Raw genomic sequence first — 139,950 nt, forward strand, 5'->3', positions numbered from 1 at the left:
AAGAGACTCTCCAAGTACCTCTAACACAGTCTGGCAGAGGTCACGTTTCTGCACACCTTTTATGTACACGTGAGAAGCAAAAGTACACAATCTCTGCTCTCACTTACCTCATTTATGTACCATCAGACATCAGGATGTAGGATGCTGGTTCACTGCTCAGTCTCTGATCGGTAGGATGAAAAGGTCCCTGGACTTGTGAGTGCACCAACTTCCCTTCCTGGGCAAACTTCCTTTCCTGTTGTGATAATGAACTCTTTAGAATAGCTCATTAAACTCTACCATTATGTATGTGACCACATTAATTAATGTTATAAAATCCTTTGTATATGAAACTAAGTCTCAAGAGAAACAAGAATTACATTCAAAGCTCAATTTCAGCACAGAGATGCTGCCAGGCATCTCACCATGTCTCATTGTGGAACCCACTTGTGGCCTCAATGCCTCCAACAATTGCTGTCAGATGGCAACATTTTTCCTTTAAAAGGCCAAATACTAAATGTCCTTTCAACAAGGTGCTTTGTTTTTCTCTCACTTTAGAGAGCTCCTGCTAATGGCTATCTGTGCAACTCAGAGCCCATGGCACAATATCAGCGCATGGCTGGGGCAAAGGGACCAATAATTGCTTTTTTATTTTTCCCAAGAACTGTTTCCTAACGTGTTTTGGGATTTGGCTGCTCGTTAACAAATTGAGAGGAAATTGCCAAACATTCTGCATTAGCCAGTGATGACTTTGAAAATCCCATCCTCAGTCCACAGCTTTAAACTCTGATCCAAGTAAAATTCTGCTATTTCAGGCTGAATAAGGAGAAGCTGAAACCATAGGCTTGGGATTTTAAGACAGCATCACACCTGGCACGTAATGGGAACAAACAAAATCCCCCTTTGTAAATTGCTCCACTGCTAATTGCTTTAGTAAAGCACAGTCACTGCTGGTGGTAAGACTGCACCCAGGTAGAGTCAGGCGGCTGCTCACTGGGGCAGTGAGGCATTCACTCCTCCAGATGTAACGTCATCGCTGCCCCTGCCCGAAAGCAGGAAGATTCATGAAGCAGCCAGAAGATGCAGCCTGGTTATCAGAACCTCACAGTTCCCCCAGGAAACTCCTGCAGCCCCAGCAGACGTGCAGCAGGCTTGAAAATTTGGGAGGGAGAACAAAGAGTCAGCGTGGGACACGGGAGACTTTGGTCTCTGTCCTCCCACAGGCATCCCACGTGGCCTTGGGTACAGCACCTTCAGGCCCAGGGTGTATTTACACACTTCAGTCACACTAAGGAGGATTTCCAAAAGCCTTCGTCCCCATCTAAAGTCCTCTAAAAGTCTTGCTTTTGATCTCCCCAGCTGTATTGGTATTACCAAATCAGCTCAAGGCCCTACCAGCGCTAGAAACCCACCCTCACTGCTCGTTCAGAAGCTTTTGGGCTGCCCTGTGTTGTTCTCCTGCTGAGGATCGGCAGCGCTGCTCCCATCAGCAGCCTCAGGCAGCAGCAGCAGGGAGGGGCGGCTGACTCACGCTCCACGTCTGCCTCTCCAGTCCACGTGGACAAGGTCACAGAGCCAGGAACTTCACGATCTTGTGACTGAACTGCAGCAAGGAGACCAACAGCAGCATCGGCACAGGAATGAAGACACAGAAGCTCTGTAAAAGGACAATGCTCGGCTTCACCTCGCAGCCAGGAAAAGGAGGCTCGTGTCAGACTGTCCCTACAGCCCTTGGAAAGGGGACATCTAAGGAAAAAGGGCTGCTGAGCGAGCGCATCTATTTTATTTTCGTTCTTTCACTAACACAGCTGCACAATTTGTTTTGTACTTCCGAAGCAAGCAACTGCACTTTCACAGCTGGGGGTAGGGTATAAATATTGTCTCTAGCTGATCCCTTGATCCAGCCCTCCTGGCTGAATTAATCACATTCACAAATCAATCCGGGATTTGCTGCTGTCGGAGCAGATGGCCAGGCGGGCACGTTCTTCTTCCAATTATCCAGCAGCATTTTCCAGCAGCGGATATTTAAAATTAGACCTTTTTCTGAAGAAATGCTAAACCTGTTCCTTTTTCAGCTCAATGAGGGCACTGACCCCTAACTTTCTGCTCCAGTTCTGCCCTCCCAGGCTTTAGTCCACGTACAGGATCGCTGGCGCCCCTTTCCCTTTCAACTGAATATTTTCTGCCCCATTTTCTTCCTGTTTTCTGTAGGAAAGAGGTGACAACAGCAGATGCTGTACGGCGTGGGGATCTCAAGGCTGCATTATGTTAATTGTAGAGCCGAGCACTACAGGAAAGGGAAGAGAAGCTGCATTCATGCTACCAGCAGCCTTCCATGGCACGGACCAGCAGGAACGGCGACCAGGGCGCCTTTCAGAAAGCCCTGATGGGACTTCCCCACCACAGCAGAAAATTTGCCATGAAAGACAGTCCCGCTGCTTTCCCAGCACTCACATCTGTTCTGCATTCAGTGTCTTTCTGGCTGATAATTGCTCTCCTCTCCTCTCTGTCTCCTGCTGAGGAGCCGCTAGAGCTGTCAGAGGCATTTGGGCTGAGCTCCATCACGTTCGGCACGAGATGCCTCACTTCCCACCAAAGGTGGAGGAGGTTAACTGAGAGGATGTTTGCTGTCCCCGAAAGAATGAAACATTACCAAATAACCCAGAGGAAACAATCCTCCTGGGGTGTCACAAATCCAACCACGCCGATTTACTACATCTATGCAAATGTATTAAAATCATCCCCTTCACTTCATGGGTCCAGTAGAGAGACGCAGAACCTGGTCAGATCGAGCCACGGCTGCAGAAGATGCTGCATATCCACACAGCCCTGTCCCCAGAGGATCACAGAGCCTCGGTATCACCAAAAGGAAGAGCTGATAGGGAAGGAAGCCTGAGGGGGGAGCGGTGGCCAAGTTTACACAGCTGTAAATACAGCTTCACATGCCAGCAGCGTGCTAACCATGACCAGGGAACGTTCGCTGCTTTGTATTTCGGTGTTTTCCTTCATTGTTTTCCACAAAATGAAAATGGAGTGTTAGGACAAAAATGGGGGTAGGTAACTGCTCGGCCTTATGGCTGACATTTCAACGTCCTGGCATCCGAATGTGTATTCACTGGAGAAATCAGAAGCGAAGCCCAGGGTTCCTTATGCTTTGGAACTGACGTGTTCATTAAAACATAGCTGGAAATGAGGTTCCCAAAGCCTCACAGAGCACAATTCAAGCTGTGTGTCTTACACAACGGCCTGGATAGAGGTTGCCAGTTCCCCAAGATAGACTATTTGTTTTGAGAACCAGAACCCCTAATTTCATGCACACCCACACGCAGCATGGCAGGACCTTCATCTGTCAGGAGACGGCGATTTTTGGGAAGCCAGGTTGTACTGCAGCCCACAGGGAATGGGGAGCAGTAGGCACACGCACACTCACAGGACCCTCTGACCCTTTTCAGCGCCAGGAGACTGACATACAGGAGCAGCAATTACCCCAGCTCCTCCAGAACCGACTGCATTTCTCTTCCTGCCTGCCTTACCCCCACAGGGCACGCCAAGATCTCAGCAAACACCCTAGGCCCGGGTCAGCCACCTATTCACACACCTGGAAGAGAAAGCACAAGCTGTGTATGACATTCAAGCTACACACACATTGCACATTTGTACCATTGCACAGGAATTTTCCATTTGTTCCCTATTCCCTTCTCTAGCTTTTACTTCATGAAGCACCCAACTGACACTTTCATACAACTATCACGAGTCAATGACCTTCCCTGAACGAAAGCAGCTGCCCTCCAGCTCATATCCCGAGACCTTCCTGTAATTCATTGGAGTCAGCTTTTTTTTCCCCCCAACTATTTTGATCATCTAGTCTCAGCAAGCCATCTCCTCATTTATTAGTTAACCATACTTGATGAACAGAGAACAGCACGGAACTGCCCAGGTGACCTCTCTCTACTGCGAGACCTTTTTATTCCCATCCTTCTTTCTTTCTTCCCTTTAATCAAGCGTTATTCTTGAGAGCCATTCTTTTCCCACAGCAGCTTAGCCACTTTCTTAGAACTTTTTGGCAACAGATTTTGCTGCGACACGCTCGGGTGACCAAGAAGCCCTTCAAGAGGCAGATGCACTGCAGCAGGTGTGCATCCAACTTCACAGCTGCTAGATTCACACAGGGCTGCCCACACCCGAGGGAGAAGGGGGTTCCTTCTATCACATTTAACCTGTGGCCCATTAATTCTGTTCTTCAGCACTGGCAGGAACAATGCCAGCTATTGAGGCTGAATTCTTTGGATCATTTTCAGTAGTTTTTTCAACAAAGTAGGAAAAAATCTCCAAGAATCAAGAAAAAAAACAGTAAGAATGAGAAAAGGGAATACTTCAGTCAACATAACCTAGTGGTCTCTCAGGCAGGAAAGAGATGAGCCAAGAAGTGAAAGAAGGAAGAGGTACAACTGAGTTCCTTTGTCTCCTTCAGGCCATGGGGTCTCCTTTACAAATCCTGTAGCTGCCCTGTCCTCCCCCCTCCTGCCACCCTTCATCACAGGTGGAAAGAGGAATCCTTACATGCAGAAGAGCCACACAGGAAGCATATTTAAGACCAGAGACCACGCTACAAGTTCAAAGCAAACTCCAGGAAGCTGAGGAGAAACATCACGCCTAATAGCACTGACCCCTCCCCACACACGCCTGTGCTTGATGTGCTACTTTGCAATTAAAACAGTGAGACAGAACCTCTTAATTAAACATTTTATTGAAACCAATACAAGCACCATGCTTAGCAAAAAAAAAAAAAAAAAAAAGATTTGGTTTAAAGTAAACATGCAAGGTGAACTAGCAGAGACTAAACAGCATATGGAAGTTGTACTGGTTACTGATAGCTTCGTGGAATTGTCGAGTTCCCAAGACTGGCCACAAACCCGCACCTTTTACCACCTGCAGCACTGGTGCCAACCCCGACACGTCACATTGAGTCTGGATCACGTAGCAAAAGCAAGAGTTTCACTTCTCATGTCCCATTACACCTCCATTTCACAGCTACTAGATGGATGTATCAAGAAATGTTGCTTAAAATGTCTTTTGAGCACAACGAAGCTAGGGACAGTCAGCATCCCTTGCTTTTGCCCGTTTGACTCAGACCCCTGGTTTCAGTTTAACATTGTTTCTGGACCATTTTACAGTTAAAGGTACAAAAAAATGGAATCTTGGTACAAATGCTAAAGATGCTCCTTTGGAGAAGTGGAATGGTGTCAACACCCGCATTGCCTCTTCTAATAAATCAGAACAGCATTCATGATTCTAGGAACACACTTAAACCGTCAAACATCAGCATTTAAACTTTGTTAAAAAATATTTGAACAGTACAAGTTCATTTTATCGGATTTCCATGCAAACTCATGCTTCAGTTCAGCTTACCATCAATTAACAGGATTGCAAGAGCTGTATCCCAGCCAGCTATTCGATATTTAACACAACACAAGTTTATTGTGGCAAGTCTCTCTTTGTGAAAGACCTTTACGTTTAACTCTGGGCCAAGGATTTTATGGCCAACTTACTAACTCCTGAAAAATAGGAGTTCACCATGGAAAATGCTGACTCTCAGACCTTTAGCTACAAAGGCTCCCATAAACGGCATCATGATTTGTTGCTTGAACCCTCTTTAGAGATCTGAAAATTCAAGACAAGCGTCTTCACAGACAGGCAACTCAATAGGAAAGCACAGTCAGAACGCACTGGCCTTCTGAATGCGGACACAGCTGCCTCCTGCTGCTCTTAGGTGGGCAGCAGTAAGGAAAACACAGTTCTACGGATAAGGTGGGGAAAATATGAAAACAAATATTTGTGCCGGACGGATTTGGGTATAATTGATGTCTTTGTTTAACCAAGTATTAGCACTATCTATATCTCAAGGGCCTAGGACAGAAAGCGGCAGAGAGTTGTGCCAAAGCACTGCTTTAGAAACAAGGAAGCCACAAACAAGCCTAGAATAGCAAACATCCTCTGCACACTCATTCTTCAAGTACCTGCAGCTGCTTCCTCACTTCCCCAGCTCAGAGAAGGGAAGGAGGCACAGCTACCAAGCAAGGCTGTTCGACTAATACTGGTGGGCTGAGCAGCGTCAACATCGTCTCCCACACAAACGTGGGCTTTAGCACTCCCAACAGGATTTGGTGGCTTTCTGCCAGACTCGAGGGGCAGCACCCAGGGCAGAAAGTCCTTAAGCGGAGGCACCAAGCACACACAAAGTGAATGGCAAAGAAGAACTCTGACTGAAGACTTCCAGCACGTGGACATCATCTTTAGTAGCAGAGTTTGCTTGGCAGAAGGGGGAGGGATCCAGAGATGCAGAGCCAGGCTCACCCATCTGACTGCAGCGGCTCCTTCCTCCTCCTCCAGGGAGAGGCCCCTTTACAGCCACTGTCGTTGAGACTTCTGCAAGCAGCAGTTGGATGCTGGCAGCCCCCCAGTGTACAAAGTACAATGGCAGAGATTATTAATCCAGTTTTCCCACTGAAAATCAAGCTGAACGGTACAAGTGGTAGCTTCCCCTCACCCAGCCTGTACTTTGACATGCCTTACCTTTAGCACAACGCTAAGGGAACGAGATTTTTGCTGTTTCAAGACTGAGACTCTGACTAACATCCCTTTTAAGCCAGTCTTATTTCTACAATGTTCATCAAAAAAGTATTTTTTTATTGATCTCTAGTACAGAAAGACCGAGCAACAGTTTCATAATCAACATTTTGTGTCCAGGGAAATGAAATGTTTTTTTCCAGTTCAATACGTTAAGAGAAATTTAATTTTAATTACAAGCATTTCCTTCCAGCACTGAAAGATCGATTTAATTGAATCATCCTAGCATGTATTTTGAAGAGCTCCTCTCAAGTCAGATTTGTATACAAATAAATGAGCAGTAACATCAAACTAAGAAGAGAGATACCAACACTGAGGACCCCTGCAAATAAATTCCTTGTGATCTTACAGGAATTAGTGTTAAAACCGCTAACACAACATATGTTTACAAACAAAAAATAGACCTCCTTTCAGCAAAGGTTTCACAGCATGAAATACTGGCCTCCAAATTTAACACTGCATTCCTTCTCACCAAAGAAATTTGTTAGGGCAGCTGTATTTTAAGGTGTGTTATCAACAGGAAGCTGCTCTTACGCAGATTCTTGTTCAGTAGCACAACAAACACTCATGAGCAAGATAGTGAGATACTGTCACGAGTACTCCTTTTGCCACTGCATTGGCTGAACGTGATGTCCCCTATCAGACAACTATTCTACTCATTATAAAACAGACCTGTAAAAAGACTCGTCATTTATAAAAGTTAAATACTATATTCACATTAGAATCTTTACTGTTTCAAAGAGATGAACCGTAAGTAAATGAAAATCAAATCACCACTTATGCAAAAGCTTCACTTGGAATGTACTTTTGACCAACAAGCAGTTAAGAAAGTTAGAGACTGTCATTAAAATACTCAAAAAGCTCTGTGTGGCCAACTTCTGTAACAAAAAGAGATATAAATCATTCAGTATCATGAAAAGCTTCAACCTCCCGGACTCCTACAAATGGAGCAGATGACTGGAATTTCAAGGAAAATGAGGTTAGCTTTTGTTTTACAGATGTCAACTGCAACACTAGGCACTAGGAAAAAATGTTACTTGGATTCTTTAACAAAGATTTTACCAAATTCGTAATAAGTGGCAGTGTAAAATTCTCAAGTCATTTTAAAGCTAACAAATTAAAGGCACACAGTATTAACAGGTGTTCGTATAAGAGGAAATGAGCAGAGGTAAACTTCTTAACAGTGTCATAAGTTATATGCACAAGACATCTGGTATGAAAGCAACCAGAGTTGTAATTCAGCCCTTAGTTATCTTCTAGTTCCTGCAAGACTGCATTAGCATGAGAACTGGACAAAGCTTTGCCCTGAAATTTAGTTAAGATTGACTCAGTCAGCTGAGGAATTACTGGAATGACAAAAATTAGTTCCGAGAACTTGAGAAATTTCATATGGACTCAATGAAGGGATAAATGGATGGGTTTGCTGTACAAGGGTTTTGTCTTTTTAATACTAACTGCTTCCAGGGAATAGTTTCCAAAATTGAGAAGACATTAGGTCAAAAATTCTGACGGGTAAGTGACAGTACATGATTTTTGCATATAAATGGCTAGTATACCTCATTAGGATGCATCTGTAGCTCAGAAAAGTTAGCGTCAGCTTCCAAATTATGGTTGTATATAGCTATAAATCCCGAACTGAACGATTTTAGTTATAGAAATATTAGTCACAAGAGTGCAAAAGGATTCCCTGCAGAGAAGTATTCCCTTTTAACAGGTACACATAAGGAAACACCTGCAAAGATTTGTTACTTCAAGGAGACAGACCTGCTATTCTTTGCACAAACTTTGCACAAGAGATGTACTGCAGGAAACAGATGTAAATACAGTGCATTTTTAGATGTAAGTATTCATGTCTGGTTCCAGTATTATCAGGATGGTACATAAATACTTATTACAGAGGTTTTCTTAATGGAAGAAGCCAAGTTTCTCACGCAGCCATTCTTCAGTTAGGTCTTCTGTATTTCTTATTTCAAATACCTAAACAAAATTGCGTCACGTAAATATTTGACGTGCTGGTACTTCAAAAGGATAAGCATACAAAGCAATCAAGAGCTTTCCACACAAGTTGTCTGAGCTGTAATAAACCAGTAACCAAGTTAAAGAGTTTCCACTTGCTTTCTTGCATTAATGGATTATTAGACTAATGTAACATCAGTTGAAAATATACAAGACTAAGCAGCCAGGAATATTAGTAACTTGACAAGTTAAAAATTCTGCAGTTCCTGTTTCCAGACATCATTCTTGTTTAAAAATATATCTGAGAACAGCACATTCACTACATTTTAAAGTTGCTCTGAAATCGCACCACCTCATACATAGTCTTCCTTAAATATCTAAGCAAGAGGATTGTCTATCTGAACAACAAAAATGAATTAACCTCCAGGCTGAATTACGCCTAAAGTTTTGAAAGCATACTCAGTACAAGATAGTTACTTTTTCTATGAGTTACAGTAAAATCATAGCATCCAGCAACACGTTTGCAATGTAAGAAACAAGGTTGGGAAATCTCAGAATAGAAGACTCATAAACAACACCAACCTAACGCTTTGTGCTTATCTTAAACTTTTAGCATGGCCTTGAAACAAAAAAAAACAAGACCAAAGAAGCCAATAAATTCCTTATGCTCCATGTGGGCAAGTGACTTCAGTTCTGATTTTAATAGCCTTGATGAGAGGGTAGGTAAATTCTGCATTGCTAAAAGGAGCCTTAGAGATGCCCACAAGCAGGTAATCTTTTCAGAAGAGTCCAGCAAGTAAAATCCACAGGCCTTCAAGAATGTTCTCCTACACAATGAAACCAGCAAAATACTTTCCTCTAGTCTACTGTTCCTGTTCTGACAACACTGAAAATAATCGATTTACCGCTGAAATAGGTTTATTTATCCTGATAAGTTTATAGAGTACATAGCTGTAAAAAAGCACATTTAAGCCAGCTGACCAGATGGCTTTTTGCAGGACTCTCAAAACAAGCTTCTCAGGAAACCTGCTGTTTGGAACGAGCTCATAGTTAGTCCTGTCCACAGTCATTTTACCATTTTAATCCTCTTCAAGAAAGAATTCAGGATTTGTATCATTTTCCAGCTCTGATGGACTGGGCTCTGGACGCTGCTCCTTGTATTCAGGCAGTAATACTACCAACTAATGCTGACTTTTTAAGTAAAAGATTTAGGGCAGGGCAGGGTGTGAGGGGAACAAAATTCCACGTTATAGACATGGAACAGCTTAATAGAAGCCAAGCTAATATGCAAGCCACAGAGGAAAATGACAGGCCTTAGCTCACATGCAGAAATAACACCAGGAAGAAGTCACTGCATTAGCTACAGTGAAGCAGGGCTCAGTGATGGAAGGAATAAAGCACGTTTAAAGAGCAAGTGAACAACCTGAACTGGAGACAGGCTAGGACCAGCTCCAGAAGGAAGATAATCATGGACTTCTATGCCCACTCCGAGGCTTTTATTCAAAAGGACTTCAGACCAAATCAATTTCTCCCACTTGACAAGCGGTAGCCACTCCAACTCAGCTAGTTCCCAGGCTTTTACCTTCCCACCAAGTCTTTCTCCTCACTCACCAAAACCAACTGCCTGTCTCCTCCCAAAATTCTTCTCCCTTTCTTTCAGATGTTGGAGTTCTCAGACCTTAAAAAGTTTTCCTTGGGGCTGTAGGTATGCTACTTCTGCCTCAGCTTCTGCTTCCCTCCCATTTACTCCTGTCAACTTAGTCTAACTTTAAAAAGAGGTCTTTCTTACGAGGTAGATGTTCACGGTTCTGCTTTTGCCCTAATGCACATTTCTAATGGGATGTTGAAGTACTCAGTCAAAGACGACTGAAAGGGAATGGTTCTGATGGGGAATTGTGAAATCATTTCACACTATGAAAAGCCTGAAGCGACCATTTAATCTATTTAGTTTTATTGGTCAGAACTAAAATTTTGAGAAAAACAGGTGCCAATAGTGGAGGAGGCAAACACAGGAGCATTTAGAATTGTTCAGCACTTGGCACTTGGTATATATTCTGATGGCTACGGTCTGTAAACATGCAAACCCATAGACCATGCAGCAAAACTAGTCCACAGAATTCTAAGGCTTCAGTGTATACTGCTCATTAACATACTGCTTCCCCATGGTGACGATATTATGTACCTTACTAAATGACATTTCAGTTACATGGTCATTTTTTGGAACATCGTTCTTCCTGTCCCCTAAAAATCCAGAAATCCCCATATATGCTGCTATCTTCAGCCTTCCTAAAACTGACTTTATTTGCTGCAATTACAAGGTCTCATAACATCCTTGTTTTGATTTCAAGCAAGACACAAAACAGCTTCTGCAACATGCATGTAGAGGAGGGACAGTTACTTCAACTAGTCAAGCATACCTTAGTGAGTTCAGCTGTCTGTACAAGCTTATTCTTGCTCCCCGCATACATCATCTGCTGTTCAGGCTTACATCCTGTAGTTGTGTGGGGAGAAAAAAAAAAAAAAGCGTTTGGTTATTTCAACTGTAATATCTCAAAAGGTTTCAAAAAAATCCAAACTGAAAGCTGAATTAGGCCACTTTTTCATTCAGGAAAGTGACCTAATTCTTAATGTACAGCATCAGCCTTGCTCATACTTTCATATTTGGCACTTGAAAAGCATTTCCTGACAGCATAGTTACACAGGTTCAATTGGTGGTCTCAACACACATCTGTATTTCTGCTTAGAAACATCAAATATTGCAGCAAATAGAATCACAGTTCAGAACAAAACAGCAAGCAAAGCAGTAATTCCCACTGCTGCAGTAGCGTGCTGATTACATTACATCCAATTCTTTGCCATCCTGCTATTTCTGGAAGATTCCCAAGGCTCTGCTAGTTATACTCCTATGGATCTTTACAGCATATGCCTTTGAGCTAAAAATCACACTAAGAACAAACCCAGGCAGTTTGAACGTTGTCTTTTCCCCCCAAATTTCAGCCACAATTGAAGGTAACTGGCTGCTCACGAGTCCTAGCTAATGGTTTGTTGTTTCTGACTGCAGTTCTCCGTGCATCTGCAGCTGTGAGTCCTTTACACCTCCACAGCACAGCACTGCTGAGTTGCTGCCCATCACGTCCAGGTCCTCTAAGAAACCCTCTTCACCTCCACCCTAACCCTTTTACATTGTCCCAGTCCTCTCACAGGTAGGCACAGGCTCCCCCGAAGGAGAGGAATTGCCTCCCGCCTAGCTGCTGACATCCCAAGATGGACGGAGGTGTCCAAAAGCCTTCAGAAACAGGGGTGGCATCTTCTAGCTCTCTCCTCGCTCATTTCCTGAGCTCAGTCTGGTCATATTTTGACACCTCCGCAAGATTTGAGGGGAAGCCAACAGGAAACACATGAGGCTACATCTACACGAACAGATGCAGAGCACTCCAGGCTCCTTTCACTTACAGGAAAACGCTGCTGAACACGCCACTGAGATCACAGCGGGCACATTTAGATGCACCGTTTGGAGAGCGAGGCAGGAAAGTAACATTTCTGCTCAGCCTTCAGAAACGGAAGAGAAAGGATCTCTTCTACCCTCCTTCCTAAGTCCCTTATGGCACCTTGATTCCAGCACTGGCATAAACTCAGACATCTGAAGCATTACTTGAGCACTGAGCACTTCGATCGCAAAGAACACCCCCAAATTGACAGCACGTAGTAGCTACCGTTCGATATTCACTCACCAACTGGACTGGAGAAGATAAAGCACAGCGGGTAGGAAACTCTTCCATCTTCATGCTGATACTTGTAACTATACACAATAAATGTTTTTTCTGAGGTTAAAGAAACTAGGAAAACAATTATTTTGTTAGGATATAATCCTCAATGAGCAGAGCCTGAGGCAGGCACAACTAAGTCACGCGCTCCAGATGCCTCAATTTTGCTAATTAGTCTCAGTGTCTTTTATTTTCACTTCCATATTTGACTTCCAGAATTGGCCCCGCCTGTTTTCACCAACTTCTACTGCAGCTGGGGGGAAAAGGTCATCTTTGTACTACTGCTGCACATCAGAAAGCTAAAATCACCCCTCCATTGCAAGGTTTCCTCCCCTAGCTTTGTGAAAAGGCTTCCCACACCCACCACTAAGTTCCTGGATTTCTTTGCAGACTGAGCACTTCATCGTTTCAGGTGTTTTGGTGAATTTGACCTCACATTTTAGCTAGGATTCCTGTTTTACAGCCTCCTACTGCACCATGGTCATGAAAGGAAAGATTCAGAACAGCACCTGGCACATGGCCAGCCACCTTTTGAGGATACTGGACAGGGATATTTTCTTTGCTTGTAACTTAAAGACCCCTCTTACTTCACCTAGTTATAAAGAATAATTTACTTCTCCCCTTGCTCTTCTCCCTTCCTGCATCCCCACCCTCCCACCTCTTTTAGTACATGCTCGTGATTTAGGGAAGAATCCCTACAGGACTCCCAAGTGCAGCAACTACAGCAAAACAGCAAGGGGCACGTGCTGAGATTGTAGCAAAAGGGATCCTACACAGGCAGTTGTCTGTAAGTAGCAACATAGGAAACTGGCACAATTTACTCACTTCTTAACAGCAGCATGGCTTCACTTCCCCAAATGTTACAGAACATGGTTTAAAAGAAAATAAAGTCTTGGGAAAGGCTTAACTGTATCGGTCATTGCTTGAGTAAGTCTTTATGTGGGACAACCAGCCAGTGCATCGTGAGAACTGATCCCTAGGATACCTCACAGATAAAATATTACTGAAGGCTCACTACAGGCAAGCATTGGCCTAAAAAGGTGAAGTCCAACTTTGAACGTCTTGAACAGCTTCCAGGAGTAAGCCAAACACCAGCAGCACAAGAAGGATATCGAGGTTGTCTCTCGGGCAGTTCATCCTTTAGCTCATCAGGAGAAATACCCTGGTAACATTAAACAAAAAGCAATGTTTGAACAAATTAACTTGTACTTGAGGGTGTAACTGAAGTCTAAAGCAGAAGAGTGGGATAGCGAAACACCTGTAAGTTAGATACACATCTATGGTTTAACTGATAACGATCTCTCGTACAAGTTACTAGAGCAGTTTAGGAAAGCTTTCCTGCTAAGAAATCCCTATGACTAAGCACAGAATTAATGTTAGCATGAATAATCATTCCTATTTTAGGCATAATGAGTTTAGAAAACATTTTGGCTCTGGCTGGATGCGCTGGCAGCTACTGTGGTTTTCTTACTCTAGCATTAAACAGAAGTAAGCAAGCACACCCAAAAAAGTACCCGTTAAAATCCGCTACGTAAAAGGTGCTTTTGAAAAACTGCTCCTTGTGCAAGCAGAGAGTCCCCGTCCTGTTCAAACACTGCATTCACTTCTACATTGTAGGGAGTAAGAGCTGTGGTTAATGCTCAAATCCCTTGGAAGGATTTAATTTTGCCCTACGTACCATGAAGAAACACTACCCACTGTGCTGACCTTATTGTGCCACCTATCAAATTTAGGATCTGCAGAGGATTAGCAACCCTAGCCTCTAATTGATGGCAGACCAGTTCGAAGCCACATATGCAGATCCACGGAGAAATGCTGCAGAGCGCTCTTCCAAAAGCCAGCAGGTGCCAAAGGTGCCTTTTTCCTACAGAGTCGTACAAGAACAGCTCTAAAATAACTTATCTTCTGTGCCATTAATCAAATCCATTGTTTCTGTGCAGTCCCACTATTAATAGTGCTGTGCTTTACATGCAGAGTGACCATGCATTTAAATAAGCTCATGACCCAAATTAGATTAAGAGTTTGATAACAATTTGAAACTAAGGCAGTACCTTAGAGACAACAATACATTGCAGGCTGAAGATACTCTTATTTACAATTCATTTAACAAACCTCATGCTCCTCATCCAGTACCACCAACTGCTTATCCTTGTCGATTTTCACTACAAATCAAAACAAAACACAGATCAACTTTCAACTGATTTATACAATGCATGCATAAGGCTTTTTAACACACACACAAGCACGTTCCTCATCTGCTCTGTTTCTTCAGTTCCTAACCCAAGGCTTCACAACATCCCTGAAGGCACAAGCAGTACGGTCTAAGGCTGTTCACAGCAATAAGCTTTTTTCAAATTACAAAAACAAGCGTTAAACTCTCCTACTTAACAGCTACAAAATTTATGAACTGAAAGTGACGATGCCCTGACATTTTTTTGCTATCATTTTACAGCCAGACATGGACTCTGAGCCACAGCTAGCTACAAAAACTCTGCTAAGAGCAGACGAAGCCAAGCCTTCTCTCCTTAAAACTGTGTTTTTCTACTGTTAGAAACACAGGCAGAATGGAAGGTACTGAAATTCATAGCAGTAAGTCTCCTGGATCACGTTTACCTGTTACAGCAACAAAATTACACAGGAAGGAAGAGAAGATTTTCTGCAAAATCTTGCAGCTTTGGCCAGTTGTGTTTTAAACTTACTTATAATGGCAGCATTGTTGGTTTCTTTACGAAACCGGAATTTTCTCAGTTTCTCCACCAGGTCTTCAGCAACATCACAAACCACCAGAGATTCACTCTACAAAAGGGAAACGGCAGAGGAGAGCGACTGATAAGGGAAATCTTTCTAGTAACACTGAAAAAAAAATCCCATGTCATGCACATCTGCCCACAGCTCTTATGAGGTGGAACTACAAGCACTTGTCTAAAGTTTCAGAACATATACTCCAACCAGAAAAACCATGCATGAAGGCAAGTTTTAAGAACAAAAAGCCGCTTATCTGTTCTTTTATCCGTCCTCAAAGCCACAAGGTTAGTTATAAAATTTTTAGCTACTCCTGAAGTGGGATGGTTTTGTTTTTAGATCAGGGATTCCCGTTTCTGATAGATAGTTCTTAGAAGCAAAAAAAAATAATGTTATTTCAGGACTTCACTTGGGAAATAAACCATAAGGAAGCCTTGCCAGTAAACTGGTTAAAGTAATGTAAGCATTTAAAGAAATAGGAAGTACTGCTGACATTTCAGAAGACAGATTGTTGTCAAGGGCCACTGCTTTTTTACCCAAAAAGCATTAACTGAACTTTTGAGATTTACACACACAACACATTTAAGACGCTTCTGCCAAAAAGCTGTGGGTTTTTTTTCCTCGAGCCCAAGTTTTCAGCAGCAATGCCCAGAGAAGGCTCCAGCAGTCTCCCCGCTGGGGATGGGGAAGGAAGCGAGGCTTTCACAAGCAGGTTATCTCCCATTGCACACGCAATCTCCTCGCCTGCACCAAGCCAGCCCCTGCCATTTCCTGAGCAGCGTTTCACACACACCATCATCACCTCAGCTGCGAGCTGGCCTGACGAGGTAAAAACGATTTCCCACCTCCAGCTTATTTCTATCGGTGTATTTGTAAATTTATTACGGTATTAAGACTTTTCCTGACAGAACAGCTGTACCCCGAGGCGTTTTTAGCGAAGGGACTTGCCGGGTTATCCACACAACCCCTCCTGAGGTGTTTAACCCCTATTTAACCCCTTCAGTTTTACCTGCTTTTAGCCGGCCGCCACGCTCCTTCCCTCCCATACCGGCTGGGAGGAGGCAGCTCTCCTTCCCCCCGCCCCCAAACCCCTCGCAGATATCCCACTTTTGGCGTTATTCCCCCAAAAACCTGCGCCCCCCCCCCCCCCCCTCTTCAGCCCCGCCGCGCTGTCCCCTCACGGAGCGCCCCCTCCCCCCCCCATCAGGCGGCGCGCGCCCCCCTCACCATCTTGCGCGCGCGCCCAACCGCCGCCGCTCGCGCGCCGCCAACGGAAACCGCCGCCTCTCCCCCCCCCCCAATCTCGTGCTGCGCCTGCGCCGCCGAGGCCACGCCCCTCTTCTCTTAGCCCCGCCCTCCACCCCGCGGCCAATCAGCGCAAAGGCTCGCGGCCCGCGGGGGAGGGAGGGGCGCTCCGTTGTCATGGAGATCAAGCCCCGCCCCCCTCCTCGTTGTCATGGAGACGAGGCCCCGCCCACCCCCGCGGTATCCTAGCAACGGGGCGGGGCCGCGCGCGGCCGGCCCGAGGCTTCCCTCAGGGCCGGGTCCCGCCGCTGTGGGACAAATTTTGGGGTGGGAAAGGGCTGAGAAACCCCAAACCTGCCGGGTCAGGCCTGCCCCGGGCAGGGCGTCCCCATAAAGGCCGCTGAGGCCCGTCAGGGAGCTCAAGGTTTTGCCCCTTTGCCGAAATAAGGGGGAAAATCCATGGAGAAATGACTCAGCCATGAAAAAACCGCCCTGGGATGGGGTTTCCAGCTTAATAAGGCGCAGAAAATTCAAGCGTGAGGCTCAGTGCGGTCTGCCGCTCAGGAAACTTCTTGTTTGTACGAGTTGAGTGTGGTTCTGGACATGAACCAGGACTTGGATCTGGCAGACTGCAAGCCCCAGCGCCTCGCTCCCATAACAGGCATCTGGCCGGGAGCCGGGGGAAATATCTGCCTTTTGTCACCCTGCTGCGACGTTCAGCTGCCATAACGCTGCCTCCTCAGACCTGCCGCAGCACCAGGAGTTAAAAGGGCCCATCCTTTAACCCCGGGGAAGACACCACCTGCAAGTTATATTAATAAACACCAGAACCGTGGGACAAAACTGCACATTTTCAGGCAAAGTTCAGCGAACACCACAGAAGAGGAGAGCCGCTGAGCGGCTGTGGGCACACCCCTTTACATCCTTATGTTCTGTTACGCGTTTTCACCTCCCTTCGCCCTATATCACGCTCCCTAGGCGGTTGTTACCTCACAGGACACCGCGTAGGGGGATCACACTCCTTACAGCGTGCCAAGGGCGCTCTGCAGCCCCCCAAAAACCCTCTGAAGAGCCAAGAAGCTCCATAGGGCGGCCTACGCAAACTTCGCAGCGCCACGCAAACCGCGCAGCGCCGCGCAACCTGCGCACCCTCCCGCAGGCCCCGCCCACGTGCGGGCAAACTGAGGGCAGCGGCCGCGGTGGCGGCTTCGGGCGGCGGCTTCCGCGCATGCGCCGTGCCACAGCACCGGGCTGCCTGCCCGTGAGGGGGCCCCGATGGCCGCCGTGTTCCTGGTGACGCTGTACGAGTACTCGCCGCTCTTCTACATCGCCGTGGTGTTCGCCTGCTTCCTCGTCACCAGCGGGCTGGTGCTGGGCTGGTGAGCGCGCCGGGGAGGGCTCCGGGGGGTCACGGGGGGCGGGAGGGGGCTCCTCAGCGCCTCAGGCCCAGCCCAGGATGGCCCCCGGCCCTGCCTGAGGTGCTGCGGGGATGGGGCAGGGCCGCGCTGTGGAGAAATTCTGCCTCGTTTTTAACTAAACCTGCCCGCTTTTGGCTTAAAGATATCGCCCCTTGTGGTATCACCGCCCCCCCTGACGCAGAGCCCCCTTTAGGCCCCGTGAGGTCTCCCCAGAGCCTCCCCTTCTCCAGGCTGAGCCCCCCCAGCTCCCTCAGCCTGTCCCCACAGCAGAGGGGCTGCAGCCTCTGAGCATCCTCGGGGCCTCCTCTGGACCCTCTCCGCCAGCCCCGTGTCCTCCTCCTGCTGGGGCTCAGAACTGAACACAGCACCTCAGGTGGGGCCTCACAAGAGCAGAGCACGGGGGGGAGAACACCCTCCCCCCCGAAATTCCCCTCCTTAACCCTGCTGGCCACGCTGCTTTTGATGCAGCCCAGCATACCATTGGCTTTCTGGGCTGGACATTTTTCCTGCTCAGCTGTAGGGAACCTGCTTTTAGCAGCAGGGTTGGACTCAACGATCTCCAGGGGTCCCTTCCAACCTCTACAGTTCAGTTTGTGATGAGTTTTTCATCAACCAGCATCCCCAGGTCCTTCTCTTGAGGGCTGCTCTCACTCCATTCCGCACCCAGCCTGTGTTTGTGCTTGGGATTGCTCAGACCCAGGTGCAGGACCTTGCCCTTAGCCAGGTAATGGGGTGGCACGGTGTGGGAGGGGAGTAATGAGAGCTGGTACGTTGTAGGGAATATGTTCTGGAGGTGTGGGGTGGGTGCATGGGGCCTGGAAGTGGCCAGAGAAGTGGGGTTGTGATTAATGCAGGTGGTGAGGGAGGACAGCACTGAGCGTAGTGCTCAAATGCCCGCCCTCAACAAACAGGTTCTCAGATGTCCATCCGTGGCACTGCTGTGTTTGCTTTCCTGCTGGCTCGGAATTGCCTGGATGTAAACACAGACACACGCCAAGCAGGGGGCATTGATTAGCAATCAGAATAATTTATGCAGTAATTGGGGAGACGCCACACTTGTGCAGTTTCTGGAGAGAGTAAAATTGAGTTACTGCGCTTCGTATTGGCTTCATATCCATACCCATGGTGCTGCTGAGCTTCAGTGTTCTCCTCCCTTTGTCTCTCTCCGAATTCCAGGTGCTGTAGCTGTCGCTGTTTGTTCTTTTGGCAGCTTATAAACACTGCCTCTTTTTTCCTCTAGAGCGAAGTCTTGCCCTTGTTTACACCACTTCGTTAGCTGCCGCCTCAGACGTGTGCCATCTACTGCTCTCAGTGTGAATGAAATTATGTTTTGATCTTTCAGACGGGCTTTGTGGAGTTCTTGTTCTCATTTTGCATTGCCTCCCCTAGCGTTGGGCAGGTGGAAGGGAAGGCGAGGCTGGCTGTTGTCTGCTGGACCAAGCTCCACCTCGTTATTTACTTGTAGAAATCCTTTTCACAATCCTCTCTGTCCCGCTGCAATCTGACAGGATTATATTGCCATCCACTTTTCTTCACTTTAACCTTTCTCACTTCACCAGTTCTTAAAAATATGATCATTTAAACCATGGTACTAAATCAGGAGTTCATGTAAACATGCACAAAGTGTGTCCAAACTACCCTGTTAGCTAAGTGTAGCAGCTTAGCACCAGCTCCGGAGATATTTGCAGCCACCTTTGAGTTCTGCTGTACCCCAGCTGTAAGACCAAGAGCTCCCAGCGTGTCGGCTGTGCTGAGACCCCCTCAAACCTCCTAACACATGAAAAAAAATGTGGTACACATCCCATCCTGCTACAAATGCACGTGGTGTCGTGTGAAGACGTGATCCTCGCTGCGCTGCTGTAACGACGTTTTGTTTCCCCCATCATTTCCAGCACCAGTCACCGGCCTGTTTTATAAACGTGTACGTGATGGTGGCAGGCAGCCCGAAAACCACCAACTGCTTAGGAATGCTGGTGCTTTAATTAGCAAAACCAGGCACGGACTCGAGGAGCGTCTGTTTTTATGGCCAGCCCTGGACACCTGGGGCTGTTCTTAGGGAATATGAGTGGGTTACTGGGCAGGATGATGCCTGGTACCTGCTGCCTTGGCTTTTCCTGGCAGGGGCTGCAGGGGTGGCTTCTGTGAGCAGAGCCCAGCAGCTGCCCCAAATCTGATCAGAAACAGCCCCAAAAGAGACCCCAGGTGGAGCAGGGGCAGGGAGTGACCACAGCTCCCCTGCACCGCCCAGGGGAAAGAGGTAAAAGAGGATGGGTGGGGGGAAGGTGATTTTAATTTTAGTTTCTCACCGCTCTAGCTTCTTAGTAAGAGGCAATAAATTACATAAATCTCCCAACGCTGAGTCTGTTTAGCCTGTGACAATAATTGTTGAGCAATCTCCCTGTCTTTACCTCAATCCTTGAGCCCTTTCTGTCGTATTTGCTCCCCTTTTCCAAGTTGGACTGCTCTTTGAAGAAATTAACTCATGACCAAAGCTGGTGGAGCTGTGTGCTTTTTCTACGCGAGCCTGGCTCTGAAGAAATTCTTTGTCCCCTCTACCAGCTAACGATCTAGGCTGGTAGAAAGTGAAATGGTAAAATAAGAACTTTATTCATCCTTCATGCACTGAGCACTGCCTGAAAACGTACAGAAGCACTGTACCTTATTGTTGAGCAGAAAGGGCTTTTTGCCTTCAGCTGCTGCTCAAACCGCCCTGGAGGCTTTTTTTTTCTGTGGCTGCTTTTCATGGCGATTATCCTGTCGCTTTCGACCAGCGAGGAAAGTTTCCAAAGAGCAGGGTTTGTACTTCAGAATGGGCCAGATGGTACAAAACAGGAGGCATCTTTATGTGTGGCTGGAGAGATTAGCTCCATTGAGCCTCAGACACTGAGCAAGCCCAGCAGCTGCTGCACCTGGTTTCTTTCTGGGTAAGATGTTAGACTGGAAGATGTTAAACTTCGTTATGGCCCCAGCAAAGTCAGCCTGGCTGCTTAATTGCATCAGGTGAGAGATTTGTCCCTCCACGTGCACAAACTGAGCACCCTGTGAGAGACCATCGCAGGCAGGAACACATTACCAGCAATCTAACAAGCCAAAGGAATTTCTCAAAGATGCCACGATGAGAGCAGACTCTTCTCTATCACCTTTCTTCTTCCCTTTTGCTGTATCTGTGGCACTCAGGCAAGACATCGAATGATGAAGGCAAATATTTGTCAGGCTGCCAGGAACAGGTTGGTGCTGTTGGGGATGGCTTTGAGATATTTTTTTTGTTTTGTTTCCTCAACTTGAATGTCGCCTTTGACTGATGTTTTGCTGTTAGCCTTACACAGGGCACCCTCCAATGTGAATTAAGAGGCAATTTTTCAGAGCTCAATGTCAGTAAAAGCTCAGCTTTCCCTCTTGGTTTGACACCCAGGAGTCCAAAATGATTTTACAACGAGGCTAAAAGTAGCAGCAAAGCCAAAAAATCGTCTGTTTGGCTCAGAGCTGTGTCGTACGTGAAATTATCAATTTTCAAACAGATTTTACACTGGAGCAGGTAGTGCCCTTCTCAGCTGGGGTTGCTGATACGAGATCCATCTTATTGAACAGCTGCTGGTTCAGTCTGCGAAATGGGAATGGTTGGTGCAGGGCACAGCCAGCACGCTGCTGGCTGCACAAACCAAAATTCAGAGCCATTAAATTGGCCACCGCTCGAACAGCGCCGGTGATGGCAGCAGCAGCACAAATGCATGAAGTACAGCCTGAGCTAATTAATAACTGTTTGCTAAAATGCATTAACAAAGGGCCCCCACAGCTTCTCCCTGCTGCCTTGCTAATGAGACAGGGCCGGAGGGACGCGGTTACAAAAACCTCTCCATTCTGTGATTGCGTGTCTGCAGTCTTCTGATTGCGTATCTGGGCCAGTTTCTCTAATTATCCTTTGGTTACCGAGCGTTATTGCTGTCACCTTAAAATTGAATTATTTTTAGCCAAGTGAGAAGTATTCTGCAGAGCTCATTTTGTAGATCCTGATCTTCTGCAGCAGCTCCCTTAAAAGCCCTGGGCGGTATGAAAACCTTGATTCTTTTTTTTAATTGCTGTCAGAAATCATCCTGAATCAGAGAACGGCTTGGGTTGGAAGGGGCCTTAAAGATCATCAGAAGTATTCCCTCTTGGCTTCTTTGATTTTCATTTGATCCACGGAATGTTTAAGTAAATGAAGCAAAGCTTTAGAAGTTATCCTTTCAGAGGCAAACCACCCTTTGGACGTTTCTAGCATGTTAGTTTCACCTTCAAAGGGGTCTTAAATTGCAGCTTTGATTCAGAGCCTGGACTATTTTGCATCTGGTTTCTGGCTCAAAGCAGAGGCTGGGAGACCCCAGGTTTGATATCAGCATCTTGATTATAATCAAGGATAATGTGGAAAATTGGGTTCTTAATCTTCCTTCAAAGCATCTCGCTGGCTGTAGTTACAGCTGGGTGTACCTTGGGGCTGGATGATTTACTCTGAGGTCTTCCTACCGAGCACCCAGCCCATGAAGTCTGTTCCATCTCTGTCAGCAGCGACTTCTTCTGTCCCAGGAGTGGCTGTGGAGATGTCAGCTGGGAGAAAACTTCGGTGAACCGTGTACCACTAGAGGGCATCGACCATCCTCACTGATTTCACACACTGCAAATGGTGCAGGAGTAAAGTATGTTGTTTGTATCCCACCACTGGAGAATATACCCTATCTAAAAATGTATTTATTATTTTTTAGCACTGAGAAGACTCCTACCTTCTGCCAAAAAAGCTGGAACTGCATTGGCAGGCTGGATTATGCATGCATCCTAACACATTCCTCAAAGCTAGGTCCGTTTGTTGCACTGCTTGATTCAGACATGCCAAAATTAATGCATAACCTGCTGCTTCTGTGTTTTTTTTTTCATTCTTAGGTTTGGTTTGGGCGTTCCTGTTATTCTGAGAAACTCGGAAGAAACAGAATCCAGCACGAGAGTACTGAAAAAGCGGATGAGACAAGTGAAGAATCCTTTTGGGTTAGCAATCTCACATCCCGACACAGCTTCAGTAACAAGTCAGTAGGTTTCTGATGTGCTTAATTTTCATTCGTTTGTGTTCCCAAATATAGTACTATCCATGTTTCTTGCTCTCATCCTTTTCCTTTACCAGTAGATTTGTAGAAACATGCTTCCTCCCATCATTGCTATAGGAAAAAATCAATTTTTAGCGTTTCATGTGTGCTATTTTTAAAGAGAAATATTTGGATATTTAGCACAGTTTAATTCTTATTAATGAAGCGCTTCCTGCTATGACAGATTTTAAGTAATAAAAACATTTGCAGCTTGCCAGCTGCTGTGAGCAATTTTTGGTAAACTTTAGAGAATTGTAGAATTCTACAGAATTCATTATAGAATTTATCTCATTCCATCAAAAATTAAACTTCAGATCTCCAGTGATGTTTGGAAGTGCACAACTTGAAAATATCTAAACACACACACGTGTATATACACGCCTGTGCTTCAGTGGAAACTGAAGTGAAATATCTTTGTGTATCGGAGTCAAGTGGTCCCTGACATCCTTGAAATCACCCATGCATGAAGCAAAATTCGTGCACTTCTGCCTTGTTGGGAGCAGTAAGCTAGGCTGGGCATTTTCCACTAACATAGATGTGAAGCCTTCCTGTGAATGAGAAAGGGACTGCAGCAGTTAATGAACATTCTTTATCTAACTCATCCCCCCAAACTAAAAACAAAAAAAGAAGAAAAAGGAAGAAAAGAAAATAAAAGGAAAAATCCTCAACTTAATCTTCAAGTAACATGGATTTTTCAGGCTGTTTGAGCACTTGAATTTGGTGGAACTTTCCAAGAGTTGTGCAGGAAGCATTTAGAAGTTGGTGAGCTGGATAGTTGGTTTTTAGAAAAGAAGTGCAGCACACAGATCCTCTTTTTTCATCCTTCTGCTTGATCAGTAGGGCCTTTTTCTTTGTGACCACAGCAGGTGTGATCCACAGCAGGCCAGTGATCCAAGTAATGCCATTGTCTAAAGAGGGAGTGGACTTTGGGCTAGAGGTTATGCTCTTGGGCCTGCCAGTTTGCATGTAAAATGTTACCAGAAGTTAAATTTTACTCTTCGTACAATGCACGTGCTGCTTTTGTTAGCTTAATCAACCATTATATCTCCTCACGACCATTTAATCATCATCATTGGCTTCCATGAGCACCAAACCTAGCCAAAGGTTTTAAAGAATAGGTTAAAATCTCAGACACTGAAGTTTTTTCATGCCTGTTGCCTTTTAAGAACCTGCCTTAGTACTTCCAGAGTTCCTGAACAAAGGTGAGCGAATGGAATTAATGAAATCCTTATCTTCTTTCTAAAAGAGGGTATAACACTGACACCTGACTGTCTGGAAGACTGTGTTCTTACCTGCTACTGGGGCTGCAATGTTCAAAAACTCCACGAAGCGTTGCAAAAACACGTCTACTGCTTCAGAATAAATACTCCTCAGGCATTAGAGGATGCTCTATACAACGAATACCTCTATCGACAACAGTACTTGTATCCTTTTTTAAAGTTGTTTTGACAAAATATGCTGATTTACTGGCGCAGGGAGCGTTGAGGCTTGTGAACATTAGGCAGTTCTTGGCACGGTGTATTTGTGAACAAATATGATGGAAAATATTCTTTATGCAGACGTCACATTTATCTACACTTGCTCTGACGCTGATTGTTTTCCTTGACCCAAATAAAGCATCAAGAAAAATGAGAAGGAAGAAAAATATTGTCAGTTACCAGAAGATGCCCAAGTTGTCGATTTCGGCCCAGTGCCTCGAGCTCGCTACCCATTGATTGCACTGTTGACATTAGCTGATGAAGAAGACAGGGAAATATATGACATTGTAAGTAATTTAGGAATATATTGTAGGGTCGCTCTATTTAAGCACTGAATGGTTCAGGAGACAAATCTAGGCTTGAATAAAAGAGTTTGTTTTCCCTCTCCCCTTGAATTTGGTCCCTAATTTGGTCACTGACTCCAGGGGAGCGAGGATAATTGTTGTATAAAAATGTATGTGTGCCGTTCAAAAGCCGCTTGTGGTTTTCACACAGCCCTAGCTCTGTCTGCTAAAGGTATCCTCTGCGGAGAGCCCTGTGGCCAGAGGAACCAGGGTTGGGGGAGGTTACTAAGATACTGCTCTGATTTTTCTGATTCCACAGACCTGTGGTGGAGCTCTTGTGCTGATAACAGCCTTTCAGGTTGCTGTTGGCAAAGTAGATTTTTTTTTTAATGTCTGACACAGATATTTGAGCTAATTGTTGACTGGAACGCTAAGAACGTGGATGTTACCTTTCTGCATCAGGCCTGCGTAATGCAGTACGTTAAGTCTCTCAGTAGCTTCCCCAGGTGGTTTGCAGCAAGGGGTGAAGGTCCTGCACTAAACTGACTTGAGAGATTCAGCTCCTCCTAATAGAGTTAAAACAACTTCAGCCTTGTCACATCTCTTCTAAACTCCTAACTCATACTTAAATTTTCTTTTTGGAACAATTTAGAACAACCTTTTATCCCCCATCTTTTCCTTTCATTTGGTTGGTAACGTGATAGCTGTAATTGCTTGAGCAATAATACCAATAAACTCGGAAGTGAATTGCCTAAACCTGCAGAATCCTTTTCCCTGCATTCACTTGGAAATTTTTTGAGATCCTACAAATACCTAAGAAAACTTGTGTGTTCCCTTTCCAAGTGATGCCAGTCCCTGGCTTCTTGTCACCTGACAACTGGACTGCTCTCCTCCCTCCTGTCCTCCTTCAAGAGACTTCTTTCCCTCAGCTATTTCCCAGATGGGTACATGCATGCATGGTTAGAGCTCAGCTTAGTATTTAGTGTTTGAATGTGTTTGACGTTAGCATGGAAGTGAATTGGCAATGCTAGGCTTTTGTGTTCATTAATGTAAAAGAAAGGGATAGAAAGTGAGGGGAGGTATTTTTAACCTAGTGTTGGAGAAGAGAACAATTTCTAGAACAACTGGAAATTGTTAATGTGGCCAAAGGAGTAAATCCACCTGAACTTGCATGACAAATGTCAGATTTGCATCTGATGCTGAAACAAACTTGTATAAGTGTACTGTGGAGACGGATTTTTGCCGTAGTGGCAAGAATGATAATAGCACATAGGATATGATTTCTCATACAGATGCATCAGGCTCCATTCTCCATCTTGTCTCTTCTTACTTTTTTTTGTCTCTCTCACTACAGACAGTGATCCAGAACCTCATTTCTCATTTCTGGCTGGTCTAACTTTCATCCCAAATGTGTTTGTGGCTAGATCATACCCATGTGGTTTTGTGCTGGAATTTTCCTCTAGCTCCAGACAATTAGCATGACAATAGAAAAGGGTTACAGAAATGATTTGAAAAACAGCAGGGCTAGAGTGGAAGACTTAAGATCTTGGGCTGCGTGTATAAAACAGATTGAAAAGTAACTTGGTTATGACAGGCAGCTATTTACAGAGAAAATGTTTGGTGCTCAAAGGAAAGGGAAGCTAGAATCAAACCCTTTACTGTGAGGGTGGCAGAGCACTGGGACAGGTTGCCCAGAGAGGTTGTGGAGTCTCCTTCTCTGGGGATATTCAAAACCCACCTGGATGTCATCCTGCACAACATGCTCTAGGTGATCCTGCTGGGCAGGGGCGGTTGGACCAGATGATCTTCAGTGGTCCCTACAAACCTCATTCTGTGAACCAGCACTGGATTTGTGCTAGGTTGTAGCGTCCCAGTATTTATTTCTGTGCTGCAGGATGGGCTAACAAAAGAGACAACAGGTTGAAGATTGAGGCACTTGTCTTGTGAACTAGTTCTAATCACTGTTCAGAAAGTTGCCTGGGTGTCTGAGCAAACAGCGAATTGAAGACATGCATCATCCTGGAAAAAGCACTTCTGGTGAGATGACATAATACAAATGCACCGAGAACAGTTAGCTTTTAAAATCTTATTATCAAAACACAGAATCCATCATTTGAATGGAGAATTGATGGCTTTCAGGTTCCAAAACTAAGCTAGTACTAAGCTGTACGATTTTTTTTGAGGCATTGTGATTTAGGAGGAAAAAAAAAAACGTATGCAAGAAGGACAGGAAACTCAGTATAAATGCATAGGTACGTATAGATTTAAACTCTGTATGTAATTAGCCATGTAGTTGCTTTTTTGAAGTGTGTCTGATTTGCATTTATTTATTTATTTAAACAAAGTAGCTCTCTGCTATAATTTCATTTCTCTTTTGACAGTTTCTGAGAACTGCAGTAATACTGAATCTCACTTATTTTTTTTCTTAAACTTCTTAGAGGCTATTACATAATTTGAGCAGGGCAAGGGTGTTAGACACAGCATGCAAGCGTATATAATGCTTTTGTTTTCAGCAAAGTGACTCTAAAGGCAGCCCACGGGGTCCTTTTGTAATCCTTGTCAGTGAAATTTGTCCTGTGCCTACTCAGTTTACAAGCCAATCAGTGATGCTTCTCAGAGTCTTAAAAACTATGGTCTGTGTGTTTGTGAGAGAAGCAACAGAAGGTGGAGAAGGCCATTTTTGTGCTGCCCTGTGAGTCTGTGCTCTGCCTTCAGCTGATAGTGTTGTGTCTTGTGCTGAAGACAGCCTGGGATGCAGCAAGGTGTGTTGTATGGGACCAAAGTGCGTGCATTTATAAAATCATCAAGGTAAAGACCTCTAGGATCATCTGGTCCAATGCATTTGCCTGCAGCTTGGTTGCTGTAGGAAACTCCCTGCAGTTCATCAGCTTCTCTCCCACCTTGGAGATGCTCACCACAAATTGGTCTGTGCTCAGAGGGGTGTAGGAGCTGCTGCTTCTGCTTGAAGTCATTTATGCAGGTAGCCTCTGAGGCTCATGCACGACTGTAAGCCCTGCCTCAGGCCTAATTCCATCAGGTGAGAGCAGTCAGTGAGTCTCCGCTGTAAACTGGTGATGGGAGGGCTCCGTGGAGGACCAGGGCAGAAAGCTGAGGCTCCACAAGGTGCTTCCATGTGCCACTTTCTGTTTTTCCCTGTCCAGCATTTTGTTCTCCTCTGTGCTTGAAGTCAATGTCAGTGAAGTCCTGGATGTCCAAGCAGGTCAGAAGTTATAACAAAGCAGGTAATGTTTAAAGGAAAGGTGTTAAACACAGCTTTTTTTCTTTTTTTTTTTTTCTTGGTAGATTTCAATGGTGGCTGTAATTCATATTCCTGATGAGAGCTACAGACTTTCCTGCAGAATATTATATCAGTATCTGCTTCTAGCTCAAGGTCAATACCATGATCTTAAGGTAAGCCACGTATACCAAGTCTTGTTTCATTTGGGTGACAGTGTTAAGTTTAGTTTGGGGGGGCTTTCAGGATTCTAAATTGTTGTTGGACTTGTATTGTTATTGCAAAGAAATAAAATAATTTCAACTATTACTCATCAGTTGAGTAGTTCCAGCCAAAGTTACTGTGTAGAATTCATGAAAATATTCAAGATTTCCTATAGAAATAACTCGTTTCTAGTCTAGGAGGCCTGGGTCCTGCCTGCTTGTTCAAGCAGTAGTAACAAATTAACTACCTGTTGAATGCTGCTTCTCTACAAAACATTTACTTCCTTGCTAATCTCTCAAAGAGCACTTTCTCCTATTTTGCTCTACAACTGGAAAAGCCTCAGAATAACATCTACTAATTTCTTTTTACCACAATACCTGTACGAAGATAGTACAGACCACTGTCATATGAACCAATGTTCTCATTACTCTTTTTCAGTTTCCTTTATCTGTGCGTGTTGTGGGACCATCTTTGTCCTGTGTCCGTGTCAGGCAGTTGATGATGTGATTCTCTGCCACTTTATTACGATGATAATAAAAATAATGTACAATATTGATTAGCTAGAAATTGTGCCAAGTCAATTCTATCGACTCAGCATTCATTCAGAATGGATTTTTCCCACTAAATGCTTGTCCTGGCCATGTTTTCTTTACTGATGTAGTTGATCTAGGTACACTTCCCTGTTGATCCCCTTTAAGCTTTATTTTCACGTTACCGTTGTAAAAAATACTGCTTAAACTGAAGAGAAACAACTGTGCAGCAGCACTTTGTAGTACGGTTGTGTAGTGTGCTCCCTGTGGGCATCTTTGTCTGCGTGGTAGTTCGCTGGCTTTATTAACAGATCATGCCCAGAAGAATTTGTGCTTCACATAAAATACGACAGAGAGGAATAGAGAATTTTAACGTGAGGAAGAGCAGAGTAGGTAGAGTGAAGTGGATTTGAAGGCTCGCTGGGATATATGTTTGGTAGGAGTGGATAGAAGCATCCCTCAAGGCACAGAGACTGATACACCAGAAACAGAAACCTGAGCTGTTGGAAACCTGTGCAGTTCTGTTGAAGTTCCTGCATGCACACCTATTTGATTCAGCTAAGATTTGACATCTTCTCCTTGATATTTTGCCCGTGGTTTAGATATTTTTATGCTTCTGAAATACAAATCACCGAAGGCCAGGAAACTGTCTTCACTCACAGAGGGAGTGAGTTTGGTCCTGTTTGACCCAGCGGATCTGAGAATATTTGCTGCAGTGGAACTTGCATGGTGTGTGGGTGTGCTCAGGTAGCAGGAGAGAATTTGTTGGATTCTGCTAATTTTTTATGTGTATGTGTATTTTAGCAGCTCTTCATGTCTGCAAATAGTACTGCACCGTCTTCGTGCGATACCTCCTCAGGTGAGAGAAGCATCGACAAAAGCTTGCTGGAAAAGGCTGGACTGGCTGAAGATGAGCCAGAATTGCACGAAGAAAACAGTAAAGACTGTGTTGTGTGCCAGAATGGCCCGGTGAACTGGGTGCTGCTACCCTGCAGACACACGTGCCTGTGCGATGGCTGCATTAGGTATTTTCAGCAGTGCCCGATGTGTAGGCAGTTTGTTCAAGAATCTTTTCCACTGTGCAGTAAAAAGGAGCAAGATGAAGATGAATCAACCCAGATCTTGGAAGATGTTCTTCCTGGGAGAGTCTTTTAACGGGGACAAAAATAGAAGAACTGGGTTGTGTGCACCAGGGTTAAATGCAGAGAACAGACTGTTTATGGGAGGATGTGTAGCATTAACTTGGAGGGTTTTGCTTTGCATTGCTAGGTAATTTTCAACTTCCTTACATGTCTTCGCTCCATATGCTCACAGGAACGCTACATTTATCCGTGCAATGTGGACAGAAGAAGTGCGTAGGAGATCTTTGAAGGATGTGATTATTTTTGTAACTTCTTACTAGTTTTTCATGGAGTACTATTGCAGGCTATTTTGATTACTAAATTTAGTTTATCTACTGAAAAAAGAAAAAAACTTGCAAGTGAAGTTGAAGTGCACGTGGCTCAGCTATATTTATTGTATTTAAAATATTAGAGCAACGTTTTAATTCACTATAATTTAGCAACCTAGCACTTTACAGATCGTAACTAATGAAGGAAAGGATATATTCTTCATTGTTAAACCCGTGTATATTTATTTTGTAGCCGAAGGAGCTGGAAGCTGAAGTTGTTCAGGACACTGTTTATGTCAGTTTTGAAAGTGTGTGTGTGTGTGCATGCGTGAGGGACCTGAGCCAAAGCCCGTCTGAATGAGTGGAAAGGTTTTTGTTGATAATTGTTGGCTTGAACTGAACCTTGCTGACACTTCCAAGCCTGAGCCACTGCTGTGTCCTCTTGAGACAGACTGTCAGTCTTGCTGGCAGTGGCTGCAAGAACTTTTTCTCCGTGCAAATGTTAATTAATCTGTGGCGTTGTTACTTGGGCAGTTCTGCTGTGCTGTTCGTACCTGAGTAGCCTGCTTTGGGGAATTTCCAACTCTTTTCACTTGCACTGTCAGATGGGATGACAAGTTGAACATTTGTGTTTTCTTTTATCGGTAGTCCCAGGAAATGTGCGTACTCTAATAAAGAAAGAAACTGAAGAATTGCAGAATGGTATTTCTTTTATTTCTCCCAGCGATATATTGTCAGAAGCAATAAAAATGGCCGTGAAGACCTCTAGAAAATGGGGAGTAGCAGCTCTCTTTCTTCCCTCTTGTTCCCTTGTGGTTTTGCCCCATGCCCAGCTTCAGGACAGCTACTCAGGGAGAAAAAGCCGTGCTCCAAGCTCTTCAGCTGCTCTTTCCTGCAGCTCCTTTATCAGTGCTGTGCTGGAGCTGGCTTCTGTGTGCCACACGCAAGGTGCTGCACGCCTCCAGGATAGGGAAGGAAGCTTCCCCTGCTCAAGGTATTCAGTTTCATCTGATGTTCTGTTTTCTCTTTGTTTGTTTTGCCATCGTCCTGCTTCCAAGTTCCTGGCAGTCACCTCTGAGAAAAAGATGTAGGTGATAATGAGAAGAGCAATGCTTAGTTGTAAAGATAGGGGCTGGGAATTGATGCATGTGGCCGCAGGTTTCCAGCCGGTGATCCGTGAGCTGTTTGCAGAGCTGTTTATCTGCTCTACCTGGAGTGACCTTCCCTGCCACAGACAACTCCGGAATAAACGGCTGGCCGAATCAGCCTGCAGTTTGCACTGTGAATCAAAAAGGAATCAAGAAGGAAGCTGGGGTCTTCACTGCTCAGTGTGAGCCACAAAGGCATGAGAAGGATGTGACAGACAACGTTCCTTGCCTTCTGTTTCCCTGTAGGCAATCTTGACTGGACCATTTGGACACACGTCTTGGTGCTAGTGAGTATGTGAATGTGCAAGAACGAGTGGGTGAGGTAAGTCTTGAAAATAAAAATCACCTTCCCTGGCTGCCTGGTCCTGCATCGAGCCTTGCTAGCTACAAACCTGATGGGAGCAGTTGCTGAGTTTAACCTCCCCGGCTGTGTTGCTAACTGTTCTGCCATGAAATCAGGGCGGCCAAGGTGGTGATGGTGGAAATAATTGCTCTTCAGCCTTCTCTTTGTGTGCGTGTGTCACCTGTGGAAGGGAGAGCTGGGACAAGTCGTGCTGTGATTCTGTGGGCTCTCAGAAAAATTAATAAAGACCTCTACAGCTGCACCGAAGAGCCGGAGCAATGACAATAGCTGTTCCATACGGACAGTTTACCTGTATTTGGGATGGAGAACACACGGGTTATTATTCAGAGGAGCGGTTTAGTGCTGCACTAGCTCCAATCCGGAGTTGGGCACTTTCATTGTTAGCAGGGACTTGGTTTTTGTCCACGTAGATGATCAAATAAATGTGTTTTTTTTTCTTTTTCTCTTTTACTGATTGAGCGCAGTAGTCAGCAGCCCCACTACATTAACGTTTCCCAACAAGACGGTGTGATCTGGGCTTTTTTTTTTTTATCTCAGAGTGAAATGGTATTCAAGTCAACTCCACGGAGAATTGCCTGCTCTGTCTTATCTGTCAACCAATCGATGCCAGTATTAAATAATAATGGCAAACAGGATGTAGCTGTGCTGAACTTCCAGGCCGTGTATTTACCATTAAGTCTCCCAGCTTTTCATTTGTTTCATGTTCTATTTTTAATAGCATTTTCCAGAGATGCTTAGTTGCTTTATCAGATCTAACAAGCTTCCTTGCTGGACCAAATCAAAGACCTGGCTGAGAGTTATAAAAAGGACAGAAGCTGCCTTGCTACGTTTGCCCTTCTTCTAAGAAGCCATTTCAAAAAAAATAAATGGATCAGGTGAGAAGTAAAAGGAGCAGCCCTAAAGCTGCCTTGTGTGTCCCTGGGTTGCCTTAAACAGGGACTCGAGACTGTAACAGCGAAATAAAACCTTCCTGTGAGCCACAAAAATGGGGAATACTGACAGAGGCTGTTCTCCTCTGCCATCCTGCTGGAATAAATGTACCAAAAAATCATTTCCCACTCGTCGTAGATTACGTTTATGGATTTGGCGACATCAAGGAACGCACGCAGACTTCAGGCAACAAGACCTGCTTCTTTCAGCGCCGCTGGGTTGCTACAAATTCGTGATGATTTCTGCTGCAGGGCGTAGGTGGGAGTTAATCCTCACCGCTTGGTTTGGGTCATGGGCTGTAATCAGAGCTGAGGCTTTGAAAGGAGTTACCCAAGCTAAGGGATGGTACCTGGGGCTGTCCCGAGGTGCCAGCAGGCTGTGAGGCAGATATCTCCCTTCTACAAAGGAAGGTGCTCGGCTGGGATCCTCCTTCCTCCCCTCCTGCCTCCTTCAAGCAGGGGACTAACGGTGGGAGGAAGACAATTTGGGTTGATTCATCTTAAAATGATGAATTACAGCAAGGCATTTTGAAAAGTGGTGAATTCCTTGGGAGTCCAACTCCGTTATGGTGGGTCTGAGCAGATCACAACCCACATACGTGGTTTTGTCCAGCTTTAATAAGAGCTGCTGAGCGTATCCCTTATTGCTGACACCAAACTGAAAACCTTGGGTAGGGTGAAAGGAGGCAGGAATGAGCTAAGGAGGGTTTGGGGGTGTCTTGCAGGACCTCTGCCCAGCTGCTGAGCGCAGTGGGAATCCTGAAAGTTTCTGCTGAAGAGCGTGGTGCTCACAAACACTTGTGAATGGGACGCTGGGGCTGGGTCACGTTTGTGTTGCTGCTGCTCTGTCTTGTCTCTGATCGATGGGGGTAAAGGGGTGAGAGCTTGTAGTGCAGGGACGGTCACACCTGTAAAAGGGGCTTCTGCTGGGTTGGCTCCATAAATGTGTAGGAACAGGCAACACCTCCGTAAAGGCACCTCTGTCTGGATGCAGCTGCATCTAAAGTAAGATCCTGCTTTAATTGTGCTATCTCGTAACAGGAAGGATTTAAAACAGTAAAAAATATTGTGTCAGCATATTCCTAAGACCTCCTTAGTGGAGGTTGATGCCCAAAGTGAGCAGTCTCAGTTTCTCTGTAAACTGCTTTTCAAAAAAATGTTGGAATTTTGTTTCAGAAACCCCAAAACTTCCCCTCTTCCTCCCTACACAGGTACCTCTCAGCCACGGAAGGAGCAATGGCTTTGCCATACTGATTACCACGGTCGCTGCATTTCCATTTTTCAGAAATCCCCCGTACTGCCTGCGTGGGGTCTGGATGCTCTTAGGGTCAGGTGAACCCCAGATTTACTTTTGTAGGATCAGCAGAAAGTTACCTGGACAATTAGTGCTCCCCGTGTTTTGTATCTTCAGCCTGCAGTGCCCTCGATTCAGCAGCAGGTTTGTGCCAAGAAGGTCCCTGCAGGTTTCAGCTGCCTCCTCCAGGTTTTTGCCTACTTGCAGTGAGGGTTTGGGGCAGTTCCTAGCTTTCTGTGCTCTCCTGTTGCAGCCACTTGACATCTAATATTTCTTGGCAGAGTTTTCAAGAGCAGCCGGAGTCAGGGGACTGGTGGGAAATCTAATGCATCACTTATCTCTCCTAGTGCTATTTATTTAGTGTCTATCAGCTCCTTGTGCGCAGCAATATTTGAACAAACGGGCTAGAGGGAGGGCTGCTAACTTGCGAATTATCTTGATAGTTGTTCCCCTTCGCTTTCTCTTCTCCCTCTGCAGGTGTTATTGAGTTCGGAGGCAGCGAGACCTCCGAGATTTCGGGGGTCGCTGTGCGTCCACCTCCTGCCACCAGAACTGGCTGGGAGATGCAGATGCTCTGCTGCTGCTGAGCTGAGCACGCAGGGATTTTGGAGGCAGCGAGGCCGAGGATGCCCACGGCAAGTGGGGAGCCAGGCACTGCGTCTTCTCACGGGCTGCTCTCTACGGTTTCATCCATCAAAGTAGGAGCAGGATGGCGATTTATGGCCTACAGCAGCTCAAAAAGCAACGCTTTTCACCAGGTGTTGCCATACTCGGAGGCAAAATGGACAAGCCAGCTGCTGCTGGGCCTTTGAAAGCCAAATTCTTCCTCGGTGGCCAGCACCAGACCCTGGCTGCAGTGGCTGCAGCCCCATCCAAACCCCCCTCCACTGGGACGACTTGCTCCAAGGCAGCTTGGATCCCACGAGGAGTTACCCCTGCTATAGGACCAAAGAAAGATCAGTTGCCAACGTGTCTTTCTTTGATGGATTCGTGTTTAGGTGAACGTGAACAGCTAAAGCGATAGCTTTTCCAGCCTCTCAATCTTTAAGCATCTTCCCAGGACGTGAAAGCCTGTAAATAAATCTGCCAGCCACACTTTTCCCTCTCAGCCCCAACTTCTTAACAAATCCTGAGAAGTCTCCGTCAAGCCCATCAGGATTCGGTGCTCCATCACTAACAAACCGTTTGCTTTTCTCCTGTCCTGAGAAAAGGTTTGTGATGATTTAAGGGCCTCTCGACGCGCCGACGTGTTTTTATGGGGTCGTTTATCCCCTTCCTTTCAGCAACCCGTACCTCGCTGCTCCCAAGGCACAGCTGATGCAGCCAACTCGCTGCAGCACGTCAGATGCTTATTCCGCAGCACCTCTTGGGCACAGGAACATGCAGGTTAAATAATTCCTTTTTGCAGAGCTGCACCCTTGGCACTACTTTGCCACTCCATTTGCTGGGTTTCCTACAAGGGTTGGCCGGGCAGGTTGGCAGATTTCTTTGCCACTCATCCTGCTCCTGCTCCACCCAGCGTTTCTCTTGCCCCACATGGTCTGAAGGCTACCGAAGGAGGCAGGGAGGTGGCTGAATGCTCCTGAAGCTGGGGACAACCCCAAAAAAAAACAGGAGCTTGTAAGGCTTTGCCCTGGGGGCAGCGCCAGGGGGTGCAGCCACCTGCGCTGGGGCACAGTGCATGATCCCCGATCCTGTGGTTTATCCATGTGGATAAACAGAGCAGGGCAAAAACACAGGGGCAATGCAGTCCCAAGGGCATACCCACCGATTTTGGGATTTTTGGAGCCTTCTTTCTCCAAATGAGCTCCTTAAAGTACAAGGGTAGGAATGATTTGTGGTCTTTTTGTGTCTCTTACCAGGAGCACCGTAACCCTTTGTAGCGGGATGCAGAGCTGGACCTTGGCCAGGCAGTGACCCCCCGGCACAAATCTGATCCAGTAAGCTGTCCTCATCCCTTGTACATCTCATTTCCAAGAGCTTTCCTCCTTTTCTACCTCCTGCTATCTTGTTGATCCCCTTGGAGCCACGGCTGGGAGTTTGGGAGCATTGGGGCAGTCGCACGGGGCTGGGCATTGCTGCCAGCATCCCTCCAGCCCCACCACCAGGCTCCTCCAAGCAGCAGCCACCTCCACCTCGCTCTGCTGGGAGGGGATGAGCTGAGTTTGGTTCTTTACACTTGGCCATTTGTATTTTTTCCATTTTTTTTTTCTTAAAATGAAGACATCAGCACACCGGAGCGGCAATTTAAGCGGGTGGCGGGGCGTTGCACGACACCCCCAGTTCCCACGCCTTGTTCCTCAGTTTGCAGCTCCTCCGGGGGACTGGGGCAAAATGCAAAACTTCCCTTTTTGAATGCAAAACATCCCATTTTGGCCTCGGTGGGTTATCTGCATTTACACCTCCTCTAGGTGCACGCACACGGGTGTGATTTCGCTGCAGCCCAAGGTGTTCCCTCCGCAGGTGGTGCCGAAAGCCTCGTGCTGGAGGCAGCTCCATCGCAAGACGCATCTTCAGCTGGAACCAGGCTTCCAAAGAAAGAGAATTGCTTGAAAGGCGCAGCGAGGGAGGAGATTTCCCCCGTGCCGTGTCCTGATGCACATCTCCAAGCCTGCCTGGGAGCTGCTGGGAGGGAGCAGCGCCTCGTTTCATCGGGACCATCTGCTCACGGCATCCTCAGCCTGCCCTGAATCCTCCACCAAGCTGCTTTCCTTGCCGGCTGGAAATGGGGTGAAAAATCCCAGCGCTGTAGGTAAGCACAGAAATGTAGACCCATGTTGGTTTGGGGTCACTTTTTGGTTTTACTCTTTTTTTTTTTTACCATCCCTGGAGGTCTTCAAAAGACGTTTAGATGTAGAGCTTAGGGATATGCTTTAGTGGGGACTGTTAGCGTTAGGTCAGAGGTTGGACTCGATGATCTTGAGGTCTCTTCCAACCTAGAAATTCTGTGATTCTGTGATCCTTCTCCAGCCAAACTTGCCATCAAGCAGCTTCCACAAACTGCTTCCCAGGAACTCGTCAGCAGTCAGGCTCCACTCATTTCCTTCCACCACCTCCTGGGCTGATATTACCACTGGACACACAACCAGGACAGCGGGCACGTTGCCATATGGAGCCACCCCAACCAAAACCCTACAGCCCTGCTGTGTCCCTGCCACGGCACACGCTGCGACACCAGCGAGGAGATTTGCTTCTCGGGGCAGCTCGGGCATCGTTCCCCTTGCACCGAGCCCGCACCCTTCCTCTCACCCCACAGCAGGGTGTTTTTTTTTCCACAACTCGTGGCTAGGGTTTGTAATTACCATAGAAACCTCCAAACATCGCAGCGAGGGGGAACGGCGCCGTGCTCCTGCAGCGGCTGCTTCCTGGGGATGCTTTGGGGTTTCGGTGGTGTTTTCAGCCCCACAGAAGACCACATTGGATGTCTCAGCCCCAAATATTCTTCTCATCACTGCTGTTACTGCAATTAGCAACGTGCTGGTGTTCACCAGCTCCCAGGGCACGGGGATCCCGGTGCTGTTGAAACTGGGGTTTTGGGGAGCCTCACGCCTTGTCCCCGTGCAGGACACGTGCCCCGACCCCACAGACAGCTCAGCCTCGTGGCTCCGCACCTCCTGCCTGCACGCCGGGGCTGCAAGAGGGGAAAGGGCCCCGCGATGGCCCGTTTATTAGGATGGAGCTGTAGGATGAGACAGATGGCTGCGGTCTGTTGGCAGGGAACCCCGCTCGTGTTTGTTTAATTAGTCACGAGCCAGACTGAGCAGGCAAACCCGCACGCGGGGTGAGCCGGACCCTTTGTGCCTGACGTCCAGGGATCCCCCCCGGCCGCCCTTCCTGCAGCACCCACCAGTTTTGGGGAGCGGATTTGGGGTGAGGGGGCTTGCCAAGGCTTTCCCTCGATCCCTTTGCCTCTCACTCCCCCTGCAACTCCTGATACTGGAGGGCTGTGCCCCTAAAGCAACAGGGATGTGGGATGGTGGCCGGGTACCCATGTCCCTTGTCCCCAAGCTGGGCACGGATCAAGGCTCTGACCTCCTTTCCCCGTGACCCCAAAGACCCCCACCCTGCACCTTGACTTTGCGGGGCGTTATCCAAACCCTGCCCCACATCTGCCAGCTCCCTGCGGGTGCTTGTTTCCCCTTTTTCCTCCTTCCTAGGCGTACCCGTACCACTCACCCCATGCACACCAACGAGATGGAGGCTGCAGGGCGAACCCACGGCCCCAAACCCACCCCCTGCCCCTACAACCCCCCCATCCACCCCCATCGGCTGCACCCCGGGCGTGCAAAAAATACAAAAAAATAAATATATGGGAAAAAAAAAAAAAAAAAAACAACACCTTCCTTGCGACACGAAGCAGGGCTGCTCTCCTCCACCCCAAAAACCCCAAAAAAGCCCAAAAAAAACCCAAAATCCGCCGCCGTTCCCCCGCTCTCCGCTAGATGGAGGCTTCCTCCAGGCTCCTGGACGCGTGGAGGCTGGGAGGAGAGGGGGGGGGGGGGCCACAATCCAGTTGGGGGGGGTGGGGGCGACTTTGGGTTCGTTTCTCATTTTTTTAGCATTTTTTAATTTTTTGGGGGGGACGGGGACGGGGACGGGGACTCCCCCGGGGGCGAGCCGGAGGGGGGGGGGGGGGGCGGAAGGGAATGGGGGGGGGGGGGGGGGGGGCAGAGAAAAGGCGCGCCCCCCGCCGAGGCCACGCCCCCCTCGCTCTATGACGTCACCGGTATGCAAATGAGCGGCATGTGGGGAGCGGGGGCCCGGCGCGCCGCCGGCCTCAGTCTCGCGCCGCGGAGCCGCCGCCGCTCGCGCCCCGCGCCCCCCTCCCCCCCCCCGGCCTTCCTCCTCCTCCTCCTCCTCCTCCTCCTCCTCCTCCTCCTCCCCCCCCCAACCCCCCCCCCCACAACCATGGCTCGGCCCCCCCCGCGCCGCCCCCCTCCCCCCCCCGGCCCCGGCCCCGCGTTGAGTGAGGTGAGTGTTTTGTTTTTTTTTTTTGGGGGGGGGACAACTTTTTTTTCTAAAAAAAAACACGATTTTGGTTAATTTGGGTTTTTTTGGGGGGTTTTAGGGAGGTGACGTGCCTTGGGGTGATCGCCCTCCCCGCTAAAAGGAAAGGGGGGGGGGATTTTAGGCACCCCCCCCCCCCCCCCAGCCGTGGGGAGTGTGGGGAGGGGGTGCCCTAGGGGGTGGGGGCGCAAAATGGGGGGGGGGGGGCAAATTTTGGGGGGTCCTGGGGTGGGAAATAGGATGAGGGGGTCCGGGGGGGGGGCACTAAATGGGGTTGTCCTGCTGGGGGGGGCACAAAGCAGGGCTGGAGGAGCAGGAGGCTGCGGTGCCTGGGCTGCTGCGGGCCTTCCTCCTCCTCCTCCTCTTCCTCCTCCTCTTCTTCCTCCCCCCCCTGCTGACCCCCCCCCCTTTTTCTGTTCCAGGTTTGAAGCCCCCCGCCGCAGCTCCAGCCCCGCTCCGTGCCTTGCCCACCCTCGCCGCCCAGCCGAGGGCCACCTCCGCTCACGCAGCCTCCGCCGGCCTCCTCCTTTTATTTTTTTTATTATTTTTTCCACCCCCCCCCCCCCCACACACACACTTTTTGACCATTTCCACATCCCCCCCAACCCCTCAGCCACCTCGAAGGCACCCCACCGCCTCTCCCCAGCCAGAAGAAGGTGGAAAAAAAAAACCCCACGCCAAACCCCAAAACCCCCCCCCCGCCACCGGCCCACCCTCGCTCCGCCGCCGCGATTTTTCCACCTCCGAGCCCGGACGAAGCTCTGGGGGGCCGGGGGCTCCCCCCTTAATTCCTCCTCTCCCCCCTGCCCCTCTCACCATGATGTTTCGCGACCAGGTCGGCGTGCTGGCCGGCTGGTTCAAGGGCTGGAACGAGTGCGAGCAGACTGTTGCGCTGCTCTCCCTGCTCAAGCGCGTGAGCCGGACCCAAGCCCGCTTCCTGCAGCTCTGCCTCGAGCACTCCCTGGCAGACTGCACCGAGCTGCACATCCTCGAAGGGGAGGCCAACAACCCCGGTGAGTCCTCGCTCCAAAAAATAAATCCCCTTTTTATGCCTTTTCTTATTTATTTTCCCCCCTTTTCCGACGCTGCCTCGGTCTCCGCTCGGTGTTGTAACGCTCCCTTAAAAAAATAAAAAAATAAAAAAAGAGGTTTTGGAGGCAGGGCTCCCCACCATGACTGCACCCAGGGCTTTTTCCTCGTACGTTTTAATATTCAAACCCACCACGGCTCCCTTCGGCTGGGCTCCGTGCTGCCAACTACTCCAGGCTATTGCGTGGTGGAACTACGGTAGCATGAATGATTGGTGCCTTTTCTTTTTTTTTTTTTTTTTCTCCGTTTTCTGTTTTTTTCTTTTTTTTTTTTTTTTTTCCAACCCCCCTTCCTCCTTCCATGCAGTTTCCTGTGCAATAACCGAGTCAGGTCACGTAGAGTCTGGATTTTCTCGGCTTCTTTTGGCCAACGTGGCTCGCTCGGCTCCCTGCACCACGGAGCAGCGGCCCCGGCGCCACCTCAGCCCAAGTGGTATTTTCGCAAGCCCCGGGTTCTCCTCAATTTTACTTATTTATTTTTATTACTTTTTTAATTTTTTTTTTTTTTTTTTTTTTTGGGAAATGCGGCGATTTCGATTTCATCACTCAGATCCTGTTTGGACGCATTTTATTTATTTTATTTTTTTTAATTTTTTTTTCCTGCGGCTCTCAATACCCCCCTTGTGTTGGAGAAAATCCGAGGCGACTGCTGGCTGCTGCACAGCGATCTGCGTGCTTGCAGCAGCGCCTTCGGCGCGCGGAAAGGGGGGCTGCAGAGGGGTGAAAATAACCCCCAAATCCTGCGGGTTGCTCTTGCGTTTTGGGGTGTGGGATAGCCCGGGCCAGCCGTGCTCCTTGGCGGTGTCTGCGCCGAGATGAGAGTTGCTTTAAACGCGAGTTTCTGAAACGTGGAGGAGGAGGAGGGGAGGGTGAAACCTGCCTGGGTGTTGCGTGGCTGTTCCCCAACACCTAAAAAAAATAAAGGAAAAAGGAAAAAAAAGAGCCTTGCTGCAAAGCATCCCCGCTGGTCAAAACCCCTCGTGGGGCCGGCAGCCCCCGTGCTGCTGCGTGCGTGGAGGAGCGTGAGCGGCCAGCGAGGCGTTTGGGGGCTTATTTAGGGCTTTTTTTGGGGTGGTTGGCGCTGGCCCCGTTGTGTTTGATGACGAGGTCCCCGGAGGGGAGCAGGGAGCAGGAAACCACCCCGGGGCGAGGAGGGAGAGGAGCTGGAATTGGCCGTGTTGCCTTATATAGCTCTGGGGAATGAGGCAGGAATGCCGCGGGGCGCGTTTCGGGCACTGCTGCTGCTCACAAACAGCCCAAGGGCCGGAGCTCGGCCGCTGGGCTGGGGATGGAGAGCCCTGCAGGCCCTCGAGCCCTCCCTACACCTTCCTCCTTCGTCTGCACCGTGTTTTTTTTCGTTCTGGTTTTGTTTTGGATGGAGCCGCGTCCCCGAGGTTCCCCGGGGATGGTTTGCGGAGATCCCAAATCTTGCTGTTGGTCCTCTTGTCGGGGCTGTGGTGGCTCCCACCGAGTTGTCCTGGGCGTTGGGGACGCGGTGATGTGTGATGGGATGGGGACACGTGTGATGGGATGGGTGCAGGAGCTCAGCACCCATGGGTGCCTTTGTAAGCGGCATCACCCTGAGCCAAGCGGGGCTGCTCAGAGCGCACTGAGTGGATCTGATGGAGTGCACCAAGCATCCAAATTGGCTTCAAAAGTGGATTTAGTGCAGGAAGGGAGTTGGTTTGTACAACTGGGGAGGTGCTACTGCATGTCTGCCTCTGAGGAGAGACGTCTTGCAGGATCCTTGAGTGTCCCTGAGATGTGGCAGCACGGTGCACAGCCACCTGAAGCCCCGGTGCGTTAAAATTTGGGGCTGTGAAGGTAAAAGGGGAGTAAGGAATGAATGCAGGAGGGGAAATGTGCAGTTTCTGGCCTGGAGGAGCCTCGCCGAGGTTTTATGGTTCACCTGGTGCACGCTGCGGGTTGCTGTTGATTCGGTTTGAGTGTGAATGCTCTGCAGGGGCATGGAAACCGTGGCACCGATGCGCAGAAATAGGAGCTGCAGGTGTTGTGTAGCACAGGGGCTGCTCCTGCCCCAAAAAAACACCTGTGGGGTTTGGGCATCGTGCAGCCAGCCCCACCGGAGGCAGCGCTGGAGCTGCTGTGGCCTCTCGGCTCCTGCAATTCCTGCTGGAGGTGCCCCAAAGCTCCCCAAAGCACCCAAACACCCGTCTGCATCCCCTGCAGCGGGGTGACAGCCTCCAGCCCTCGGTCGGAAGGGCGCTGAGCTTTCTTTCCCCCAGATTCCAGCTCCCCCGCACGTTAAGGCCACAATCTTGATTTCCTTTCAGCAGGCTGTCGAGCACCAAAACGACCCAGATTCCTCGTCCCGGGCGAGGGCCGGCCGGAGGAAGAGGCAGGGGCAATGCCTTTAATTAGACCAAGTGATGCAGCTGGAAAAAATGGCCAAGCGGGAAGGTGCAGAAGCTCAAAGGAGGGCTTGTGTGGTTTATTTTTTTTCCAGCTGCTCTAATAAAAGGCATTACATGTTCCTGCAGACCTCGGGTACCTTTAGGTGGCTGCGGCTCCAGCCCTGCGGCCGCTGCTGCTGCCCTGGCTGTGGGCTCCCATCGGAGGCAAACACCGTGGTGTCCCCACAGCGGCCCCCACCCGTGGAAAACCACCCCAGAACCCAGATTTGGGTTTTTTCTTGGCTTTGCTGTGATGCTGGGCTCCGGTTTGAGTGTTTTTGGGATAGCCTGGGTGGGAGCACTGTGCTGGGGATCGCTGGATGGGGTGGGAGGTGGCATCTCCTGCGCCCCCCGCACCCTTGTGTCTGTGCAAGGAAGATGTCCTTACAGATCGTGACCTGCACTTGCAGTATTCTTTGCAATTATTTGGGGTTTTGATTCTTTAAAGGCGCTTTTCCAAGTGCTAGAGGAGCTGTGGGAAGCCCTTGGCTGGTGGTGGGTGGGCAGCACGCTGTGAGCTGGAGCCCTCTTTGCTCTTCCCTCCTGCTTGTCTGCTCTCGAGTTGATGGGACCTAGAGGAGGCACTCCTGGACTCATGCTTAACCCTTTTGTGTTTTAATCTCTTGGCTTTTAATCTCCTGGGCTGCTTGGTGAAGTGTTTTGGGCATCGTTGCGGAGCAGAGTCAGAGAATCCTGTCTGATCTCTGCCCAAAAGCAGCCTCCTGTGCGTGTACCTTGTGCTCGTGCTTGGATGGAGAAGGGCTGTTCCCCGAGAGATGGGCACAGGAGGGTGAGGAAAGGCTGTGCTGGGCATCACCTGAGGCTTTCTGGGCATCTTCTGAGGCTTTCTGGCAGGTGGATGGGAGATGGCTTTACATGGGGAGCTGAATAAGGACAAACTGTGCAGCCATAAGTCCAAATAATCGAATTGGCAAATGCATTTATCCTCAAATGGGATTACGTGGGGGAGCGGGGAAGCCTCTCAGCCGGTGCTGGTGGGTGCTGGTTTTCATGGTCTTTGCCGTGTGATTGATGCTGTGTGCTGCTCTGGTCGCTCATTTTGTCCATCTTTGTGCTCGGGCCACTTGTTTTTAAGACGTTTGGTGCCCCAGTCAGCCACCTAAGACCCTTTGGGACCAAACCACTGTCACGATGCACCCGTTTGGTGGAGGGCTCTGCTTCGAGACCCCAATCTGTGATTGGAAAGCGAAGGTGCTGAGCTAGCAGGCGGTGACAGGACCACTGGCCTTTTTCCTTCCAGGGTGCAACTGACCTGTAGCTGCTGCAGGAGGAGGAATTGGCTTTCCACCACCTAGGTTATTCCTCTTTTTTTTTTTTCCTCACAAAGTTTTGCGCACCCTGACGCAGTTGGTGATGGTTTCTGGGGACCAAACTGATCATGGCATGAGTCCCCAGCTTCCTGCGGTTCCTCAGGCCCTGCTCTTCCTCCTTGTAATCTCCCATCAAAAAAAAAAAAATAACAAAACAAAACAAAAAAAAAACAACCACCATTATTAATTTAATTTGTAGCCCATGGACGCAATTTTTTCCAGGCTGGGAGTTATGTTTGCAATCAGTGTGACTCACTGAAATAGTAATTAGCGTGAACACTTGCTTTATTTTAAGATACATTCGTCAGTGCCTCAGCTCTCGGGCTTCGTGCTCGGGTCTAATGTTACGGCAGATAACCGTGAGGGAAAGGGCACCCCTCACGCCGCTGGCGCCCCGAGCTGCAGGGCTCGGAGCCGGGAGCTTTGTGGGGCTTGGCTCCACCAGGATGCAAACGCTGTGGGATTGCAGCAGCCACTGGGCAATATTTTGGGGTCCTCACCCGGCCACCCCACTTCTTGCATGAGTTCAGGAGGCCGGGGCTGAGCACGGCGGGGTGTGAAACCCTCGGTGCATGGGAGCAGGGCTCGGCACCGCGGGCTGCAGCTGGGACGAAGCCGTGCATGAATCATGTGTGCATGCGTGTGCCGCTGAGTGTGCATCGCCCCTCGCGTTTTCTCCTTCTATTTTCAGTGGATAAACAAGAGCTTTGCTTTGCCGTTAACTCTCGCTTTCCCGAGAGCTGCCCAAGGGCCCTGAGAGGTGCTGGAAGAGGGATACGGGGTCTTGTCCCCCTAGCAGAGGGTTTGGGGTGGTGCTGCTCAGCGGGAGATGGCCCTGTGGTCCTGCCTGCTCCGTTTTGGGGTGATAAACGGGAAAAGAGCTGTTTCTGGAAGCAAAAAGCTGGTTGTCACAGAGGCACAGGATTGGAGGGGTCGGAAGGGACCTCGAGAGACCATCGGGTCCAACCCCCTGCCAAAGCAGGTTCCTCAGAGCAGGCTGCCCAGGTGGTCATCCAGATGGGCCTCGAGTATCTCCATAGAAGGAGACCCCACAGCCTTCCTTGAGCAGCCTGGCCCAGTGCTCCGTCACCCTCACCGTGAAGAAATTCTTCCTCGTTTTGGTGCAGAACTTGTGTGCGCCATTTTGTGGCCATTGCCCCTTGTCCTGTCCCCACAAACCATCCAAAAAGAGGTTGGCCAGACCCCTCTGCATCCCACACCTCAGGTATTTATGAGATTTATGTTCACATTAATGAGATTTCCTCTCAGTCTTCTCTTCTCCAGGCCGAACAGCCCGAGGCCTCTCGGCCTCTCCTCACAGGGGAGAAGCTCCAGGCCCCGTACCATCTTTGTGGCCCTCTGCTGGACTCTTTTTGGGACATCCCTGTCCTTTTTGTGTCCCTGTACCTGGCAGGAGCTATCTGCCTGCCACAGGTGTGTGGGCATTTCTTACCCTTCCCATGCAGGAGGCGAATGAGCAGCTGTAAATGAAGGATTTATCAGCGCAGGCTCCCATCAGCTGCCTGCCTCCCAGCCCTGCCTGCGTGTGGCGACCCCATTGCGCGCTAGGGCTGTACTGGAGATTTTGGCAAAGGTGCCCCACTTGTAGCATTTTTTTTTTATTTTTCTGATCCAGCTTGCAGCACAGCACCTCGACTGGGTCTTCCCAGGCTCGTGGCTCCTGTCTGGGGCGATCGAAGGCTCCTCTCACCTGCAGGCCCTCGCCGGCAGAGCCCTGGGCGACAGCCACGGCTCTGCTATTATTAATTCCTCTGCCCTTTGCGGCCCTTTCTGGGCATACCCATTGCTGGGGCACGGCGCAGCTTGTGTTACACACGACTAAAAACCCACAGGGCAGGAAAAAAAACCTCCTGCTGGGCGCGTTACCGTGCTCGGACGAACTCACGGACATTTTACGTGTGAGCTATTGCCGGGATGGTTGGGGTGTGCGGCACCCGGGGCCGAGCCAGCCCCTGCCGCCGTCCCTGCGAGCCTCTCCTGACATTTGCAGGAGCTGGACGGGGCCCAGCGCCTCGAGCTGGCACGCCTGGAGATGTTACTGTGCGTAGAGCAGCGTTCATACTGCAAGCGGTGTCTGCAGGGCTCGGCAGCTCCTCTCTGTGCTCTGGAGCGAGAGGCAGCCCTGGGGGGGAAGCACAGGGCGCTGCAAAGCTCCTCTGTGCCTGATCCCCACCAGTAATTGCTTCCAGATTGCTTTTGCTTTCCTTTTTTTTTTTCTTTTTTTTTTTTTTTCTCCTTTTTGGATGAAACTTCGTTCAGACAAACCACAAACCTGCCTGGCTTTTAACCTGTTAGTTCTCCTGCTCCTCGCATCGCTGCCGGATGGGACAGAGGGGCCAGAGTTACCTTTGGTGGCTTTCTTGTAAGAAGTAATTGACCGGGTTTAGCACAGTGAAACACCCTAAAATTCCCTTTCCCTACTGCATTTTCCTTTCTTATTCCTCTCTTTGCCAAGAGCAAACCCCAACCATCATGGATCAGTTGTCCTCACCCTGGTTTTCGCCGTCCCTGCTCTTTTGTCCCCCTTGCCCAGCGCTAACTGGGGGGGGGCGATGTGGAAGAAGAAAAACCACGACCTCGGTTGGTGTGGGGAAACTTGGCTAGTCACGCTCGTGCAAGCAGAACATAGTGTTTCTGCAGCAGCTGGACTCTACATTCATGCATTTCCCCGGGTTTTGTAGGGTTTTTTTCTGTTGGGATATTCCTTTTGCTTCTCTCGCAGCCAGCGTGTTTTCTTTTTTCTCCCTCTTTTTGTCTGTTCCCCTGTGAGCTCCGATCCCCCATGGGGTCAGCTTGTGGTTTTTTGTGGTTTTTTTTTTTTAAAGAAATCTTGCAGTTCAAAAGAGGTGGGTTATTTTTAAAAGGGAAAAAAAAAAAGAAAAAGAAAAAAGTCCCCAGGCTGTTTCCCTCCAGATAGTGTGAGCGTGGATGCAGTGCTGGGTTATAACCACCTGAGTGACCTTTTAAGATAAGAATTGTTATTGAGCACCGGTATTATGTTAAACTGATAAGAATTCTCTTTAAAAGAAGGAGAAAAAAAAAAAAAAAGGAAAGAAAACACCCTTCAGTAACCATAACAACGGACTCAGAGACAGAGGCGGGCGCTGGCGTCTCGAGGGTGTCTCCGTCAGGATCCCAGGGAGCTGCAAAACCTCCCTGGAGCTCGGGGTCGGTGCCGCCAGCAACACCCCCAGCTCGTGGGGCTGTTTCCATCGGTGCCAGCCCCTAAATTTTTCCCCGTCTACAGCAAATTGGGGTTGGAGTGGTGCCGGGCTCGGCCCTGTGCTGGTGAGTGTGGTGGGTGCGAGGGGAAGATGCTGGGGGTGCTTTGGGGGATGCTGTTTGGGGTCCTCCCTGTGGGTACGAGGATGGAGCCCCCATGCTCGGGGCTGCTTCAAGGGTGCTGGGAGCCTGGTGGGAGCGTGCACGGACCTGAAGCCTTCCTTTGAGCCCTGCTTTGTGTGTTTGTATGTGCCCATCCTGGGGGTGCTGGCAATTTCAAGCAGGATTCACACGTTTGCCAGCAAAGGCGGTCACGTTTTGTTGTCGCCGGTGGCTGCTGTGGTGGATGGAGCAGCAGAAAACCATCTGGGAGCCATTGTTTTTTCCTGCCACCTGCTTTCTGCCTTCCCCCATCCCCTTGCTTTTGCTTTGATGGTGTGTAGGTGGTGTCCGTGTGTCGTGAAGGTGTCCGTCCATCCTCGTGGTGCCCAGGCGAGGCTGAGCCAGAAGGTGACCAGGCAACCAGCAGCAAAGGGCAGAGACCCCGGAGATCTGGAAGGAGAAGGCATAGGCCTGATATGGCAGAAAATACCCAAAATATTTCAGAACGAGGTCTTAAAATATATATATATAAACCCGCTTTGAATACCTATCAGCCAAAGAGGCAAAGGCGTGCGGCTCAGCGTGCTCGGGAAATCAATTACTGAAGCCTGGCTGGTTAAAAGAGTCGTCAGAGCAGCACGGCTTCGTTGAACGATAGCTCGTAGCGTGGCGTAAAGGTGTCTTCTTGGGCTGCACTCGCCAACCTTTCATCGCATTATCCCGCAGCAGCCGGTTGGAGGCTGAACGCTCTTTGTAGCCGATGTCAAATCTCGGTCAGCCGGAGAGCCTTTATAAATAAAGGTGTCTGCTGCATTCAGGCGTACGTGGATAAGAGCTGCTGTAATTCAGCTGTCCGCCTCAGCTAGCCGGCTTTTAGAAATGACTGAGCAGAGATTCCACCGAGAAGGGGTATTTCAAGAGGTGGAGCTGCTAAAAGTGGTCTCTGCGCTAAGGAGCGAGCCTCCCCGGCCGGGACAGGTGGCCGGCACTGCCACCCTGCCACTGCACCCAGGGTTTGTGGTTCAGGCACAGCAAATGTTGCATTAATAAAACTTCTGTGCTGCAGTGCAAGAGGCCGCGTTGATATTTTTGCAAGCTGAGCTTGAATCTTTATTTTATTCCCTTTTTTTTTTATTATTATTATTATTTTTTAAACGGGAGCGGGTGGACGCTCGGAGATCTCTCTGGACGAGCCGCAGCAGCTGGAGGATACTGGTTTCTCTATGGAGCGGAGGAATTTCATCAGAGCAGCTATTGTTCGGCTGTGTTCTCAGCGTTTTGGCAACTGTTCTTTAGATTAACCCTACAGAAAGGCGAGGGTGCTCTTTGCCGGGTCTGAAATAATTGCAAAAATGTGGGCAGATGCTTCTGCATTGTTAGAAGTCGATACTGGCGGCTAGCGGGGAAGCATCGTGTGGGATTAGAGAGCCAAGGAGCCGAGTTCTTTAAATCCCTCCTAAAGCCCGACTGGGTGTTTGCACCGATGCTCAGTTGTTTTCTGGGGTGTTAAAATAGAAACAGCCCCTTTCTGCCCCCCAACCCCGAGCAGTCGGGGCTCTCCGTGTGGATGCCAGTGGTGCTGCTGGGGCCTCGGTGCCTCCCGATGTCCAAGGATCTGGGTGATGCGGCTCCTTCCTGATGTCACGCTGTCATTTTGGTGGGTTTGGTCCCACCATTTATAGGATCAGACCATGCTCTTCTGCGAGGACGTGGTCTGGTGGCCGAGCACGGCCCTGCTGGAGTCGGTGATGCTCTCGCTGGGTGCAGTCCTGGTGGGGTCTGGCTCACCCCAGATAAAAAGATCAAGGTGACTTCTTGGCGTGTTGTGCAGTTTATTCGGGATGCGTCCTGCTGGGTTTGCCTCCCTGGCACTGCTGGGAAAACGGGAACAACCTCCTGGATTGTTAGGAGCACTGAATTTGTCACTGCTCGACTGGGCCGGGACAAAACGCTTGGTGATGCTGAGTCTCCTTTTCCACCAAGGCAAAGCACAGAATATCCTGAGTGGGAAGGGACCCACGAGGAGCATCGAGTCCAACTCCTGGACTCACACAGGACCACCCAAAAACCAAACCCTATGTCTGAGAGCGGTGTCCAAACACTTTTCAATCTCCAGGACAGGCTCGGTGCTGTGCCCACTGCCCTGGGAGCCTGTCCCGGTGCCTGGCCACCCTCTGGGTGAAAACCTTTCCCTAAATCCTTGTGCTCGAGTTAATTAGTAACTCTGCTGGCAAAAGGCTCCGGGCTCCTCGCCCCAGGCCTGTGCAGCGTGGCAAGTGCTCCTTCCTGGCCTGGGCATGCTGCTCGTGGGCTGTTTGTGCTCGGTGCACGCGAGGAGGACGTGCAGAAGCTTGGCCCCAGCTGGATCTGTGCTGCCACCCACACCGACTCCCTAAAAACCCGTGGTTTGCCTCGCAAAAAGTGGTTTACACAGGCACCGTTACTCCGATTGGCTTTATTGCACCCTACAAGATTACAAACGTGGCTGGCAGAGAGGATTACAAAGTGGTGATCGGGCTGCTGGGAGCAGGCAGCGTTTTAGGATTTCCTTTCTAGGTGTGCGGAGCCCTGTAATGTAAGCAGCGCTCATCCTTTGTTGCTGCCGGGTTCGCAGGGAGGGCTCGTTAAAGCCAGCCCGATTGTTCAAGCAAATGAGAAATGAATGAATTTAAAAGACGACTAAATGCTGCCACATTAAAGCAGTAGTCGTGATTTGCTAAGAGCCTAATTTTTTTTTTATTTTTTTTTTGGCGTGTGAACCTGGAGTAGCAGGGCTGCTTTACCTTTTAAAGGATTTAACAAGCCGCTCTAATTTTCTTTTAATGTTGCTGTGCCTCAAAATAATGCAGGGTCAGACCGAGCGTAACTAATTCCAGCTTGAAAGCGGAGGGCAGCCTGCTTCTCAACAGGCTTACAATTAGGGAAACGATCCTGCCTCCGAGAAGGCCCTTGCAGGAGACGGATCTCTGGGATCTCTGTAAATAAAAACACACGCCTGGGGATTTTTTCTTTCCTTTTTTGGGGGAGAGCAAAAGGAGGAACCCTGCAGAAGCACGGGTTATGCTTCGTTTTGCTCGCTTTCTTGTGTTTTTCACCCAGGAGGGATGGGAGCAGGGTCCTGAGAGCTTCTCGCAGTGGCTGGGCTTTTGGGGCGCGCCGGCTGGGAGCGTCCCCTTGGGGTGGAAATCCCAGCCTGAGCTCGGTGCCTGCGCGCTTTGCTTGGCAGCAAGGCCGTGTGCTGCTGCTCCCGGGGGACACGAAGGCAGCCCCAGCTTTTGCTTGCTCTTGGCACTAATTTGGGCAGCGAGAAAGTGCCTTGGGGTTTTGCTTTTAGGAATCGAGCGCGTCCTTACCGACGGCACCGGTTTTAGTCCCCAATAACTCAATAAGCTGAAGAATGCGGCAATCTCTGGAATTAAATCTGTTCTTAATTGCTGGCTTATAAATGGCAGCGTTTCTCCAAATGGAATTAATTTATTACTTTTAAATTACCAAAACAAGGCTCGGCAGCACAACCTCGACAGTTAGCATCAGCGCGGTAATAAGACGCTTCCAAAAGGTGCGCTTGGCATTTGGAGCACATAGCGCGAGCTAACAACCCATAAACTGTGTCAAAATACTGCTAAGGTGGTAATTAAAACTTTAAAAATGCAGAAGAGATGCCTACCCTCCAAATTGTGACTTTTCAATGAAGCTCTTTCATAAAAAACATTGTTTCTTGCCAAAACAAATTCAAAGGCATTTTTGTAATTTCTTCTGGGGAAAGGAGGAGTGTTTACCCAGCCTTTCATGTTGGCTGGGCTTTTTGACTTGTATTTTTAAAAAAAAAAAAAAGAAGCCAGTGCAAAAAGAGGCATTTTTCTGGATATGCCTTAAAAAGCTGCGCTGGCAGCTGCTAGGGCTGAGTTTGGGGTTCAGGAGGGGACTCTGCAGCGCCCCGGGACCTGCTGGGGGCAGGAATCCCCCCGTGGGTTTGGGGACGGGCTGGGGACGGGATCCCCCGCTCGCCCTGCAGAGCATCTTCAGCAGTGACAGGCACCCAGCCAGCGCACAAAGCAGAGCTGCTTGCGGTATTTATAGTTTTCCCTTCTGATTCTTATCCTTCCAATTTTGGACACGTTTTTGACAGCTTTTACCTGCTGAGTCACCATTCAGCCCCTTGCACGGGAGCAGCTCCTGACATACCAGCTCCCCGAGCAGGCTCAGGCAACCGGCATTTAAAAATAAATCCTGCAAAGGAAATGTTTTTAGTTTTTTATTTATTTTTTTCCCTCTTTTTTAAAATTTTCAACTGCTTTTCCTGCTATGGGCTTGCTTTCTTGTCCAAGATGGCTATTTTGTAGAAGCGATGCCTGGGAGGATGCCCTCACAATTTATCGCCGCGGCGCGGAGGAACTGGATGGTGAAACCAGATAACGGCACGACTCGGTGATAAGTGCATCCGACCCTGCAACAAACCCTCTGGTTTTGCCAAAGATGGATTTTTTCGGTGATAAACCACGACCCGAGCACAAAATGTTCGATTCCCAGCACTCTGCTTAATAAAAACTCCCGGTGCTGGAAGCAGCCGTGGGAGAGGACCGGGTTCTCCGAGGGGAGCCTGGGTGCAGGGCTCGCAGCCTTCCTCCTGACGCTGGGGTCGAGGTGGCACGAGTGTTTGTAGCTGGTTTTGCAGCGTTGCTTGGTGCTTAATCTGTGACACTTGCTCGCAGGGTGCCTGTCAGCGACCAGAAACTACATGGAAATAGTTTAGGTGCGTGCGGTGGCGCTCAGCTCGGGTACCCAAATACCCCCCTTCATTTTGCTTTGAGTGCTTTCTGCCCTGAAAAAGCATCTCGGATTTTTTTTTGGGGGGTGAGCTGGGGTTTTGTGCGTGGCGTGGTGACCGTCGGGGTTGGTGTCAGCCCCTTGCAAATTTGTGCACGCGTTGATCCTGTGGATAGGAGGGGAAGGCGTTAGGGTGTGCACAGCTGTCGTGTTCCTTACTCTGCCTGCTCACACAAATTCCCCTGTTGCCTTTCTCTGAGGAATACCCCAGAAATCGGCCATTCTGGTCTTATTTTACGTGAATCCCCCAGGCGGCTGCGTTTCACTGGCACACAACCACTAGAGGAACGTTGTCTCTTGGGGAGATGTGCTCGAGCTTCATCCCTCGTGTTGTCCCACGTGGCCCCAACTTTGGGTTTTGCAGGGAGGAAATACGGGGTGTGCTTAACGAGAGGCAGCTGGGGAACAACCTCAGCCTGACAGCGAAGCTTTGGGAAAGAAACTTTGGGAAGAGGAGGCTGGGGATGAAGGGCAGCCGGGTCGAGCGGGGCTCCCGGCTGCAGTTGCTGGGAGATGATCGGGGGAGATTTATGCGCGAGGAAGCATTGGTGGGATTCCTCGGCCCGACTTCCTTCACCGAGGGGCTCGGTGGCAGACGGGAGCTTCCTGCCTCCGCAGCAAAATGTAATTTCGGCGTGGATATATTTAGGGTGCTGCGAGGCGCCACAAATAGCCCTGGGGCACTGGGGTCAGCTCCGAGGCAAAGAACCAGCGGCTCATGCCCGGCGTTGGTTTATCGATATCCGAGTCTCATCCTGCATGTTGTCTTTCCTTTTTTTCTGGGTTCTTCTAATGAGTGGCTGATCTTTTCCATATCTCATCGTTAAATGCCTTGGGGATATGCTGCCTCAGTCCACCAGTAAATCCACGACCCAAAATTCACCGGCCCAGCAGGAGCAGGCTTCAGGTGGGAAACCCCTGGGGTATATTTGCAGTCCTGGGGACGATGTTTGGTCCTTTTCCCCACAATCCCCTCTTGTCATTCCCAAAAACAACAAGATTTGCTCTTTTTTTTTTTTTAAATCTGAATGAATAATTAAATAGCTGTTCACTGCCTTCACGTGAAGGAGGAACCCTGTCCTTTTAAACCTTTTCTATTAGAGATGGACAGCGAGCTCATTTCTAATCGTGCACGACTCCCCAGTGCTTGAACATGAGGCTTCCCTTTCCCACTGCACGTCTCTGTGGTGATAGCATCCTCCAGCATATGGTTTTCTGAGAATTTCACATGTAGCTCAGCCACGTGGTGACACCCTCTCCATCTTCTGGGCGCGTGCTAGTCTAAAAATGGTCTTTTTTTAGTTTCCAGGATGCTTGTGAAGACTCAGTGCTAGGAAGGAAAACAAAAGGCCCACCAACACCAACAGTTCCTGCAAGAGAAGGTTTCTAAAAATGCATCTCCTCCTAGCGAGGAGAACACATGTGCCAGGGTTACAGCACAAAAATTGTTGACGTGTTTGGCTAAATTTTGCTCAGGGATTTTCGGCGCTGAGGATTTCTGTGTTTTAACAGTTAGAAAAAGCTCCTGGAGCTGGGGGCCACGTGCAGTGCTTTTCCCTCCTGCCTTCCCCCCGGTGCCGCCCGGCTCTCTGGCACTGTCCCCAAGTATAAAGAAAACATCTCGCTGCTTTTGGGATGCCCCTTTGGCTGCAGGTATGCGGCAGAGAGGAGAAAAAAGAAGGGAAAGTCTTACTCTATCTCACACTGCTGGTGCAAGGAGAGGGCTGCAGAGATGTCGAGCTAGACGAAGGGGAGCACGGGGATGGATTCCCTCCCTCCTTCCACACAGCTCTGGGTTTGGCTCTTGTTTCAAAGCTCCTCTCTCTGTTTTAAATTTAGGAGCTGGAGCATGTGGGCGGCTGGGGCCAGTGGCTGTGCCGTGGAGCAGGAGCAGGCATCTGCAACAGCAGGTGCTGCTGAGCCCGCTGCCCTCCGCCACCCAAATCTATCACACTGGGGAAGAGAAGCAGTGCTGAGAGCTGCTCTTGCAGGATTTTGAGATTCATGCTCCAGCATCCCCATGTCCCATGGTGCAGATGTCCCCGGGTTGTGCTCAGCCTATAAATCACGCTCAGGGACCCGCTGGCAGCTCTCTGCCACCTCCTGGGGCATCCATGTGGGAGCCCGGGCATGGACCATGGCTCCTTGCTCTGATACACCATCAGATCCCCTCCTGCCCTCGTGTGGGACTGCTGAGACCACTGTAGGATGGGGCACTCAGTGGTTTCGTCTCCCCTGGGTGGTTTTGTCCTGATGAGGAATAAAATCAGGCCTGCAGTTTGTGGACTTGGGTTGTGGCTGGTTTCGTCTTTGTTTCCTGGTCCTCCCCTCCTTATCTGTTCCTAAGAGGCAGATAATCTACCTGGCAAGGGTGCTGGGAAGCTAAATGAATTCACGCTGAGGTCTTTAGATAGAAAGCGCTGCAGTAAGCACAAAGTGGGGGTGTAGGCACGGTGCTGTACGGGGCTCGTATGCAGCGTGCTAACGTACGCACACAAATGTGCTGAGACCTTTCAGTAGGGCCTTAAAAATCGCCTGTGCCGTCGCAAGGGTAAATAGAGGAAGAATAATGAGCCCAGCGCTGCTCTTTTTGACCTCCACTTCCGAAGCAGGGCTGGCTTTTTCCTTTCGTTTTGTGCTTGTGTCCCTGCCGGGGGCTGCAGCCCTGTTGGGGACGGGCGCCTGGAGCACTGCTTACCAGCCTGTGTGGGCAGGGGTTAAAAAATAAGGTGCCCACCTGAATTTCCTTTTATTTATTTTTTTTTTGTAAGAACAGCTTGGAACAAACGGTCCTTGCAGGGAAAAAATAAGGACTGAGATGTCAGAGCAGCATAGAGGAACTTATTTCAATCACCACGTGGAAGCAGGAGGCTGCAGCAACTTTGCTGGGCCGTGGCACTTCGTGCATTTCTTCTGCAGGTCGGTCACAGACTCACAGGCTGGTTTGGGCTGGCAGGGACCTCACAGCCAATCTAATCCCAGCCCCTGCCATGGGCACGACCCCTGCCCCAGCCCAGGCTGCCCCCAGCCCCATCCAGCCTGGCCTTGGGCACTGCCAGGGATGGGGCAGCCACAGCTCCTCGGGGCAGCCTGCGCCAGGGCCTCACCACCCTCACTGTGAAGAATTTCTTCCTTATATCTAATGTAATACTGCCTTTTTTGGTGTAAAACCATCCCCATTTGTGCTGTCAGTATGCTCCCTGACAGAGTCCCTCCTCGGCTTTCCATAGGCCCCCTAGGTGAAGGGTGTAAGAAATGGGGACAGGCAGTTCTGCCTGGTGCTGGCCATACACATCCTGGCCAAAAATCTCACAGGACCGTCGGTTTCTCTAGCTTGCAAGAAGCATTGCTTCTTGTCCTGGTTCCTCATCAACACATAGCTGCTGAGTGCAGGGGAAGGGGCTCCGCAGCCCCTCCGTGCCCCTCAGCAGGGCTTTCCTCCATTTCTTCCTCACAATTTTACCCCAAATGCAGCCAAACTCCCACGTTTTGTGGGAGCTGTGCTTTATTTCAGCATTTCCTGTCAGCTTTATAAACAGGAATCATCTCTCTGTGGTGGGCACCGCTCTCCTCTGGCCAGGACCTCATCCTCGCCTCGCCGATGGTGCCCCCTCAGCAGCACACAGGGCTTTTAGCAACTCCATGCCTCAGGGCATGGCAGCTCCTGCTCCAGGAACACCACGCCGGGGCTCATCCCACCCCATCCCATCCCAGGAGGGGACAGGGAGGGATCACAGCACCAGTTCTCCCCGTCCCTTGGGTGTCCCCATCCGGAGCAGACTCATGGCAGGCCCGCCTGCTTCGGCCGGGCCCGGCGGCTTTTCTCTCGCCAGGTCTAACGATAAAGGCCCCCTTGTTAAGGCGGGTTTTGCCTCGAGCTATGTTTCCACAGCTTTCAGTCTGTTTACAGAGTATTCAGACATGTAATTCCACCGGATCTGGCTGCTTACGGAGAAGGCTGGATTATTTGTGTTTCATAAATAAGGCCAGAAAATGCAAGGCCCGGAGCCCTGAAAATCAGCTCCACCTCGCTCCTAATGGGGGCTTCTTTTTTGGTACCACTCTCCTGCCTTTTGCTCTTATTTATTTATTTTCATTAAGTATACCCCCTCCTTCCCTCTGTCCATGCCCACCCTGTTATCCACCCTCTCCCAAAACTCAGCTAAACCCTGTGAGCCGACAGCGTTGCTGTTAGCAAAGGCAAATCTGCATCCCTGGGGAGCATCCCTGGTGGCTCCCTGCTCCCAGCATTGCTGGATCAGCCTTGGCTGGATCCTGCTGGTGTTTTTTCATACATCCAAGTGTATTTTGCTAGGAGCTGAGTTTGTGTGCAGTTAAACCTGGGCCTGAAGGAGGATGCATCCGTGGACTGTCGCGTGTGCCATTTGGCGGAGCTCATGGAGTCTCGGCCAGCTTTCGCGCTCCCATCGCCTGTCACCTCTCCCATTTGTCCCCCTGGCTGTCCCCAAACCAGCACAGGGCTCAGGCTGCTTTAAAGCAGCACCTCCACGAGCTCTGGAGCCCGCATGAAGAGTGGCTCTGTACATACAAGCGAGCGGTTTGGTTAATTAGAGCTCCCTGGCCCTCTTCCAGCTGGACATGGGCACCGTGGCCCTGGAAGCACGGGGTGGCATATCCTCGGGACAGGCACCTGGGCCAGGGCTCACACCCAGACCCTGCTGTGATGCTGAGAAATCGGCTAACCTAACACCTTTTTTTTTCTTTTTTTTTCTCCTCATGAAAGGGTCTCTAATGGTAGTTTAGTGGTTTAAAGCACCTTGTAGGACTATTAACGTGAAAGCAGCGCTGGTACAAAAGCCATATGTGTAACTGAGCGTGGAGGTGTCAATTCAATTAGCGAAGTGCTTGGAGGGACATCTGTGAGCAGGCGGAGAGGCTTCCTTCCCTCCCTCCTGTGCCAGTTCCACCAGCACCGCGAGTCCTGCCCCTGCCTGACCCCGGCCAGGCTCGGTGTTGCCATCTGTGAAAGGCGAGACGGTGTCACCAGCCTTCCTGGGGGGGAAATTTCTTCATCTTGGAAAGAATTGCTTTGTCCTGGGGTCTGGATTTGCATCCTGCTGGAGCTGGTGATGTGCAGGGCGAGCAGCAAATGACGGGTTATTAACCCTAAGGCCCGATGGGTGCTCCTGGCACCCTTGGGATGGAAATCCAGGAGGATAACGGGAGCTGCACCTATGTAGGAGCATCCTGCAGCCTGCTTGGTGCTGTGTCACCCAGCCCTGATGCCACATCTGGGCTGGGGTCGTCCCCGCAGGACAGGGCATGTGGCCAGCCCCACTGATAACAGCAGTGTCGTGCCCTCGGCAGCCACTAGCAGACACATGGGAAATAGTAGTAGTAGCACGGCCTGTAAAGTGATGTCTTTCTGGTTTAAACCCTCGTTTTCCAAAAATTTGCATTTCTGGGGGAATTCTTATGAACTCTTCTAATGGAAAACAGACCGAAGGACTTCGGTCTCTCGTTCTGGGGGAAGTCAACAAGTCCTTGGAGCTTGGCGTGCTGTCTCTGACTTTTCAGCCCAGCAATTAAGACAGATGCCCCATTTTGGAGGTTTTGGCAGTGAGGAGCACCTGTGGTGTCGGGCTTGATGCCTTGCAGCAGTTGGGGTGATGCTGGCAGCATTCAGCACCTTCTGCTAACGGGGGCTGCGGTGGGCAGGGGACGGGGACGGTCGGATGGAGCATCCACAAAGCATCCCATGGCTGTGAGCTGGTTATTACCAGGTGTACAAACCAAATTGTGAATTGTAGGGGAGCGATGCAGACCCTAGGGCTTGCTCACCCTCTGCCTTGATGCGCTGCTCCATCACAGCGCAGAGGCGAGGAAACATTTGGCTCTGTGACACCTTTGATGCCAGAGGCTTGCTTTGAAGCCGTGACCCTCCCGGAGCAGCTTTGGTGCTGCTCAGCTCCCAGGTTTCCTGTCTCAATTCATCAAGAGCGACCCACGAGCTGCACAAGCGGTGCAGTCTTCAAGTGGGCGACGTCCGAGAGGCTGCGGATGCTGACAATAAATCCGATTAGACTTCCATGCTGTTGTTTTAAATGCTCCGTGTGATGCTTCCGACGGCATTCTGACTTCCTTGGTAGGACAGCGGTAGGATCTAGAAATATCCGAGGCGTTAACCGTGTCTGCCTGTCTCTGCCTTCCCGTCCAAAGATAACAAGAGCCGCAGGCGAGCCCTTCCCCCAGAGCCGCCGGGCTCGCGGTGCTTCTCAGTGCATGTTTTGGCAGCGAGAAAATAGCCTCGAAGTACGGCAAGAGACAGAAATACGCCACAGCATCAGGAATCAAACAGTCTCTGTCAGGACAGAGCAAGAGAACATAAAGGTTTTTTTCTTCCTTTCTAAAGGCGTTGGGAGCAAAAAGCCTTTTTTTTTAGGGGTGGAGGATGGCAAAGCCCTCGCCCGGACCGGAGAAGTGATTCAGGCTGGCAGATTTCAAAATGAAAACACCACTGGGGAAAAGCTGACTTTTTAAGAACGACTGGTTTAAGAAGAAAAATCACCTTCTCTTTGCACTTTTGCTGACGTTATTCCTCAATCTGTGTTAAGCACCTGAAGGCAGCGCCAACTTCTTGGCTCTGCCACGGGTTTTCGAGCCTGTTTGGGGCTGTGCTCTCCCTCGCCTGGTTCCCCAAAACCCCAAGACCTGCTCCTGTGCTCCTGGAAGATTTGTGTTCCCTTCTGTGCCCACCTCTATCAGAGCAGGCTCAACCAAAGCGTGAGAGGTGATGTTAATCAGGCTGGGTCGCTCTGTGATGAGCACAGGGAAGATTAAAAAATTTCTCTCCCTTAAAAAATAAAAACCAAACAGCCCTACATCCTGCATCCTGCGAGCTCAGCTCACCTTTTCCAGCCCCCAAGCATCCCTCCAGGCTGCTTACAGGGCTGCTGGCTCCAGAACAAGCTGCCAGGCACAAACGGGGCATCGAGGGCTTCCAAGCTCCCTGCAAAGCTGGCCTGGCTCCACCAGGTACCAGCAACGCTTCCCTGGGGGCAAACCCAAGCACAGGCAATGAATAATAAAAGATGCATCAGCACGCAAGAGTCGTTGTGCTCCATTTTTTAGTGGATATTCGGTTTTTGCTACAACTGTACCTGCTATGACCCTGGAGTGGTGACAGTAAGGTGCCAAGGGAGGAGGAGAGATTCCAAATGTGGCTAAGAAATGCCTGCTTGCAGTAGTAGTATTAATAACAGTAATAAAGGTCAGATTTAAACCAGACCTCTGTAGTTTGGAGGAGAAAAAGCCAAGAGGCAGAGAAGAACTGCATGATGTGTCAGGGATGCCTTCAGCAAAAAATAAAATTTTAAAGGGAGCTGCTGCCCCTCCGCTGCCACGTCCCCGTGTGCTTTCCCAGGCAGCACCCCGCATGCAGTGCTGTGTCTGGGCCCAACCGCATCCATCTGTGATTTGGCCTTCTGCAGAGTGATGTTTTTACCAATTTTTGAACCAAATCTTCGGTCTTTCGGAGGTGAGGTGGCTCGAGACGCCCGCAGGTTTGGTCGGATTCTCGGCGTAGCGCTGGAGAGCGCGGGCAAAAGGCGGGATGGAAATACACAGCGGGGCAGGTGAAAATTAAGAAGAGGTGAGATCTGTTCCTCCTGAAACCTCCAGACTCCAGCCAGGAAGATCACCTGTTAAAAAATAATTTTAAAAAGTAAGAAAAAATAACAAAAGCAGGTAGAGAGCTTCACTCCCCTTACTTTTCCCACACGTGTTTCACGGTGCTGAAGTCACCTTGTCGCTCAGCACTGTGGTTTCCACTTGAGTGAGGTGTAACACATCCCTGAGTGATCCTGTAGTAAATACGGTGATTCATCCTTCCTGCCGGAGTGAAAAGGGGAGGTGGGGATGCCTGTCAAGCGCTGCACGTCCTGGAATTAAACGTGGAGGGATTCTGAATAACCTCCGAGTTCGCAAAGAGAAGCGCTGATTGTAGTGTCGAGGTGATATTTAATGGGGGAGCAACCAAAGGGACACGCTCGTTTTTAGGCACCCAACAAAAAATAAAAAGAAAAGAAATATATAAAAAATAAGTTTAAAATAAAGTAATTGGAAATTAATTGAAATTGAATTTTAATTAGGTGCCTGAAATTGGATCGTCTGGGTCCCTGGGGGTCCTACCGCTGTCTCTTCCCTTTTTTTTTTTTAACCTTCTGTAAAGAAAATGCCAATTAATTTTGTAGAAGTGCTTTAAATAACTTCACGTCTGCCACCTGTTGCACGTCAGCGGGACTCAGACGTTCAGGCGTTTGGGATCCCACGTGCACTCGTAGCTACAGAAGAGCTGCAAAGGAGGAGAAGCAGTTGGGTCTTGGCGTCTCTAAGATGCGAAGTTTTACGTAAAAGCAAGAAAAATGGATCTTGTTCTGCACTGGAATATCTCCTGCTTGGGTTTCCCTTTCCTGGCTGGAGCCAGGGTTCGGAGCCTGGTGAAATCATGGTTGCAGGACCCACGTTGCTCGTTGCTTGTAGAAGAATTATTTGCAGCCAATGCTCAGCATCCCAGTGCCTTCACCTGCCTCCAGCCCACCTGGAGCCCCCCTTGAATTTCTGCTCAGCCCTGCACCAGTGCTGTGGGATCAGGGTTTTGGGGGGTCCTGGAGCACCCCTACCCCTTCAGGACACCGACATGGGGTGCGATCCCCACCAGGGATCCCCCCAGCAGTGGAGCATTTGCTCAGAAAGCCACCTCGGAGGCAGCTCCCTGTGCTTATAGGGTGAGGCGCCCACCCCAAAAAGCTGCTGGAGCCCCGTGCCTGGGTGCTGCCGGCTTAAGGGAAGGCACAAGTGGCTGTTTAGCTGCATCTTACTCATTTTGCTGGTTTCCACATCTCGGCCGGCCCTGAAGTGAAATCATCCCTCAGCATTTAACTAATGGAAACTTGTTTTAGGTGCCAAGATAGGTCCTGCTGCCTCTGAAACTGTTTTTCCAAAAGCGCTGGAAACATCGTGCGGCCGCAGCTACCAGACGTGAGGCGGGGTGGAAACGTTCGAACCGAGCTGGGTTGCCTCTGATCCCGATTTTCCAGAGATAAGGTTTGAGCCCCCCCGCGTCGTATGGCAGCAGAGTGGGGCTTGTTTGTCCCTTCGGTCACAAGGATTTGTGTTTCAAGCCAAATCATTTCATTTTGGCTGAGCGGAGGACCTCAGAAGATGAATGGATTTCTTCTGCCTGCTTTCCTATGCTCGCTCTCATTGTCAGAGCAACGTAAAAGCTCCTTGGAGTAATTAGGAATCTAGCCCTTCATTTTTCTGGTCTCTTTCCTTCCTTAAATCAGGGGGGAGTGCTCGTTCCTCCTGTCCAGCTCAGGCTGCACGCGAAATAAAATCCTCCTCGGTGCAGCTCAGGGCTGGGTAACTCAGTGCATAACGCTGGCTTGAGCATCTGCCTTCCCAAACGTGAGAGTCGAGAAGAAAACTGATTTCTCTTTGCTTAAAACGAGGTGTGTGGCTGCTCAGGTAGGGCTGGGGAACCCTCCGGGGCTCCCGGGTGCTGCGTGTACACGGAGCTGTCACGCACACTTGGCTGTTTGTCCTCGCTGCTAATTTAAAGGTCAAAGCCTTGGAGGTTTCCCAGTGTGCATCGTGTGCCGTGATTAGTTTTTCCATGCAAAAGAAAAAAAAAAAAAAAGTTAAATTTGCCAGTAACGTTTAATTATTTTCCAATTAATTTAAGCTTTGCTGGAGGAGTTTGCGCCGGGCGGCCGCGGGGCATCCCCGGAGCGAGAGCCGCGCATCCCCTGGAGCTGCCTTGGGCATAGGGGCAGGACGTTTTCTTCTTCCTTTTTTTGTTTTTTTCTTAAAAACCAATTCAAATTTCAGGTATGAAAGTCTGACGAGGGGAAATAATGCACCGGGACATTTGTTTGTGTTTTTTTTCTCCTTCCCTTTCCCTGTGCATGCCTGTAGGGGAGAGAGAGTAGCACCGGTGGGATGGGGGCAGGCTGGCTGCTTTTTGGGGCACCCAGGGGGTGGTGGGGTGGCTCAGAGGTGGGTCTGTGGGCTTTAACCTGACATTGTAGGGATAGAAGATCCTAAAAATGATCAGAGTCTCGTCTGCTGGTCTCCAGCAGCTTGGTGTTTGGGCCGGGTGTTGGGGAGGCTGGAGGGTGGCAGCAGCTCCGGCAGGATGGTGCCGCGTGCGAGTTCGCCGTGGCGAGACGAGGGGCAGGGCTGCTTATCTAATGACCCCCGCAGGCTAATTATAGCAAGGAGCAGGAGTCGAAGGAATGAACTTTCTGGGCCTGACTCATCCCCTTTGCTCCTCTCTGGCAGCGCTGAGAGCGCAGTGGGTGGGAATGTCCCCAGAGATGCTTCCCACGTCTGACGGTGTCCTTGGACGCGGGGCGACGGCTTCGCCCGAGCCATCTGCCCGGCATCCCTGGGGCTGCCTGAGGATGCTCTCGCCTTTGCTCGGCACAGGATTGCCCCGTGCTCGCTGCAGCCCCGGGAGAAGCGAGGAAAAAGCCCGTCGTCCTCTTCCCACCCCCCGCAGTTTTGGTATTTTCGCTCCGAAGGGAGCCGGAGGGTTTGTCTGGCGTGACCTCTTGCATAACGTGGGGCTGGAGCCTTCCACTCGGTAATTCCTGAGTCATGTCCCGGGCGTGTTTGAATTGGGCCATGTGCACCTAATTAGGGCAGAGCCTCGTTCCAAGGGGGCTCCTTTTCAATGAACACTGCTGAAAGGTGAGCTCCTGCCCCGAGGCAGCGCTGTGACCGACCCCAAACCATCACCGGAGAGCCCCGAGCGAGAGATTCCCCGTCGCCCATCCGATTTATCCCCAACTCCCGTTTTCTTCACTTTCACCTGCGCCTTTCCGACCTCTCCCCCTCCTCATTAACCACCGGAGGAATTAAAGCATCGGCTCGCCCCCCCCTGGAGCTGATTTCCGCCGCCGTGCTGCACAAATGGCTAGCAGTGATGTACCAGTGAAAGAATGCAGCTAACCGCTGTCGGCCGGGATCTTCTCGCGTCCTACGGAAACTCCACATTCTTCGGCCAGCTTGCGGCATGCCAGCACATTCCTGCTCCATGAGGTGGAAGCAATCCTGGTAGTGTGAGCTGTGATTTCTGTGACTGGGGTGGGGAAGCGCCGCTTTAAAAATACTCTTAATTATATTCCTTCTCGGCAACGCATCAGCGCCGTTTTTAGCCCATTACGAACGCTGCGATTTTTCTCTTAAATCACGCCTATTATCTGATTGACCTAGTTCTTATTGGATTTTTTATTATTTTTTTTTTTTTGCCATCGCGAAATGTTCTATTTTCAGGCACTTACAGCCCTTAAAGAAGAAGGAGAAGAAGGAGGGGGGGAGAAAAAACAGAGCCTAGCCCTGTGCCGTGCCCATCCCGTCGGCACCTGGGGGCACGGATGGAGCACCGATCCCTGTTGTGGCCACAGCTCTGTGCTTCTCCTTCATCCCTGCCTTCATCTCCTTCATCTTCTCTCTCCACGTGCCGCCACCGCGTCCATCCCTGCCGGCTCCCATCTCCCAGAGGGGAACCAGGGCAGGTCTGGGGTGCTGGTGGAGGTGGTGAGGGGTGGGTGTGAGAGCCTCAGCCCAAGAAGAGCTCTTCAGTGGGGTGAGCCGTGTCGCAGCAAGCCTTCCAGCTCTCATTTTCATGCAGAAAGAGCCAAAATTAGCCCAGGTAGCGGTGCCATCACTCACCCCATGGTACAGATGCTGGATGCTGCAAGGAGCCAAGAAAAAAAATTAAGAAGCCCAGCGGTATCGGGCTCACTGCCCCAGCTGTTCTGGCTCTGCCACGATACCAGGAGCACATTTTTAGGTTGTGTTTGCCATGGATCCGGTGGCCAGCCCTAGGGGTCTTTTCCCTGGAAGCCACAGCTGAAAAAAAGCCCTGCGGGGCTCCAAGCAGCCTGCTGGGTTTTTCATTGACCTACGAAGACAAAAAATCCCATTTCTGGCGACGCAGCCTGTACTGATGTATTGTAAAACACACTGCAGCACAAACGTGCTCTGGTTTTTGATGTTTAGCATCATCTTTTCTTAGGAAACCTGTGTAACTGTCCAAACACACGTATACGCACATACATGTACGTATAGTCAGTGCTGCACCGAGCTTTTTTGTCTGACCTCTTCTAGTCATGGGGATCTTGCCTGCTTACTTCTGCTTCTTGCAGATTCCTTCCCAAAATCCCTGTTTATCAGATAAAAATATTCAGGTGCTGGGTATCCTTTTCGTGCCTGTGCCCTGGAAGCAGGGGTTTTTGGAAAGATGCTGACAGCAGGAGCTCAGATTTCTTTCCCATTCAACACGTGGAGGCTGGCAGGACGGACGCCCTTTCCTCTCCCCTATAAGCTGCTGCCTCACCTCTGCAGGCACGAAGATCTTCAAAAAAAGGGCAGCGTGGTACAAAGCATGTCGGTGGGATAGCTACGAACCCGAACATATCCACTCCACGAGATGGAAAATCATTCACAAGTCCCCAGAGCACGGCACATGCTCCCGAGGAGCTGCTCTAGACAGGCTTTGTGCAGGGCAGACAGAGAGATGGGAGCACACCGTTTGCTCGGGAGTAAGAAATGGAAAAACCTCGCCCCAACCTTTTAATAGCGACTCCTCTGGATTACATTTTTATTGACTTGTTTAAAATACGACGCAGGCAAAATCTGTTTCTCAAGAGTGACTTATGCTGGAGTTAAAAAACAGAAAGCAAATCTTGTCTGCCAGCCAAGCAAAACTTGGATTGGCTATTAAAACCCGGGTTTTGTTGGCTAGCATCGGATCTGATTACATGGAAGTGTGGGAGCTAATGCTTTCTAAAGCTATTTTTCCAGCCTTTCAGATGTTCAGTCCTATCACCTACTGTATTTGATCAGCGAGACTTCCCTCCGCACCAGCCCTCTGCCTTCTAATCAAACCCGCGTGTCTCGGCGAAGCGCAGGAAAAAGCGCTTTTTGTTCTAAATATTTATCTTGAGGTAAACGTAGCCCTCGCTGCAGACAAAGGATCTGCAGAACGATTCTGCTGAAGTGCAAAGGAGATGGAGAAACTTGTTGATGGCGAGCATCTGACCGGCTGTGCAGTTTTTGCTGTGAGGAACGGCGATGAGGAACTGTCTCAGCAGGTGGAAATCACCCCGCTCCTGTTGAAGGGGCTGGAGCTGATGGTCGGGCTCAGCCAAGAGGATCCGTGCATCTCTGAGTGGAGCAGGCTTTAATTTTGACCCTGCAGAAGATGCGGGTGGAAGCGTGCAGCCCTGCCCTGCTCTGCCAGGGGGAGATGGGGTGATGTGTGCGGGGTCCTCAGGCAGAGCAGCTGCCCCGTCCACCCCTTAACGTGGGGTTTTCTGATCGAATATTTCTCTGTCCTGGAGGTAACTCCTGTGTGGATGACTGGAAGGAGCCTGGAGATGTCTGTCTGTCTTTCTGGCAGTGTTGGAGTGCCCTGGACACATGGGTCTGCTCTTAAAGTCTTCCCATAAAGAAGATTGTCCGAGCTCCTTGTCCCAGCGCTTTGATGTCCTTACTGCAAACAAATTTTCCCAAAATAAACTAAAACTCCTTCCAGCGCATTGCCCTGAGTCCTCTCTGTGCCACCAGCCAACCTTTCGTTCCAACATGACAGCAGATCTTCGGGACCTCGTTTCTGGGGCTTCAGATGGGAGGGTGAATTTACAGCGTCTCAGCTGGAAATAGCTCTGAGGGAGCTCCCTGGGAGCATTTTTGGTGCTCTAGGTGGTGGTCGACAGAGGTGATGTCTCCCACTGCTGCTCCTCAGCGTCGTGAGGAGCTCTGCTGAGACGTGTTCGCCTTGGGTCTGGCGTTATCTTTGCATCCTGTCTGATAACACACACAGCACGGGGAGCTCCTGGCCTGAGCAAAGGTGTTGGCTTGCTCCAGCAACGCAGGGGCTCACGCTGCTGCTGAAGGCCTCGTTGCGCTCTGTAGCGTATATTTTTGTGATAGGAATTCAGGAAATGTTGGTTTTAGTCCCCTTTTTGTGAGCAAACGCCTTCAGCTGGATGACACCAGCATTCAGCTGGTGGTAGCCGGGGAGGAGGAGCAGGGGTTGGGGCTGACACAGGGAACGTGCTGCTTCTGAGAAATCCAGTACCAGGTCGAGCTGTTTAATTACCCGCTTTGTCCCCCGGGCTAGAGTTTGTTTATGAAAGATGGGTTTTGTGCAAGAGCCGCACCAGGCTTTGTGTGTTTTCACACAGAGTGTGCGCCTTGTTCCCTTATTCCCACCCCACTGACCGCTTGTGGGGCTGGCGTGGACGTTCCTGAAGTAATGATCTGTCCTGTCCTGTCTCCCCATGTTAATTTGTTGGGTCCAGCACTAGGAAACCAACATTTCCCAGTGTTTTGCAGGGTTGGGGCTCTCTACACGAAGCCCACAGCAAGGCTGGCGTTTGTGGTGTTGGCTCTTAGGTGAGGCCTTCTTGCCTCTTGGCGTTGAAGTGTGGAGGAAATTGGTGCCAACAGCTCTGATCTGGCTGCAATCACGTTCCCAAAACCTTTTTTTTTTACCTTTAAGGCCTCTCCCTGTGTGTCGTGAAGGTGCCAGGGGTATAACAGTGGCCACAAAGCCTGCACAAAGGCCATGAAGAAATGACAGACATCTTCCCTCAGGGTCGCACACTGGCTGATCAGATGGGACTCCTCATCAGCATGGTTTTCCCTCAGAAATCCTTCAGGAGGAGGTTGAAGATACCCCCAAAGTCAAAGGCTAGGAGACTTCTCCAAAAAAATGGCACAGAGAAGCCCCAGCCCCGCTCACCTGGAGAATCCCAGAGGGCTTCTGCTGCCCCATAGATGAGGAGGGTTTGGGCCCAGCTCTCCTGTCCCCATCCTGCAGCGTCCCCGCTGCTCGTGGAGGGTGCTGCTGATGGCGAGCCATTACGAGGACTTTAAGGATGAATAATGTACAAAGTCTGAATAAGCAATATTGCTAGAGGAAGCATCTGGGGAGCTGGTTCATCTTCAGCAGCAAGGATGCTTCATTAATCTCAGTGAGTAACGCCAGGCCGTGAATTATTTTCATAATAGATGCGTTTGCATAATGAAAAGTAACTTTGCTTTGTCTTACACGGCCAAAAATAAGGAAAAAAAAGGCATTTTGAGGCAGCCCATCCCATCCTTAGGAGCAGAGGACAGCAGAAGGAGCCAGCCGTGCCCCGCAGCCCTCTGTGTGCCCCCGCTGTACCCTTCACACCGTGCCTTGTGCCCGTCCTGCCACCTGGAAAATCTGCAGGAGAAGAGTTAAAGAGAACTCCTGGGGCTTGCAGGCATCAGAAAATATGACGAGCAGCCCGTGCAGCGCAGACCACAACAGAATTCAGGGGCTGCGGCGCGAGTCTGCAGGAAGCTGGGCTGTGTGGCGAGGCCACGTCGCTGTAACCCAGTAATCCCTCGAGCTCGGGGGGCTGGAAGCGGGTTGCATTTCAGAGCGGGGAAGCTGCTTGGCCAGGCTGGAGAAACCGGCGTTTCCTTGCAAAAGCAGGGGCAGAGGGAGCTCCTCCGAAGGCGAGCGTTGCACAAGACGCTGCCGGGGTTATGGGGTGCCTCCGATTTCCATGGGTTTGCCCAGAAAACACCCCAAACAAAAGCAAGTGGCAGAAGTGCTGTCAGCCTCCCAGTTCTTTTTTTTATTTTTTTTTCCATTTTTTAGCATTCACACGTTATCTTCTTTCTCTCTGCTCACGTCCTGCGCTCTGCTTGCAGAGATGCCATCAGGGCTTTGGGCATCTCAGGTGCAGCTTCCAGTCACCCGTGGGAGATGCACGGCTGGATTTACCCATTGCAAAACCCCACTTCGCAGCTCTCCTGATCTACCAGGTTTCTCCGTGCTCATCACCGTGTTGCCCTGGGGCTGTGGTCGTCACTTGTGCACAGCAGCGTGGGCTGGTTTTCTTTCCATGCGGGTTTTTGCAACGCCTTGCTGCTGCCCAGGGGAGAGCAACAGGATGCCCGGGAGGCGATTTTCCTCTGCAGGAAGGTTTGTGCCTCCCTCTCCCTCCTCAAAAGCACCTGGCTCCCGTTTTGTTGGAATTTTCTTCCCAAATGCGACGTAATTCGTTCGAGAAAATGAAAACTGAAATCCTTCTTCTTGCGGTTTCTTGGTAGCTGAAAAAAACAAACCTATGGCAGGGGAGGAGGAGGAAGGATTTCATTAACTGGAAAGAGCTTGGCAGGTTTCAGGCACTGAGAAGTGTTGAAATCTCCATTGGTAAGAGCGAACAGAGCAGGTGCTTTTCTGTGTTTAGTCTTCGGGCTCAAAAAGTTCTTTTAAATGGAGATTTTACCACCCTACAGAAAATCTTGCCCCGCTGGAGCCTCGTTGCAGCGGGTGTTGAAGGACAGTCTTGGCTTTGGCTCCCTAAAGGTGTAATTAATTTACAAGGGCATCGCCGTGCTGCTGTTCGTTAAGCTCAATGTCCGTGCTGACCCCTGTGTGTCGTGGTGTGGTCCTGGGGTGAAGAGCACCAGGAAACCTCCCCCGTGCCAGCGGCGCTGCCGGATCCTTGCACCCCCATCCCTAAACCAAGCCGTGCAGCTCCAGGGATGCTTTCATGAAACAGAAATCGAAACCTGGCGAGCAGCAGTTTTACTCCAGAGGAACAATATTGCTCTTTGTTTTGAGGTCCTGCAGCGTTTCGTGGGTCTGCAAGGAGCAGAATGTGAAAGTGCTGGGCAGGAAGGGCAAGCCGGCTGCTCCAGCGTGCCAGCCACCAGCGGTGAGGGGCGCCTTTTCGGCCGTGTCTCCACCTTGGGAGCGAAAGAAATCTGGGAAAGGTGCAAGCTGCAAACTGATTGTGCTCAGCTTTCCCTGCACACTTCAGTTTTTTGGCTTTCAGAGCCATTAGCGAGGGTTGTCCTAAAAAAGAGGAGCCCCATCCCGCTCCGTTAATTCCTCCTCTGCAGCAGACGCACAGATTTCTCCCCGTGTCCCCTCTGACTCAGCCCCATCTCTCCCTTCCCTCCTCTTCCATGCTGTCACTTCAGGGCACGATGGAGGGGGTGGCAGGAGGGCTGCCCCCACTGCCTGTGCCGTGACTCAGCACCAGGAGGGAAGGATGCCTGTGGGAGGGAGGGAGGGAGGGAGGGATGCCCGCGTTGCCCAGCTCCTTCTCCTCCATCTCTCAGCTGGCCTTGGCCAGCATCATTTTCCCTTCACCACCCGTGCAGAGCCCAGGCTGAACACGCAGCTCGTTACCCAGGCAGGAAATGTTGTCGGATCTCGGATCCGATCGGATCGATGCACGGGCAGCTCGGCCCTAATTGCTTTTTTTTTTTTCCCCGCGCAGCGTGAAGCAATGAGCAGTCGAGCCGTTTCCCCACACCTCCCGCAGGGCGGTGAAATCTACACCTCGAGCGCTGCACAGAAATGTTTATTTTCTTTTTTTTTAAAAAAATCCCAGGTCTGTTTTCCCCGGGGAATGCCTTCATCCAGCAGAGCAGGCTCCGGCAGGGTCCCGAGGGCAGTAAGGCAGCATCAGGGTGCACGCAGCACGAGGCGCTCCCAGCACACCTGCGCCGCATACCGCTGCTTTCCAGCGCTATAAGTCAATTCAGAACTGATATTCTAGCCAAACCTCAGGCTGAATCGCAACCTTTCTCATCTTTTTAAATGGAAAAAAAAAAGAAAAAGTCCCGGGGGAGCTGCGCAATCTTTGCGCAAGCGGGTTTTGCGCAAGGAGTTTGTCGTAGAAGGGTCACCTGGCGGGCAGGGACGCTTCACCAGCCGGTCCAGAAGCTTGCGAAAATGCTAACGAAGAAGGGAAAATCGTTATTTTAGTCTGGCCTGTGCCATGTACGGTCCCCCTGGGTGGTCCCAGATGCTGGGATGGGGACCTGGTGTCCGTCCTGAACCCTGGCACAGCGGGGACCCCGGGTTGGTTAGGGGTGCAAGAAGCAGAGTGCCAGCAGGCGTGGGCACGGCGTGGCACAAACCTTCTCCAGCTCCAGGTCTCCTCTTTCCACAGGGGAGCCCCCAGGGCTGAGGGCAGCTCAGTCCCAAGAACGTTGTGCAGGCAAGGAAAACTTGCCTTAAAACTCCTCTCCTTTTTTTCCTCCAGGCGTTGCGTTTCCTCTTAATACGTGGAAATTACATTATGGGCCAGCGTGGTTCCAGCACTCCTTTTATTTTTAACGTTTCCATGTCTGCTGTGTGACAGGAAGCAACAGTGGTGGCCCGTAGCATCCCCAGATAGGAGCTGGGTTGTTTTATCTTTCCTCTTGGCCACGCTGAATTCTGCTGAGCGCGTCTTGGCCACGCTCCAGGACGCCGGACCGAGCCCACCGTAGTCAGAGGGAATTGAATAATCGCCGCTTTGCGGTAATCGTAATGCGGGGAGGCACCCAAAAAAAAATTAAAAAAAAAGTGTTTGCAAAACGCTTTGAGGATAATGACAGCCTGGCTTTATTTTAGGAGTGCCGGCGTTGGGGTGCGCGCTGCGGATAGCTCGTTAACACGCAGCAATTAGAGGATGGGACGAGAGAAATTCAGACTTCCCTTAAGAAGGGAACAGAGAGGGGAGGGCTCCGCCGAAAATAACCGAGCATCTCCCCGGCAGATGGGCCTATTCACGGGGCTAAAACGACTCGGGATGGGGATGAAAGGAATCAGCATCTGGTGGCGAGGGTCGGGCAGCGTCCCGTGGCGTGGGGGTGACCAGCTGGCCCCGGCTCGGCCGCCCGTGTGGCCCCGTGCAGGGTGTTTTCAACCTTTCCCCTCTCGCAGACCTGCGGGTATTTATATTTTTTCTTCCTCCAGGGGAGGTGCGGATTCCTGCGGAGCAAATGCAGCCTGGCTGGCAGGAGGCTGGCTTCTCCCGGTTCCCTTTTATGGCCCTTCATCACCCCGCTGCGGGCTGGGACCTGCCAGCAGCGCCGGGTGCTCTGCTCCGGGGAAAACCCTACAGAGGCTCACACCTGGCTGCCCGGTGCACGAGCTGGGGTGCCAAATGGATATCCCAGCCAAAACGAAGCACGGGGAGCCACGGTTTGTGGCCACGCTGGATGCTCGGGCTCTGTCCTCCTGCGTCCCACGTGGATGCGCGCTGGCCGTTCCCCGGAGCAGAGTTTTGGGGTGCGGAGGAGCTTGTTTAAAGAGCTGCTGCCCCTTCTCAGCTGGAGCAGCAAAAGCCTTGAGTATCAGCAGCCCGACCTAGGCTAAAATGACCTTTTGGGGTTTATTGCCCGCTGTTCCCACTGTTATTTTTAGCTGGTTCGTGGTGCAGCCCCGCAGAGGGCTCGGGGTGCACAGCCCCATGCGCCCCACTCCCGGAGCACCCCGTGGCAGGAGGTGTGCAAAAAGCAAAATTCATTTCAAAGCTCTGCTGCAGTGCAAGAAAACACCCGAAAGCTAAAATTTACATCCCTCTCGCCCTCCTCGTGCATGGGATGATGTTGGCAGGGCCTGGGTAACGATCCCATTAATTCCACGGGATCGCCGCGCTGCGCAGCAAGGAGAGGGGCAGGAACCTCGGGCAGAAGCCGCTGCCGAGCGGGGGGTTGCCTTCCTACGTAGCCACATTTCTCTGGCTTTTCCTTCGGAGCCAGTGTTCCAGGAAAGCCCATTAAAAGCTGGCAGCCGAGCGCCGGCGTTGCGATGCGGACGGCTGGGGATGACGGACGGCGCGAGGTGCCGGTGGGAAGGAGGGGAAAACGGGGATGTTCCCACTCCGCTGAGCTTCCTTCCTTTGTGTTTCCTATTAAGCCCGGGGAGCCGCGCTGATGCGGCTGCTTTTGCAGCCTTCCAAGCTGGGATTTAATTGCGGATGATTTCATCCCGGCCTTTTTTTTTCTTTTTTTTTTTTTAATGTCGAAGCCAGCGGCCTGCGTCATGCAGCAGTGAAATCTCGGCAGGTTTTATTTGCATGTGAGTCACCGAGCTTTTCCAGCTGAATGTCACCAACTTGGAATTTTTCGGCTGATTTTTTGGTTTTTGTCTCTTGGTGTTTTTCCACCGGGCCCTGCCGCTGCCCCTCGCTCCCTTCGCCCCCGCACAAAAAAAAAAAAATATAAAAAAAAAAAAAAAAGGAGGAAAAGGCTAAAAGTGACTCGAGCCGGGCTTCGAGCTGGCAGTGCGAAAGGCCGGGATTATGAATGCTCGAGGCGGGGGGAGGCAGAAAAAGGATGCTTTATGTTGCTCCCAGGGAAGGACCGAAGCCAAGTCAAATTGAGGGCTCTAATTTGGGAGTGGTGTTATTACAGGTCAGAGGGAGTCAGTTGCTGGCTAAATCGGGAGAGCTGTCACATGCAGGAGCTGCAAATGCTGCTGGTCACACGGCCGCAGCACGCAGTCGCTTGTACAACTCGCTTCGCTTTTGTTGACAATGCTGAAAGAAAAAAAAAAAAAAGAAAAAAAAAAAAAAAAAAAGAAGAATCTGTTTATTTTCCCTCAAAATATAGGCTCGGTAGCAGCGGCCCTCTGCCTTCCCTGCCTGCTCGCCCCGGCCCTCGCCTGCCCTTTGCACAGGGAAGTTTATAAATAGAGCAACTCCTCCATTATGTGCAGCTTCAGTCTCTTTATTTTTATACTGGAATCTGTTCAATGATTAACAGTTTCAACCATGTGCTGTATATCAATACCTTGCATACCCTTCATAACTTATTTTTAGTATTATTTTTTTCCCCCTCCTAAATCCTTTATCCATGTTAGGCAACACAGTTATGACAATCAGATGATTTTTTTTTTTTTTTTTTAGCCTTTTGAAGAAACCTCTCTGCATTTCAATCGAGCTTTGGCTAAAAGGCTTTTTCCCGATTGAGATTCAGGAGTCAGAGGAGTATTTCCTCAGCGCGTGTGCTCGTGCCTGTAATCAGCAGCGAAAGCGGGGAGGAGCTGGGCTTTTTGACGGATGAGGCTCGCAGGAAAGCTGCAGAAATCACACGTTTTGGTGCTGTTCGGTGCCTTCCTGCGCCCTGGGGAATTCCCCTCAAAATGTGGATCGGAGGGCGCGCGGCGCCACTCCAGCGATGCCACCCCAAGGCAAGGGGGAGCAGGCACCGAGCCCACCTCCCACCCCTACCCCAGCTCCCCAAAAGCCCCCAAAACGGTGACATTTTGCTGCTGCTGAGCTCCCGGGTCCCAGAGGAGATGGGGACCGCCGCGGGCCAGGCTGCCTCTGCCTGTGAAACTTTGCCCAGCAGCCAGCAAAAGGCATCTGGCCCGAGCCCTCGCGGGGATATCTTTGTCCTGAGGGAGGGACGGCCGGCTCGGTATTTCTGTCTCCGTGCCGCATGCGCAGGATGCGATGGATTCCCATTCCCTTCCTCTCCTCCTCCTCCGACCCACGAGCAGCAGCCAGCCCCGAGGCAGTTGTGGTGTGGTTTCTGCCCCCTTAGCTCTCGTCCCTCAGCTGGCTCCGGGCTCCCGTTTCTGACACCGATCCCTTTTCCCACGTTTTTCTGCCCAAACTCGGGCAGAACTTGTGGGATTTCCACCCGGCGGCCCTGTTGCACACCCGTTGGCACCGCTTCCCTCCGTGGAGTCATCGCTCGACGAGGCCGTGCTGCTGAATTTGGGGACACGAAGTCGTCCTCCCCAGGTGTCCTCCGTGCATGAACCTCACCTCGATGCCATCGTGCACCGGCGTTGTGCAGGTCCCCGTGGCACCCGTGGGGCTTTTGCTGAAGTTCCCCAGCAGATCAGCTTTGCTGTGACTCCGTGAGATGCTCTCAGCCTCGCAAAGCTCTGCACCGAATTAAAAGGCAGGTTGCTAGGGAGTGTTATGGTAATGCTCGGTACTCCGCTCCCCAGCAAAAGCGTGCAGCGGGTAGGGGCGAGAAAACAAACCCATAAAACTTCCCACCCGGTGCATGGTATGAAAACAGAGCGTGCTTCTGCTCGCTGTTAAATATGTCATGGAAAAAGACTCCCGCTCCTGAATTTCCTGGAAATCTGCTTTGGGCTGCAAGCTGTAGTGGCTGCAGCGGGTTTAGAAAAGGAAAAATCCCCGCTCTCGTTGCCGTCTGCAGAAGCACACTTAATGATTGTGCCATGCGATTCTCCAGCGCTAAAAATACACTGCCTCTGGGTGCGTACGAACGGCCTCACAATAACTGGAGCTCTGGCAAGCTCGCCGGGTGTAGGGGGAAAATAGTGTGAAAAAAAAAAAGCGATTTTTTTCCCCCTTTTACTCGTTCTGCAGCACAATAGAGCCAGGCTTTTCTGTCCTTGCAGCTCCGCACGAATTAAAGGATGTTTTTGTGCAGGGACCTCCCAGTTCATTCTGCTTCTGAGGAAAATAATCGGCGTTTTGCTCCCTTCTGAGCTTACAACTTGCACGGGGAGCGCTGAGCTCCCTGCCCTGCTCCGTGCCCGCTGGTGTGGTCGGGGCTTTACTGGGCTGCGGGGGGTGGCAGGACGAGGAGATCTAACGGGGTTGGGGAGTTTTGGAGGTCACCGCGGTGCCTCGGTGTCACCTTTTGGTGACGTTGTCCCTAAGCTGCTGTGAGATCAAGGAGTGCCACCAGAGCTCGAGACACTGGAGCATCCTTTGCACCGATCTCTTTGCCCCAACGAGGGGACCATACGTGACAAAATGGACTCTGGACGGGGCTGTGGAGAAGTTTTGGAGAGCCCTCTGGAGCTGCCAGTGCTGCACAGCTGAAGGTGGTGCCCGGGGCGAGCTGCCTTCAAAAGGGCAAAGAGCCGAGCAGGGCTCGTGTCTCGTCCTCTTGCTCTTTGTTTTGCTGCCGTTGCTGCTGTTGTGTTGTGTTTTTTTTTTTTGTCACAAGCTGCGTGTCATATGGTCACCAGCGCCGTAGCCTGGCTTCCAAAGGAGAATTGCGAGAACTTGGCTCTTTTTCAAAAGCCAAGTGCTCTGGAGAAGCAGCAGCCAGCTCCGCGATGCTTCTCCCCGTCCACCTCACCCCTGTGGCCGGCTCCCTCTGTGTCAGACCCTGCCCTGGGGTGACGTGGGACCCCTGGGTCTGTAGGTGATGGGGTGGGTTCTCCAGGAGGGGATCTCCAGATGGCTGTGGAGAGCAGAGCACAAACCCTCCTGGTGTCCCATCCTCATTTTAAGACCTCCTGCCTTTCCCCAGCTCCTACCCACCACTTGTTAGGGGAAAAGATCACGGCTGCTGCTTCCTAAATGTCTTCCCAAGACCTTCATGGGAAGGAGAGGGAGCAGAAAGCAAGCTGGGAGGTTTCCTTGGCTTTTTTTCCTGCCGAGTTCCCCATCACCCCTTAGGATGAGCAGTCCCCGGGGTGCGGAGCTGGCTCCAGCAGGCTCGAGCGCTGCCTGGCACCTCTCCCACGTGCTTCAGGCGTACAGGATGAGGTCCTGCTGCTGAGCAGGCATAAATTCAACCCCTTGGAACCCAGCAGGGGGAACCGGTGTCGTCTCACCTGTCCTAGCCACGGTTTTGCATCAGTTTTGGTGAGAAGAGGAGCAGGATTGGGCTCCCCCAGCGCTCCCGCAATAGCCACGCTCACAGCTTGCATCTGTCTGCTGCCATTGGCAAGGCTGCAAAAATCTTTGTCGTCGAGATAGGTTTTTTTTTTTTTAATTAGCGTCGGTTGCCATAAAGAAAAGGCACATGCTGAAATGCTTATTATTGGCCTCTCGTGGAGGGGAAGGCTGCCAGTTTTCGGCGGCGGGGGTATTGATGTGTTCTGGATGGGGTACAGAGAAGGTTTCCAGCAGGGTTCTCGCTCTGTTTGCCTGAACGTTGCTCTTTTGCTTGGGAGTGATTTAGGGAGAGAATGATGTAAATTCACCCAAACAAAGTGCTGCGAGCGGTTCTGCGTGCAGGTGCTAATTACCGCAAACAGTAATTGAAATCCCTGCCTCTGGAAGCACGCTGCACCCTCAGGTCAGAGCGCGGGCACCGCGTCCCCAGCGGGAGGAGGAGACCCGTGGGGTGGATGGCGTGGGCTCAGACCACCTTGCGGACCCATAAGTCCTGCCAAGTCCTTGATCGGACAGAATTTGGTCTGAAATGTGGTAATTTGTTGCTCTTTTGGTGTAACTTTGCCCCGAAATGTGCTGCGTGGGGCTGGGTACGGTCACCCCGCACCACTCGGATTTCCACCCAGCTGAGTAATATCTGACTGGAGATGACAGGAGGCAGCAGAAGTGTTGTAAGGGGCTCGGGATTAACAAACACAGAGCCACAACCTTCCAGGGACACAACATTTAGCTTCTAGTGACGTTATCAGAAACAGGAGTGGAAGGAGACCAGAGGAGGGCAGATTCCCGAGTGCCACTGCTTGAGAAGATGCAGGACATCAGAGCTCTCCTTAAACCAGCCTGCAATTTATCCCGAAGCTAAAACCAGATAAATTCAAGCTTAAATCACCTAAATCCCACTGGAAATCAAGGCAGACTAAAGTGGTTGGGAACAAACAGCCAGTAAGCGTAGGGATGGGGATTGTCCCTCGGTTGGTGGCACGTCCCTGGGGGATGACTTTTTGGCCAAGCAGAGGTTGTAGGGCTGTGACAATAGACAGGGTGAGGTTTCTTGATCCCTTTTGCCCTGAGCTTCATGAAGCAGGAGTCCAAGTGCTAATTTGTACGCAGAGAAGAGCGGGTGGGTGCCTCAGCTGAGCTCTGCCCCGCACCGGTGCCGGTGCCGCATCGGCAATTCAGGAAGCCACAAACAATGGGCAGCTCTTCTGGGAGCGCCGCCGAGGAAGGGCTCCCCTTCACGGGCATTTTTACCCTTCCTGCACATCCCAAAATAACCATCGCCTGCACCAGGCTGGCCGACTTCGGGCTCGTGTGAGGTTGTTGCAGTGGCATAAACACAGAGGGAATTTCTTCTTAGGGCTCACCACTTGGTGTAGTCCATCCCTTGCAAGATCAGGGATCCCAGCCTCAATTTTTGGTACAAACTCTGTTTTTTTTGTTCTCCTTGGGTACATCGGGGAGCGCCGTTGTGCAGAGGTATCTGCTTAGTCAGTGCCCTTCAGGTACACGCAGCTACCTCTTAGTCATTTCTTGCTTGAACAAATTATCTGAATGCGCTTTTGAGAACTTTTTATGGAAAATGTTGTTAAACTGAAAACAAGGGTATCATAAAACAGTAATTTAAGAGCAGTTTGCTGACGACTGGAGCCCTTGAATGCACTGACTTACCATTGTGGAGCGATGATACCGAGCCTGCTATTTAAACATACTCTTTGTCACTCTGAAAATCCTTGGGCAGTTTTTAAAACACTTCCAGTCTTTAATTGTCGTCCTTGTTACTCATTATGGGCTGTTGTCTGGCTGATAAATCACACATCACTCATATCACCCGCCTTGTCAAAGCCCCAGCTGACTTATTTGTCTGCTTCCCTTGTGAAACGTGCTACCTCCGATATGACAATGGGGTAACCCAGTTTCTGCCGCAGCTCTCTCTGCTCTGCTTTCAGAATGAAAGGGTTTATCTTGGTGAGGGTGGTGGTGTTTTGCTTTTAATTTTAAGCACTTGAGAGATACCGTGCCTCTCCTTTGTTCCTTGGAGACACCTCGCCTAATGAGACAAAAGCGTCCCCGTGCGTGCACTGGCAGCTCCGCTCGCCCGTCCCTCTGTGCAGGTGTCTCTGTTTTCGCAGCAGGAGCCAGAGAGATCTGTGTGCAAAAATCAAAACCAGAGAAAAAAAAATAAAAAATAGGTGTTTACACACCTCGAGGTTTCCAAATGCAGGCCCCTGCACCGTGCGTGTCCGTGTGTCTGTCCACCCAGACTGGCTTTACCCTCTTCAGACTGCTCCTGTGTCTTCCCTGCACGTCTTTAATGGCTCCGGGAGCTCCCCGGGCCTCCTTGAGGCTGAAATAACTGAGTCATCCAGCAGGAGACAGGTTCAGAGTAAAGGAAAGCCTGGAATCCCCCGCCACGGGATGCTGAGGGCATTAGCAGCTTGCGTGCATCCAGAAGTGATGATAAGCGGGGTTGTGAAAGGGGAATTCAATGAATGCTTAATAGGTGGACAAACGTCACCTCTTGCTCAAGCCAGAAGTCACTTTTCTTAGGGACAGCGTGGCAGGAAACATCACAGCACCCGTGTCCTGCTGTCACTGTAGGGCAGCACAAGCTTCAGCCAGGGGAGGAGGTCCCAGCGCCGTCGGGTGCTGTGGTTATTCGCCGGCACCCTCCTCGTGCACGGGCTGTGCTATATGGCAAAGATATCACGTTGGCTAAGTAGTGATAAATTAGAGGGCGGTTTCACAAACCACCTGGTGTGGTTTCACATACCGCCATATGTGGTTCGCGTTTTTTAACTTTGGGGTTTCCCCTATGCTCAGATTCATCGGGCTGCTGCAAATAGTCACAGCCCTGCCATCCCGTAGTGCAGCAAAAGGTGGTGTGGTTTTTTTTGGGTTGTTTTTTTTTTTTTTTTTTGTGACAGCATCAGGCATCCTTGAAGCAGCAACCAGAGGAACTAATGAGGCTCTTACCTCATTAGTGTCCACACCTGCGACCCCGTGAACACCGCAGGTAGTGTGCAGGGACCGTGGGAGCCAGAGGCTGGGATGCGTCTTAGCCCCATCCGACCGTGGGGGGCTGATTTTAGCAGTGAAGGGAGAGGCATTACAGGGTCTGGGCATGTGTGACAACAGGCAGGGAGCTGCAGCAGGCAACGCTGTGTTAGGGGGGGAGGTTTTGGGGGTCGCCAGCCCCTCTGCCCCCCGCAGAGGCAGCCCCAGCTGCCCACCCGGCGCTGCCCTCTCCAGATCCCCTGATTTCTGGCAGATAGGATTACGCCTGACCTTCCGCCCTGTCTCGGAGAGAGCCAAACCTCTTTCGGATCTAATTATTTTTCATTTTTGTTTAATTGTGCACATCCTGCTGCTGGCTGAAAAGGAGCACGGCTCCTGCCGGGGCCGGGAAAGACGCCCACCCCTCGTCCACAGCGGGCTTTTGGATAAGCTCTCCATCTTTTGGGGGTTGTTATTAAACCCCCTGTATCTCTCTGAAGTCCAAAGCAAGTTTCCCAGGCAGTGGTTCTGCCACTGTCTGGGGTCTCTCCAGTGGTGGCTTCAGACTCAGACCCTGTGCAGGGAAGAGGAGCCCGATTAGGGCCACCTTCATCCCCCCCATCCTCCTCCTCCTCTTCAAGGAGTTGCACCGGGCTCTGCTTTTCCTGCAGGTTTTGCTACATCCATAGTTCCTATGCACTGACTTCCCTTAGCAGTGCGTTGCATGCCTTTTTTTAGTGATTTTTGTATTTCTCAGCTAATCCATGCTTCTGCAGAATCCTGCGGGCTGTGCCATGCCAGGGGCCGGCAGTGCCTGCCTAAAAGGGCTGCCAAGTTGACCTGACAGCGGTGAGAAATGTGGGGATGGTAGGAGAGACCTGAAATCCTTCTGCAGGAGGATGGGAAAAAACAAGCCGGGTTTCTTGCACCAGGGACTCACCCTGCCGCAGGTCTGAAAAGCACATAGCATGGGCAGAAGGTGTTGTGCACAACCAGTTGCTCTTAAAAATGGAGCAACCTGGCCAAGCAATTGCCTTCGTCTACAGGAGGTGATAAAAGGCATCGTGTCGTTGCCCGTGTTTGGTTTCCTGGTGCTAGCAGTGGGGGCTTGGAGGTGGTCACAGGAGGGGTGGTGGGAAGGGGCTCGTGTTGAGCTGCAGCCGCTGCTGTTTGCAGTCATCCTGTTGTCCTTGCAGCACAAATCTGCCTTCGTCAGCTTTGTAAAATAATGCTTCAGACTCGTGTGGACTTATGCACACTCTGGAACCGATGGGAAAAATAGCGAGAGCAACGAGTAATAGTAATGAGACTGGTCTGCGGCCAAGACCGAGTGCTTCAGGCGGAGAAAAGCTGCACAGGCTGCTCTCGCAGAGGAAGTTATCCCAAATTCCCACCAGCAAGGGCGGAGGGGAAAGCAGGGATGGGACCCTCCCCACTGCAAAGATGCCTGAAGGTGTTGGGTGATGCTTCTCTGCCTGCAGCCTTGTCCCTCTGTGGGACCCCCATCAGTGGGTGCGTGGTGGCAGGCAGGGGTGGCAGGGAGGTGACAGTGAGTCCTGTGGAAGGCCTGAGATGCTGCATCCCACACAGGCATTTCCAAAAGCAAAGGGTCTTCAGCACTGAGGCTGCTTTCCTGGCCTTTTTGTGTTTTTAGTTACTCTGTGAAACAGTGGAGCTGCACTAAGGTGTTTTGAGGGCAATCTTGTCAAAATACCCCACACTCGGTGGCCAGCTCAGGGCAGGGGGGTTGTGTGTGGGTCCCCCAGTGGGTGGCAAGCAGGCTGAGCTCAGGATGGTGAGTTAAGACCCAAGATACAATTCTCTTTGTATTGCCTCATAAACTGTGTGTGTGGCGTTCCCATAGCAGAGAGGAGCCAGAGTCCTACTACACCTCTGTGTTCTTCACAAGCTCGCTTAGTTCAAGCTCATTTTTCCAAATCCAGTTACGAGACACTAAAACAACAGCAAACAGGGTGTGAATCCACAGCATCTCCGCAGGCACAAAGCTCTGATGTTTCTGTCCTGCCACAAACACCATGGTCCCTTCCCTACCGGGCTGGCGAGAGGCCGGGAGGAGGCCGGGGCTGTGGAGAAATACACGGCGACCGCCACAGAAAGTTCCAGCGGGAGCCACCGGCGTTTCCAGCAAGCCATCTAGTGGCTTGCTATTAAAACAGTTGCACGCCTCAAAACGGGAACGTGAAGTGGAGAGAGTGCCATTGCGGGGCCGGCCTGCAGGGTTTGGCCCCGGCTGTGGTGGCCAAATGCGAAGCGGCGGCCCTTTTTAGGGTCGTGGTGTGAACGGGTGTTGGGAGTGTAGGGTTAGCTGCTGCTGCTGTGCTTGGGATTTCCCAGGAGAGAACCTACAGGTGAACATCCAGAGCTTCATTTCATGGGAGGGGGTTCGGTTACCTCAGAAATACATAGTCAAAGATTTAGGGCAGCTTCCTCTACAGTACGGGTAGGAGATGTCTGGCAGAGACAGGGAACGCGCAGAGGAAAGTCTGCGTTTCTGTGGTGTTTTTTTTTTTTAGCATGAACTCAGCACTTCACTTGGTAAAATTTGGGGTCAGGGCGCTTAAAGGAAACAGAAGGAAATAATTTTTCAGAGGCACCCTCAGGCATGACCTGCTACAGGGACAGAAAAGGGCTCCGCAGAGGGCTTTGGTGGGCTGCGTGAGACGGGCTGACCGGTGGCTGGCAAGGGTCGGCAGGGCCTTCGAGGGAGATCCTGAGCTGTCCCGGGCTGTTATTTTATAAACTGTCCAGAAAGACCTCAGGGTGGAGATTTTACAATATCCTTAGGCGATCTCTCCCTGGGTGTCCCCATCCCCATAGGAAGTATTTTCTTGTCTGACCGCATTCTCCCGTGCTGCAATTCAAACCTATAGCTGGCATCCTCAGGAGACACGGAGAGCAGCTTGTCTGCGTCCATCTCCCACACCTCCGTCAAATGACAGCCTGGCTGTTGCATTTTTTGTGCACAACGTGGCATTTTGACTGATGTTCACTCTGTGACACTTCCCAACCCCGGGCTCTTCCCCATGGGCCTGTTCTCCGGCTGCTGCAGCGCAGCGGTTCCTTCCCACCTGCACGCACAAGTATGCACCCTACGTAGTGCTGCTCTTTTTTTCTTCATTGCCTCCGGGTCTCAAGATTATTTGACTTCTAATCTAGTTTACTGGAGTGTTTTCATTTCTCCCAGTGCGATACCCGCGCCGCTGAATGCATTTATCACATCACCCATATCACCAACAAAACGCCGGGTAGTGTCACACCCGGGACAGGACTCCTTGCTCAGCGCATCCTCCCCGTCTGACGATGAATCACCAGTAACGACTCTTCCCATATGGTTTTCTGATGAGTTGTGTGCCCACATTACAGTAGTTTCGTCTGAGCGTGTTTCTCTGGTTTGCTGGCGAGGAAGCCATGTGCAGCAGTGTCTAATGAATATCAAGATATATGACGCTTACTGCTCCTCCAGCTATTCACAGGCCAGTTACTCTGTCGCAGAGGGAAATTAAATTGTTCTTGACAAATCTGTGTCAGCAGTCACTTATCATCTTGTTATCTTCTGAGTACTTACAAATAGCTTGTTTCATTATTTGTTCCATCAGTTTTCCACGAGTTCGAGTTAAGTGACCAGTTTGTAATTCCCTGGCTTCCCCCTTTGCATATTTTTAAAGCTAGATCCTGCATTTGTTTCTGCTTGTCTTCTAAAGCCTCTCCTCTCTGCCGTGAGCTCACAGACCAGCAACAGCTCTGCGGTTGCTACAACTGAGCCCTTCCCTGAATTCCTCGGGGGCAGGTCGTCACGCCGGGCCAGTGAGCGGACCAGCGCCTTGCTTCGGCTGCTGTCCCTCTCCCGATGCCCCTGCGGGACGCCTGCTTTCTGTTAGGGCTCTTGCCCGTGCCAGCTCCTTTTCTATTTCCTAACCAGTGCTTTTAAAAGGTAAAGCTTACCAATGAAAGGGTTTGGCATAATATTTTGCGTAGTCTGCAGCGATGCTGGGATCGAGACGAATTATAACTTGGATTAACAATAAGACGACTTCACTGAGCAGCAGCAGAGCTGCGTGGCCACGGAGGCAGGTATGGCCAGGGAATTTCAGAAGTGCCCGGTAGCTCTCAGGGCTGAATTTGGCACACTTTGCCTTGAGCTTGGTTGTCGGAGAGCAGAGACCTCCTGCCTGGGAGAGGCATGTTTGGCGGAGCCTAGGAGACGTTCGTGCAGTGGCATCAAGCGTGCAGGGATCCCTTTGTTGTGTATTTACCCCGCTTGAGTCTATTTATTTATTTATTAGATCTGTTTGCTGATTTCTCAATTCTCTCTCTTTTTTTTTTTTTTTTTTTTATTAATTCCTTCAACAGGAATCATTAACCAATGGCAACAGGAATCCAAGGATAAAGTGATTTCCCTATTGTTAACCCACCTGCCTTTACTGAAGCCCGGAAACATCGAAGCAAAAGTCGAATACATGAAACTCTTGCCTAAAATCCTGGCCCACTCGATCGAACACAACCAACACATCGAGGAGAGCCGGCAGCTGCTGTCCTACGCCTTGATACACCCCGCCACCTCGCTGGAGGACAGGAGCGCCCTCGCCATGTGGCTCAACCACCTGGAGGACCGCACGTCGGGGAGCTTCGGCGGCCAGAGCCGGGGCCGGTCGGACTCGGTGGACTACGGGCAGACGCACTACTATCACCAAAGACAGAACTCCGACGATAAACTCAACGGATGGCAAAACTCTCGAGACTCGGGCATAAGCGTCAGCGCTTCCAGCTGGCAGGACAAAAACCTGGCGTGCGAGAACGGCCATCTGCCCCTCTACTCCTCCTCCTCCGTCCCCACCACCATCAACACCATCGGCACTAGCACAAGCACGAGTAAGTACCGACGGCAGCGCTGCTGGGGAGCTGGTCCCCCCCGTCCCGCTAGAAAACATTTCTTTGCCGTGTTTAGCAAAGGGGCTAGTTTCATCCGGGCCATAGAAAACTCCCCTTTATTTTTTTTTTCCCCCTACCTGCTTTTTTTTTTAACTTTTATTTCCTGCCTGCCTTTTTTTTTTTTTTTTTTTCTCTAATCCTGTGGGATTTTCAAAGAATTGGCAGCCGGAGAGGAGGGAAAAACAGCCAAGAAGCTGTAAGAGCAAAAAACGCGCGTTATGGAAGGCGGCCCCTTTTGTTTCATGCAGCTCCAGCTAGGTTTGCAGCTCACTTTCCAAAAGTTCCCAAAGCGAGCGGGGAGCTAATGCTTCGCTTCCAGAAGTGATCTGGGGACATGAGAGCCTCCCTGGAGGGAACGGGACTGGGGCCCCAAAGCACAGGCATCGTTCTGGGAAGAGGGGCTGGGATCTGGGGTCTTCAGGGTGTATCTGAAAACATCTCCCCCTAATCTGCAGTGCGTAGAGGTGCAAAGCTGATGGCGATCGGGGGGTGTAAACGCACACTCCTCCACATTTTCCAGGAGGTGGAGAGTTGGGAAGCTCTTCCCCTTCCTCTGGCCCTGCCAGGTTTTGGGGAGTGCCAGGCTTTGGATGGTGCCGAGCCCAGCCCAAGGCTTGGACACTCGGCGATGCTGCAGGGTGCTGCTGTTGGAGCTTTACTGCTTATTGTGCATGGAGATGTGGTGCAGCCAGGACTTTTTAAAGCAGCTGTTGGTGCCTGCAAGTTGTCCTGGGGAGAGGAGGAGCAGCGTGGCCTCCTAATGAGGCTCGAGAGCCCCTCTGCCCACCCGTGCTCTCTGTGGAGGATTTGAGTGGAGGCTGTTGCGTCCTGAGGAGACACGGCCAATGCCCAAAGACCTCCCTCGGCTCTCATAACACATCTCTGGGTCACTCCTGATGGGCTGTGCTGGGCCTTGGGAAGCTTCATTCCTCCAAAACGTGCTTTTTACCCCCATTTTAGTGCAGCCTTCTCAACCCGCCCTTTCCACCTGTCCTTGGGACAACATTATCCCTGGCGATGCCATAAGGGATGCAGAAAGCACTTCGGGGAGGAGAGGCTCCTTGTGGCAAGGGCGCTGGCTTTTCTATCAGCATGTGGAAAGCCACAATTGAATAGCTGGAAGCTTTAAAACGCTCACTTAAGGCTTCTGGTTGTTTTTTTTTCCTTTCCTGTAATAAGTGCTTTTTTTAGGTGGCGTTTCAAATCGACGATGATACGAGATGCGGCTCTGGGTTTATGGCCGTAGCGGCCCCATCCCCGCCTCTCTGATCTCATCCTTGTCACTCAGCGATTTAGCAGAGATGTCTGAGCTTCTCCACAGGCTCTGAACAACATTCCTGTGCACCCCTCCTGGCCCTGCGTAGGTCAGGATGTGTCAAGCAGCAGGGGTGGCTTTGGAGCAAAGTTGGACAGCATGTGGCTGGCAGGTGCGAGGTTTGGTTTGAAAAATGACCTCCTGGTGGCTTTTCTGGGGGGTCCCACCTCACAGCTTTTGCATGCCTGATGGTTCAGAGGCTTCTCCACCCCAGGAAAGGATTAGATCAGGTGGATTCAGAAGGGATTTGGGTCCTCGCGTCGTGAGCAAAAAGCAGGGAGGACCGAGCGTAATCCAGGGACGAGGATGATGATGGGTGAAGGTGACTTCCCAGCCCTGCTGAGGAGCTGGGATTGAGCTGTGCTGACACCAGCTCCGCAACAGGACGAGAGCCGAGATGTCAGTGAGGTTTGGGGTGTTTACCTAAGAGGGGAAAGGCCCGAATGACGCCAAACGGGGCCTGCGGGAAAAGGGCCTGCGACTAAACGGGCCTCGCACCAGGTGCAGCAGGTTAATCATTGATGGTGGCTGAAGCTCCGCAAGAAGCACCGGGTCTTAAAGGACACCTCTCAAAAATCTCTCAGCCCTACTATTACCCCAGTCCTTTTTCGGATGGCCATGGCCCTTTGCCCCAGTGATCCCAACCGTGAGTCCCTGGCACAGCATCTCCTGCGTGGTCCCGGTCCCACAGCAGCCACTTCCCATGGCACCAGCACATCCCTCTGATGCAGCTGGGGGATTTATACAGCCCACACTCAGGGGACCTTCTCTAAACACCAATTTCTAAGGCTGAGCAGGTTTGTGCACTCATCCTCAGCCCCGTCCAGACGTTCAGCTGTAGCTTGCACAAACCGCCCCGTGGTTCCTCAGAACCCCAGTAATGCGTCAGGTTGGCTTCAGCTCGGATTTTTATTCCAGTGCACGGACAAAAATAGACAAAAACACACATCTGGTGGGCGAAACAGGCTGCATTTTGCAGAGGGTTAGCAGCAGCAGCCTCCTCCAGGTAGCGTTCCCCAACCAAGTGTTTTGTACCAGAGGCTGAGCCCCACAGCACCCAAAATTGCCGACGCCAACATCTTCCATGGCTTGCAGCTCCTGCTGATGTACTTGGTGGCAGCATGCTCAGACAACAGCCAGAGACCACGCTCCGTGTGCTAGGTCGGGAGCTTCCCTAACGCAATATTTGCTTGGACGCGAGCGCAGTAAGTCCACAAATAGATGCCAAAAAACAAACACGGCTGGGCAGCCTTTGTCCCAGCCCCTTGAGTCGCTCAACGTGTCCACAAATCCTTTATTCCGGAGCAAAGCCCTCAAGCCCTCGCTGTTTGTTTAGGTTTCCTTGCTGTTATTTTTGAGCTCTCCTCTCACCTGGAGGTGTTGATCTGGGCAGGGGCTTCACCCAGCAGCAGGTTCCAGGGGCAAAGCCCTTCCCAGGGGAGCCGCGTGCTGATCTTGGCCGAGGTGCTTGTGCCTGGCGTGGTGGCACAATCACATGGAAGAATATTATGGTGAAGGGCTTAAATTTGGGTTTCAGTGTGGGTCGCTGACGTTCACATGAGAATTCGCCCTGCGCTGTCCTTGTCTGCATCTCTTTGGCTCAACGTAGACCCTGGTTCGTGCAAGCAGCTCCGGCTTTCTCTGCTGGCTGCTCAGGCTTGCAGTTCGTTTCTAGCTTTCTCTGGTGGCATCTGATTGTTAGCCAAGGTATGAGCAGGCAGAAAGCAGGCAGAAAGGCAAAACTGCCCCGGGTTCAATGGGACGGGTGAAGCAGAGAGCCCCGGTGCCGTGTCCAGTACAGGCAGCAGCTACCAAACGCCCGGCTTGCAGAACGTCTTCACTTGCAGCATTTTCTTAAAAACGTGGTTTAATAAGAGCAGTTGGAGCCTTTGGCTCTTTGCTCAAAGATCTGTGACGAAGGGGCTGCGGTGGAGGCTGCAGCCCGGCGGCTCGGACCCCTTCTCTCTCCCCGTGTAATTGGTTCCACCTGGGGGTGATCTGGCTGCACGCCTGGTCTCCTTCGTGGAGGGGAAGCTTAACCCCCTGCTTTCCTCTCCTCTGCTCCCAGGATACGAGCTGGGATAACGGCGTTGCTTCTTCTGGTGATTTAAGGTGGGTTTTTGCTGGGTTCTCACCCGTGGTGTAGGGCCAGGGCACTTCAAGGCCCCGTGGAGATCCCACACACAGATCCCACAGCGGCATGTTGCTGTTCCTCAGAGGAGGGGCAATCCCAGCTGCTTCTGGACAGGTGGGTCTGCAGCTGCTGAGCTGTGTGCTGGCGTGCCTGTGAGTGGTGGTGCTTGCTGGATTTTGCCTTTATTCACCCCAATTCTGGACTCTGTAGTGTGAGAGCAGATGAACCTGATGGTGGGGCCCAACGCCGAGCCAGCACCTTTCTGACATTAATAGGGTGGTGCCCTAAGCACACCGTCATCTTCATCCCTTACCCCAGCAGCATCGGGGTGTCCCGGCACATGTGGAGGCTGTAAAACCTTTGCCTGGCTCTGCTGGTTGTTTTTTTCCTCTTTTTTGGTGATGGGCTGAGTAAAGCTCCTTGGCCTTTGTTGCACTCGAGCCTTTGAGCTGTGGTCTCGCTGGTGCTCATGCCCTCCAGTGTTGCACAAACTCGCTTTGCCAAGGTCTCTTGGCTTCGATATCCCACTAATTCTGTAGATCAAGAGTGATGGAGCTCTGGAGAGCAAGAGCCGCGGCCTTTTGGGGTGGCAGCAAGGCCGGGAAGGATCTGCTGCTGCTCTTTTATGGTATCCAAGCGGGGCCACCCAGCCCTGGCACCGCCGCAGCCCCAGGGGTGGGCTCTGGGGGGGCTGGGTGGGATCCAGCAGTGCTTTCGTGCGTTATCCTGCGGTCCCGTCGCCAGTGAATCACGCTTCTGACCCCGGAGCAGCACAGAAAACGCCAGCAGGGCTGATTGATGCTCGCTGAGTGAAGTCAGACGTCCCCGGTAATTCTTGCAGCCCCCTCGGCTGTTCCTCGTGGCGTTCGACCCAGAGGTTTTCATGACGGATGGACCCTCGCAGACCTGGGTGTATTTTACCAGCCGCTCTGGTGCCTGCTGGACGCTGGGACAGGCGGCAGTAAGCTGTGGTTACTCCCTGCACATGAGCTTGTCTCTCCCCCGAGGGAGGATTTGCTTTTCCTGGTGCCCCACAGCACCCTTGGTCCCAATTTGCAGTCGGCGACACCACCAGGAGCCACGGCCGCCGGCCCCATACCCAGGGATGCTCCCCAGCACCTCAGCTACTGCCTTGGGCCCTTAAAGCACCTGAGGAATAATCCCTCCAGCTGCCCACAGGTAGGCTTGGCTCTTCCCACCCCTGCTTTCCAGCCCCTGTAGCCAGCTGGGATTGTTGGACCCATGCAGGAGGGGTCCGTGCTGGCCAAGGCATGCACATTCCCCCAAAAAAAACCTTTTTTGCCCCTCCACGGCAGCCTGCAGACACCCCGTTTCCCCATCCTTCCCTCACGAGATCACAGCAATCAGTTTTGTGATGCTTTCCTGAGCATCCCCATGTGGTAGGAAGTCCTAGAGAGCATCACATCCCCATCACTCACCTCTTGAAACCCCAAAACTCTCCGATCCCATAAATAAAAAGAGAAGGATCAGCCCTCCTCCCCCCTGCCAGCAAAGAGCAGCTACAGAGGACTGCAGGAGAGCAGCGGTGCGTGCACACGCGTGCTGGAAGCGGGGAGGGGGAGGCTCTGGTTTGTGTTAATCCGGAGTGAATCCAGTTCCTCCCGACGGCAGTGCTGCGGCTGGGACTCGCCGCGTGATCCCGACTCAGTAACACGCTGCTATTTAATTAACTTCTGACTTCTGGCTTGAAGGAGCGGCGTGCAAAATAGTTATTTACTTCATTTGGAAATTCTTTTAATCGTTGCCATAATTACAGCTTCCTGCTCCTTTTTTTGGGTGTTTTTCGTAGCGGGGGGAAGGGAGGGAAGGAGGGGGAATATTTGCCGTTCTCCTTGTGGTTATCACATCCTTCAAATTACTAAAAGAGGCTGGGATAATAGGTCTAGTGATTATATATAGGCACCATCTGCTCTGTGGCTGCTTCCTATCAAAGTGCAGTTAGGAGAGTGCAAGGAGGATATTTTCTCTCCAGCTATATTAAGACTCTGTTTCCATCTCGGCTCCAAAGCAAAGCTCTCTGAATGCAAATGGCTCAAATGCGCTGTAATCAATGGCTCATTTTTGGCAGCCTCGAAGCTCTGAGCCTTTTTTTTTTTTTTTTTTCTCCCCTCAAATTTGCTGTTCCCATTCGTTACGCAATCCTCCCGGAGGCTGGGTGCTCGCTGTTTGCTTGTAGCTGCAGCCTGCCCTGGCTGCTGAGGAAATGCCTGAGGATTTGGGAATGTTTCGGTGCCTGAGGAGCTGGGAATATTTCCCTGCCTGAGGAATTGGGGATGTTTCGGTGCCTGAGGAATCGGGGATGTTTCGGAGGATATTCGCAGGGCGGATCTGCGGCACACACCAGCTCTCCGTTTGCAGGGGGGGGTAGAAAGCTGAGTTGGGTCATTTTGGGGCAATAATGGGGAAAAGTTGGGGAAAATTAGGGAAAAAGTGTGTGGTGATGACTGCCCTGTTGCTGCTGGGGCTGGCTGGGGAGCATGGCAAAGCTTGGGACAGCGAAGCCACCAGTCCTGTCCTTTTCAGATGAAAAACGTCTGTTTCAGGTGTGATATAAATCACATAAAGCACACATTGTCCTGTGTTTTTAATGACTCTTTTAGGCTTGCTGGATCCTTTGCAGGGCGGATCCTTTAGGGCACAGGTCCTGGGGCATTTCTAGAGGGTGATTCCTCCACCCCTTCCACTCCGCTGCCTCGGGGTCCCTCTTTTCGTACCCTACAGGTTGCGTATGGCTACACAGAGGCACGTTGCTGACTTATCTCTTCCAGCTTGGTCTCCAGAAGTGATTTAGTGGAAGGAAGGCGTTCTCCATCTGCAGGGTGATGTGCAGAGCAGCTCCTGCTCTTGATGATTCTCAGCCTGGGGACCCTACAGCACCCAGCACAGGGCAGCAGCACCCCCGCGACCTCCTCGGTGCCTCCAAGGGGTGACAGAGCCAGGCTGCAGAGCAGATTTGGGATCTCTTGGAGTTTGGGGACAGCAGAAAGGAGAACTTTGGTGTCACACCACGCTTTATCCAGCTTGAGGAGCGAGCAGGGGAGGGATTTCCCCCGGGAGCCCCTAGCAGAAATCAGTGAGTTGTGGGCTAACGAGCAAGGCTCGGATCAGCACAGCAGCGTCGTTATTAACAGGCCGGGATTCCCCAGGGGCGAATGCTGTTTTTCTGTGGTTTGCCTGTAAATGTAGAAGAGAAACCACGTTTCTTGGCCTGGAGATCAGGGGCGTTTCGTTCACCCTGGCTCCGGGCAGAGCCCGCTGCAGCGTTCCTCCACCCCAGCGCCGCTTCCCCGCTCCGGCTTCGTGCCGCACATCCAAGCCCGGACGGATGGGCTGGGGAAAACCCCGCGCAAAAACCTCAACAGCAGCTCCGGGCTGCTGCTCCTCGGCGGGATGTAGCCGGGCTCTCCTCCAGAAATGAGAGACACGGGCTGGGGGAGCAGCAGCGAGCTGCATTTCCAGCCGGCAGCTGGGGCTGCGTGCACGCCCAGCCCGCGGCACGCAGGGGCGGGTCGCGCCGAGCATCCCGGGGCCCAGCTCCTGCTGCGAGGCGAAGGAGTGAATAATGCTCAGCCCAATTCCTGCACGCAGAGCAGAGCAGAGCAGAGCCCTCTCCGGAGCCATCAGACGTGTCCCCTTCCCCGGCCGAGCCTGGCTGGATGGGGCCCCGCACGCACCGCTCGAAAAGAGCGGCGGCGGCACGAACAAACGGGGTATTGTTGCGCTGTCCAGTCCTCTTCTGGAGCAGGAAACGGCGCTTTAAAAAGTCTTTTTTGTTTGCTTTTTAAAGTTTGCATGACGTGGTGTTCGGCAGTCCGGGCTTCTTCCTCTTTTCTCTGCTCCAGGCAGCGCTGTGCTTATATTTTGGTTTGTCTCCTAACGCACAGAGCTTGCGCTTAGCACCCATGGCTTATATCAGCCCGTGGCTGAGAGGCAAGGAAAGGCTTACCCGGCACTGCACGAAGCTAAATTCACAGCCACAAAAGCTGAAAGGGAAAAAAAACACACAAAGGAAAGAGTCCGAGGGTCGTCGTGTTGAAAAACGCTCCCTTCAGTTCTGCTTAAGGCGCACGGGAGGGGTTTTTGGCTGCTGTTTGGGGGATGCTTCCCGACCCGGGTGGCAGCAGGCAGGAGGAGAGCACCCACCCGAAGCTGTCGGCTGCTTCGTGAGGGTTGCAGGAGCACGGCAGCCCCTGCCCAGCCTCGGTGGATTAAGGACATCCACGTTCATGCAGCAAATCGGTCAGGGTCGAGCTGCTGCTTCAGATACCTGCAGAGCAGCAAGCGAGTTGTACACGACCAGACGCTGTCTGGGGATGCACCGTGACAAGCTTTGCAGTCCTTCCTAGACTAAAACCAGAAACTCATCTCCAAAGGAGCTGGATGTGCACCCCGCAGCACTATTTTCTTTCAGCGGTGACAGAGGGACAATATTCTGCTCTGCCAGCCTCTGGTTGGGCTGTGCACTGGTAAAATGCACGGGGATGCGAGGCTGTTTTAAAGGTCCTCTGGGCGTCAGGAACCCTCTGGGGACAGTGAAAGGCATTGCCAGGTAGGTGTGAGGCTGCTCTCGGAGGAAACACTCCCACCAGCAGCTTGGTGTATTGCCCCAAAGGCATTTTTGCAGCATCTTTATTCTTTTAAAGCCAGATTTTGCAGCATTTTCACCCAGATTTTGCAGCGGGTACACCAGGCAGAGGGAAAGCAAGTGTCTTCCAGCTGTCGCACGCTGCTTGGAGGAAGGTCTGAGTGCAGAGCCCAATTCCTCTGCTCTAATTACAGGAATTGGGTGGCTTTTTCCTTCTGAGGCACCGGCTGAGAAATTGGCCCGAAACCCTGAGAAACCACAACACAAATGTCTGACGCTGTTCCATGCGGTCTTTGGTGAACAAAAACACTCTTGAAATTAGCCCTTGTGTACCAAAATAGGCAACACCACTTCAAAAAGGAAGAGAGAAAAAATAAACCCCGGGCTCGGCTGCCCAAGAGCCGGAGCTGCCCGGGGCCGAACGGAGCCTGGTTTGTAGGGGAAACAATCCCACACCCTGCAGCCCCAGAGTTTCTCTAAATCCCTCATGGTGGCTTCTACCTGGCCAGTGTTTGGGCTGAAATAAAGGTGGTTTTACCTGGAGAGGCACGGGGATAGAGCAAAATCTCTCCTGCATCCGCAGCATCCTTGACATCCCTCCTCCGGCCGCGCTCGGGAGCGCTCGCTTGTAACCCTGGCTCCATCCCTACCCCTTTATTTTTGTCCCCTGGAAATTTGAAGCTTGGCTCGCTTGGAAACCTAAGAGCGCCTCGGCAGCACCTCGCATTTCTCCGTGCTGGCTCCGGGCTATTTATTACGTTTTTTTCCCCAGGGTGCCACACGTCTCAGGCTGATCTCAGAGGACATCTATTTAGCAGCGACTGCCAGGTTGTGGCCGGCTGCAGTTCGGGTGCGTTTGGGTGGGCCAGGGGGGCTTTCTTTGCAGGGAAACACGGCCTGGCGTGGCCTGAGCACCCGTGGACATTCAGAACTGGGGTCGAGGTGCAAGCAGGCGGTGCCAATCTGCACAAAAATGGGCTGCCACGTGGAGCAGGGGCTGTTAGGAGTGGGTGGAAGGAGCCAGGCTGGGCAGCACAGCGATCCCCAGGTGGAGCTGCTTCTCGTGGGACATTCACTCTGTGCAGTGGTGATGTAGAAGAGGAGGTAGGACTCGTCGTGCCCTGCTTCGGATTTATTTATCAGCTCTCTTGGGTCAACGAAGGCAGAAGGAAACAAATGTGAGTGGCACGGGGCTCCAACCAAACACGCCGGTGGGTGAGAAACGGCAGAAAATCGCGGAAGCGCTCCGGTGAGCTGGGTTTTCCACTCTGCACAGATCTGCTCTGCACAGATCTGCTCGCACATCCTTCGAATTTTCCAGTGCGGATGCAAGCGGGCAGGAAAAACCCTCGCAGCCCTCCAGCGGGATGCACTCGAGGGCTGCAGCACTCGCGTGTGCCGGCTCAGCCCCACGGCCGCCCCTCGGCGCGTTTCCTCTCTTTGTTCGCAGCTCGAGTTCCTCTGGCTGCACCGTGGAAGCTGGTCATGCCCTGGAAGAACACATCAGCTTGATATTTAAATTAGAGCTTCGTATTTTGACAGAGCAGGAGAAAATGAAGCAGGCACTCTTTGTCTCTGCTGCTGCTGAAGCGTGCATGGGGCATTTGTTCAGGTGAGAGGCTGAAGGAGCAAATTGTCCCTGCTCAGCTCTTGGCTTCACCCCGGACCATCCAAAAAGTGCTCCAAAAGCTGGGAAGGAACTGCCCTGAGCTGACACTTTCAAGATCATTAGCTGCATCTGCTATTTAAAGAAATTGAGTGCGAGCAGCAGGATTGGTAAAGGTGCCAATAAAGGGGCAGGGACACCGTGCTCTGCAGCGGTCCAGAGCAGCAAGCATGTGTCACGCTCCTGGCTTGTTTAGGAAGTGACTGCCTTAAAGCATCGCCTGCAGGCTCCAGGCTCTCTTACCACAACTGAAAAGTCAGATTCTAAAATGTACATCACAGGTGCTGATGGCAGCAAGAGCAGCCGGGGCGCTTTCAAAGCACTGGTGATTTTCTGTGCCCGTAGCATCCTCGTCAGAGGAATTGCCCCTACCTCATCGCTGGGAAGCTGTGTGAATTGAGTGGGGGTTAGAAAACCTGCTCATGGCTTCGTGAAATACAGCCTGCCGGACTCTGGCTTCACGTTATCTCAGAAAAAAAGAAGTGGAACTAATTCTTACAGGTTGCACCGGGTGATTTCTAATTGTTCCTGACCATCCTGCGGCGTTCATTATTTCTCCACCAGCCAACAACGGCTTCTAATTAGGGGAAGGAAAATGAAGATGGACGAGCAGCAGTTTGCAAGGGTATTGCTGCTCAGGAAGGAATCCGGGCTGGACTGAAGCCAAAAACATCCTCTTGTTTGGAAGGTTTTGTTGGGGCGAGGACAGCGCAGGCGCAGCAGGGTGAGAGCTGTCATGCAGGGCCGATGGAGCAGCCCTACACGTCCTGAGGGCGATCCCATAGCCACCCCACACACAGCTCCTGTCCTGCGAGCCTGTAGGCAGTGGTGCCCAGCTGCCCGTGCCCATTTCCTGCACCTCTCCTTCACCCAAAGGGCACGGATATTTCCTCATCCAGAATTTCTCCCGCAAGAATTTGGGGTGGTGTGGCTGGGTGCCCCTGGGCACAGCAGGGATGATGCAGCTCCAGTGCCCAGCACCGGTGATGCTTTTCAGCTCATTTACCGTTTTCATCCCATATTTCCCCCCCATTTTTTAACATTTTTTTAATGCTAGATCTTTTTTTCCCCTGGGAGGGCGACGTGACATCTCCAGGGCCCTGTGCCAGTGCTACTTTTGGAGCGCCACCACAAAGCCAGGAGCTGCGGTGTTTGCCCTCCCAGCTGAGCTGTCAGTGCTGAAATATCTCGTCCAAGAAAACCTTAAATATATCTCTTTTCCCGGCAGGAAACGCCGCAACTTTAGGAAACTTAACGCTGCTCTGAAAACAATTCTAGGTCCTCACTGACATCCTTTTCTCCCAGGAGGCTTCTGCAGGACATTTCTGTCGTTGCTGAATGGAAAGGGAACAATTTCTTTAGCATCAGCCCTTCCTGCTGCGCAACATTCGTGGTACGTGCCTGGAGGGGAGAGAAGCAGGAGCGATGGAGACGTTGCAGGAATCTGCAGGGTTTCAGCCTCATCCATCAGCTGCGTGCGGCACCGGCTGCTTTTTACAGGTGCCTAATAAAAGCAAACGAGCTCTGGGTTTTTTTTTTTTTCCTCTCCCCTCCTTTCGTAAACGAGCTACCTGCTCGTTTTCATTACGCTTTTGGGCAGCGGGGATGGCTTTGATGGTGTTTTCCACCCCCCCCGGGCATTAGCTGGGAATTGAAACCTGGCTTCAGTTCTGCGGCACGTTACACCTGGCTGCCAGTTTTCCACCAAGACTCATTTGTGTTAGGAAATAACGAGCCGAGCCCGCAGAGAGGTTTTGCTGCGCTCCTGGCAGCGGAACGAGGTGGTTAGGGAGGCGCTTCACATCGGCGCTTTTGGGGGAAAAACAACAAGAATGATGCGTTTCCCCGAGGTTTTGTACAGGTGTAAGGAAATCGGTTTTGAAGGAAAAATTGAACAGTTTTCGCTGCAGTCCCATATGGGCTGAAAGGTTGTTTTAACACCCTGTGCCCTCGGATTTCCCTGGGCCAAAAATTCTCCTTTTTCGTTTCTTCCGTGTGGTGAAGCTTGCGGCTGCTAATTTTGAGACATCGGTGTCGTTCTGCAGATCTGCTCGAATCTCTAGACGTGAATCTCTTGTAACGGAGCAGCACAAGGTATTTTTTGGTAGCCATTCTGATGCAAACTGCACATCTACACCTGGGCACGCTGCAAACAGCAGCAGCACCTCGGCTCCATGCGAAGCGGCGTGGGTTTCAGGACCTGTCCCTGCTGTCCCAGCAGGCAGCAAGCCCTGGCTCTTGCCCCAAAGTGATCATTTGGCAGACTTTCAGCAGATTTTCTCACTAAATGTGCAGCTGGGTGACGTTTCCCAATGCTCCTTCATTCAGAAAGCTGATCCTTCATTCGGCCGCTCGTGCCATCCCAGCAGCACAGCGAAGCAATGACCAAATCCAGGGATTTTTTGGTCTCGTTTATCCGGGAACAGCTCCCAGGAAGTCTGATTTCATTGAGTGCAACTGCAGTAAAGCATTAAATAAGCGTTTCCTATCCTAAATCTGTACATCGAAAGGCATTAACTGCACTTAATGACTTTGTGAACGATGGGATCTGAATTTTGCTATGCCAACAGACCGAACTTCTCCTGTATTTTTCATTCACAGGAAATAACTAATTCATCCATAGCCATCTTTTTCTCTAAATAGCTTGCATTACTCCTGTTGAGGACCAGAGCAAAGAAAAGGCTGTCCAAATCTTTGCGGAGATAACTGGAAATGAATGATGCAGTACGTAAAGGGAGCAGTGAAAAATGGAGGAGTGCGAAGCACAGACCATTCAGCAAAGATTGTATTTAAAAATATACTCAAAGGGGAACGTTTCTACCAAGAAACGGCAGAAAATCTAAGATTTTGTTTTGATGGTAGTTTAAAATGCCTTAAGACATACTCGTCTACTTGACTGAGAGGCAAGTAAATACCTACCTGTTGTAAATCCTTTCTCAAGAAATAGCTTGAAGTGGCAGGAGTGCGTGCATTGCTCTTTCCCTAGCCTTGTCAAAATTATTTGTTAAAAACAAGTCGAACTTGGTGGTATTAAAAGCTCAGCCGGGAAACGCGCGCGTGCATGAAAAATGGGAGGAAAAAGAAATACAAAGCCTTCCAAAGAGGCTTCTGGAGGGACTCAGACGCCCCTCTTTGCCGTGTTTGTACCGTGGCTTTGCAGTTTGCTTCTCCGGGAGGGTTGAAAGGCAGCGTGCAGATGAAAGCACGCCTGCTGGGCTGAGGAGCGGGGATGCTCTCATTACCGACGCTAGCTCGAGTGCGTGCAGGAGCTCGACAGGACTCAAAAGAGGCTGAGGCAGTTATTTGGATAATAAGTACCTCCTCGGTTACCTTAGGCGGATGAGGAAATGCTCGTGCTTCAGGGCATAAGCCGAGTCCTAACTGGGAGAGAAAGGCTTCCCCCGTGCCTCTTCGTGGTGGCTTCCCCGTTCTGGGAATTTCTGTGCCTTTCCCAGCAGGGTTTGGTTCTGGGGCAGGATACACGTCCAGATGATTTTATCTGGACCTTAATGAGCTTGGTGTAGCTGCTTGAAAATTCCCATTCCCCCCGAAATCACATCTGCAGCTTCCCTGCAAGACAGATGTCAGCCCATCAGCCCCTATATTTTTTTTTGCTAGGGAGAAATCCACACAACGCCCTTCCTTAAGCAACCCCAGCAAGCTCGGGTAACCCCATCCTCTCGCAGATCCCCCCGTCCCCTTTCCATCCCAGGAGGCCAAGAGAGAGCTCAGGATAGGATCCGAGTAGCCCTGGGCACCGTGAAACCCTCAGCACCGTGCCGAGCCACCACGCATTTTGATTTTTTTTTTTTAATTATTATTCTTATTATTATCATTATTTTTTCAGGGGACTCTGCTGCATCCCGAGGGCCGCGAGGGGGGAATAACCTGTTTGATTTTATTTTTTTTCAGTTCTCTCAGGCCAGACACACCACAGCCCTTTGAAACGCTCTGTGTCCCTTACCCCACCCATGAATGTGCCAAACCAGCCTCTAGGACATGGATGGATGTCTCATGAGGACTTACGAGCTAGAGGACCCCAGTGCATCCCTTCCGATCATGCCCCCCTGTCTCCACAAAGCAGTGTAGCCTCTTCGGGAAGTGGTGGGAGTGAACATTTAGAAGATCAGCCTTCCGCTCGTAACACATTCCAGGAGGAAGGGAGTGGTATGAAAGGTGAGTGACAAATGAGATGCCTCCCCCCCCCTCCTTGCCCCCGCCTGGCCCCAGGACCGAGGCTTGGACGTTTTGGGCCCTTTGGGGCCGTTTTGGGGAACGCGGGCTCTGGTCGTGGTTGGAGCCTCAGGGACAAGGTTGGTCTCGCCACCGTCCTGTAGGGTGATGAGTTAGGTTTTCTTCTCGAGGTGCGTGTTCCCTCCCCAAAAAGCTGATTTTTCTCCGTAGCCTGTGGATTGTAGCTGTGAGCGGTGCTCTCTTCCTCTTTTTTTTTCTTTAATTACAGTGAAAAACGGTTAAGTTTAGCAAACGCACGGGCGATTTATCATTGTGGTGTTTGGTGTGACTAGGAACCCACCAAGTATTTGGGGAAGCTTTGGCTCGGGACGCTTGTTTGGACTGAATTTACCCTGCATCTTTCAGTTGTTTTCCCCCCTCATGCTTGCTTTTCAGCGCGACTTTTAGCAATAAAGCTTTGTCATCCCGGTAGCAAATAAGGCAGAAACGAAACCCCCCAGCGCTGCAGTCCTGGAGGGAGAGCAAACTTGAGACCAGAGACACGTTTAAACCACTGCTGTCAGGTGTGTGGCACAGCACTGCGCCAGCAGAGGCTGTTGCTTTTTATTAATGCCAAGCAACTCCATCACGTGAAGCCCAGTGATAAGGAAATCTGATATTTTTTTAATAGCCACGAGGGCTGATTTTACTCAAAATCAGACAAATCCGGGTATGTGTGGGTCTCCCTGACGTGGAGCTGTGTTCGAGCTGGCCCTGGCTGTCTCTGTGTGATTTGCATGGAAGAAATGCATGAAAACCACCTCGGTTTGCCCTGCGAGGCAGATGCTTGGCGCTGAGCCCTCTGCCTGCTTGGGCTTTGCACCAGGACGTAGCCTTGGGGCAGCGGCCGCGGGCTGTGGGTGTGAGGGGAGAGTTTTCTAATGGGCTCTGCTCGCTAACGAGCTTGTCATCAGGGGAGAGCATCGTCAGGAGAGCACGGCACGGAGGGGTCTGCTTCACGTGGCCTTCCTCCAGGTTTCTGCTGGGGAAGCTGGGGAAGAGACCGCGCTGCGCTTGGCTCTGGATGATGCAAAACCACAGTGCCAGGACCAGGGTGGGCAGAAATTTCCCAAAAAAACGTAACAAACCCCCACATCCTAACCTATTCGGGGCCAAATCCACCCCATTTCCTTGGGAGAACCAAATGGGACACCCAAAGGCTCCGTTGCCCAGGGAGCCCTCCTGCCCCAGCCTGGCCTCCTGTCCCCTCCTTGCCACTGCTTGCCACCGCTCGATTCCCCCCGCGCTGAGCCAGCCGCTCTGCTTTTGTCCTGCTCCCCGGGGACATATGAAACAGATGTCTCCAGCCTCTGCTTTCGTGCCTGAAGACTGGCGTGTCGTCTCCCCTCGGCTGCTTTTCCTTCAGACCGAACCAATCCAGTTCGTCCCCAGATGGTTATTTGCTAAACTCGGGGTCGTTCTCGCTTCTCTCCTTTTTCCCCCCACCAAGCCTGTATCTTTTTGAAGGCGCTGCTGCCCAAAACTGGACCCGGGTATCAGGGCTGAGCAGGGAAGAGCGGGTTGCCATACAGACCGGGCTGCCGTTGCTGTGCAGCTTCATCGTTCTCAAATAACACAACACCGCTGGCCGCGGCTGACCCCCCGTATCCCCAGATCTTCCCCAGCACAAAGTACTGCCCGTTCCCTGCCCTCAGCTTGTGCCGGTTATTGTTCCTGCATCAATGCACAGCTCCGTGCATTTTTATTGGATTGCGTCTTATTTCATCCAGACCGCTTTCCGGGTGTGCCAAGTTCCTTCTGAATTGCAGCCACGTCTCCCCAAGCCGCCTGCAGGCTCTCGCCGCCTGGTTTCATCTCGGCTGCACCTTCCCCGAGCTTGGGCTTTTTCCACGTGGTTTCTCCACTTGCTGCAGCGAGGCAAGACCACGGGACCTCCGGGTCCCCCTCGGTGCCTGGTGACCCTCTGGGATGACCGTTTGGGATGGGGACCCGCGGTGTCTGTCCATCCATCCAGCCGTTCCTTCCCAGGCACATCTAGGGGCACAGCGGGGGGAGAGTTTGGGTAGAGCTGGGGGGTTGTACCATACATATCAGACTCAAAATGGGCTGGACTGTGGGATGCTGTAAGGACACTTCGGAAGGCACCCGTGTATGTGTTGGCTGCAGGATGAATCCTTTGAAATTCCTTCCAGATTTCCATGCCAGCACCCAGATATGTGTGTGCTGGTCAAGCTCGCCTCAGGCCTGGAGTTTCTGGCACTCGTGCCATGCCTGAGCAATTAGGTCCTGGTAATTGGTGATTAAAGAGGAGCTCCGTGCGTGGACGGCTGGCTCAGTGCTCCATGGGGATCGTTGGGAAGTTGGACTTCCCAAGGACCATGAAATCACCTTGAACAGCCTCCTGGTTGCCTCTTCTCTGTAAAAGGGGAATTTTCTGCTGGGTTTATGTGTGTGTGAGGTTGCTTCTTTCTCCTGACAGTGTCTAGTTGGGCTTCCCATTGACACAAACGTGTGCCAAATGTCCCCAGGGGACAGAGGAACGGGCAGGCTTTTAATGTCATCACTGTAACAGCACGTTTTCCATAAAATGAAGTTGAGATTCAGTCCCTGCTCTCCCCACCTGCACTGGGAAGGGGGCTTTCTCTTTATACTTTTAATGCAGAAATTGGTTTGAAGCTTTTGATGGTTGGTTTGGGGCTGGTTACACGTTGGGACTTTTGGGAAGTGGCATTCTTGAGCTTGTCTGTGCTCGGCAACTGCTACGCCTCGTGTTTGGTGTGGGGCTGGTCTCCTTCAAACACAGTATTTGAGGAATTTCATTGAAACACGAATACCAACCTGTGTCGGGGACAGAATAGGAGCAAAAGGCAGGGGACAAGGACTAACAGAGAAGGGGACTGCCGGGGATGCCAGCAGAGTGCTTGGGCTAGGCTGTGACGGGGCTGTTGTCAGGTTCTGGTGCTAAACGAAGCGGGTCCCAATTTACCAGAGCATTTGAAGCCTTTAGGCTGCAGAACAAAAGCATCACCAGGCGTTGGGTGCATCCCTTGGGGGTGTTCACGGGTCCCCCAAGCCTGCGAGACCCAGCGTAGCTGCCGGCTGGCTGGAGCTCCCGAAGCGAGTTGCGCCGCCTTTTGACAACCCATCCATTTCTCCACGCCCAAAAGTAGAATGAAACCCTCTTTATTTCTCTTTAAGCGGCTGTTTAAATTTTCAGCACATAGCAGCTTCCCTCACGCCATAAATCAATGCCCGCCGTCGGCAGCGCAGCCCTTTGCTCATCCCAGGCTCAGCCCCGCCGGTCGCTCCTGCGGCTCCCGTGTTCCTGACACGAGCTCGCGCCGTCTGCAGCAGGGTGGTGGTGGCTTCAAGGTGGCCAAGCCAGCTTTCGGACAGGTTTTGAAGTCGTTTTGAGACAACCCCTGGTGATAAAGGGGGCTCGGTGTATAGCGGTAGGTCCACCAAGCTCGGCGGGATGCTTGGCCGCAGCAGATTTCGGTGGTTTTATCGTGGTTTAAGCAATAGTGCTTGGATCGGAGAGGTTTCAAGAGCCAGGGGGCTAAAACCCAACCTCTGAGGACATCTCCTCATCCAGTTGGTGGTCCTCTCAGCCAGCAGTATCCACAGCAGTTCATCTCTGAAGGGTCCCGCGAGGTTCAGTAAAGGTGCCTGAAGGTTGGATGCGGCACTTGTGGTGCTACAAGGTCTAGTGGGTGACACTGGTGATGGGGAATGGTTGTTCCAGGTGCTCTTGGAGGTCTTTTCCAACCGTAACGACTCTAGGATAGCAGAGGGCACGGGGAACCCAGCCCCTGATAGACTCCTCCTGTCATTACCGTGCGTCACCGAGCGTGAACTAAAAGGGAGCTCTCCTCTTGTCCTTGTGCTGCAGATGTTCCAGCCTGGCTGAAGAGTCTCCGGCTGCACAAGTACGCGGCGCTCTTCTCGCAGATGACGTACGAGGAGATGATGGCCCTCACCGAATGCCAGCTGGAGGCACAGGTACGTCTGCTGTCGGTCCTAAAGCCATCAGGGGCCCTTCTGTCGCTCCCGGGACCACGACGCTCACCTTGGGCACCTCTTGTGGCTTTGCCTGGAAGGTGTTTAGCCCGCTAATGGCTGGGGAGCAACCAGAAAAAGGAAAAATGAGCCTTGGGAGGGTGAAAAAAGGGCGTTGTACCTGGAAAAGGCCACGTCCAGGACTTCTGACTGCAGTCCGGGGGTGAAATTACCATCCTCCTCCAAGCTGCTGGAGCTGCACTTGGGGATTCATCTGGTTGGGATTAACCAAGTCTGATTGGGATAAACCAAGTCTGAGCATTTCTAGGGTCTTCAGTACCTAGATCCCAGTGAAGTCAGCGGGACATTGATGGCTGGTTTCCTTGTTAACCTTTGAAAACGTCCCCTTCCTCACATTTACCCCTGTGCTATCCTTGGGATAAAGAGGTCTGCTCAAGGCCTTTGCTCTCACTGTTTGAGATGTACCAGGGAAGGGGCTAGCTGGAAATCTGCACCTCTAGCAAATTTCTAAGTGATTTTCCATGCCCCCTGCAAATCAGGGATTGGATTAATTTGTAGCAGCCCCTTCCACTGCGGGGAGAAGGGCTTTGGGTTGATGCAGCTGTCCCGTGGAGGTGTTAATGCCAGGCTCTCTGCTGCTTTTGCAGAACGTTACCAAAGGCGCAAGACACAAAATAGTCATCAGTATCCAAAAGCTAAAAGAAAGACAAAACCTGCTCAAGTCTTTAGAAAGGGTAAGTAATCACAGCAGCTTTTATATTTCCAATTTTCTGATTGCAACGATAGCCACGGATTAGCTGGGGTGCAGCACTCCCTGCTCACACTCGTTGCTGGGACCTTTGTGCAGAAACCTGTGGTTGCCTTGCCCATATCTGAGCGCTGTCTCCCATCGATTCCGTACCAGATGCAGGTTTTTCTGGGGGCTGCGTTTTGTAGAGCGGGCTCTAATCTGTCTCCTGCACTCACGGAGCTGTGATGGATGTTCTCTGCAGCTCTGCCACAAGCCCAGCTACCGCCTTACCAGCTGCGACCGCCAGCCTGCCTCGCCTTTTCCTCTGTATTTTGGGAGGAAAGGAGCAGTCGTGCCCCCAGCTGCTCAAAAACACCCGAACCCCAGGTGACAGAGGGCACCATCCAACATGTGTCACGGTGCCTGGACAGCACTTTGAATTTCCAAGGAGAACAAAGAGAAATTTCTTTGTCCGCTCAGCTTTTGTCAAGCAGAGGAGCGCCGGCACAGCAGACCTGCTGGGAGCAGCTCGCTTGGCCTCTCGCTATTTATTATTGCGATATTATATTATATTTAATTGCACCATCCTCAAACAGCAACTCGCACAGCCTCCCACTAGGGGCTTTTAAATACTTCTGTGGTGTGTTGCTATTTATTGGTGTTTTCGTTAGCTCACTGCTTCACTATTTATTTATAACATGGGACTGTGCTCGGTATCGCAGGAGCTGGTAAAGCCGTATTTACCCCCGTATATTAATAATAACTATCAAATCCGAGAGAGAGAGACAGCCCACTGGATTGAGCTCGCCTCGGTGATGTGTTTTCCAGGCAGTTGCACAGCCTCTTCTCCTAATTCTCCGCCTCGGTTTTGAAATATGGTATTGATTGCCCGTCGTGCTGCGGGAGCACCAGCCCCATCCAGCTGGCCCAGCCAGCCACACACACGGCAGGACAAGGGAGAGAAGTGCCAGGGGCTGCTTTTGGGGTGCTCACAGGGGGAATTTGGGCTGGGGGTTTTCCCCGTACCACGCTGGGCTGGGGTTCAGCACCGCCAGTGAGCTCCCGCTGTATTTGGGAGGATACGTCTCTGTTTTTCCAGGCTTCCTATCCAATTTTTTTTTCCTTCTTTTTTTTTTTGAGGCTAAACAAGAGCATGTGTGTGACTTGATTTTTTTTTGGGCAGTGTCTTGCTGCTAAAGATCGCTGCTTTCTTGGAAAGAGCCGCCCCACCCCTCCCCGCTGGTTAGCATAGCAGGAATTTTCCCCAGAAAGCAGTGCCCAACAGATTGACTCCAGGTCTTTGGGAGAAGGGGATCCCAGTATCTCCAAGCTGAACGCTTTTCCTACAGGGACTTCGCCTGCAGCATTTTGGTCTCCGTTTCTGTCTCCGACCACATCCCACCCAGCTCCCGTTGACCTTCTCCCACCTCTGCACCCGTGCTCCCAGTTTGGCCCAGTGTGTACGGGGACATCCACCATAACAGCTGCCTTCACAGGAGGTTTTCCTGGGGTGAATGGTGCCGGTCTGGTTCTCAACCGATGCCCCGTTGCCACTACAAATCCTTTTCTCCTCTCTTGAATCCACAGGACATCCTGGAAGGCGGCAACCTGCGCGTCCCGCTGCAGGAACTACACCAAATGATCCTCACCCCCATCAAAGCCTACTGTTCCCAAACCTCGAGCCCGGAGGAGCACGGCCGGGACGCGGACTCGCATCACCCCCCGTCCCTGCTGGGCTCGGACAGCCAAGGCTCCGACTGCAAGGACTCTGCCACGGGGGGCATGCAACAGCACCACTTGCCGGGCTGTGAGGGCGAGTCGGGGGGGGCCCCTTTGCCCGAAGGCGACCTGCCCGGCCAGTTCACCAGAGTGATGGGGAAAGGTGAGTGGGTGCGGGGTTTTTTGGGCGTCCTGAGTGCAGAAAAGCTGGGTCCGAGATCCTTTTTAAGCCCCGGTTTGGATGCAGGACACCAAAATGCACAGGTGCTGTTCCACGCCGGGTGTAGGGTGCAGGGCATCATGTTGGGCTTAACACATGTGAGGTGGGGAGCAGCATCGTGTGCCATACACAGGGCTGTTGTAGCAGGTTTGTGAGGTCTCAGACGTGTCCTACCTCCCCTCGGTGCCATCTGAGGTGTTGGTGCTGGTTGCACAGAGGTGAGGGGGACGGGGAGCATCCACAGGCTCACACGGGAGACTGGGAACAGAAAGAAATTGTAGGAATTCAAAGGAAACCCCAGCCCTGTCCCTGCTTCAGGCCCTTTCTGCAAAAAAAACACGTTTTCTATCTAGGAACTTGGTGTAAAATTTCCCAGGGGATTCCTCTGCGCTTGCTTTTACAGCATGCACTCAGAAAGAGGTTGAAATCCTGCTGTCACCCCTGGGAGCCCGTTCGCAGCGGGGGCAGCTTTTGGGAGCAGGAGATCTTCTTGCTGACGCTGCCTTTCGCATGTCGTCATGGGGAGAGGGGAAGGCAGGCAGGGCCTGCGCTCCTGGCTTGCCCGGGTCTAATTTTGGGGACTTAGAAGGTGCCCGTCTGGACATTCACCAGCGTAACTGAGAACAAAATCTGGCCCTAAAGATAGGACGGCACGGCAGGAATTGGGGACGGGCATTTTTTTTCTCATTGATGAAGGGAAATGGAGCATCTGAAGCCCTGCTCCCAGCTCAGTAGCCCCGTTACCATTTCTCTCCTCTCTTTCTTGCAGTATGCACACAGCTTTTAGTTTCCCGACCCGATGAAGAGAACATAAGCTCCTATTTACAGCTCATAGACAAGTGTCTAATTCACGAGGTGAGTGGCAGCACATCCTACCAAACTCTTCTCACCGCTCCGAAACCGTTCCCAAAGTCCCTGTTGATGGAAACACTCTGGTTTCTAACACATAAGACAGAGTGGAAGAGCAGGGGACACCCCCACGGGGATGGTTTTCCTGGTGCTTTGCAGGGGCAAGGAGATGGAGGGGCGAGCGCATGGTGCTGCAGCTTATTTGCTTTTTGGAGAGCATCAGGGCCTGGAAACGGTGCCGAGACTTTTTAGACAGCTGTGTGGGGCTGTGGAAGGGGACAGCTCGGGCACAGCCACCCCGTGGGCTCGGAGCAATCAAGCCAGGTGCTAATTAGCCTGCAGGCTGTCCTCCGGAGACCTCTGCTCCCCTGCGCTGGCGGCGCGGAGGTGTCTAAAGTTAGCGGCGGCGGGCACGTGGGTGCCCCCGTAACCCACACCACCAGCCTGCAGCAGCGGCCGTTTTGGGACGGATCCGTCCCGTCCCCTGCCTGGGTGACCTTTTACTGGGAGCCCCGAGGGTTTGGGGCTCGCCCTATGTGACCCCCCCCGGGGGTGTTGGGGTCAGGAGCAGAGCCTGGCCCCAAGAAAGAGATGGGAACAGGGTCCAATGCGGGGGTAGTATGGGGAGGGGACACAGTGGGGGTTTTGGGGACGCCCTGCTCTGCCCAGGGGGGTGGCAGCTTTGTCCTGAGATGGGTAAATCCCCGAGGGAGGCCAGGGTTTGCTTCTGGACCCGCTGGTGGGGTTCGGATCACACCGGTGCCTGCTTCTTTCCACGCACGTACACAGACATCCCTCCCCGTTCCGCTCAGGAAAACATTCACGTGTTTCCCCGTTTTCTCTCTTTTTGGGCAGGCGTTTACAGAGATCCAGAAGAAACGGCTGTTGTCATGGAAACAGCAGGTGCAAAAACTCTTTAGGTCTTTCCCTCGGAAATCCCTCCTGGAGCTGTCGGGCTATCGGCAGCAGCGGAGGTACGCGGGCGCTGGGGGCGGCTGCGGGGTTGGGGACGGAGCCTGGCCCCGTGCCCGGATTCAAATCTCCCATTTGGGGCCGGGATGCTCCAAGGGCAGCTGCTGCTTCGTGCTACCCCTGCACCGAGCATCAGCCTTGCCCCTGTCCCAGGCACTGGAGGGATTAAACCTGGCAAAAAAAAGCAGGAGGGAAGCACTGCACCCATTTCACAGATTGCAGCTCAGCCGGCGAGGGGCTGAGAGAGGGGAGAGCATCCTCCAGTGCTTGCCCTGCCTGCTTCCCTCTCTGTCCTTCCACCCCTTTACTCTTTATATCAGTGCTGGAGTTTCACCAAAAAGCCCTGAAATGGCAAAAAGATTGGGAGCCCACACGAGGCACGGGGGCCGCGGTCAGACGGCGCGGTGCTACGGACACCCCTGCGCTCACATCCGCGCCGAGTTTCGGGGGATCCTAGAAAGCGGCCGGGTTATTTCAAGAAAGGATATTTTTAGCCCGGTTTTAACAATAACGTCAGCCTTTTGTTTCGTTCTGCTGAGCGTATTTAATTGTAAGCTTGTGCAAGTTCTCCCTTCTCAAAAAAAAAAAAAAATAATTCTGGGGAGAACCAACTGTGTTGGGACATCCAGGGACACCACAGCAACGAAAGCAGAACTGGAGTTTTCCCCAGCAGAATGAAATGAAGCATTTTGGAATGGGAAATCCTAATAATTTCAGTGTTCACAGGAGGCACAGGAGCAGAACAGACAAGAACAGAGGTTTTCACAGACCCATTTGGTCCGGCCCCTGGCACAAGGTGGAGGTGCCAGCCCCAAATGCTCACAGTCCCTTTGGCAGAGCCGCCGGGGGGATGCTCTTGAGCTGCTCTTGGGTTCCCTCGCTGCCTCCGGGTGCTGGTGGGTTGCACTTTGAGTTTCTTCTGAGCCTCCTGCTCCTGGGACGCCTCGAGACCACGCGGCCGATTCTGCCTTTCTCACGGCGCTCGTGGACTGAATGGCAAGAGCGTTTTTTTGGCCGAGGTTTAAAGAAACTCAGCCGTGCTTCCGCCCAGCAGCTTGATCCAGTTTTGGGATCCCAGCCCGCCCGTGGCTTCTGAGCACGGTCGGAAACCCGCTGCGTGGCTTCCCGAGGCTTATCCGGTTGTTTTTGTCTCGTTCCTCTCCTTGCTTTTAAATGCACAAAACCACCCCGGGGAGGGATGCTGGCACAGCCGCCCCCGTGGGGGCTCAGGCAGTTTTGTGTCCCGAGCTCGGGGTCTGCCCAAATGAGGTCTGAGCTCAGCTCCGGGCCGTTTTGCTTTTCACACCAGCAAAATAACCCTAAAAAAAAATGAATGTTAACCTGGGAGGTGCGGGAGGGGGGCTCCCACAGGAGGGAGGATGCTGCGGGACCGCTCTGCGGGCTGGGGTCCGCAGCGGGACCTCCTGACAACCCCCCACCACCTCACCCCGATTTTTTTTCTCTCCGCAGCCGAGGCTTTGGCCAGTCCAACTCCTTGCCGACCGCCGGATCCGCCGGGGCAGGGCTGGGCAGGCGAAACCCCCGCCAGTTCCAGATCCCCTCCCGCAACCTCCCCACCGCCCGCCTGGGGCTCCTGGGGCCCAGCGGGCTGCTGGGCACCCCCCAGCGCAGCCCCGCCGCCAGCCCCGCCATCCTCAAGCAAGGCAGGCAGGTTGGTCACAGCTCGATACGGTTTCTTGGCTTTTCCTCCTCAAATTTGCCTGGATTCCCTGTTTTTAAGCCCAAGGCGTGTGTGCAGGGTGTGGGGTTACCTGCAGGCGCTCCCCTCCCTGCAGAGGGGCAGGGAAAAGGGAGGTGGGGTGGGGATGGAGGGGGGCACACGGCCACTTGGAGGGGGAAAATGAGCCCACGGGGGTTCTGCTTTTGTGTAGGGGTGTGTGAAACTCATTAATAAACTCAATTAATAAACACAGGGCTGCAGGGTGAAGGGGTCAGACCCATGGGGATGGTGGAGCCGATGTCCCTATGGACACTGTTGAACATCTCACACCTTTTTACATCTCACGGACATCACCGAACACCTCGTGCTGTTTCACAGCTCACGCCGTCCCGTTGTTTTTCCCCCGCAGAACCTCTGGTTTGCCAACCCCGGGGGCAGCAACAGCATGCCCAGCCGCAGCCACAGCTCGGTGCAGAGGACGCGCTCGCTGCCGGTGCACACCTCCCCGCAGACCATGCTGATGTTCCAGCAGCCAGGTAGGAAGCAAACATTTTTTTTTATTATCCACACCTCGAAAGGAACGAGCGTCCGTGGCGTGGAAGCAGCCACCGGGGTGCCCTTGGGCAGAGCACGGGGTGGAGCGAAGCAGGGACAGAGCCTGACCCTATAAAGGGTCCTTCCCATGGGGATGCGCGTCCCCTTTTTACTTCATCATCTTCCAAGCGTGGTTTTTCTTACCGATGCTCTTCCCATGGCAGCTCATCATGAGGGACAGGGCAGTGTGGTGTTTGAACCGCCTCATTTTGGCAGCAGAAGTCCTGTATGGCCAAAGCAGCGCCTGCTCTCAGCTGTAGGTCAAACCCCAAGACAAGGGCACGCTTCTGCGGGCACCAGGGGCGGATCAATGGGCTCTGGGCACCGTGGTGGATCCTCACTGGGGTCCTGCAAGCCCCCGGGGCTGGCTGGGGTTGGGAACCGAGAGCAGCCTCACACGTGTGTGCTATTTAAAGCCTGCACCGGGGCGAGTTTGACCCTGAAATACTGCCTGGGATGGGGCCGCGGATCGGTTACAGCGGGGTATTTAGGGAAGGGAAGGAGCGGCGCCTTTTGGCCACCGATGGGAAAGCCAAGGGGCTCGGCAGCAGCCCCCCACCCCTCGTGTCCATCCGTCTGCTGTTGCAATCCCAAATTACACCTCCTTGCATGCAAATATGGGGCGAAAATGACGATTTTGGCAAACTTCCCTTGCCTGAGGTTATTGCATCAGAAAGTGAAGTGCCAAATCCAATAACAACGGCCTTGGGGTGCGGGTGGGTCTTGCCTGGAGCTGGAGAAACCCACCCAAAAGGGCATTTCCCACCCCGTAAGTGTTCTTTGGGGCACGGGGCAGGGTCCCCAGCGCATCTCCTGACCGGGATCTCCTGTCCTTGTCTCCTGCAGAGTTCCAGGTGCCGGTGACTGAACCTGACATCAACAACAGGCTGGAGTCCCTGTGCCTGAGCATGACGGAGCACGCGCTCAGCGGTGAGCACTCCCTCCTCCTCGGGCTCTTCCAGCACGTCCAAGCGGCCTCGACCGAGCCCCCCGGGAGCTGCCCCGCGCCCCCCAAGGGCTGGGACAGGCTGTGGCTCTGAGGGACGGGCCGGGACGGACGCTGCTCCCGCGTCGGGGCAGAGGGGTAAAACCGAAGGCAGGGCTCGCGGCCAGCACTAGCACAGCCCGTGCTTCGTAGCCACTAATTAGCTTGCTAACCGTAATTAGTGGTAGCTCACTAGTCTGCTGGTAGTTAGCAGCAACGCCACCCGGTTCACAGGCTTTGGAGCATTTTACCCCTCTGCCAGCCCCGGCCCCGCTTTGTTGGGGGATGTGGGAACCCCGAGGCACCCCGGGGCTGGAGCTGTCCCGTTGTGGGCGCAGCGCCAGCGATGCTGGCAGCCCGGGATGTCCATGGGGACAAGGTGTGGGGAGGGAGGAGGGGGCCAGGCTGCAGCAGGGGCAGGGAAGGTGGGCGAGGAGAGCCCCGGGGAGGCACCGCACACGCCCCCGACCGATGCAGCGGACCTGCCAGCGCGGATAGCACGGGAGCCCCCAGCCCAGCCTGCAAAAATGGGACGAGCTCAGCAGCCCGCGGCGCCCAGACCCTCCCGAATTCCCAGCTCGTGCCCTGAAAGTCGCGGACGGACGGACTTTGGAGGACGGGAGCCCGCGGGGAGGACGGGTGCCCCCGGCGCGGCTCCCTGCAGCGATGGCACGGCCCGTCCCGGGGAGAGAGACAGAGAGAGAGAGACGTGGGAGCGAGGACTGTACGAGGCAGCAGGGTGCTGGCAGCACCCCTGGCCGTGAAAACAAGGACACTGCTGTCACCCGAAGCGTTCCTCCGGCGTGTGCCCAGGCGAGGCTTAACTGTGTTGTTCCTCCGCAGGGTACTGCTCCTCCGAGTTATTTTTTTTCCCCAGATCGCATACCCCAAGCCTCTCCGAAGCGGTCGTGCTATAAATAGCTCTGCGAAAAAATAATAATAATAATAATAATATTAATAATAAACCTTTGGGGGAAAAAAAAAAAAAAAAGAGTAACAAACCTGTTTGTTTTCAAGTCTGAAATTCCACCCGGCCGAGCTGAAGGAGAGGCGGCGGCGGTGCTCGGGGCGGTGTGACAAAACCCGCTGTGTCCTGTCCCCGTGTGCCCCCCCCCGAGCATATCCCAGCCCCTTCTGCACTGTGCAGGGTGGCGGAGGAGAGGGCAGCACCGCTGTGCGCCCCGGGGGTTTGGGATGGGGTCTTTGGGGGGTGCCGAGGAGCTCTTGGGCTCTGCCCCGGCTCCTGCAGGGGAGCAGCTGGTGCTGTGGGAGCCGGCCCAGAGGGCTGGGAATGGGGTCGGGGTGTGCTTTGTGCCCCAGTAAAAGCTCCCGGTGTGCCGGGGAGGAGGGGAGGGAGGTGCTCGCAGCAGGGTCGTTTGTGCAGTTTTGGGGTGGGTCGCGCACCCCTCACTGCTGGGCTCTGGGCTGCGGCCGGAGGCGGCCCTGCTGGGACGGGGATTGGGGGCTGGGGGCAGCCAGAAGTGACCTGTGGGGTTTTTGTGTGTCCAGCCCTGCAGCACAGGCGTTGCCGGGCTGGATTAGCTGGGATGGGGACAAGGCAGCACCCCGGGGCCAGCTCCAGCCCTGTCCCCATGCAGTTGGGACAGTTTGGGGGTCCCAAACTCGCACCCCCATCACCACAAGCCCAAGCTGCCCAAACCCCCTCTGCTCCTGAACAAAATGACCTGGGGACAGGGCAGGAACATCCAGGGGTGGGACAGGGACCGGGGAGGGCATCACCAGCACCCCAAAACCATCCCACACCCCACTGCGAGGATGGAAGGAGGGGAATAACCCCGCTACCATCTCACTGCAGGGCATCGCTGGGGGGGGAGCGTAGCACTGTGAGCCCCCAGGACCCTTCTAATTTTCCCTTCCTGCTTGCAGATGGTGTCGACCGGACCTCCACGATCTAGAGGACGGCGCGGCGGCGGCGCTGGCCGGGAGAACAACTGCTGCGGGTCCAGCGGCGAGGTCCGGGCGCGCGCGGGAGCCTCAGCGACAGCTTGCATCCTTTTCTCTCTTTCTCTCCTCTCTCTCTTTCTCTTTCTCTCTCTCCTGTTTTAATTTTGTGAATGTGTAGATTGTCCTTGTGAACATATCACTAGACTTGGAATTTGTGTTGTCATTTATTACATCCATGCTAGGGAGGGGGGAAACGGCAAAAAAAAAAATAAATGGCGATGATGGAGAAAAAAAACAAAAAAAAGCATGGGGAGGGTGGGGGGGACGCGGCAGGAAGGTGCTGACAGTGAGGTTTCACCAGCGCACCGTGGGCAGACCCTGTTTCTGAACCAGGCAACGAATCCGTAGCACCTGCGGGTGCCCAAAGCCCTTTGGGGAGGATTTGCAAGGGCTGGGGTTGGTGGGGACCTCGTGGGTGCTGCCACCTGCCCGGTCCCTGGCCTTGTCCCACCGGTGCCGTTTGCAAAAACGCCCCATGGCATCGCCGGCTCGCGTTTTGCTGAGTTCTCAGGGGCTGGACCAGCAGCCGAAAAAAAAAGGGCGAGCAAATTCAAAAATAAAACAACAACAAAAAAAAATAATTAAAAAAAAAAAAAAAAACCACGATCCAACAAACCTTCCTTTCAGTTTTGCAAAAGAGCACCCGAAATGGCGACCTGCCTGTTGCTTACGCGGCGGCGGTGTCGAAGGAAGGGCGCGCGCTCCCCTCCCGCTGCTGCTGGGGGGGGGGGGGGTCGTGTCCGTCTGCCCGTCTGTCCGTCTGTCCGTCTGTCCGGCCGCCCTCGTGGTGGCCGGCGAGGCCAAGGGCCCGGGGATGTCGGCGAGGGGGCGATGCTGTGTGCGGTGAGTGTCCGTTTCTCTGTCTTGTGGGTAGCAGGAAGGTGCTGCATCCTGGCTTTACACATCTGCCCAGCCTGCCCGAATCGCCCCTAAATCCCACCAAAACCCTGTTAAAAAGGGGCTTTTCCAGCCCTGGGATGGCCGGGGGGGTCCTGGCCACCAGGTAGAGGGGAGGTTTGGGAGCGAGCACATGTTTATCGTGCACAAATAACCGAGTGAGAGCGCAGCGAGCACCAAAAGGCCGCCCCGGTTTGGGCACAAAACCAGGCAGGGGATGTGGGTCACGGTGGCTCATGCCCCCCTCCTCTAAGAGCCTTGGCGGAGGAAATTAATAACAATTAAAGAAATCTCGACTGCTCAAGGCAGGAGGGTGGTCTCCTGCGGGTTGGTTTTGCTGTAAGCCCGGGCTGAGCTAAGTGGAAGCTGCGAGCGGGGTCACGGCGGCGCTGCCAGAAGGGGCTCGGCCAAAAACCTCTGCTGGGAGCGGGGTTTCGGGGCCAAGCCCTCGGCAGGGGCATTGCCAAAGCGGGCTGAGGGCTGAGCAGGGCTGCTGGCAGATCTGGAAACCCATTTTTGATGCAGCATTTTGAAGTAGATTTATATATATATGAGAAAAAAAAAAAAAGTGCCAAATGTTTTATGTTTGCTATTTCTTGGTTTCCTGTTTACCGGAAGGCTTGAGGTGATGTTTACCGGGGGGAGGAGAGTGGAGGAGGAAAACCAGAGCCCAGGAGGGGCTGGGAAGTGTTGCGAGGAGCCTGAAAAACGAGCGGGGCAGGGGAGGGGGCGCGGCGAGGCTGGGGGGCACCCAGCACCCGCGGCCAGCGCGAGCACCGCGGCGCCAGGCTTTGGAAAGGAAGACCCGAAGCTGAGATTCTATTTATTCCTTTGCTGAATATAGAAACAGAGGTTATCTGATTGTTAGAGAGATTATTTTGGATATATTACTTGTGAACTTGCTATGGCTGGTAACCATGATAATGTCTGTTATTAACAACCACCAAATAATTCGTTGTTTTTTTCTTTTTTGTTGTTTTTTCTTTTTTTTTGTTGTTTTTTCTTTTTTTTGTTGTTTTTTCTTTTTTTTTTTTTTAAGCTTATTTTCCATTGACAGTGTATAGGTTAATAACTACTTAGTTGCGTTTGCTGTTCCTTGTTTTTAAGTAAAAAAAAAAAAAGAAAAAACAAAAAAAAAAAGTGGCTTCAGTTACATTTTGGAAGTCCTTCCTGGCTCTGTGGGAGGCCTGTGCTGAGTGCAGGTAACAGAGCTCTGTTTAAAAAAAAAAAAAAAAGAAACACGCAAATAAAATCCTAAGATTAAAAAAATAATAATAATAAAATTATTTATAAAAAAATAAAACTGAAAAAAAAAAAAAAAAACAGTTGCATGAATGAGGCTGTGAAGTCAAATATTTAGTAATAAAGCGGCAGTGCCTTTCTTTTTTGTATTCACCCGTTCACCCCACGTGCAACTGTTCCCTGCGGCTCCCGGCCCGCCGGCGCTCACCAAATTTTTGGTCTCGCCCCACGTCGGGCGCGCGGCCCCGGCGGCTCCCACCGGCTCCTGGTGCTGATGCCCGCGGCCCCAAACCCGGCACCCCAATCCGGGATGGCCCCGCGGGGCCGCGACGCTGAGGAAAAGCCCTTTTCTTTTGAGGTGTCGCCGTCCTTCCCCGAAAGGACGAGGCCTTCGCCGAGCCAGGAGCGCGGGCGCTTGATGCGAGCCGGCACCTTTGGGTGCTCGGCTCGTGACACAAATCGCTGGGGGGGGTTCGCCACGGGCCAGGGTTGGGTCAGCACGTAGCGCGAGGATTTCTGTTGTCACCTTTCTCCATGTCGGGGCGCGGGGATGCGCCCCTCCCGGGTTGGCTTTCTGGATGTGCCTGATGGAAAGTAGGTCCTGCAGACGTATAATTTGCACACAGCTCCGATAGAACACTAAAGTTGATTTTATACAAGTCATCAGAGTTTGCAAAGTGAGTTTTATTTTTTGTATTCCTTTATCTTTACTTAAAGGTGAATGTGTATTCCTCTGGGAGGAATAGGAAGAAAAAAAAAAAAAAAGAAAAAAAAACACAAAAAACAGGAATGTTAATAATGTTAAACAGAAAACTTCCTCCCTTATTAATATATAACCCTTATGTATTTATGCATATTGTAAGCTTACTTTAAAGAGCTTTGAACTCTCTTCTGTTGCATGCCGTTTCCGGGCAGACTTTTATTGTACATGCATGCATTTAGTCCTGTTTTTTCTGTACAAAGTTAGTGCACAAAGAAATATTTTTGCCTAGTTAATGTTGCCAAGCAATGCATATTTTTTAAATTTTGTCATATATGGAAATAGCATGTTTGTTACATGTAAAAGCTTCCTGATATAAAGAAATACTAATGTTTGGAGATGCTGGTCTTTGCAAGTGTACAGTTTTCAAATGTTGTTACCAGTGAAACACCCTTGTGATTTAAACTTGCTCCAATGTATTTATTACTCATTTCCTCCCATGTAACTAGGAATCATGGCTATATTTCATATCAACGTTATATTGAAAGTGAAGGGAGATGATTAATACAAGGTTTTGTAACACTGGGGTGTGTCGCCTCTTTATTTACTCTCTTTTTGGCAGGTCGGCAGATGGTCGCTTAAAAAAAATAATAATAAAAAACACAAAATAAATGGCCAGCCTGGTGGGGTAAAGGATGGGAGGAAAGGAGTAGCTCAGCTCTGCGGGGCGGTTGTTTTAGCTTTATATAAATCCCATGGTAGGAGTTTGCTGCTTACAAATCCCCGGCATTCCCCACGCAGCCTCTTATCTGTCCCCTTGGGCTGCCCACGCGCTGGCAGCTGTGCTGATACCAGATTTCTTTGGAAATCGGCAGGAATTGGGGCTCCAGGAATTGGGGTATCAGCAGAATTTCCCCTTGCATGTGGGGGAAGTGGTTTGTCAGTGAGCCCCAGCATTTGGGTCATGCTGTAAGGCTGGGCTGAATCGCTGTGAGGACCACGACTTCAGGTTTTCCCATATTTTCTCAGCTTTTGTGGGGTCTTTAAGGGCTGGCATGTTCCCAACAGCTCCTCTCTGGGCAGAACCAACTTTTGTTTTAGCACTAAACCTATTGCTGGGCCCTGAGAGGCAGAGCTTAGCATGTGGTATGAGCACATCATCATCCCACCCAGCCCCAGCTGGGCGCAGTGGCAGTATGAGTAGGATGCTTGGGACCTCAGCTGATGGGGTTTGGGACATCTCCAGGGGTGGCATTCTCACAACCTTGCTGTGCAGCTTGTTCTGGGCTTAGACCACCCTTACAGTAAAAAAGAAGCATTTTCTGGCATGTAAATGGAATTTCCTGGACTTCAGCTTGTGCCCATTTCCTCCTGTGTCTCTGAGAAGAGCCTGGCTCTGCCTTTTTTACCCCCATCAGGTGCTTACAGACATCAGTAGGAACCTCCTGAGCCTCCACTTCTCCAGGCTCTCAGCCCCGGCTCCTCCGGCCTCTTCCCATAAAGACAACCACCCCGAGCCCTAAATCAGCCTCGTGGCCCATCACGGTGCTCATGCCTCTCCTGCACTGGGGAGCCTAGGACAACAGCTGAGTTGTTCACTAAAGCCAAAAGCTCACTAAAGCCACAATAAAACACCCGCCCTTGCCCCTCGATCACTGGGCCCGTTGCCTCGTCATTAAAGGCCGGCCAGGCCCAACGTCCCTCTGTGAGCCCCCGCTGACTGCTCCCATCACCTCCATGTCCTTCAGGTGTCGAAATTGTGCCCAGGATTAGCTCCTCCAGCACCTTCAAGCTCCCCAGTGCCCCTTCCATAAAGGAAGGAGTAACATTTGCTCTGTTCCAGGCCTCAGAAACCTCTCTGATCACCGTGACCTTCCCGAGATTACCAAGAGCGGCCTCCCTGTGGCTCCTGTAGCACCCATGGGTGCCTCCCCTCAGGTCCCAGGGACTCGTACATACCCACATCCCTCCCCAGACCCAAATCCACGTGAATTTTGGCTACCCAAGCCTCATCCCTGGATGTTTATACATTGTCCCTGTCCCCTGCAAGCAGGAGGTGCAGCGCAGCATCTCCCCTCAGCTCCTCGACCACCTGCAGCAGGAGGACGCTGTAGGTGCTCTCCAGAGACCTCCAGGATGGCTGGCGCCCTGTCACAGCATCCCTTCAAGGGACTAACATCCTTCATGAGGAAAAGACCTGCAAATACGGGCTTATTCAGGTTGTGTGAGCGCCTCATCTGCTTCTCCCTGGAAGAAACTCCCAGCAAAACCCTGCTGAGCCCGACCAGGAGGCCGAGCCCCCAGCAGCATCTCCTCAGGCTCCTTCCATTTAAAGATGCTCCTGGGCAGTGCCTCACAGAGGATCCCACCCGAATTACCCTGTCTGGGAGAGCAGCACACAGGGATCGGCACCCTCCGACCACACAGCGCCTCGCCCTCGCCGGGCGGCTAAGAAAAGCCTCACCTAAAACCCAGCGAAATGCTCTTTCCTTCCACAAACAGTTTGACTTTCCACGTACGTGCGTCTGCAGTCTGGGTTTCAAAGCACGTGTTTGTTGCACTAATATTGAATGAAAAGGGAAAGGAAAAAAAATAATAAAAAAAAAAAAAGGGTGGAAAATTGGAGCTAGACGGGCTGAAAGGGCTCCAAGGGAAGTCTGCAGCAGCCGTGCGGTTAGGGAAAGTCGCAGGGCCCGCTGACGGGCTAACTGGAAACAGGCTTAAAAAAGGAAAGGCTGGGGAAGAAACGTTTCCATGCTGTCAGGAGATGTTGATGCGGAGCCATCCCAGCTTTACCAGCCTGGGCTCGGCGATTACGACACGTTTGAGCCCCTTCCAGCCAGCGAGCCGGGGCAGTCGGGCTCACGCAGGCTGTGGTTTTGCAGCTTTCTCCCATCCCAGCCCCTCGGAGCTGGTGGGGCAGCCCCAGGCTGTGAGGTGTCCCCGGCACGTCTCACAGCAGTGTGCTGTCACCTGTGTGGGACACACACCCCCCTTGTTCTTATAACAGGGGCTTTTCTGAGCCTGCCTGAGAGGCTGGAGGAGATGCAGCCTGCTCCCGGGGTGTCCTGACCTCAGGCTCCCCGTGCAGGTGCAAAGTGCTCCCATTTACCACCCAGGGGAACAATCACTGGTGGTGGGCAGGGATTTCCCATTATAGAAAAGTTTAATCTGGGTGGAGAGGAAATAATTAATTCCCCAAGGTGTCTGGCTGGGGGATAACGAGGGGCTGCCTTCAAGCGAGGAGCCTGCTCCCCAAACCCACCAGATCCCTGCCCTCTCCGGCAGCATGGGGCTCGCAGCCAGGGCCATCAGGGTTTTGCAAGCTCATCGTGGCCTCTGTCACCCCCTCGTGATGGGACAGTGATGCCAAACCTCACTTGGGACAGAGCACCCGAACTGGGGGCTGCGGGGGGCCGGTTGCAGCTTTGTGCAGCCCAGCCCCATCCAGCTGTGGTGGCGGAGACGTTTGGCAGTGCCTTCACTGCCGGGCTCAGCAGTGTCCCCGAGCTATTTTTATTTGCCTGCCTGCCAGCCGAGGGCTCTGCAAATGGCTCTGTAACGTAAGGCTGGCACCAGCACCCTCAGGCTCTGGATCTGCCCTTGGATCCCCACGCACACCCTGCGTTTTGGGGTCCTGGCATGGGCTGGAGCCCCAGCGCAGTCTCCTGGCAGCTGCAGGACCCCGGCACCCCACAGCACGTGGCTTGCGGGACTGCCAGGGGAAGGTTTATTTAGGGCTTGATGCTAAAAACCAGTGCCTGACACAACCAGGGCTCTGCCATGCATTATTTCAGGTGTGTTGAGGTGCTCTGCCCCCTCCCTGACTCCCCACTTTCTCTTTGAAGCCCCTATAGTCCTCTATTCCCCCCCCAGCTTTCAGCAAAAACCAAAATCTCTGGCTGTAAGGACCATAGTGAGAGCCCACCACGTGCACACGGATGCCATAAATCCATACAGGTTCTATCTCTACAGCTATAGATCCCCCCATTGGCAGTGTCTGCAGCCTTACAAAGGCCAATCCTCTGCGCATCCCAGCAAGGCACCTGGTGGTGAGGGCTCACACAGGTATATCCTGGACCCACGCTGTCTAATTTGGGGGTGAGCAGCCCTCTCCCTGCAGCAAGCAGTGGGAGATGCCCCCGGCTCTGCCCCTGCTTAGGAAGGAGCCGAAAGCCAGGCGCAGGCAGAGCAGGGCCTGATGCTGCACCCGTGGGCAGCGCTTACAGGGTGGGTGCCTGCAGGAGCAAAGCAGCATTTCCCTTCTTTCCTCTAAAAAAAACTGCTGCTCTATCTCCTTTGGAGGACAACTTGTCCAGCTCAGACAGATATCCCACTTTTGTACAGAGAACAGATTTTTGACTAGGTTTAATGAGATAAAAGACCATCCTGGCAGCTTAGCCCCTGCTTTTTTTGAAGCCACTGCCACTTCCAGCCCTGCGCAGGGGCTCCCTATGCAGCATCACCCCGCGGTGGGGTGGGTGTCCCCATCCCTGTCCCCCTGCTTGGCTTCAGGCAAGCTCGAGGCCTCGCAGCCATCCCAAAAAGTGCTTCCAGCCCCGTGCAAGCTCTCCCTCCTCTCCTGCGAGAGCTCCAGGCCGGGCTCAGCAGAGGGAGCCACAGACTGTGCGTGCCTGGCTGCGGCCAGGGTGCTGCCACCCAGCCAGGTCCTCCTGCCCTGTTGCTCCTCGGGGAGCCGAAGAACAGGATCTTTACAACCAGCTATTGCTCCCACTGTTGCTGCTTTCCTACAAAACCCTTTCCTGTCTGAGTTTCTTTTTTCCTCCATCCTCATTTTTCTCATATGGTAGCAGTCGCTGCACCCCCAGTTCACCCCCCCAGTGACAAGCACTGGGGACGATGGGAGCAGGAGGGTCCCGGCCAGGTGTGCAGGGACCTCAGGTGTGCACAGCCCCAGGCTGACACCCCCACGGAGCTCGGATTCAGGTTCCCATGTGAAGGGTTGACACAGGGCTAAGGCTGTGACCCTGCATAACCTGAAAAGTAGAGATGCTGCAGGCCCTAAAATCATCCCATGGGTAAATCACAACAGTGACACCAACAGGGCAGGTGTTTGAGGCAAATTTTTTGTCTCCTGATACTTAGCATACCCACAGACCCCAAAACTGGTGATTTTTATGGCTAGAGCAGGAGGAGCGTGCTATGGCTGAGCTCTGCCTCCCGCAGCAGGTAAAAGCCACAGGTCCTTTGTACCACTGGTTTTAATGTACACATAACACCCCAGGACCTTAGTCCCTGGCTGAAAGGGTTTTGGACGTGCGTGGGTGATGGGCAGGAGGGTGGGAAGAGCCTCTGGGCAACCTCAGGTGCCTCCCTGGTGCAGAGGGGACAAAGCCAGACAGCCCTGCTGCTCCTTTACTCATGAAGCCCCGCAGGAATCGCTGCCTCGCTGGCATTAGGACACCCCAGGGAAAAGAAGCAAGACTCTAATTTGTCTTAGCACTTTTAAAATAATTTAATAAATCGGCCTGTGGAGCTGGAGGACCCATAGAGCAGGGTTTTAACTTTTGCTTTCCTGTTGCAACTGGAGCAGGGGTGCAGAGAGGTGAGGCAGTGGGCACGCTCTGCCTCCCCTGCAACAACTCCACCACCAAGCACACAGCAAAAGCTGTTAGAAAAAATAATCCTTGCTATGCTATTCTTTGGGTTATTTCAGCCAAATTTGGTTTGAATACCACGCACAATGATTTATTTGATGTCCCTCTTCCCAGCCCAGACCCAGGCTTATTAAAAAGGGCTTTAATCTTTTATACCCTCTTGATTACCAAACCATGACTGCAACTTTAAATACAACTGGAAGGCAAGCTTCTCATAAAGGTTATTTCTGAGAGTTCAGCAGAAGGGCTTAGCTAAAGCTCAAAGGGCAGAGCTGACTGCGGAGTCTTTCCCAACACCGATAACTCGATAGAGACAGCGGGGGCAGAAACCAGAGGCCAGGTAATGAGCAATTTGAGCTCATTAAGCAACCACGGGGCTGCTGGAAGGTTGCGATGGCTACATAAAGCCTCGAGGATTATCAGGGCCCTCAACTGCAGCCACTCAATCACTAGGAAGAGAGATTTTTGGCTAGGAAGAGCATCTTCTGGCTCCACATCTCCCATCCGCAGGCAGCAGCATCCACTGCTCACCACCAAGCTTGGTCACCAGCAGCTGCTGGTTGCACACAAGAGGATGCTTTGAGGAAGAAATATTTGGACTTGTAGATTTTCTACTTTCTCTTACAAAGCACAGTTGGCTTGAGAGCATGAAGGCAGCACAAGGCCCGACCCCATGCAGTGCTGGGCACGAGCTGCACTGGAGCCCAGAGGATGCATTTGGACAGGAGGCTGGGATATGTAAGGACACCCTGACATGACAAGGAGCTCTTAGCTCTTTGCTGGAGGGGCTGATTGCCTCCTGGAGGAGAAAAGTTACCTGAACCACAGCAAAAACCTGCACCTGAAAGCAAAAGGCAAAGTGAGAGGACCCAGGAGCCAGGACAGTGAATCCCTGAGGAGTCACAGCTGTGTCACGTGAAGAAGAGATGAATGAAGACACTGGAAAGAAAATCAAGGTGAAAGAGCAAGCACAAAGGAGCTGCTTGTATAGGTGGCAATCAAGAAGTACCTGAGAAGCAACCATTTCCTGAAGGTTAGCACTAAAAGTTATCAGGAAATAAATGCAGCCTGTGCTAAAAGAGATGGGATCTCCTGGGGTGGGGTGGTTTAGGGACAGGAGTTTGTCATTCTCCTAACAGAGCTTGGGTCTTTTACAGTTTTGGGTCTTAGCCGTCTCATCCACTCTCACCGGGTTTTTTGAGCTGTAAACACTTCCAAGCTGAGTATTTTTTCACCTCAAACAGATTTTTTCACATGATTACAAAAACAGGGAGGTTCCTTTTGAATCCCACACCTAAAAAAAAAAAAAAAAGGAGGAGGCAGGGAATAGAAGACTTCTTGCAGAAGTGCCTGTTTTGGCAGAAAGGCCGTTTCCCACCGTATTTCCCATCATAATCACCAGCTTTAACATACAGCCGTGAGAAAAGCAGAAGCAGCTCAGCTTTACAACAAAGACAATTCAGAAAAGCGCTCCGAGGCTTCCCAGGAGAGCCATGTCCAAACAGAACAGCCCATTTAGAAAACACACACGAGACCGGAGGGGGCTTCCATTCATTATTCCTCGTCCGTTTGTGACTGCCACGAAGCTCACCCACACAGCGTGCTGCGCCCAGCACATTCCCCATCCCTGCCTGCAGCCCCAAAACTTCTCTGGCTGCCTTTTCCCCAGCCTGGCCGGTTTCATCTTGTCCCTTGACACAGATCCATAGGTAAGAGATGAGCAAAGTGACTGCTAACTCTTACACAGCCATTTCATTTCTTCTGCCTCTCGTTTTCTCATCCAGGCTGCAGATGAGCCCAAGAAGTGTTCCCCTCTGGAGGCAGCCAGCTTTTAGGACTCATTCACATGTCGGTGCAGCCACAGCTCTGACTGCAGCAGACACCATCTCACCCCTTGAAACTGCCTGGCAATGTAAAAGAGCAAGAGTTAAGCTTGAAGAGACCTCAGAAGGACACTTGGGAGCAACCCCTACTTCCCCCTTTCCTTGCTCCAAGATATTTGCTGCTTCCTATGACACTGAAGATGAGAACAAGTAAAAGTTGCACCAATCTTGATGGAGATTTTTTTTTTTGGTGCCCTGCCAGCAAGCAGGGACAAATGCTGCTTCAGAAGAGGAGCAACCGAGCATCTCATCACAGGGCTGGAGCACGTGCAAGCCCAAAAATCTCCCCCACCCACTTCCTCACATGATGCCATCACCTTTCAGAGCCACCAAGGACGCTACCACTCCAAAGGATAATACTGTGCTTTAATGTTTTAGAGACAACAAACGTGATACAGGAGTAGGCTGTACGTACTATACATATATACACACTAGTTGTAGTTAAAGCTCATGTGTTTGACCAATATTAACGTTCCCAAAAAATGCACCAAGTCTTACAACAAATATGTGAACAAAATCCAAGGCCACGAGTAGAGAGGTATGTTTTAAGGACTACAGGTCACGTGGAAATTAAAAAAAAAAAAAAACAGCGGTGGTGCAATATGAACTTTATCCTGAATAGAGATAAGTGGTTAAAACACAAACTTTTCACTACCTCAGGAGTAAGAACGTGGTTTACAGAGACTCAGTTTTCAAGCAACTAAAGCGAGCAGAGGGAAACAGATGTGTGCACCTCTTTGGTCCTCAAATTCACCTCCCAGATGTTGAGCTAAAAAGGAGCTTTACTCTGAACTTCAGGCAAGAAGGACTTAAGGCTTTTCAGCTGAATATTTGAAACCAAGACTGAAAAGTGGCAATAACAGCTCTCAATCATTTAAGGAGAACTAAAACTGTAGAGTTAGTGTATTTTATAAGTGTGCAACACTTGTTCGTGCTAGCAGACAAGCTTCTGTAGCACCTAACCCAACAGAATCCAAGATAGAGAATATTATAAAACATTTTTTCCAATAACCCTGTGAAGATGGCCAAGGTAAAGCTACTATATTAAACACAGGAGGTTATTGGCAAGAAGAGAGGGTAGTTCCAGTAATAAACTGGTGTGTTTGTGTTGTTTTAAGCCTGTCTTATTCCTGCTCTTTAAAGTTCTTTAGGCTCAATGGAAATTCGACCTGGCTTGATTTTCATTGTTTCCCCCAGAAGGGTTGTGTGACAGGCAGGAATGCACACAAGTTGGTAAGACACAGCTTGCCAGACAAGGAGCTGCCTTTTAGGTTTAGCACAGAGAACATCTTGGATTGATATTCAGCATAGCTAGTGTGACTATGGGAACCTGCGCTGTGGGCATCTGACACCCTGGCTGACATTTCCTTTGTTAAGTTTTGCCTCCTGTGCTTGGTTTGAGAAGGGTGGTTTCCATTTGTGCATCATCTTTTCCCAATTAAGAGTTACAAAACTCCCATTAAAATTGTAACAAAGTAGAAGAAGTTCAGCCAAGTCCAGCTGACCGAAACTTTTTGTACCAATACTGCCACATACAGAGGTTGCCACATAGACAGAAAACTGTGGTTTAATTCATTTTGATGGCCATGGAAATGCTTTTCTCAATTGCTCTTATGAAATACGTTGTCATTTCAGTTTACCTTGCCCTGGAATGACCTGCCAACAGGCAGAAGTACAATGTGCTGCGTTCAGGATTTCAGTGCCCACCTTTGGTCCAACGTAGAAGAGATGCAAGTCTTGAAATGCTTGAAAAAAAATCTTCATTTTCAGATCAGACTAGATCTAGTTTCTTAGTCTAGCTCATGGAAATCCAAGAAGGAAAACTCAAGACAAATATTAAAAAACTCTTTGGATATCTTAGCTCTTTGCAGACAGACTCTGGGTTCCCCACCCACCCACCCCATTAAAATTTGCTTAAAAATAGTAAGAAATCGACAGTTCAAGTGGTGAGACCTTCTGAGGCACAGAGAAAAAGGTGCATAAATATAGAGAGATAAAACGCTGTTCCAAATCACTTAGGAGGTAATTCCCTGCATGTTAAGAGGGTAGGAAAAGTGTGTTTTAAATTCTCAAACAAATTTAACAAAAAAAAAAAAAGAGGGTTAATACTAGCGAGAATATAAAACACCACCAGAGGTAACATCTCAAAGAGGTAAAACACATATCCAGATACTGAAACAGCCACTGCAGGACTTGTAATAAAGTATAGCCAGAGACAATTCAGGACCATCCTCTTCAGCAGAGATAAAAGTATCTGCAGCATGTAAGTGGTCCTACAAGGATCCACAGCCTTGCAATTGTTTCCTGTGCTGCACCATGTTTATTCTACTAACAGAACAATTTCATAAATATCCATATTTCACTCCCAAACCATGCTTTTCTCCTAGCAGCAGTATATTCTGCTCTGTAGATGGAGAAAAAGCATTTTCAAAACCCTATTTGTAGCCTGTAATTCTGTGATATCAGCATCATCGGAAATCCAGGAGGAGCCTACCTCATCATTACACTTCTCATTTGCCATCAGAAGTCTTTTACTGAACAAAGACTATGACAACAATTCACAACAATTTAGTTTAAGAGTGAGACGTAGGAACAAGTAAGAACAGACAGTGACACTGGACAGAACAATCTCCAGAGTGCATTTAGAGAAAAACAGTTTCAGCTCCTGATGAGTGTCAAGAATTCTTCACGGGTCTTTGGATCTTCCCGGAATACCCCCAACATTGTGCTGGTTACTGTTTTACTGTTCATTTTCTGTACCCCACGCATTACCATACACATGTGCCTAGAAGAAACGAGAGGAAGGTCAATAAATCAGACATACTCTGCAGAAGTCATGCCATGAAGACAACAGATGATTCTTACAGGGTCAAATTAAATATGGTGGAAGTAAAAACCTCCATATCCAGCATGGTGATTTGTCAGAATCAATGGATCTCAGTTGTTCTCCAGAGAAAATCAAGTTCTCAGCTCCTGAGCGCTGTCTTCTCTCCTTAGACCCTTACAAAATCCCAATTTTTCCAGCGTGATCACAAGGACGTGCCTGTTGCTAGACTCAAGCTCTGCTCTAGGGGGTGCATTGTAGGCAGGACATGGATCCAGTGCAACTGGGACAGCTGACCACATTCCCAGTTGTCACATCTCCACAATGCTTAAGGCAAGCCCCCACTTCAAACAGCTCCAACCCACCAGGCCATTTCACCGAGCAGGCTGAGATCCCTCCTGCCTACCTGCACTCTGAGAAGCACGGCACACAGCTGCAGCAGCTGGAGAGCCAAAAGGCAGCACAGCTGGAATCTCCCCCAGCCCAGAAGAGCTCAGAGCAACTTACGTAGCTTCGATAACCACTCCGACTCCAGCGGGCTGTAAGGCTTCTGTGATGGCTATTGCGATTTGTTTGGTAAGGCGCTCCTGGACTGAAAGGAGAGCAGGGAGGTCAGAACCACTGTTAAATCTGACTAGCTTGAATGCATCATCATCATCATCATCTACACATCACAGAAAGGATGGCATCAAAATACTGCATCCTCATTTCCAAGTGTGCCTGTCCCCTCCGCTTCCTGCCCAAGATCTGGTCTTCCTAAATTAGTTTTGTTAGCAACAAACCCTAGCTTATATTTTGTATCCTGAAACAGACCTTTGATTTGCTTGTTTATACTGGGGGTTTTCCATTACACATGTTTGCAGGAATTTGCATTACCGTGACTTGTTATAATAGGTCTTGCATTTCTCATTGTGTGGTTAGAGTTTCTTGCTTTCCTCTATTCTTTCATTTTTTACATATTTATTCACTAGCTTTACCGCTGCATTATCCACTCCCTACACACCAAATTTATTTTTGAGGGAAGGTAATTGAGATTAAAAAAAAAAGAGCAAATTAAGGGAATCTATTGTCCTCCAGAGCTTTACTTCCTGCAGCTATTTCCCAGTCTCACACCTAATGGTCACTGGCACTTCTGTTGCCATGAGCAGACCAAATTTAACTGCAGGACAGTGAGAGCAGGCTGAGCCTGACCCAAGGCATGGAGCAACTCCTGCAGCTTCCTCTGCGTCTCAGGGGACAGCTGCCATATTATGGGCTGCCTGCTGTCGGCTCATCTCCTCAGAGCACGAAGGCATCTCAAATTATCTGTGGAGGAGTTCATATCCAGCAGCAGCCAGCTAGTTCAGTTATCCCTGGCAGCTCTATCTTACGGCACATTTATCCTCTGAACCAGTTACTGCCTCCATCCATTTTCATAGGCACGTTTTACCCCTCAAGGGAAATGCAGAGGCAAAATAAGTTGACAGATGAGAAACACCTTTTCAAGAACAGTTTTTCTTCACACACTTAAGAACTGGTACAGCTCTAGTCCACCTATAATTATAGGTACCTTAAGCTAGCTAGCAAAGGACTGTACAAGCAACAAAAAAAAAATCCAGATTTATCTGTTTACCTTGTAATCTTCTACTGTATATTTCCACAATCCTAGAAGAGAAAGGAAAAAGACAATTTGTTTTAGTTATTCCTATATGACCATGGCCTGACCTTCACAATTACTTTGCACTACCAAGCAAGACCATTGTATTGATCCACATCCTTCCTGGAAGTCCAGGTGATGGTTGGCATGGCTCCAGGGCTTCCCTTACCACATCACTGTTTTTAGTGACAGGTTCCCCATATCTGCCACCTCACAAGCTATTTTAGGGGCAACCCTGTCACTTCTCGGAGCATCTGCTGTTTGGCTGTTACTTTTGGAGTATTTGTACCATGACCCACCTGCATCACACATTTCCAAGGGAATCCATCCCCACTGACTCCCTGAAGGCTAATCCTTGAACTGAGGTCAGATTACCTTCTTTTGCTTCAGTTTAAACCAAATTCTGCTTTAAGGACAGTTCAGATACTCAGATTCCCAGAAGGCTACTAAAGCAAGAAACGTTCTAGATTCTTGCATTTAACCACAGATTTAACAATGAGAAATGACTGTTTTATGCAAAAGATACTCTCCACCCACATATCTAACAAACCTTCACATTTCAGTGCAAAGGATCACCATAGTGCCCTTCTCTAAGGTGACCTCAAATTCAAGCCATTTGTGGAGCAATTCAAGTGATGGTTTTGATCATCTGTCACCACAGTACTGAAATTCACACATTTAAGAAAATTTCCTATAGCTGTAACTCAGTGGGTTATTCGTGCAGACCTAAAATGCTTAATTACACATCAAGTGGCCATGTTAAGAAGTTGCTATAGAAAGCTTCAATACCCATCTGGTCAGACTAGACAAAAAACAGATGCTGGCTGGCAGCCTGAGGCATTAGTTACAAGAAACATTTCTGACAATGAGACTTGCCTGCTGTTTTGGAGAGAGAATTATATGCAGAAACTTCTCTCCAGAAATCAAATGGTTGTGTTATAGCTATTTTAAACAAAGCAATCCAATATTTAGATTAAATATATGGATAGGAAAAAGTTGATGCTGAGGGTTTTTTTTTTTTAGATTGTTATTATATATTACAAGTCCCATAAGCGTGCTTGTGTAAAAACAGCATTAATATTTTCAAGCCTGAGCTTAAAATCCAAGGAAAAAATGTTTGTTTACCGAATACAGGTCATGACAACTCCAGAAACACACCACATTAGACTAATCCTATTACGAAAGATTAGGCGCACAGTACCAACAGCCTCACAAATCTTTGTTCGAACACTAGTTGCATTATATAGGGCAAGAAAGAGAAGCACTATTTGGCCCACCAATCTCTTCATGGTAAGCACTCAAAAGCAAGCACGGACTGAGAACATTTTGTTATACAAGAACCTAATCTTTTCATTATTGTAGCGTATGGAAGTTTTACTCTAGCCTGAGAGAGGCGAGATTTAACCTTTAAAGCACAACGCAGGAAGCCTTGCACATATCCAAGCATACTCCTATACTGAGAATAAAGAGAGGGAAAATTGTACGCTTTTAGCACCACGTTGCCAGCTGCATTAAGCAGCATTCAAGACAGTTTTGAGCTCCTTTCTAAACCAGCAATTGAGAGGTAATTGCAGACCAGAGCAAGCACAAATCAACTGATGTGTGTTTCAACTGTGATCCTAAAGCCCTTCAGAAACGAAGGCATAATCCCTTCAGGAACGATGGCCACCTTCAGAACCCCAGCTTCAAAAAAATCCTTAAAAAAAAAATCCTCACCACTTATAGAGTTGCAGCCACACGAGTACCAGCCAACACATGACACGAGCCCTGAACGAACTGCCACACATCAGGGTGTTCCTAGCCATAAGCAGCTACAAAAGGCAATCTTCCACCCAGCAGCTGCAGTGCTGACAGTTCGAATCTCATCCTACAATATCAGGAGACGGTTGACTGCAGTCACAGTAGACGTTTGCAAAAAAATTAAGTGTTTAATGGCTTCAGACTTTTAATCAGAGCAAATTTCACTCTTGCAAGCACTGCTAGAAGATGGTCTCCCTGCAACATGAGGTTACATTACCAAAGATGCGACCTGGGCCCTTCTGCTTCCAAACCAAATTCATTGTTGTGCAAACAGGAGCACAGAACAGAGCTGACTGATTTCAAAGCACGCTACTGTCATATCCTGCACATTTCTTAACCACTAAGAAAACCCAGCAGGCGTGCAGATTTACAAGGCTAATTCTCATTAGCATTATTGGAACTACAGAAAGATTAACAGATGTGTCAGGGAAAGTGCAAGTCCTATGTGGTCTTTCTGAACTACAGACAGCTTTTTTTTTCCAAGATTCATTTGTCGAAAGACACCCTTCCACTCTGCTGCCCAATCGTCCATCTATTTAAGGGATCTGCCATCCCCTTCCTCACCAGAGTTAGGGATTATCACTTTATAACACGATTCAGTGCAACAACTGATCCAAGGGCTCAGGAAAAAGCTATTTTACATAACAAATGGATTTTTCAAGTGTATCCTAATTACTTTGTTTGTGAGGCTGAGCCTTATCTATAGAATCTGCCCCACAGCTTTCTCAGCAGGCCTGGAGTGAAAGAAAGAAATGTCAAATTTATCCTGAAGTCAGCTAACAGATTTAGATTCAATTTTTATCCAGACAACGTGTTCATTTACAGTTTGGGATTTTTGTTCTTATCGGTAAATTTACAAAGAAAGAAGTAACAGCTAGAGGTCCCTGCTGGTTTTGGTGGCCTGCCATGACTAAGGTTCTCCACTTGTTCTTCCTTCTGTAGTCCCTTGAGACACCAGAGCTTTGGATGAATGCACAGAAGTTTATGGCTCTCTCCTACAGTCAACTGTAACGTGAATTAACAGAGCTCTAATACTTGTCTGTCCTCTCCACACAAAAAAACATAATGCTGAGGATTGGTCTAAATCCAAATCCAGGACACAAAGTGTGTTGAGCTTTACAGGGGGACCAGATTAGAAAGATTAACACAGTTAGCACAGCTTGGAATCCTTTTTACAAATTAGCATCACTTTCATTACATTAACACTTACCTAGCAAGCTTGCTGAGGCCAAGTACTTGTTTGTTAGGAAGATAGCCAATATGTACCTAGACAGAGGAGAACAAGCCATTAGCAGAACCAAAAGCAGACCTTAAAATGCACATGAAACTCATGCACAGAGAATGAGATGCACACCTGCCCCAGAACTAACTCTGGAACAGTCCAGGAGTCTTAGCATGTGGGAGGAACATGCCACCATGCAAGCCTGAAAAACTGTGGAGCTAACCAAGACTGTGAATGCCTGGTGAGGTCAGTGTCCGTGTGCAGAAGAGGTTAAGGGGAGAGAAAAATCACAACTCCTCATGAGTCAAGGCTTATGTTCCAAGTCTCAGGAATGCCCCAGAACATTATTACATTTGGGTACAAAAAGAAGGCTTTATTACTCAGCACAGCACTGTTTCTCTAGAATACAGACTTTTCTTTCAAGACCTAAAGCAGATTCAGGAAAAGGGAGGGAGAGGGACTGTACTTCAGGTAAAAGTTCTGATGGCAAGTACTTTGCCACCAAAATCAGGCTGCACGTACTGATTTTACTATTTTTAATGCCACCTCACGTGTTATTGGTAATACCACAGATCACTGTATAAACTGACTTCTACTCTGCTTGAATATGGATTTGCTGAACATTCATAAAAATGGGTAACCATACTAGTTTGAAATAAGTTACAGATCAGAAAAGCGCTCAGATCTGACAGGCAAGGGAAAGGCATTTAGCTTCCTGATATTTAAAAAGCAACATGGGCTACTGAAATCAAGTGGGTTTACAATTTAACAGATTATAAACCAATTTAACAGATTATAAACCAGCATTTTATGTCACTGTACCAGAGACTTGAAAAATTAGCCAAGATACAGCAGGGAAGTATCAGTATAGGATTGTGTCTCAGTGCTTTGCCTAGAGGCCCCATCTCAGAATCCTGTATTGCTGTACCTGCAGTTAAAGGTACCACAGTGCACCTAATTACCTGGCTAACTTGCTCATTCCTATCACTTCTGTTGGGTAATCAACCCACTGACACCTGAAAAGACATGAAACATTTTAGGTAAATTAAGAGACATAACTAAAAATAAGTATTGAATCTTGCTCCCCGTACTTTCTTTGTGAAAAATTTTGATTTTATTCGAGATAGAACTGCAAACACAAGACCTACTGCTCAGTATTTGCAGCCTGTTTGATGTACCCAACAGGGGAATGGTTAGTCTGAGAATATGTAGAGGCATACCAAGTCATTTAGCAGACCATTATACGAAGCAGGACCAATTCGGTGTTTGCAGATTTCTCCAAACCACACAGGCTAAACAGCTGGACGTAAAAAGAATGCATACATTGCCACAGAAGTCACGAAGAGAATACACACAGCATGTGTAATAGAAACAGAAAGCTTCCACAGTAAAAGAAGTTACCTCGTTCTCTGGTATAAGACCAACACTGAGAAAAGAAAGCAGATGAGTTGACTCAACTGAAGCAGCAGCTGGTTTCTGTTCGGGTATTTTATTTCTTGGGAGACAGTTTACTTGGAACGTATGTGGTACTGATAAGATTTTATAGAAAACAAAAGCACCTGCTACTCTGCCCTGTGAGTACTTAATAGTAGAACATATGGATTAGACTAAGCTCCATCCTCCTCTGCTGATATGAGAATGAAGAGGCTAAGGCTTGCAGAAACAGCTACCAATTTTGAACTCTTTGAGTTTACTGGAGCTTTTGTGCTTTTTTGTTGTGTTTTTCATTGTTGGGGATAGCAGGGGAAGAATTAAGCTATTGGCACCACGATTTCAACAGCACCTGAAACACCAGCCCCTTTCACAGGAGTCCCAGCCTATGCAGTCTCCTGCTAGCCAAATTAAAACAGGGCTGCTAAACAGAATTTTGCTCTGTTCATGGGGGCTCCCGAGATGAATGTGCACCAGATAGCTCTGAGCCAGCAGCTAAATCCGTGACAGAGACAGCGTGCAGGGTGAGCTGGTTTAATATCAAGATGTCTGCCCCCAAGGCTTGCTGCTGCTTCACGAAGAAGAGCTTTGATATGAAATGTCAGAAACCATTAGATTACTTAGACCAGGAAAGGTTGAGCATTATATTTTAGGAGCTTTAAATCCAAATAAAACTCACATTAAGGAGGTCTTACTTATTTGTATTCTCTGGAGATTAACTTCTAGAATCATAGCCGTAAGCAGTAAATACTTACAGCTTTAAAAGCTTTGTAGTTCTAGCTACAAAGTCTTTTACATGTACTTCAGGTCTTTTATCGTGTATTCCCCATGTTTGCTTTGTAAGGAAGAGTTACCTTTCCAACAAATGGAACGAGGTGATGCTCACACAATGAGAACATGTCTATGTCCTTCACAATTACCATCTCATCGTGGTCTTCGTCAAAGATGGCATCATTCAGAACATCTGAAATTAAACATTTGCATTAAGAAGTTACACGCACAAGCACGGAAGGCTCCTCCAGACAGTTCTGATAAAGCTTGTGGCAAGTGCACAGCTCTCCCAGAGCTACGGATTTCAGGGTTACGACGAGGGAAGTAAGGAGTAACACCACAAGCACCCTTTGGTGCGTGTACAACCACAATTGCCACGGTGCTATCAGACTACCCATGTGTTATGCCAGAACTCAGCCTATAATATTTTATTTAACTTATAATTTGTAATAGCTAGCCATCGCAGTGGTTTCTTCAAACACTTCAACATCAGCACCACTCTCTTCCAGGAAGCTCTGTGCCCTGGAAGCGTTTCACCCTGAGGCACACCAACCAGCAGCTGTTGAGGCTGTTCAGTACAGAGATCTGCAGCCACAGATCAGAGAGACATTTGCTGTCTCACACTGAAACAGGCACACAGAAGTACATCCCATCTGAATCCCGCATCTCAGACTTAACAGAATTAATGTGGAAAAACCCATAAAGATAAGAGGAAGAGACAGCTCAGGAAGAAAAGGACCATATAGCATGGGACTCTGCTAGTCCCAGAGCTCAGCAAAACAGCCCCTTGGTTGATTTTCCGTATTTAGCAGTCCCCTGACGTGTCCCGAGGCAATCCTGATGCAGGGTAGAGCAGATTACTGCGGTCTCCACAAAAAACTACAGCAAGCTGGACCACGTTTGGAGAACTTAAAAGCAGAACAAGGTAAGAGAGGGAGCCTTTTGAAGGGCGAGAGGGAACAGCTGTAAAGAAGAGATGATACGGAGAGAAAAAGAACAGCAAGAGAGAACTAGCTGGGCAGGAGGGCTGACAGCAGCACATGAAACTCTGCGAGGAAGTTCGCTTGAAGCCACACAGACTGCTTGGAGGTACTTCCAGGAACCACAGCAGGGTACACCACGGCCCGATGGGGTGCTCAGGGACTGCCCGGCTCCATGCACCGTGCAGCCCGGCACCTGCAGTGATGATTACACAAATCTAATAGTTGTGTCTGCTCCCCCTGACATGTACGCACACCTAATGGCCACCATCTGCTGCCGATAACGTCTCATCATCGCGGAGCATTTTAATTTCCTGCTCGCTATCAGCACTACACAGGTAACCCTGGAAACTGTGCGCAAGATGTTCTGCCTGCAACGCACGTCCTTTCCCGAGAAGGGCTGGCAACCTGCGAAACAACGAGGCTGAACCCCAGAAGGTTTTCGATCAGGTCAGAGAACAGGGATGGAGGGCACGAAAGGGGCCAGGAAACAAGGCTGTGAAGGCACACAATTTTGTCCTTTAAATTTTAGGGTCCAGCTTGCACCGGACACCGCTGGAGAGATTTTTGATTACGTGGGAAGCACCGTGCAAGTTGTATTACTATGAATTCAGCCAGAAAAAGCCAGAATTTGGAACAGAGCAGGACACGGGGGAGACAGAGCAGCAGTCGAAGTTCTCGGCTCCTCCACGCAGCACTCCGCAGGTGTGCCATTTCCAGAGCTGAAAGGCAAACAGTGGTTTCACAAAGCCTGCTACTACGCCCCGCATTATTAAAACAAAATCCAAACAGACCCGAGAAGAGTCTCTAGAGCGACTGCTGCTGTTATTAGACCACCAGCAGCACATCAGAGCCCGATGCTAGATACAGAATTACATCAGCACACTGGTGGAGAATCAGAAGTAGCCACATTCTTGTTGCAAGCCACAGGAACGTGTGGCAGCAGAAGGTCAAAACCTCAGCAGAAGGAATTTCAACGTGGAAGAGCCTCAAATATATACACATGCATTTATACATGTGCATTTACACACTCATCTGTAAAATATATGAATGGATCCTTACAGACTTCATCTAAGGAACCACAATCTACTGTGCTGAAGAGCCGTGTTTTATTATGGAGACAGCTGGTAGCCCTATTATAGGGCTGGGGAAAAGAAGGTTGAGATGGGAAAAGAAGGTTGAGTCCTGCAAAGTATCCCACAAACAACTTCAGGAACAAAATGCATCCCTCCCATGGCTAAAGCAACTAACCAGGAACACAAAGGCCACCCATCCTGTTGCATATCTTCTCTGTAGCTGCTCTGAGCCATAGCAGTTTGGGTAATGCCTCCTCTCAAAGGAAGTTTTAGAAGCTTTTAGAAGCATGGAGGCAATTCGATCTTTGTCAAGAAGAGGAGCACAGAGCTGTGGGGTATTTCACACTTATTTATGCACATCTTAACAATTTTACACCCCAGATTTTTGGAACATTAGTAGCAAGTAGCAGCTAGGTGGAGGATACCTGCTCAGCTGCGAGATGTCTGCAGCTGTGCCCACAGCAAGCTGTGCTGATTTTAACAGTCAGCAGCAGTTATTAACAGCTTGGGAAGGTGGGAACCCATCAAGGAAGAAAGGAGCTTAGTGCTGGCTCTCCACTACCTCCTCACAGCTGCCAGGCCATACAGGGAGACAAGGGCAAAGCAAGGGCTGGGACAGAAGGCAGATACCTGACTACTTGCTATGGTGTTAGGACACAGCTCCAGTCACCCTACCCTGCTCGAGTCCCTCCTGCTCACACTTTGCAAGCTTCTCCTCCTGAAAAATAAGCAGAGCACAAAGCCGGTGTCTGTATCTTCTCCCATCCCCACCCCAACATGAAACCCTTTCAAATCCAAGCCTTAAATCACCAACAAGCGAGGCAGGAGTAGCTGTGACAAGACACCACGCTAGGTCCTGCTGCAGCACTTGCCTGCAGTAATTACCCAGGAGAGACTTGCTTGGCAAAGACTCAAACGCTTTGCAGAGAGGCAATGCCATTTTGTCTAACTTCGCCTTTTATTTTCTCTAGTCATTCAATTTGCAGTAGCATCAAACAAGGCCTCAACGAGCTTAGCCCGGAGCCTGCAGCACATGTTCCAGAGAGTGTAACAGAGCTCACAGGGCAGAAGGGGAAACAGGGCCTCGGATTAACCAGTCCAGAAGCAAAGCTGGGATCAATTTTGTACCTCTTTGCCTCTTCTTTCATTCTACCTAGGCCACAGCACCTCCTTCAGCAGCTGGATTTCAGCTTCCTCTTGGCTTCCTCATTTGGAGCCCCCAGAAACTTTTACTCCAGCCCCAGACTTTTCCTGGCCACTCATGCCAGGACCCACATGTTCTGCAGTAAGAGGACGGGACTCACATCCCCTCTGCTTGCAGCATTGGCCTGTTCAGAGCCTCTCAACCTCTGAGCAAGGGGAGGCACAAAGCAACCTCCCTGTAAGCTAAAGGAGCCTGCAAATAACACTGCTTGTGCTCCCTGCCACCCCAGGAAAGCTGAGGGAGCTCGCTGCCTAAGCCTAGACGCACCACGTTAAGGAAATGCTAAGATCTGGATAAAAACACATGGCTGGGAGGAAGGGAACACGAACAAACATGAAATGTTTAGCGGGGGATGATCTCTAGATTGTTCCAGCTGAGGTTTCTTTCAGCCCAGAGTTCAAGTCCTGTTGCAGAAACTTCAGCAGGCTGTTAAGAACTAAACAGTCGCTTTTGCTGCAAGTTAACTCCTGAAACAAAACTGAATTAGTTTTCCCCCTTTATCTTCAAAAAGAGTTGATAAAAGCAGAAATCGGAATTGGATGAAGGCAGAACGAGAAAGACCTTTCGGGATTTTGCGTCAGAGCTAAGCAAAAAAGACCTGTTGCTATAGAAACTATTTGCATGGCTTTAATGTGACACAGGAAAGCAGAAGCACCTCTGGCAACCAGAGAGAGCCCACCCCGCAGCTGGCTTGGGAGGTGAAGGGAATGAGGGATGACAGCGCTCCGCAGAGCAGCACTGCTTCGGCTTCACAGCACCTGGTGTCTGCTTCTGGCTCTGAGACAAAACAACTGAGATGCTCGCAGGTTGTTCTCGTGATGAGCTGCTTCTCTCTAGAAAAGAGGCAGATCGAGGGTTGTTTGCTGTCAAGAGGATGGAGTCACTCTCACATGCACTGATACTGTCCCATGAGCTCACCCATCCTGATGGGGACATGAGAAAACCAAACCACAGGCAGAGCTCAGGCTCCTTCTGCACTGCCAGGAGCAGAAAACAGCCTGCACAACACCTGGTGTGACCTAGGAACAGGCAGGGAGCAGGAGGGTGCTCCAAAACTGCAGTGTGATGAGCCAGAGACCAGACCAACAGCTTGCTGAGGTGGAAAACTCAGCTCAGGTACACTACGAGATACCTTTGGCTGGCTTGCTTGGGAAGAAGTTCCTCTTCATCCAAGGAGAGATGTAACAGAGCAGGAAGCCTGAGCTAACAGCCAAATGCGTGGCAGGGAAGCCAGGAGGCTACAGGGTCTGAACCAAATCTGGAAGAAAACTGCTAGAAAAGCTCTCAGTTGTTGCCAAATATTAAGACAGAATCAAAACTGAAGCTTTGCATTTATTTGTGTGTTGATACTACGGAACTGTAGTTGGAAAAAATGTTGCAGACAAGCAACAAGAGAATTACTGCACTAGAAAGGTACTGGAATTTATTACACATACAGGGAGGAGACTCAGGCTACAAATATTCATACAGACTCTGTAGTCCCGCAGGAAGTTAACGGCTTCGGGATGGTCTGGGAGTGCCAATTCACAACAGAATTAGCACTTGCTTCAGGAAGCCTTGAAGCAGCCTGGAAGGAGACACAGCCTAAGCCGCAGCATGACCCTGAACAGGCAGGAGAGTTCAAAAGCTGCAGAGAAAAATTAAGGAGGCATTAGCACCACGCGGCTTCCTCACCATCGTGTACCTTCCTACCAGGAAAGAAGGGACACCAGACAGAAGAAGTTACAAGTTGATGACTAATAGTTCAGATTTCATCACTGCCACACCCGAGGGCTGGAAATAGACAACCCACTCCAGAAAGGAGCATTTTCTGCAGCAAAACTTAATTCTTCAGCCACCAGAAATCATGCATCTGGTCCAGCTCTTTTACAGCTCATTTTGTAGAGGCAAATAGAGGAAATGCAGCATTGATATTCAACTAATTTTGGCCATCATCTTTACCGATTCATTTACTTTAAGACACTTTCCACGTTGCAGTGAGATTTAAGTCCATTCCTAAGAGATCGGTTATTGCAGACTCTCAGATGAAACTCAGATTAGGCTCTAATCTGTTTCCTTTACCAACAGATTTATTAATACGAGGGAAAGCAGGGTTATGGAGATGCTCATTAAAATGCATCAGGATTTCAATAACTACTTCACTATCTCATGTCACAGAAGGTGCTGGAAGTGCCCCATCCACGCTCCTTTCTGTAATCAAAACAAATGAAAAATCAGAAGACAAAACAACGCTTTGAAAAAGCAACATGAAAAGATCAGACCTCTTCGATAGCGTACGATCCAAGAGGTTAAGATATTTAATAAACTCTTGACAAAACCCAAACAAGCTTATCCAGTTTGGTGTTGCTTGAATATTAATGGTCAGGGAGACCATCCTGGTAAGTTCACAGCAAGCTTCACCCACACAAGGGGTCGGGGTAGAGGAAAGAAACCCCCAAGAACCTTACCGTGAACAATCCTGTCTCTCCCACCCTCCAGTTTGAAGAAACAAGCCATGGCCATGCTACCAATAAGGCAGATATTTAAGTTATACATTGGACTGTCACACCTATATGAAGGAAGAGAAGAGCAGCATCTTGCTTCCACTAACAGAAACGAAAGAAACAACTCACCAGCTCTCAGCAAAGGGCAGTGCTGCTGATCAAACAGCCTTGTTTGTTTAAGGAGCTGCCTGTCTATTCCTTGGTAGGGATGCTTAGCACCTCTCACCCACAGCAAACTGAGTAGGCTTGGAAAACTCATAAGCTTATTCTGTTGCTGCATGTATGAAAATAAAACCACAGAGGGAAGAAGGTGAAGTATTAGGGTTGCATTTATTCACCCTCCACCATAAGAGGGCACAAAGTAATGAGAGGCAGTGACATACACATTGCAGCAGGTGTTAACCTACTGGTATTGGACTTCAGGTGTTGTTTGCTTTAAAACAAAAAGCTGCATAGTAGCATCAGTTAGCTTTAAGGCAAATAAAACACACATGCAGCCTTTCAAACCACACAGGTTCAGAAAGCAAAGTTATCCTCTAGTGTTTCTAATTGTCATTTCCCTATTATGTTGAAAGGACAGTGAACCTCCCAGCTTGCTTGGAAACCAGCACAGTGACCAGTGAGGCCTTTCAGCTTTTATTTTTATGTAACAACCACCATTTAATGCTTGTGCCATTCTGCTTGAAGGACTTGGGTGCGATGAGAACAAGTCGGCTTCCTTCTGCAGGCACAGGAAGCTTGCTCAGCTTGGTGCCTGATGTCTCCTACAGGACTGCACAATCAGAGCTCCTTTGGAGTTTAGTTTTTGAAGCCAGCATCCTTGACTTTCAGTGCTTCTGGAACTCACCATTTAGCAAGATCGAGTCTGAAGTCCTCAGCTTCAGCTACAAGTTGGCACAGTCCTCTGCCTTTCATTTCCACAAATTCACACACTGCATTTGCACACACTTGTGTAGCAGTGTGACATGAGGACTTCACTGAAGGACAGACAGATCTCCCAAGGTTTCATTTTTATGTGGCAGGCAATTGCCTGAAAGCTGTAAGAGTGTTCAAGGCAGCCTGCTAATAACAGCAGACTACCTTTGTTACCCAAGAGAACAGGTTACTATTTTATTATAATTTATTCCCAGAGTTAAGAAGTCAATAAATCTGACCCCGGCTCAGGAAAAAAAAGATGGTCTTGAATGCTGATGCAGAAGCACTGCATGGAATTGAAGAGTAAAACTTCTGGCATCCTGTAGTGGCTACTAATCTACACATGTCCCGGTGTGAACTGCCAGCATTTTTAGGTCAGCTCTCCAGGAGGGATTTTACTTTAAATCCCTAGAGGCATTCTCACACCTCCAAAGAAAGTTTGATGATCAGCAGTACAGAATGAGAACCAGAGTTTGATTATTAGGACTATAGAATGAGAATCACAGTAGGGCTGGGGTTGGAAGGGACCTTGGAGACCACCCAGCTCCAACCCCCTGCCATGGGCAGGGACACCACCCACTAAATCAGGTTGCCCAGGGCCTCATCTAACCTGGTCTTGAACACCTCCAGGGAGGGGGCATCCACAGCTTCCCTGGGCAATGAGATCAATACACACGAATACATTTTGTCAAGGAAAGAGCTAAGGGCAGAGGCCTTTTGTAAAGCCAGGATTAATAGGAGAACGCATCCAGAAAGAACAGTAAGAGTGATTTAGATATTTAGCAAGTAAACTCTACGAATGGCTCTGAAACAACACCGGCCAGCTGCAGAACACCGATAGCAAAGATGAATGAAGGTAAAGCAGGAACACTTACTCTGCGCTGTCAAAAACAAGCTAGGAAGTAACACGGAGTCTGGTTCTCTGCTGCTCACAGAAATCCCAGGGGAGACAGGGGACAGAACTCAGATGCCATCTTCCCTACAGCACTACTTTAAGTTAGGGGAGTATAGAAATACAAATGTGAGCAGCTGGCACTGAAGCAAAGTGACAACACCCAGGAAGGGAGACCAGATACCCAGCATATTTATGCATACCCCAAAAGTATTGATGTTCTCAGACACCCTAACAAAAAAAAGTAGGAGTTTTGTTCTTAAGAGTAAATTAATGCTCAGAAGGAAAAGCAATACCTGTGTGGTCTGCACAGAAGTCAGCAAACATCAGCTCAGCAGCTTCCCAAAGCACTCGGGGTTCCTCATATCAATTCTCCACACGTACCATCAGTTCTCCACCTCCAAGGCCACCGCAGGACAGACTGCTGCAGGGCAGGTGAGGCCATCATCCCTCACCGTACCTAAAGCTTCAGGCATCCTGACTGCACTCAAACATTCAGTGACAAGCGAGAGCACGACACCACTCATCACGAACCTCTAAGAGCAGCAGGCAGCACTCGAGGCAGTCAGGCAGCTTAGTTTTGGGACCAACCCCATCACCTCTACGTTCTCACCTCCCACAAGCAAAGCTTGTGGCCAAGCTCACCGAACACCGCAGACCTCCTCTGGCATGCTTTCAGCTTCACACCGTCCAGCCTTCAAGAGATTTCGTAAAGTGGGAATACATTTCCCACACAGGAACACAGAAGTGATGCAATAAGTTAAAATGCCATCGGAAGTGAGTTGCTTTTTCCCCTGCCCAGGGTTTTTCTACCCAGGGTAGACACCCAAGCAGACAGGATGCTGATTGTAAAGCCTGTAGCTGTACCAACCTTACTCCCTTCCCCAATTTGTTGTTGCCACTCTCCTGGCTGCACAGCCAAGCCCCATTCACACAGGCTGGGAGCTCAGCTGGGGCCACGTACCTGTTGCAGCACACCTTGCTTCTAGCCCTCTGTTTGTATAATCACCACCACAGAGCTTTTGTTTCAGAAACTTTGTATTTATTTCAGAGATTTTGTAGCAGTAAGTCTTTTTCACATCTTGTCTTCTCCCTGCTGGGGAATAGACTTGAACCCACACCTCAATATCCCACAAACCACTGTTTTAACATATGCATAGCCAGGTAGTTCCATGTGAGGGAACAAAAGCTTCAAAATAAAGCAGATAAAGGACATTTTTTCCCCTCTTTCCTCTTTTTACAATCTAGTTGCTGGTCCATTTCACAGCCTGGGCAGGCAGCCAGCTGTATGAGTACAACCAAGTGACAGCACAACCAGATGCTGCAGCAGAGACAAGCAACAGGAGCTACAGCCCCACAACTACCACCATCCCCAAAGATTTCCTAGTTTGTCTTTCAACTACAGCTCATTTCCCCTCCCATTACACTAATAAGAGCAGGAGGACTGGAAGCTGAGCATTGTGTAAGGAGATGAGTAGCTGACAAGTCAAAGGATCTGACACAGGAAAGGATGCTAGCATCACAGCTTCCTTTGAATTGCTAGGAAAGGAACAAAAAAGCAGTTCAGGAGCACAGCACCTAGCAGTGGCACTAACACTTTTTATTCTCCAGTATAACACAGCTCCCCCACGATGAGCATTCAGGGCAGG

At 50.6% G+C, this 139,950-nt stretch overlaps 4 protein-coding genes across 6 annotated transcripts in view; 2 read left to right on the forward strand and 2 right to left on the reverse strand.

Annotated features, from left to right (window-relative positions):
* Window positions 1-6,645: 6,645 nt before the first annotated feature.
* On the reverse strand, window positions 6,646-16,325 carry GMFB (glia maturation factor beta). The gene is made up of 7 exons (XM_032188295.1): window positions 16,296-16,325; window positions 15,026-15,122; window positions 14,439-14,488; window positions 13,439-13,488; window positions 12,294-12,376; window positions 10,980-11,053; window positions 6,646-8,583 (listed from the first exon to the last, which is right to left on the reverse strand). Exons 1-7 carry the CDS (start codon window positions 16,296-16,298, stop codon window positions 8,512-8,514), a joined length of 429 nt encoding a protein of 142 aa, XP_032044186.1. The 5' UTR covers window positions 16,299-16,325; the 3' UTR covers window positions 6,646-8,511.
* A 1,247-nt stretch (window positions 16,326-17,572) lies between these two features.
* Window positions 17,573-30,657, forward strand: CGRRF1 (cell growth regulator with ring finger domain 1). 2 transcript variants are annotated; one of them, XM_032189157.1, is made up of 6 exons: window positions 17,573-17,692; window positions 22,643-22,782; window positions 24,086-24,263; window positions 24,457-24,604; window positions 27,905-28,012; window positions 29,375-30,657. In XM_032189157.1, exons 1-6 carry the CDS (start codon window positions 17,589-17,591, stop codon window positions 29,723-29,725), a joined length of 1,029 nt encoding a protein of 342 aa, XP_032045048.1. In that variant the 5' UTR covers window positions 17,573-17,588; the 3' UTR covers window positions 29,726-30,657. The 2 variants fall into 2 exon arrangements, with proteins under 2 accessions (XP_032045048.1, XP_032045049.1); XM_032189158.1 differs by having other exon boundaries at window positions 29,378-30,657.
* Window positions 30,658-39,271: 8,614 nt separating this feature from the next.
* Window positions 39,272-110,954, forward strand: SAMD4A (sterile alpha motif domain containing 4A). Of its 2 annotated transcripts, XM_032189001.1 has the most exons (12): window positions 39,272-39,715; window positions 82,499-83,017; window positions 96,711-96,974; window positions 100,885-100,994; window positions 101,660-101,746; window positions 103,330-103,624; window positions 104,451-104,536; window positions 105,386-105,504; window positions 106,973-107,174; window positions 107,593-107,719; window positions 108,624-108,707; window positions 110,650-110,954. In XM_032189001.1, the coding sequence occupies exons 1-12, from the start codon at window positions 39,520-39,522 to the stop codon at window positions 110,676-110,678; spliced, it is 2,118 nt and encodes a 705-aa protein (XP_032044892.1). In that variant the 5' UTR covers window positions 39,272-39,519; the 3' UTR covers window positions 110,679-110,954. The 2 variants fall into 2 exon arrangements, with proteins under 2 accessions (XP_032044892.1, XP_032044893.1); XM_032189002.1 differs by lacking the exon at window positions 96,711-96,974.
* Window positions 110,955-121,415: 10,461 nt separating this feature from the next.
* GCH1 (GTP cyclohydrolase 1) overlaps window positions 121,416-139,950 on the reverse strand; it is a 20,007-nt gene continuing 1,472 nt past the window's right edge. Inside the window, exons 2-6 of the mRNA XM_032188908.1 lie at window positions 130,835-130,944; window positions 128,538-128,593; window positions 125,504-125,535; window positions 124,399-124,483; window positions 121,416-123,852 (exon numbers count right to left, since the gene is read on the reverse strand). Of these exons, the coding sequence (XP_032044799.1) occupies window positions 123,726-123,852; window positions 124,399-124,483; window positions 125,504-125,535; window positions 128,538-128,593; window positions 130,835-130,944 (410 nt within the window). The 3' untranslated portion in view covers window positions 121,416-123,725. The remainder of the gene's footprint in view (window positions 123,853-124,398; window positions 124,484-125,503; window positions 125,536-128,537; window positions 128,594-130,834; window positions 130,945-139,950) is intronic.

The sequence above is a fragment of the Aythya fuligula genome, chromosome 5 (genome assembly GCF_009819795.1).
Source record: "Aythya fuligula isolate bAytFul2 chromosome 5, bAytFul2.pri, whole genome shotgun sequence".
NCBI lineage: Eukaryota > Metazoa > Chordata > Aves > Anseriformes > Anatidae > Aythya > Aythya fuligula.

Excerpts from the sequence above, each read along its gene's own strand:
- CGRRF1 (XM_032189157.1), top strand. The coding sequence starts at position 17,589 with ATGGCCGCCGTGTTCCTGGTGACGCTGTACGAGTACTCGCCGCTCTTC. Across the intron at positions 24,605-27,904 it reads ACAGGGAAATATATGACATT|ATTTCAATGGTGGCTGTAAT; the intron begins GTAAGTAATTTA and ends TTTTCTTGGTAG. Across the intron at positions 28,013-29,374 it reads GTCAATACCATGATCTTAAG|CAGCTCTTCATGTCTGCAAA; the intron begins GTAAGCCACGTA and ends TGTGTATTTTAG.
- GMFB (XM_032188295.1), bottom strand. Across the intron at positions 12,377-13,438 it reads CTGCCCGAGAGACAACCTCG|ATTTATTGTGTATAGTTACA; the intron begins ATATCCTTCTTG and ends CTCAGAAAAAAC. Across the intron at positions 11,054-12,293 it reads TATCTTCTCCAGTCCAGTTG|GATGTAAGCCTGAACAGCAG; the intron begins GTGAGTGAATAT and ends ACACAACTACAG.
- SAMD4A (XM_032189001.1), top strand. The coding sequence starts at position 39,520 with ATGATGTTTCGCGACCAGGTCGGCGTGCTGGCCGGCTGGTTCAAGGGC. Across the intron at positions 100,995-101,659 it reads AATGCCAGCTGGAGGCACAG|AACGTTACCAAAGGCGCAAG; the intron begins GTACGTCTGCTG and ends CTGCTTTTGCAG. Across the intron at positions 104,537-105,385 it reads ACAAGTGTCTAATTCACGAG|GCGTTTACAGAGATCCAGAA; the intron begins GTGAGTGGCAGC and ends CTTTTTGGGCAG.